At 38.2% G+C, this 144,179-nt stretch overlaps 1 protein-coding gene and 1 long non-coding RNA gene across 4 annotated transcripts; both read left to right on the plus strand.

Moving 5' to 3' along the window:
* Nucleotides 1–2,426: 2,426 nt before the first annotated feature.
* On the plus strand, nt 2,427–65,091 carry COG6 (component of oligomeric golgi complex 6). Of its 3 annotated transcripts, XR_005017191.1 has the most exons (20): nt 2,442–2,654; nt 5,101–5,244; nt 9,361–9,432; nt 10,777–10,835; nt 16,622–16,733; nt 17,099–17,181; nt 17,563–17,633; nt 20,574–20,667; nt 24,476–24,604; nt 24,683–24,774; nt 26,631–26,695; nt 27,810–27,901; nt 29,340–29,457; nt 44,558–44,689; nt 45,028–45,195; nt 47,929–48,036; nt 49,100–49,153; nt 52,064–52,143; nt 63,355–63,441; nt 64,478–64,609. XR_005017191.1 is itself a non-coding variant. In XM_036831501.1 (19 exons), exons 1-19 carry the CDS (start codon nt 2,502–2,504, stop codon nt 64,623–64,625), a joined length of 1,974 nt encoding a protein of 657 aa, XP_036687396.1. In that variant the 5' UTR covers nt 2,427–2,501; the 3' UTR covers nt 64,626–65,091. The 3 variants fall into 3 exon arrangements, 2 of the variants coding, with proteins under 2 accessions (XP_036687396.1, XP_036687397.1); XM_036831501.1 differs by lacking the exon at nt 63,355–63,441 and having other exon boundaries at nt 2,427–2,654; nt 64,478–65,091; XM_036831502.1 differs by lacking the exons at nt 63,355–63,441; nt 64,478–64,609 and adding an exon at nt 55,767–60,344.
* A 15,146-nt stretch (nt 65,092–80,237) lies between these two features.
* Nucleotides 80,238–115,724, plus strand: LOC118884356. Its single transcript, XR_005017266.1, has 3 exons — nt 80,238–80,525; nt 83,842–83,976; nt 115,588–115,724. It is a non-coding gene; the product is annotated as an uncharacterized LOC118884356 (long non-coding RNA).
* The last annotated feature ends 28,455 nt before the right edge of the window (nt 115,725–144,179 follow it).

Here is a 144,179-nt window from a genome sequence, read left to right on the forward strand (position 1 = left end):
GGGAGCCACTCTTCATCATGGTGCACGGGCCTCTCACTGTCACGGCCTCTCTTGTTGCGGAGCACAGGCTCCAGACGCACAGGCTCAGTAGCTGTGGCTCACGGGCCCAGTTGCTCCGCGGCATATGGGATCTTCCCAGACCAGGGCTTGAACCCGTGTCCCCTGCATTGGCAGGCAGATTCTCAACCACTGCGCCACCAGGGAAGCCCAAAGCTATTGTTTTTAATACAGGGAAGAATGTACAGGACTGAACATTCTATTTTATTCTATGATTCACCAGACATGGCTTTAATAAATGCCATATTATATTTTGATGAAGTCACAGTGGCCAAAATGATGTGACTTCCACTTATTTCAGAAGCCAAAGAGCAGGAAAGCTTTAATAACCAACCAAAGGGGAAGAGGGGGAAATTCAAGTGGCCCTCCTTTCAACTGCTACTTGGAAGGTAAGAATGTCCACGTTTTACACTTCAGCATGGTTCTTCTGTGGTTATATAAAAATGCTTTGTTAGGGACTTCCCTGGTGGCACAGTGGTTAAGAATCTGCCTGCCAATAAAGGGGACATGGGTTCAAGCCCTGGTCCGGGAAGATCCCACATGCCACGGAGCAACTAAGCCCATGTGCCACAACTACTGAGCCTGTGCTCTAGAGACTTCAAGCCACAACTACTGAGCCTGTGCTCTAGAGCCCGCGAGCCACAACTACTGAGCCCACGTGCCACAACTACTGAAGCCCGCGCACCTAGAGCCCACGCTCTGCAGCAAAGAGAAGCCACCGCAATGAGAAGCCCACGCACCGCAACGAAGAGTAGCCCCCACTCGCCACAACTAGAGAAAGCCCACGCAAAGAAACAAAGACCCAATGCAGCCAAAAACAAACAAATAAATAAATTTATTAAAAAAAAAAAGCTTTGTTATATAAAAATGCTTTACTCTTTTACATGCATGTATTTGCTCTCCCATTAAATTAAAATATTTAGGTCAGAGCCTGTCTCTAATACTTTCAGTGTCTACTATATTAAGAAGTTCAATATACATAAATATCTTTTACATTTTCAATAAAAGAAAACCTTTATCTTCAATAAAAATTGTTATATATAAATATTATATATACACATATATAAATATATACATATATAAAACCTAGGTCTGATGAGGCTTACCTGAATATTTATTTTAACTGTTGGAAAATACTGCTTTGAACTGTTGAAAAGTATTGATTTCAAGCCCTTAACTTAGAATTTATAGTTAGCCTTATAAAAGAATGATAGGTGAACATTAAAAAATATACAAATTGCTTTAAATATATTTAAATTTGGGCTTCCCTGGTGGCGCAGTGGTTGAGAGTCTGCCTGCCAATGCAGGGGACACGGGTTCGAGCCCTGGTCTGGGAAGATCCCACATGCCGCGGAGCAACTGGGCCCGTGAGCCACAATTACTGAGCCTGCGCGTCTGGAGCCTGTGCTCCGCAACAAGAGAGGCCGCGATGGTGAGAGGCCCGCGCACCGCGATGAAGAGTGGTCCCCACTTGCCGCAACTAGAGAAAGCCCTCACACAGAAACGAAAACTCAACACAGTCATAAATAAATAAATAAAAGAACGTGAATTTCTTTAAAAAAAAATATATATATATTTAAATTTTACAATAATTTCCCTGTCTTCATCCTACTATATCATGCTAATTTTCAAATTATTTTGTTTCCTTTTTTTTACAATTGCAAATTCAGAGAAGTACAAATAAACACAGAAAAGTAGGCCATAATTACCTTACCTTAATAACCGCTGTTGATATATTAAGTAACCCACGGGGAAGATGAGAAAGTTCAGTCCGTTTGGAAAGGTACAAAATGAAAATTGGAAGCCTCTCTTCCAAAGGAATGCCATCCAAAAAAAAAAAAAAAAAAGCCTAAATTTACACGTACCTCTATTTCACACATACACCACACACACACACACACACCACACAAGTAATCACACTATACACACTGTAACTCGCCTTGCTTTTTCACGTACTATATTTTGGAATTCTTTCCACAGCTGCATTTAAATCTCCTTCATTGCAGGAAACAGTTGCAAAGTATTCTAAAGTGAACTTAACTAGAGTTAGCTTTTACTGAACATAGTTGCCCAGGCCCAGGCCTCAGTGTATTTTACTTAAGTCTAGTTCAGACTTTCACACATTCAGGATCCCGAAGTGCCTTTAATCCCATAAACCGTAATCCCCAAACTCCACACCTGATTTGAATTTCAGTCCACTTTGCAAAATCTCGCGTTACTCTCCTCCTTTCACCCTGCGGGTCTTGCTCCGCCTCCGCCGACTTCTCTAACTCCCAGCAGCTGCTACCACTTCTAGCAACCTGGCGGCAGGGAGTGGGCGGAGCAGAGCCTTCCGAGGGCGCATGCGCGGCAGCTGCGCGCCTGCGCGCTACGGGGTTGCCGGCGCGTCCGTGCTCTGGGTTGAGGCGGCTGGGGCCGAGTTGGGGGGTGGGAGGCGCGGCGCTATGGCCGAGGGCAGCGGGGAAGTAGTCGCCGTGCCCGCGACCGGGGCTGTCAACGGCCTCAACAATGGGGCCGGCGGGACCTCGCCGCAGACTAACAACCCGCTATCGCGGAAGCTGCGTAAGATCCTGGACACACGGCTGGACAACGACAAGGTGAGCGGGGCTGGAGGGGTCGAGGGTGCTGCGTCGTCCGCGGGTCGGACCCGGGCTGGGGGCGGTGTCTGTCCGGCACCCTCGGGTTCGTCCCTTATCCCCGCCGCGGAGGGGACCCCAGGCCCACGAGACCCGCTGCGCTGCCGGCGTGGGGCAGGTGAGAAAGGGGAGGCCGAGGAGCCCTTGGAAGAGCGAAGAGGTTTCCTGGGTGTTGCCCCATATTTAACTTCTTCGAAGACTCTGGATCGGGAAGGCAAACGGTGAAGTCCCCTGCCCCCGCAGGTGTTCGCGGGTCTGAGCAGGGAGGGGAGAGGAGAGCCCCGGGCAGGAGAAGAAACACGCAAAAGAGCAAACTACAAAATAAGGCAGCGCGAATGGGGAGCTTAGGAGGAACGGGAGATCAGGGCTAAGCATCCTTGAGCCTTTCCATTGACAGGTGAAAACAATTAAAATAATTTGCAGCGCTAAAGGGCTACCACCTGCTCATGGCTACTAGTTTTTTTTGTTTGTTTTTTTTTAAGTCTTTATTGAATTTGTTACAAGCTACTAGTTTTTGTTGTGAGCTAAGCACTGTCCATGATGTATGGGCTCATGCTGTATTTCTTTACAAGATAAACTGTCCGCATTCTCTCCCAAGTACCTCCTGAAACTTAGATTGGACTTTCCATCTCCCGTGGTAGCAGATTATCTCTTCTGTATCACTGAGTCGCTGGGTATATTGGTCATGCCATGGTGGCATAAAGAAAAAAGAATGTGTATAAGTGAGAGTTTTATAGATAAGTTTCTATCTAAAATTTTTAGATAAGTTTCATAGATAAATTTTTATTTTTTATACATATTTTAGACTATGTTTAAGTGAGTTTTACAGATACATTTTTAATAGATAAAAATAGAATTTTTTATCTATATAGATATAGATATAGAATTTTTATCTATAAAAATTTTATTTATTTTTTTTTTTTAAATTTTTTTTTTTTAACTTTGGGTTTATTTATTTATTTATTTTTATGGCTGTGTTGGGTCTTTGTTTCTGTGTGAGGGCTTTCTCTAGTTGTGGCAAGCGGGGGCCACTCTTCATCGCGGTGCGCGGGCCTCTCACTATCGCGGCCTCTCTTGTTGCGGAGCACAGGCTCCAGACGCGCAGGCTCAGTAATTGTGGCTCACGGGCCCAGTTGCTCCGCGGCATGTGGGATCTTCCCAGACCAGGGCTCGAACCCGTATTCTCTGCATTGGCAGGCAGATTCTCAACCACTGCGCCACCAGGGAAGCCCAAAAATTTTATTTTTATAGATAAATTTATAGATAAATTTTTATTTATATTTATTTAATTATTATTTATATTTTTATTTAATTTTATTTATATTTTTTATTTATAAATTTTTATTTATAAATTTTTATTTATTTTTATTTTTTACTGTAACTGACAGTAAGCTGTCAATAAGAATTGGTGTGTAAAAATTAGCATTATACTAAAATGAGTAAGAAAGATTGGCTCTGGGACCATCACTTATTAGATATAACCACCAAATTGGTGCATTACGGTTTCAATAAGTCCCTTAACTTCTGTGAGCTGACGTTAAGTTTCTAAATTGGGAATACTGCCAGTAACCTCCTCAGGGTTGTTGCGCGGGTTCAATGAGAGAATCCAGGTGAAATGCTCAGCACAGGGCCGCAGCAATTATTTCTTGTTAAATGGTAACTCTTTTTTTTTTTTTAATTTATTTATTTATTTTTGGCTGCGTTGGGTCTTCATTGCTGCGCGCGGACTTTCTCTAGTTGCGGCGAGCGGGGGCTACTCTTCCTTGTGGTGCACGGGCTTCTCATTGCGGTGGCTTCTCTTGTTGTGGAGCATGGGATCTAGGGATGCGGGCTTCAGCAGTTGCAGCATGTGGGCTCAGTAGTTGCACCACTCGGGCCCTAGAGAGTACAGGCTTCAGTAGTTGGCAGCATGTGGGCTCAGCAGTTGTGGCTCGCAGGCTCTGGAGCGCAGGCTCAGTAGTTGTGGCGCACAGACTCAATTGCTCCGCGGCATGTGGGATCTTCCGGGACCAGGGCTCAAACCCATGTCCCCTGCATTGGCAGGCAGATTCTTAACCACTGCGCCACCAGGGAAGTCCCAAGAATTTCCACTTTTTTTCAATGGCTGTATCATAATGTCTTTAAACCAATCCTTTTTAGATGGACATTAGGGTTTTTTTCTAATCTTTGCAGTTCCAAACAATTCTGCGTTGAATAACGTATATATGTCACAATGCACAAGTAAGTATGTCCTTATTGTGTCTCAGAAATAAGTTTACTGTTGAGTAATGTGAAGGTCATCCAATATTTTTTGGATTGTGTAATGGAAACAAATTATTTGGAAATGATTTCATTAAAATTTTACTTGAGATTAGAAAAACATTTGAAAATCGGTCCCAATAATGTTCTTTTATTGTCAATTATGTAGGAGATGTTGGAAGCTCTCAAGGCACTCTCAACCTTTTTTGTTGAAAATAGTTTGCGCACTCGAAGAAATTTACGTGGAGATATTGAACGCAGAAGTTTAGCCATCAATGAAGAGTTTGTAAGCATTTTCAAGGGAGTGAAGGAAGTATGTAAACTGTTTTCATTTACCATTTATTGAGAGCTTACTATATGCCTGGCTCTGTGCTGAGCTTCTCTATGCATAGAGTTGATATGTTTGCTACTCGTGTACCGTGGTCAAATAGAAATTTAGCTACTTACTCCAGCAGCTTCTAGGTCTTTCTTTGGATTAGTGTGATTTCTAAATCTTTTTTTTTTTTTTAGAAATTTCATGTAATGTCTGAAACATTTATATTATATATTATATATATTATATTATATTAATGTTATATTAACATTTAACATATTAACATTTCTAAATCTTTAACCTCCACTAGTGCTGCTTTTTGGAAAGTTGTAACATTTGTTCCAGGATATTCTTTTAGGAATCTTAGCTTTTGAAACAAACAAACAAAAAATAACACTTCTCTGAGTGGTTTTCCAGTAGAAATAGTCCCTCATTTAATAAACCTCCCTTAGATAACCACTTCTCCACTGGAGATTAATTAGGATTGAGTTACTTTACTGCATCCTAAATTATGAAATTTTCAGATTAATTAAGATCAGTGACTTCAGTTAATAAATAATGTTTCATTACACTTGAGTGAGCAGTCTACTCACCATAGGGTGAAAATGAATTTTATTTATTATGTTTTATTTATGTATTATATAATACTTCATTAATTATGTTAATATTACTGAGTGATATTACATAGTTAATAGTTCTATGTGAGTTGTATGAGAGTTTGATACATGGTTCTAGTGAGACAGATTATTTTTAACAGTGTAGTAGGATTTCATTGGCTGAAGGCTAATAATCTGGAAGATTAAAAGGGAAGTTTGGTAGTGTTCATAAAAATAGGGAGAGATAGTAGTGAAGAGCACATCTGAATTGTACTCTCTAAACACCATTTCCCACTGGAAGGAAGTACCAAAGTGAGGAAGCTGTAGAAGACTACTGGGAAGTGTCAGAAGGACTCTGGAGCTGACTTAAGAGGTTTCCACTGGCCAAATATAGGATGATTTGAGCATCAGTACGAATGACTGCAGTGGACTGAAACACATGAAGCATATTTAAATCCGTGAGTTCATAATGATACTAAAAACCAGCAGAACCCTCACTGGTTATCTTAGGTGGCTATGAGGGAACCAACGTATCGTTTTGAAAACTACTAAATAAAAGGAAAGAGTCAAGCATTTATCCTGTCTTTGGTACCAACTATATACAATTGTTGAGGCAGGGCTTCCCTTTATTGTAATATTCCACTTAATAAATGAAGAAATGATAGAAGATTTTGTAACCACTGTTCAAAGGCTCTAGCTCAGGGTTTCTTCGTCTTGGCACTGTTGACATTTTGGGCCCGATAGTTGTTGAGGGTTGTCTTCTGCTTTGGAGGATGTTTGGCAGCATCCCTGGCCTCTACCCACTAGATACCAGGCGCACCACCTTTCCTCAAGTTGTTCCAACCAAAAATGTTTCCGAACATTGCCACATGCCCCCTTGGGGGACAGATTTGCCCAAGTTGAAAACCACTGATCATCAGTAACTGCTCATCTCACAAAAAGAAACAGTCATATATGTGACTCCTAACAAAGGTATACAACATCACCTCTGAAGAATTCTTGCAAGAAAATTGGACCAGAATATAATCAGGCTTCTAGATGTAATTGCAAGTTTATAGGAAACACTGGGGACAGAGGAGTATGTCAGCAGCGTGAGAAGCAGTCGGCAAGTCTGGTGTGCTGGGAACTGTGCAGGCAAGTGAACTGGTTTCTTCAACAGATAAATTGTAAGAGAAAGACTATTTATTTATTTACAGAAATAAAGGAAATATCAACCAATTGCTGTTTGTGAATCTCGTTTGGTTTCCGACTTGAACAAATTATTAAAAAAACTGAAACAACTGGGAAAGTTTGAACACTGAATAGAAATTTGATATTAAGGGATTATTGTTGAATGTTTAGATGGGTAAATGGCTTTTTTTTTTTTTTGAGTTCTCTTAGAAGTGCATACTGATATGTTTATGGATGAAATGATATGCTATCTGGAATTCAAAATAATACAGCTTGGGGAGGGAGAAAGTGGATGGGAAGAGAGTTAGAAAGTGGGTACAGAGATAGATTAAACAAGAGTGGTCATGAGTTGCTAACTGTTAAAGCCGTGTGATGTGTACATAGGCATTCACATTATCTCAACTTTTAGATAATTTTGAAATTTTTCCATAATAAAAGATTTCTTTAAAGGTTATCATACTGCAATTGTATTTAACAACCTGTAATTTTATTTAATCGGGAATAAAAGGCAGTTTGAGTTCAAATGAAGACTTTACATACAAGCAGTGTAAAGTTTCTTGAATTACAATTTAGCAAATCTCTGCATTTAAGTCATATATTAAGAGATGTAATTTCTGTTATTTTACAAATCAGATTCATTCAGTGTACTATAGTAACTAAAGTAAATATTAGGAGTAGTTATTCTTGACCTTGTTGGCTGATAATGTCATAGTGCTAGTCTTATACCGTGAGATTTAAGGAAATAGATTAATTTGCCTGTTAGTACCTGTTTGCTATTGCTGACATTAATTGCTATTTTGAAATCATTCTTTCATTGTTTAAAGCAGTTTAGCACTTAAATAATTTGATTTACATCCTATTAATGGTAAGATACAGAGAGTAACATTTGAAAATGTCTGGTGCTATGATTTTTATAATTCAAAGTACTTTATGTAGAGAAAGGAAAAAATTTAATTCTGGAACTAGGATGTATGCTCACATTCTTGTAAGTGACTTCCTAACTCTGGTTCATCCTTACATTTTGTTTGTAGTCCTGCTCGGTTGCTTTCTTATCTCTTGCCCTATGATTGGCCCATCCCTTCGTAAAACTGTCATGTTTCTATTTGAAGGTTTGGGCATTGTGTTGAAAGAGACCATAGTAAGACCCTGTCTACCACTGAAACTTTCTTTCCTTGCATATCTTTCTGTTGTGTGACACTGAATTGAATTGGGAAAAAGAAGATAATAGTGCAGTATGAAGTTAAATGTAATTCTGTGATATCATTTTTTCATATTAAGAGATTGGTTCAGTAAAGGTTGTAGGGAATGATTTAGTAAAGAGTTTGGAGCTGGGGAGGCCTGTTGGAAGACCGGTTTTTATCAGTCCATACAGGAGAAGGCAATTGAACTGAACTCAAGTAGTAGCTGTTTGGGTTGTAAAAAAAGAAATGGATAAGATGTACGTAATAAGGGCTATAAATGTTAGAACTTAGTGACCAGTTAAATTCTTGCATATGTGGAGGGGGCTGGAGGTGGGAGTATATAGGGAAAGAATGTTACTGGGAGACTTACCAGATTTTTGGCATGATCTAATATGTGATTACTTTCAACCATATAGGAGGAGGCACTATTGTTAGTTTATTGGGTTTTCAAATTTTCTTGTTTTATATTAATTAAAAGTTATAAATAATTCATTATAGAAAAGATAAATAATAAGGTCAGAAATAGAAGGAACTATCGATATTACTTATGATCCTATTACACAGAAATAACCTGTCAGTATTTTATTGTATAGCCCTTCATAGAGCCTTCCCTGTGTTCTTCTGCACACATATATATGTATTTTCCTAAAAAAAAAACAACCGGGAGGTATTATATGTATTGCTTTATAAGCCTTTTTTTAGCTTTATATAGACATCTTTCCATGCTAATTTACACACACACACACACACATAGATATTATCATTAATGTATGCACAGATTTCCATTGTATGGTTGGAAACATTTCACATTTTCCATTTGTTTTAGGCAACTCTGTGTTGATCATCTCTTACATATATTGTTGTACACTTATCTGATTAATTTCTTAGGATAAATTCTTAGTATGAGAATTTCTGAATAAACAGGTATTCATATTCTTAAAGCATTTGCCATTTTCCTATTGTCAGACCCTCTAAAAAGAATATACTAGGTTTTCTTTTTTTTACATCTTTTCTTATACTAGATATTGTTCTCTTTAATCGTTTTCAGTCTTAAATATGGGATCTTTTGTCATGCTTTGGCAAGAAAGGGACAAAAGTAAGGATTTGGCTAAGAGAAGAGAAATTTCTTTAACAATATATACTGGTTGATGTTATTTTTTCCTTTTCAGGAACTTGAAAGCATACATGAAGATGTTCAGGCAATGAGCAGCTGTTGTCAAGATATGACATGTCGCCTACAGGTACTGTATAGTGGCTGGATTTTAGCCTAGTTCCTGATAAGCTTTCAGAAATTGCTAGATAGGTCTACAAAATGTGTGGATATCTAATACATCATGCCTTGTAGGAAGTTTGAATATAAATATTATGCTTATTTTTTTTTTAACTATAAATGTCTTTGTGTCTCTTTGGTGATGGTTTACTAATATTGTGCAGTTAACTCCAGAAGCCTTTATATTTTGATCTTGCCAGTATAGAGATAACTGTAGAATTTTGGTAAACTTTTCAATCCCATAATATTCCACAAATGCAGCAGAAATAAATTCCTTAGTAGAAAGCCTTAGGAATAATTTCAAACTAATGCTATGCCCAGTAAAGACCCAGCTTAATTATGATTTATGTTCAGCCTAAAAAATATCTCAGGAAAATGTATTTAATTATGATTTATGTTCAGCCTAAAAAATATCTCAGGAAAATGTATATAAGTTTAGGTCTGTTTATTAAAGCAGTTCCAAACCTCTGGTTTGGCTGTAGAGTTAACATTGACCTACATACTTCTGACTCATTTAATGCCCTGTGTTTCTACCTGCCTCACAACCACTGACTTGTTTCTCTTCTCGTTAGTAACTGCCTTATTTTTGTAGTGTTCCCAGTTCGGGTCTTTGAGAGAGACTCTCATTGGTTACACTTGTTATTTGTTTCAATTCACTTTATAAATATTTTCCTAACCTTTGAAATACCTTTTCATCAAGTTTTCACTCCTGATCCTTTCAGCTCTGGTTTGGGAGAGAGAGGATTGTTTAGTACAACTTGGTCAGGAACAGCCCTCTGTCCTTTAGATGGGGCTATCTTTAATGTTCTCCAAAATCCTATATGAGGGTTTTCTTTTTTGTATATCCCAAGTCTCAAATTTTTATCTCCATCTTGGGTATTTCTGTTGAGTTCCACAGCAGCATATCAGTGACTTAACTTACAACTCCATTCAGAGGTTTCCTGGCACCTCAACTCAGCACGTCTGTAGCTGAAGTCCTGTTCTTCATCCTTAAGTGGCTCTGGCAGTGCTTCTGTTCCACTGAAAAGCATCAGGAACTATTAAATTCCTTAATAAACATCGTTGTGATACCTTTTTCTTTCTTGTAAGCCTTAGCATTATGTGTGTATAGAGAATTCTGAGTGAGTTCTTCTTATTAAAAGTAGTGTATGAGCCTTGAAATATCTATTTCAGTTACTTGGGCCTTTTTTAAACTTTTGAGTTCTGGAGTGTGATCTCATTTGCTATAGTCTGAACTCCAGTAAGTGACAGTATTAGTTTTCTGAAGTTGAAAAAAATTGAAATGTACTGATAATAGATATGTTTATAATTTTAGGCAGCAAAGGAACAGACTCAAGATTTAATAACAAAAACCACTAAGCTTCAAGCTGAAAGGTAAGTTTTTCTTTACATAATCAACTCTTCATTAATATGGAGATAACTCGGAAAGAAAATTATAGATAACTTCAAAGTTAAAACAATAATCAAAAACATGACTCAAAAATGATACAAAGTATGAGGTTCTAAGCTGTTACCCAAGAGTAAAATAAACATAAAACAGTAGTTTAGGAACATTGATAATTGGGATGATTGAGAGATTATCCCTCTTTGGAAGTGATGATGCATTGTTTGTTTGCCATAGAATTAAAAAATGACTGCTTTTTAAAATGTGGATTTTTCAAATTTTTAGTAATTTTATTATCTTTTTTCACAATTGTCTTTTATTTTTTACTTATGATTATGCATCCTGCTACAGTCAAGATACAGAACCGTTCCATCACCACACAGGTCTCTCCCATTGGTGCATGGACCACGATGAGAAAAGTTGCAGTCTCAGCTGATGTGAAGAGATGGTTGGCTCTACAGAGCACCCAACTCTCTAAGGAAAGGCAGGTGCTGGATTTCTGTACTCAGAACTAAGCATGCGCCTTGAGCATCAAATTAGAATGTTTTTAGTATCACACCTAATCTTTTGAAAGAAAAGTTTCCTAGGAAAAAAATTTGCAGTTAGAGACCCACACATGAATTTTTCTGTTAAGTTATTGTTGGCTAACTATAAAAACATATATGGATTCAATTGAAAATTGTGGCTAAAACTAAGAGAGTAACAGATCACCAATCCTGTATACAAAGTTTGTAGTCTGAGTTTCTGGTCTGAGTTAAATCTTTCTCTTGCCATCTTTACTGTAGTGTGTAGTACAGTCTCGTAACTAATGATTGGTTTGGTTGACTCTTTCCTACTAAACTGTGAGCTCCTTGAGAACGATGACAATTTCTTATTCTCTTTTTGTGTCTCCAATGTGTAACACATTGTAGATTCAATAAATAATTTTGAGTGAATGAATATGAAATATAGCTATTCCAATGTCAGGAAAGGAACATGAAATAAAAACTGAAAAGTAAGTATTTTATTGGAGCTCGTAACATGTATGGGACTGGTTAATGTCTTCAGGAGGCAATATTAGAATATTGTCCTTCTGTTCATATGTTGTCAAAACTATTTAAGCAAGGTTTTTTATGTTTATTATTTTAGTAAGCCTATGAAAAAAGTGTTTTGGCCTGGCATGTTTCTGGGAAGCAAACATTTATGACATTCTAGTATCCCAAGAGCTATGGATATGCCAAGTGAACATTTGTGTGAATGTATTTTAGGAAAATTACATAGCAGAAATCATAACAGATTCCTGGGTGCTGGCAAAGTTGTTTTTCCATTTTAAAAAATTACCTTTTCCTTTTTAACGAGAAACTTAGACAAGCATTTGGCTTTAGAAATAGAAATTCTATGGGCTTATTTGGATAACATGATATTCAGACAAATTTATAAATGATATGAATATTTTTTCCAACTGAGTTAGAAGGAGGTCACTTTGACAGCTGTTGCTCTAATCGGTAAAGTTTGGTGTAGAATTGTCTCCACAGAACTGCAGTTTAACATTTGCCCTTAATGTTTAATTGACAGTCAGAAGATGGGTTTCATTTATGATTAGGAAAGGCTATGTCCAGATGAACATACCTCCATATTTTTGAATACCACTGAAATCACTATTTATTATGTATTTTTTTGTCTCTTGGAAAGGCCTACCAGCCAAATTTCTCTTTGGACTCAGAAAAACATAGTCTCTGGCGAATGTTTATGTTTATTTTTGAGGTGTAGTATGTTAGTGGAAAGAATGTAGACCTTGAAAATCTGAATTCTAATACAAATCTTGGGTAAGAGCTCATTAGATTTTTAATCTTACACGGGTTATTTCTTAACCTCCCACCGTCTCTGTTATCGCATCTGAAAAAAGGAATAATAAACTATGTCACAGGGTATAGGGTGCTGAACACACTGTCTGACATACCTCAAGGAACTTTACCCTCCATATTTCTCCCCTTTTATTAGACAAAGTTGTGTAGCACATCTTGTTTCTACATTGGCTTTGGTGGCTGGAAGCTTAGGCTGTTCTGCGCTTAATTGCGATAGCTTTCCTCAGCTATGTTATTTAAGTTCTCATTCTTTCTCTTTCTTTTTCTTTTTTTTTTTTATTTTATTTATTTTTGGCTGCATTGGGCATTCGTTCCTGGGCGCAGGCTTTCTCTAGTTGGGGCAAGCGGGGGCTCCTCTTTGTTGCAGTGCGTGGGCTTCTCATTGCGGTGGCTTCTCTTGTGGAGCACAGGCTCTAAGCGCGCGGGCTTCAGTAGTTGCACTACGCGAGCTCAGTAGTTGCGGCACACGGGCCCTAGAGCTTGTGGGCTTCAGTAGTTGCAGCCTGTGGGCCCAGGGCATGTGGGCTTCAGTAATGTGGCTTGGGGGCTCTAGAGCGCAGGCTCAGTAGTTGTGGCGCATGGGCTTAGTTGCTCCGGGGCATGTGGGATCTTCCCGGACCAGGGCTCAAACCCGTGTCCCCTGCATTGGCAGGCAGATTCTTAACAACTGCGCCACCAGGGAAGTCCCTCTTTCTTTCTTACTATTTTATTTTTTAATGGTTTTGTAATTTTAATTATTTGTTATAAACTATTTTAATTTAGGTTTTGAAGTTGGTAACACATAAAACTATAAAAAGGATTTATTTTGCACAAATATACATGTAAAAATATAGAGCATATGTGATACATATTCTTTCACTGCCTGGTAAAAAGCTAGGAGAAGGCAGGGGAGCATCACATCTTTCTTCTCTCTTCTCCTTTGTTTTATATATGCAAAACTTAAAGAAGAAAATTACAGATGTAGTTGTAGTTTCACCACCCAGACATAGCCACCGTTAACAGTTTGGTGTATCTTCTCCCAGAGTTAGTATGTGTGCATAGTTATATTTTACTTCACTCACTTAAAATTTCATGTTCATTTTCCTATATCTTTTATTTTTAAAAAACATGTTTTTTAATGTGGCATTGTATTTTTTCTTGTGAATGAACAAGCATTCTTAAATTATCAGATATTGTTTCCATTATTAAGCATAATGGTTTGGTAAATGTTTTTAAATCATTTTGTGCATTTCAGGTTATTTTCTTAGGATAAATTCCTAGAATTGAATTGTAATTAAAGAATCAAATGGTAGAAATTTTAAAAAGTATCTTCATATATATTGCCTAAATTTCTCTCCGGAAAGGTTATGCCAATTTCCACCTTCATCAGCAATATACGAGAATGTCTATTTTATTAAACCCTGTAGACAGTAGATATTATCATTAAAAACAGCAATTTTATAGATGAAAAATGGTATCACACTATTTTAATTTACATTTCACCGAATATTGGTAGATCAACCTTTTTTTCATTTTGTTTTGCCATGTATATTTCTTTGCTTTTTTTTTTGTTTTGGTCTATATATTATGCCTCCCCCACCCCTTTTTTTTTTTTTGCTAGCTTTTTTCAGTTATTTTGAAATTATTTGGTGGAGATGAGTTTAGAAGTTAGAGTTAAAATATGACAGGGGTATATTTTCAGGAAAAAAAAAAGAATACCACAAGATTCATAAATTATGTTCTGGGATGGTTTAAAAGAATCATTATAAAAATGAAATAGTCTGTTTATTTTATATACTCAGGCGGTATGTGAATACATGTCCCGAAAATTCCTGTGTATGTGTAAAGTTTCTTTTTAAAAGTACATGGGGGTTGCTGTACATATTTTTCTGTGACTTGTTTTTTGTACCTATAAAGTGCCTTATAGATAATTTTGTGTAAATACATATAGCTCGACCTCAATTTTTATTTGCTGCGTATTATTCCACAGTATGCATTTGCCATATTCACTTATGTTTTATATAACTTACATCATATACAGTGATTACATGAATACACATCAAATACTCTTAGAAGTTTTAATTTACAATAACCATTTATATGTTTTATTTTAACATTAATTTCATATACTTTTAATTTAGATACTAAAAGCCCTCCAAAAGATACCGTATTTCATTTGTGTTGTGCAGTAGGGCAGGGTCTGCCTCATGTGCACCTTTTGTCACCTCAGACCCTAGCTCAGGGCCTTTACACCTTGGAGATACCTGTTCATGCTACTTGATTGTAAATGGGGCTACTTGATTGACTCAACTTTGTCAAGAATGGTTGTGAAATTTTACCTGGGAAGACTGTATATGGTAAAACTAAAGAGTAATGTGATTTAAATAATATCTTGAATTTACAGTTGATCCTTGAGCAATACGGGTTTGAACTGCACAGGTCCACTTATATGTGGATTTGTTTTCAGTTAATACATACTGCAGTCCTACACAGTCCACGGTGGGTTGAATCCTCTGGTGCAGAGGGCTGGCTGTAAAGTTGAATCTGGCTGGTGCAGATTTTCCATTGCACAGGGCAGGGGGTTGGGGGCTGGGATCGGCGTCCCTGACCCCCACGTTGTTCAAGGGTCAACTGTACTAGATTTAGTTAAAACAAAATGAACCAGTAAAGTGATGAATTTTCCGTTGTGCGTGATAAATTGACTATAAAGATCCAAAAGAAACTCTCAGAAGGTTTTCATTGAAATGGTTAATTTGTATAGTCTCAAGGAATTTTATGAAGTATTAAAATTGCTTTAAATCCTGTATGATAACGATTTGAGCTTTATCTAAAAATATAAAACAAAACCTGTTTAGATAACTTTTAGATATCAGTATCAGTATTAATAAGATGATTAAGGACATAGGCTATTTAAATCTGTATAAATTTAATTCGGTGATTTACAGTATTTGAGGAAAACAGAACATTACTGCCACCTGGAGGACTTTTCCTTTCTAACCTTCTGTGTCATTCAGCAGGAGCATTTGACTGTGAATTTAAAACCTCACAACTCAAGAGTACAAACAAAATAAAGATGGCATGCATTGTACTGTCTGTTCAGATAGGGTTAATGTTTATCTTTGTTCAGTTTCATTTGAATATTGTTAGATTGTAGAATATTACTGCCCTGTGAATACTACTAGTGAAACACTTATAATTTTATTTATATATCTTCAAATCTAAGATCTAGAAGGCAGGGATGTTGAATTCCTGCTCTTGTAGTTTGTATTCCTGACTTGCCCTTGGATGGGGTCCTGCTCAGTCCTTCAGGTCCCTGCAGACTAGAGTGTGCCTTTTGCTAATTGTCAGCTCGTCTAGATAGGTTGCGTTCGGATAATATAATTGAAAAGACTTTTTTTTTATTATGATAGTATGCAGAAAAAGTGAGGAAGGGAGAGTGGAAGAGTGATTTTTTTGAATTAATGAGGGATTGCTAAATGAATTCTTGACTACTATTTCTAACCTAAAATAAAAAAATAATAGACCTGATTTTTGGTTGTTGTGTACTTCATGTGCAAGCTTCAAAGGCTTAGGATTTTTTTAGTGACTGAGAAGAAATTAACTGGCATATTTCTCTTCTGTAAGATAACTTTGTTTTCAAGAGGCGAGCTATGCAAGTACACATAAGTGGCTAAGGATTGTAATACCGAGACCATTCATGAACTTATTTCTTCTTTTGCTTAATGATTAATCATTTTACTGTGGCTTCTACTGAGGTAGAACAATATTAGCCAATTTTATCACCTACATGCCTGATGGGCTTCTAATATTTGAGGCAGAAATAAGGCTTTTGAAGATACTGAGACTCTTCCACACCTTTGTTTTAAAAGTTATGTCAGATGTAACTTGTTTTAAAGCTATGCAAATGCATAGTGTGCTTGATTTTTTTTGTTGCCTTTTTTAAAATATTACAGTCAAACATTAGAAATAAGAGCACAAGTTGCAGATGCCTTCTTATCCAAGTTCCAGCTGTCTTCTGATGAAATGAGTCTTCTCCGAGGTACAAGAGAAGGACCTATCACTGAGGTATTTTGCTTTCTGTTAAAATCACTTAAAGCATAGCAGTTACAGATGTTATAGAGAAATCACTCTTTTTTAAGGCTTTATTTTACCACCTAAAATTTTTTTTGATTTAAAAATGTTTTTAAATTTAGCAATTAAGGTGCATATTTTAAATTACCTTATTTTTCAAAGCAATACATAAGCTTTTTTTTGGTTGTTTTTAGAAGTCAAAGAGTACAACATGGCTTACAAAGAAAACCTACATCACCTATCCCACTCCTTCCCATCTCTGAGTCCTTTGGCAACCATTTTCAATCTTGTTAATTGCTTCTTTTGTAAATTCTGTATTCTAGATCTATAGTTAAAAAGAATATGCTTTAATTTTAAAGGATTTTTTCAAGGCATTGGGAAGAGTAAAACAGATTCATAATGATGTCAAAGTTCTCTTGCGTACAAACCAACAAACAGCAGGGTGAGTACCCTTTTCAGTTCATGATTGTTACCTTTTATATTTCCAAAATTTAAAGATTTTCTAGGTTCTTCTTAAAGTATATGACATTATGACATTTTGTGAAATAGAAGTTTAATCTTTATGTATCTTTGGATAAGGAGGAAGTTATACCCTGATACGTTTAGAGTAAAACAGCAGTTGGGTATCTAAGTGATGGTGTTAAACTTGGCGACATTTAATTTTAAAAATTTACTGAAAAATTATTCCACAAGATGATAAAAAGTTAATAGGCTATAATCAAATCACTCTGTAATTAAGTAAAGTGATTAGGTTCTTAGATGTATTCAATAGCTATTGGCTAAAACTTTTTAATAAATTATAATAAACCTTTAATTTTTTTAGTTTAGAAATTATGGAACAGATGGCCTTGCTCCAAGAAACATCTTATGAAAGACTTTACCGGTGGGCTCAGAGTAAGTGATTTCTTTTATGCAGTCTAGATTCATGAATATTAGTGTTTGATTTTGTTATTTCACTTAGTCTTTACTTGATATCATTTTGATCTTAGTAATCAAAAACTATTTTTTTAAAAAAAACTTTATATTTGAACATATTGTCTTTGTATTTGTCTCATAAACATCTACTATCATTCAAGCACTGTCTATGATTAAGGATGGGAATAAAAAAATGAAGTCAGTATTTCTGCCACAGATTATCTTAAAGTTGATTAGATATCTCTTGTTGTTTACATGACATGTTATTTACATGTAATAGTTACTACAACTGTTATAAATGGTGAGTTTTTCTATTACTGCTGTAACAAACTTAACATAATCTTAATGGCTTAAAACAACACAAATTTATTATTTTATAGTTCTGTAGTCAGAAATCACCATGCTAAAATTAAAATGTGGGCAGGGCTGCATTCATTTCTGGAGGCTCTAAGGAGTAGTCTGTTTCCTTGCTCATTCAGTTTGTTGGCATAACTTAGTTCTTTGAGTCTGAGGACTGAGCTCTGAGTTGCCTTGCTGGCTGTCACTGAGGGTCTTTCCCAGCTTCTAGAGGCTGCCTGCATTCTTTGGCTTGTGGCCCCTTCCTCCATCTTCAAAGCCAGTAATGGGTAGATGGAGTCACTTTCTCACTTTGAATCTCCTGCCTCTTCTTCCATCTCATATCTGTAACTCTCCTGCTAGCCTTTTTTACTTTTAAGACCTGTATGATTACCTTGGACCCACTTGGGTAATCTGGGAAAATGTCCCTATTTTAAGGTCTGTCACCTTAATTCCATCTGCAAAGTCCCTTTTGCCACGTAAGATGGCATATTCACAGGTTTCAGGGATTAGGGATCTTTGGAGGACCATTATTTTGCCTATCACAAATGGTTTATTTGCTTTAGATTTGCTTTAAAATGTTTCAATAGTCTGTTCATAGAATTGCCTGTTAAAAACAAAGTAGATAGTTAAGACTTCAAGAATGGAACATGTGCCCACGATATTTTAATAGATGTTACCAGCTGACTGTTGGAAGGAGTTGGGATTAAATCCAGTTAACCAGTACACTTTTACTTGACTGTGAAAAACCTTATTATCTGTGTCAGATGATTTACTCTTTATCTCCAAAACTTTCTTTTTTTTTTTTAATATTTATTTATGTATGTATGTATGGCTGTGTTGGGTCTTCGTTGCTGCATGCGGGCTTTCTCTAGTTGCGGCGAGCAGGAGCTACTCTTCGTTGCGGTGCGCGGGCTTCTCATTGTGGTGGCTTCTCTTGTTGCGGAGCACAGGCTCTAGGTGCGTGGGCTTCAGTAGTTGTGGTGCGCGGGCTTCAGTAGTTGTGGCTCGTGGGCTCTAGAGCGCAGGCTCAGTAGTTGTGGCGCATGGGCTCAGTTGCTCTGCGGCATGTGGGCTTTTCCCGGACCAGGGATCAAACCTGTGTCCCCTGCATTGGCAGGCAGATTCTTATCCACTGCGCCACCAGGGAAGCCCCAAAACTTGTTTCTTTTTCTCCTTCTCTTGTTTGCACTGTTTACTCCTGTTTGGAGTATGGTCTGGCTTTCACTCTTTATATCCAAATCCTACCTCAGTCTTCAAAGTCAGGCTTAGGTTCTACATCTTCCTGGAACTCTCCACAACTACATTAAATCATAGTGGCTTTTCCCATCTCTGAATACTAACTGCTGAATATATTTATTTGGTATTCAGTAATTTACTACTCTAACATAACTTTTCATATATGTATGTCTTAGCTCTCCAGATAGATTTCTGTTTTCATAAAGGCAAGGACATTGCCTCATATTTCTTTGTGCTCCCGTGACGTCTAACATGAAGTTCCAAACTGACATTCTGACTCCTAAGGACTCTGGAGTCATTGTAAGATAGCTCCAGTCCCATACACGTGTATGTTTTTCTCAGTCAGTGTATGCTAGAAAAATATACTGCTAGTGTGAGGTCCTCATATTCCAAAAGGTTGGGAACTTCTGAACATACTCTGAGTTTTTTGAGCAGAGTAGACGTTTAATAAGTACTTTATAGATAGGATAGTGAAATAAAGGACATATTGGTGTAGAGATTTTTTAAACAGTTTAAAATCTAAACAATTTTGAAATTATAATCTTATATACTATATATTAGTTACCCATATAAACATTTTAGCAAACTGCTTGAAGATTGCTCCCAATGTAAGGAACTGGTAATACATGTTTAGTACTCCCTTCCCTCCTTGACATTGCCATGTGTATAGCAGTTATTTAGTGCATGTTTGTTCATTGACTGGTTTTTTCAGAACCCTAGTTTTTTATAATAATAAAATATGTGTGGGTTTCCCTGGTGGCACAGTGGTTAAGAATCCACCTGCTAATGCAGGGGACATGGGTTCGAGCCCTGGTCTGGGAAGATCCCATATGCTGTGGAGCAACTAAGCCCGAGCGCCACAACTACTGAGCCTGCGCTCTAGAGCCTGTGAGCCACAACTGCCGAGCCCGCGTGCTGCAACTGCTGAGGCCCACTCACCTGGAGCCCGTGCTCCACAACAAGAGAGGCCACCGCAATGAGAAGCCCGCGCACCACAACGAAGAGTAGCCCCCGCTTGCTGCAACTAGAGAAAGCCCATGCGCAGCAACAAAAACCCAACACAGCCAAAAAGAAAAAAAAAAAAGAAAAAAAAATATATATGTGGTATGCCAGATAGCAGATGTGGTCATTTGAAGTTATATAGGTATTTAAGCTTACATTTTTAGTTTGACAGCATGAACTAGTGTTTGATTGGCATGTTCTCTAGGCTTTTCCAAGCATTTTTTTAATGCAGTATTTAGAATGGCTGTACAACAGATGTAATAAAGACCTAATTTTAATTTAACAAGTGTTATAATGTTATAATGATTATATAACACAATAAGTGTTACAATGATTTTTCAGGTGAATGCAGAACATTGACACAAGAATCATGTGACATATCTCCAGTACTGACTCAGGCAATGGAAGCCCTGCAGGATAGACCTGTCTTATATAAGTGGGTGACGTTTTCCTAATTAAAAAAAAAAAACTTACTTTTTCTTCGATAATTTACATTGACTTTCAGTATTATCAAATTCATATACAGTAGTTTGAGCAATATAATAATTTACAGTGATGTTTTTATCTCATCTCGGTACCATTGGGGCATCAGCTTATTTGCATATTATTACGTGCTGTAGAATGCAACATGGAGATGAAAACCAAGGTGTCCCTGTATCTAGACTACCTCTTATTTGTGTAGAGGCTAAGGGCTTTTCCCCAATCTGTCATCTCGTTAACGACCTAGGAATTGTATGTAACTAAAACTCCTGTGTCACCCCTGCCCCGGAGAGAAGGTTGAATAGACTGACAAATAATAATTACGCAGAGATGAAAAAAGAAAATTTAAAATTAGAATTCCATTAGTAAGACTCAAGAAAGAAAGAGTTCAGGTATTTGATCCTGTAAGTTATGTCAGCCAAGTGCTATGTGGTAATGCTTTGGATAAGAACTTTATGCATTATTAACTTATAAATTTTTTATTATTCTGTATTTTAATTTTCTTTTACTTTTCATATAAAATAGAAGTAAATACCTTTTCACTTTTAATGCCTGGAATAGTATGGAAATAGGAAGACCAAGTGGGGAGTTAAAATTCAGGAAGCAGAAAGCCAGGGGACTCCTGCATGGGCATTAACCCTGCTCTGAGTCATGCCTTTCATATGCTTATATATTTTTAGAGGATTTCCTTCTTACTCTGTTTTCTGATTGGAGCATTACTTGTCCTGTAATAAGGTTCCAGAACACAAATGCTGGACAGCTACATAAAACAATAACAGCCCAGTGCTACTTACTGAGTACTCACTATGTGTTAAGCACAGTTCTAAGTGCGGCAGACTTAACATCAATAAAACGTTGCCTTCAAATTGCTTTGTTTTATTGAACAAATAAACAAATCCACTTTAATGAATATATTAATTGCTTTTCTAAAAGTCAAGTCTCAAGTGCTTTGTGGCTCAAGTAGTCTGTGGTGGGGAAGGGGGTGAATATTAGAGGAAACTCCCCCCAGGAAGTAGGTATGAAATGACTTCTTAAGGTTGATAAGCATTTTCCAGGACGAAAAGGGAGGAGAGAACATCCCAGGTTGAGGGAACAGCAGGTGCAAAGGTGTGGGTTGAGGAGGAACATGTACCTTTAGGAAACTGCAAAAGCTTGCCCTGGCTGTTGGGTTAGTAGCAGGAGCTGGATCATAATGGCCCTGCATGTTGTGCAGGTGCCTGTGATAAGCTGATGTTCACTCTTGACCACCAGCTCAGCACATCTTATCGACTTCGAAATTTCTTTCCCAGCTTTTTCATTGTAAGGTATTGGTGTTTGATTATGAGAGTCTTTTGGTACTTAAAACATTTGGTGTTTGTTTAATAATGTGTAACATTGTGCACAGATTCATAATTGTTCACAAGGTTAATCTTTTTAAAAAAAATGCCTTTGTCTGTTTTGGGCATCTGAAAAGGTCAGCTGACTTCTACCATATAAACATATTTTTTCTAAATTTTGATTCTTGATCAACACTTGGAAAGGAGCAATATTGCATAATGGTTTAAAAGGTGGGCTCTGAGTTAGATTTTTTGATGAACCCATGCACCTTTATAAGCTTCAGTTTCTCGAGCTGTAAAATGAGGATAAAAATAGTGCCTGTCTTGCCGGGTTGTTGGGAAGATTAAATTAGAATGTTCCCATAAGGTGTTTAGCATAATGCTTTGCTCATCACAAAATATTAGCTATTATTTCTATTTTGAAAGGAGATAAACTGGAAAGTTTTCAACTAAAGAGAAGTGTGTTTAAGGCCTGCACGACAGTAAGGCAAAATGCTTGAAAGACAAAGAATAGAACTAAAATAGGCAAAGACTTATCTCCCAAGGGCACACAGGGGATGGGGGCAGTAGTGCAGTATGGAAGGTTGTAAGAAGCATTTGCGGGTTGAATGGGGAAGAGGGAGGATTTTAGTGACAGTTAAGTACCATAAGATGAATAAAAAAGAGAAAAAAAGAGAAAATGGGCCTTTCATCTTAAGTATCACCTATTTCCAAAAGTGGTGGTTTCTTTAAATTTAGGGAAAACTTAATAGTATATCATGTTAACCACCAGATGGCACTATATGAACTGATTTAAGTGATGTGTAAAAGCTTCACTGTTCATTATTGTGTCTCGCATGTGTAAGTATCACGTACAAGAAAATGTCAGTTATTGAAGTCTTTGGGGAAAGTTGCCATACTCAGTTTTTCGTAGGTATTATATAACCGGAATGCTAATGCATTATTGACTTTTAATAAATCAAGTACAGAAGTTTCTTCAGAAAGAAATTTATTACAAGTAGAAATGAACAAATTGATGTTGTCTTCTTTCCATTGGTAAACCTTCAGCATATAAATTATTAAAGAACATAGTAATATGTGCAATGCTGATTTTTCTTCATTTTTTTATTTGTTGCATTTCTTAGAGAGGTTTTTACACTATTTTATCTTTTAATTCTTTTTTGGACAAATTTTTTCATCTTTTAATTTGCTTTTTGACCAGAATTTTTCTTTTTCTACTATGGCTAGATATTAAAAAAAATGGAGATTTAAATTTTTATTTTAACTAGAGGCATTTTAGAATATTTACATAATTTTAACAGTCACCTTTGTAAAGCTGCATTTTCAGTTTTTGACCTTTGTTGGAAGAGAATCCGTTTTGGTCAAAGAAATTTTCTTCTGTCTCTCGGAAAAGATGTTTCATGTCTTCAAGTATCATTGAAGGTTCCTTTTAGTTCATGCTGTTCTTCAAATTATACCTATTGCAGGAAAATAAGCATTAATATTGTTTATTTATATTTTGTAGTAAACAGATTCTAGTGTGTGTCAGGCTTCTTAAATTGCCCCTCCCCCCATTTAAAATGCCAGTGGATTCACTGGTTTCTAATATAACTTGTGGTCACAGTGAATAGTCCTAGAAACAGAAGTTACATTGTTTCTGTTTATTACACAGCCATTTGGGTCCAGAGGGTGAAGATTAGTTTTACATATTTAAGAAGTTAAAAGTTTGTGAATTTTGTGCTGTCATAAGGAGTCGTCTGATCACAAGTCATTTCATGGAATTGATGATCATTTAAAGCAGGGGCCCCCAACCCCCCGGGCTGCAGACCGGTACGGGTCCTCGGCCTGCTAGGAGCCACGGGGCCGCACAGCCGGGGGTGAGCGGTGAGCTAGCGAGGCTTCCTCTGCCGCTCCCCGTCGCCCGCGTTACAGCCTGAGCCATCCACCCCCCCCCCCCGGCCCTTCTGTGGAAGAATTGTCTTCCACGAAACGAGTCCCTGGTGCCGAAAAGGTTGGGGACCACTGATTTAAAGGAATGCATTCTTTACCCTGAACTTTATAATTTGACAGCATGAGGCAAAAAAATAGAAATAAGCATTTTGGTTCTAATTTATTTTAAAAAATAGAAAGTGAATGCAAGGCAATTGTGTACCTTAGCAACACTTAGCTTGATACTGCGTTTTCATCTTGACGTATATCTGGTATGTCACTTCAGGGTATTTCAAAACCATTTCTGCCTCTGTTACTGATTCCAAATCCCAGCATTCTTTCTTAGGCATAAAAAGATGCACCTTTAGGTTGAATTATCATTATGATAAAGTTATTTCATAAATATTTTTTGTTGTTTAAAACAGTATTGCTTGAGAGAATTGTGTAAAAAAGCTTTAGATATCTTAGAAAGTGCATGAATAGTTTGATGTAACCATTAGGAAGAAAAGCAACTGTTTGTTAATAACTTGTTTCTTCTAGGTATACCTTAGATGAGTTTGGAACAGCCAGAAGAAGTACAGTTGTTCGTGGATTTATCGATGCTCTTACAAGAGGGGGCCCAGGAGGTACACCTAGACCCATTGAAATGCACTCCCATGACCCTTTGAGGTATAGTAGTCAGACAGTATTGGAGTATTCGAAGTTTTTCTGAAGGAAATCTTTACTAACATTTAGTTTTTTCATTAGATATGTAGGCGATATGTTGGCTTGGCTCCATCAGGCCACTGCTTCTGAAAAGGAACACCTTGAAGCTCTCTTAAAGCATGTAACTACACAAGGTGGGTCCTCTGATGGTTACCGCTCATGCCCAGATCTAGTAAATCACGCAGGACTTCTCTGTTTCTGTTCTTATTGCTGTTTTCTTCTCGGAGGTAAACTCTTCACACTGGGTGATTTAGTAAGCATCCTAATTAAACTTCCTGTCTCTCGTTTCCCCCTTTTTCTGCTAGTAGACTTTCTTTTCCATCACTTTCATTTTGTCACACAGCTGATCACATTTTTATACTGGACCCTTGGGACCTTTCCTTGTAAGCCTAGACCCCTCTGCTTCACTTTTAAGGCATCTCTGGAGTGCCTGGCCTACATTATCTCAGCCTCCATCCTTTAAAGGCAAAAGGTGATGTTCTCTTCATTTTATTTATGAGTACACAGGCTCAGTCAGTGACTGGCTTAAGGTCGTTAAGCTACGACTTCTTTCATTTCTACTATCCAGCCCCTTTTTTCATTCTCATGTGACTATTTTAAAGTTTTTTGAATAATTACCTGTATACTGGGACTTCCCTGGTGGTCCAGTGGTCAAGAATCCACCTTCCAGTGCAGGGAACGCAGGTTTGATCCCTGGTCGGGGAACTAAGATCCCGCATGCTGCGGGGCAACTAAGCCCGTGCGCCACAACTAGAGAGCCTGCGTGCCGCAAACTACAGAGCCCATGTGCCCTGGAGCCTGCGTACCACAACTAGAGAGAAGTCCACACGCTGCAATGAAGAGCCTGCGCGTCGCAGCGAAAGATCCTGCGTGCCTCAGAGAAGACCCAGCGTGCCGCAACTAAGACCTGATGCAGCCAAATAAATAAATAAATAAATAAAAAATAATTAGCTATGTACTAAATATACCTAAAATTTTGGTCTTGATTTCAAAGAAGAAAAATGATTATTTTTGAGTTGCAAACGTCTGTTTACAGAATTTCAAATCTTCTTAGTTGTGACTACCTTAAGACGCCTGTTGTAGAAGGGGTTAGTAGGTAATTAAGTTGCTCTGGCTTTGATAGGAAATGAAGAGAGATGTTGTGGCTGGTATCACTTACCTATTTTGAATAGCTCAGCCCCACGTCATCCTGGTTCAGCACGTCATCTGCAGGAGAGGCCAGTGCACGAATGGGTGCAGGACTTAACCTCCTCGTTTTTAACTCTTTGATGTTGAGACTAGATTCAGCATATATGATAGGTTGGCACAAAGTCTGCACTTTTTAAAGTTGTTTTCTGTTATGCTAATTACCCAGTTTAAAAGAATGTATTTGTTAAAAGATGTAGGAAAATTTACATGAGAGGTAACATTAAGAAGTGGGAAGAAAATAATTGGAGTTAGAAATAAGTTATTCTGTGGGAATGGCATGAATTCTTCTAAACCTGAGGGTCTCCATCTGTAAAAAATGAAGGTGGTTACAAGCAGTACATGTCAAGTACCCAGTACAGACCTCGATAAATAGTGAATAATCAGTAAATGTCGGTTTTTCCATTAGATTGCAAGGCGTGTTTTCCATCTTTATACCCATAGTTTGTGTGCTTAGAACTGCTGCCTAGAGTAAGGAGTTTGTGGAACGAATGCTAATACATCTGCACATCACCTCCTTCAGTTAATAAATTTCACAGTCTGTTTTTCATACATTTACTCTTTTTCACGAAGAAATAATGTTCATTAATCAACAGTCAAATCAATTGATAAGGCTTTAGACTCATATTAATATAATTAGTAATGTCCTAAAGATATTAAACTTAATAAAATATCGTTAATTGTTATTTTAAATGTTTATTAATGCCATTAATCATATGTATTAGTGTTTGTTAATTTTCTAAACTTATGTGAAGCAAAGTGTAATATGGAAAAAAAATTTTAGTTATGTTATAATTAATTGTAGGTGTTGAAGAAAATATTCAAGAAGTTGTTGGACATATTACTGAGGGTGTGTGCAGGCCTCTAAAGGTAAAATAGTTTGTTTTTATATATGTTATATGGTAGCTGGTTAAATTAGTGACTTATTCTGATTTTAAAGAAACCAGCTTGAATTCAGGCTGTAATTTTGTCAAATTAACACATGTAGGGTAATAAAACACATTTTAAAATAATCATTGCCAATTTTCTATGCAAGAGGTTTTTGTATACTCATATACATGTATTTATAAAATATCATTTTAGCAGATCACATTCGTTAGTATTATGATGTACTCCAAAATCTAAATGTTTTCAAAAGCATTTGTTTATTGAACATCTCTTGTGTATGTCCTGTTCTACCAAATGCTGCAGAGATGTAAGAGAACCAGAAAGCACAATGTCTGTGTTTAGAATCCAGTTAGGAAACAAGAAGACACATATGTTATCAGCAGCTTAATAAGCATAGATGTAATATAATATGTAAGTAAGCACATTCAGTGTGATTTAGATTGTATTTGTTAATTAGGGAATATAAAGTAAGGGAAAGATTAGTGAGGGATGGATTTTAATTAGAAAAGATTCCTAGTAGTTAAACTTGAGCATATCAAGTTAATCTTGAACTAGATCTGAGATATTGCCCTGGCAGTATTATAATTGGCCAAATAGTTTGGTGCTAATTCAAGATTTATCTGCTTTCCTATTCTCTAACAGAAAGAAACTTGGTATAGTTGTTTAAAGAGAAGATTTTTTTTTTCATTTTTTTCCTTAATATTCATTCATAGAGCAGTACCTTTTCACTGATAATCTGTTTTTAGGAATGTAACAGCTGCTTTGCAATTTAGTGCTAAGCTAAATTCCATTATATGTTGGTGAAAAACCTCAAGATGACCTCATTGTATTGATTATTTCTGATAGCAATAGCCTTGAACCAAATTCTGTAGGTAATGGATCATTTTTTTGTAGAGCATATCTGTGCTAAAGTTTCTGTGTTGTTTTACCATCCTCTATGATTTAATATTCAGAAATTCTTTATTTAGAAGGAATTTTGTGATTTCTGCAATAATAAAATTTAATCTTTTTAATGCTATTCATACCACATGTGATTAATGAAGAAAAGTTACACTTTTAAGAAATGTTTAGTTTTTTCTTACGTGTTTTTTAATAGGTTCGAATTGAACAAGTAATAGTTGCTGAACCTGGGGCAGTTTTATTATATAAAATTTCTAACCTCCTCAAATTTTATCACCATACAATCAGGTAAGTGGAAAGGTTAAATGTGCGTGTTAAATCCCATGTGACACCTCTTTCAGTTAGAACACAGTGTAATATTTTTTGTGTGTATATTCTATGCATGACTTAAGTGTAAATAGTAGAACCTCCACACCATATGAATCATTATATGCACATTATACATACTGTACTTTTGAGGTCCATCATTTCCTTTTCCCTTTCTTCAAGCATAAGTACACACACACACACATACACACATTTGCACACACAAACGTAGCAGTGTAAGTCTATAATATAAGTATTTTTTGAGTCCTCCTGTATTAGTAAAAGAGATCCATGGCACCTAAAGCAACTATATATTATACTCAGAATAGGGCATAGTTAGTAAAATGTCCTATTCTGGATGTTTACATAAATTCTTCTTTAACATTTAGTTTTCCATTAGTGATAAAACAGAACGATAGCTTTATCTCCGCTAAGTAATAGCTGTCTTATCTTCTCTAAATAAAAGTGACTTTATAGATAAGACAAGTGATTCTTATCAGATAAAATATGATCTTCAACTCCGAAATTTGCATTCATTTTCACCTTGCAAATATCTTTTGGTGGTATACATACACTTGAGCCTTATTGTATATGTCACTATAAGATCGTTATATGTGTAGTTGTGTTAAAAGTGTTCTTCCAAGCTATGTTTTTGATAGTTTTCATATTAGCCTATTAAAAAATGATTTAAAATTACTTTTTATCAAGCATGCCAGTATCAGGAACAGAAGAGTCACTTTCAATACATGAATAGGAGAATATAATAGGGAGTTGTTTTATATACATGCTTGTCTTACATTCTGCCAAAAATGAGAAACCCCATTGGATAAGTCTAAGAAATATCCTTGTAATATAAAATTGAGAATTATGGAATGTAGAATAATTATTTCAAAATGTTACCATATTTTTCATAATTAGTCTTAATATATTGCTATTTAGGTAGCTGTATAAAAATTGAGAAGCTTTATAATTTACAGGTGTGTTATTGATACGGTATAACAGTTTTAATTTAAAAAACTCAGTATTTAAAAATTATTTTCTCAATAGAGCTATTGATGGAATGGCTTCCTTAAAATTAAAATCAGATCTTCTTGGAAAATCAAGACATGCATTTACTATAATAGAGGAAAAATAGAGACATGGGTTTGCATATTATAAGTGTTTGTTCTAACCCACTGCTTTTCTAAGAGATTGTGAAATATTTAAAACACTGTAGTTTGTTTTCATTTGTTCATCACCTAACTTAAAAGGAAAAAACACCTCATTTTTATATGAAACTAGAGTAATTGTTTTTAATTCACAGGTTATATTCTATATAAAAACTTTTATTTAAATCTAGATCTTCTTAAAGAATTCTACTCAGTTAAAGAGCTGGGTTGTTTTGACCTGTTTTGTAACCTGAAATATTCTTTGCTTTTAGTGGCATTGTTGGAAATAGTGCAACTACATTGTTGACTACCATTGAAGAAATGCATTTGCTGAGCAAAAAAATATTCTTCAGTAGCTTGAGTCTTCATGCCAGCAAATTAATGGACAAGGTATGTTTGAAAAATGCAATTCTTAAACTATGTGAATGTGAGTTTTTCACATTTAAAAATGTTGTTTTACTGTTTTCGTATTGGTGACAGTTTTTTCCCATTCCATTCAGCGTTCTTTTGAGTTCTTCCTGTGAACAACAAAATTCATTTTGAGGCGGCTTACAGGATGTAGGCTTATAATCTGTTCCTGGAACAGTGTAATTTTGAGTCATAATTGGTGGTAGACTCTCAAGCCCTAGTTTCACTACCATTTTTCAATAACCAAAAATTTGTTATTAAAGCAGACTTACTATATTTGATAGGTCAGGGCTAAAATGACATACAGATTGGAAAGCTTGAACTTTTACTAAATGTTTTTTCTAAACAGCTTATTTAAGTTTTACACTCATGGTCCAGCTTTGTCCTTATGAAATTTATGTTCCGTTGAGTTATATACTGTAATTAATTATGGAAACAAGATAACAAAAAACTCCCACAAAAACAAACAAGGGAACAAAAAACTCCCACAAAAACAAACAACAAAAACCTGAAAGAGTTCTGTGAGAGCTAATATTTTAAATTGAGCATTGTGTTGTGCAGCAGTAAATTGGAAAGACCTTAAGGAATGGGTTTATAATGATCAAATCCTTCTTTGTTTTTATTTCATTATTAAAGACTTAAGTTTTTCAAGGATGCATCACAGTCACCATTCTGGCTTTTTTTTTTTTTTTTTTTTTTAATCGTACTGGTCTATCTAACAGCCTGGTTATATTAGACACAGGTTTGTAGAATAGTGTGGAACAGTCAGTAGCAATCCAATCCAAAGTACCTGGTCTATTTTTATATTCCTAAGCTCAGAGGAACCTAATAAGAGTCTGCTTTCTGACCCCCGTGCAAGACTCATATTTTTTTGGAAAAGCAGCATGAATTTGTGGAGCTGGAGTATTTTCCTTATATGTTTTCTTGTATCACAGGAAGTTTACTAACAGTCAATCAGTTCTCATTATAGATATGTTTACATGAGTTCTTATTTAGACAAAATTTTTCTAAAATCATTCATACATGATATAGGCTTTGAATGTGAACAAACATGTGCTTGCTAATGAGTACAAAGCAAACAATCAAGGTCTGTTGGTCTCAGGTTACTTTTCCTTTCATGGAAAATAGTCTAATAAATTGGCGATTACTATAGAATACATGTTTTATGAAAGACGTGCCCAAGGTGCTATGCTAGCACAATAAGAAGAGTATGTATAATAATATACATATACAGAGAGGGAGCTTTCCAGAGAGGGAGTTAACAAGAATTGAACTTGAAGGACATGGGGGATTAGATAGGTAAAAAAGGAGTGGGTAGAGGTCATCCTAAGTAGAGGAAACAAATAGAATATGCAAGCTAAGAGTTATCAGTACACAAATTTTCATTTATTAAAAATCAGTTGGAGGGCTTCCCTGGTGGCGCAGTGGTTGAGAGTCTGCCTGCCAATGCAGGGGACACGGGTTCGAGCCCTGGTCTGGGAAGATCCCACATGCCGCGGAGCAACTGGGCCCGTGAGCCACAATTACTGAGCCTGCGTGTCTGGAGCCTGTGCTCCACAACGGGAGAGGCCGCGATAGTGAGAGGCCCGCGCACTGCGATGAAGAGTGGCCCCCACTTGCCACAACTAGAGAAAGCCCTCGCACAGAAACGAAGACCCACCCAACACAGCCATAAATAAATAAATAAATACTTTAAAAAAAAAAAAAAAAAAAAAAATCAGTTGGAAACTGGTGTGGCATGTAGATAGGAGAGAGCCAGGTTGCAGACAGGATAGTTAAGGGATTGTTGAAGTAGTTTTTATGAAAATACATACTCTAAGGAAGAGCCATAAGGGGACAGATTCTTGAGGGCCAAAGATAAACCTTCAAAAGTTGGTGACTGCTTGAATGTGGTTAAATGAGAGGGAAGAGTTCTAAAATAATTCCTAAGTTACCAATCTGGGAATATTGATACTAATCACAAGTATCTGGAATAGAGAGAAAGTGTAAAACTGGGGGGATAAAGATGATGATATTGTCTAAGTTAGACAAGATACATGTGGGATATCCTTCTGCAATCAGTCTGATCTAATAGGGAGCTGTACATTTGGATTTATGGAGTTTTGCATGTAAAAGACAGTTGAATCCATGTGTTTGTCTGAGGTCACTAGGAATCATGTTTAATAAGAGTAGAGCTTCCAGGACACACAGTCTTGAGAAACAGCGACATTTAAGAGAAGAAAATAAGCCCTACCATGGTAGAATGCTGAGGAAGGGTGATTGGAGAGGCAGGAGAGAAATGAGAAGAGGGTTTTATCAGTAAAGCCAAGAGAATAGACTTTCAAGAAAGAGGGCATAGTTGATGACAGATACTGTGTGAAGAGTTCTAGTAAAACGAGGGTGGCAGGTTTGTTATCTTTGTCAATGTATGGATGATCCATGGCTTACTGAGGGCAGTTCTCAGTAAGAGACAAGAGCCAAACTGCAGTATGGGAAACACACATGAGCACGTTACCCAAAGCTTTACCAATTGGAAAACATCTGGGCTAAAAACTGGAAGTAAAATGTATTAGGCATTCTTATTATGAAATTTGAAAGAGAATAATAAAGCAAAATGGTAAAAGGAAAGATGGAAGTACATTTCTATGATAAATTAGGAAACAGGAAAACAAAATTGATTATTTGTTGAAAAGGTCAACAAAATTGACAACCTTCTAGCAATTCTTTAACCAAGGAAAAAATAAAATTTAAAATTATAATATCAGAATTAGAGGTAATAACCAGAGATGAGGATTAAACTTACTAGAGAATACCATCTTAAAGTATATAAATTTTATTCTAAAATATGTAAAAAGGATGATTTTAAGAAAATAAAATTGACAAAAAATGATTCAAAATGAGGTAGGAAACTTGAACACACCTAGGGAGGAAAGAAAAATTATTAATGAACATGCTGCTAGACTTAATTCAGGTTATATAGATAGCTTTATTTACACCTACAAAGAACAGAATTCTCCAGAACACAGAAAAATATGGAAAGCTTCCCAGTTCCTTTTAGGTGGTGTAATGCTGACATAAAAACCCTTTAAAGACAGTACAAAAGTGAAAACCTCAAATCAGTCACCTTTTAAGTTTTTAAAAAGGTAAATAATTGTAAAAATAAATCCAGCATTATATTAAAACCAAGTATTGGTTATTCCCAGGAATATAAGAATACGTCAGTGTTAAGAAATATATTAAATGTTTCAGTGTGAAATTATATTCTCATGATATTTAATTAAATTGTTGAGGGGAAAATATTAGTAAATAAAAAAGTAAAAATACTTCCTTAACCATATAAAGATTAATAAAACTAACAGCCAACCTCATGATTAACATAGAAGCACTAGTAGTATATTCTATTTAAGTCAAGAAAGAACAAGAAAAGAATATTTGCCAATAACACGTTTAAATAATAGAAAGTCCAGATAAAGAAATGACAGATATAAATATTTTAAAGGAGGAAATATTAGATTATTTGTGGATGCTCTGACTGTACTTCAAAAACCAAGAGAATTAATTGAAAAGTTGTAGAACTAGTAAATGGATTTAGAAAGGTAATTGGTGACAAGATCAATATACAAAGATCAGTAATTTTCAGGGAAGGTGGCAAAGTAGGAAGCACCAGGAATCTGTCACCCCACCTAGATGACAGTTGCACTAGCAGTATTTGTCTAATGTAACTATTTTGGAACTCTGGAGTCTATTGAAGAATTGCAATTTCTAGGGGAAGGCTCAATAGTAATAAATTGCAGTCAATTTTGGTCAACTTCAACTCTTAGCATAGTTGCAGCTACCCATCTTCCACCCCCAGTGCTGTGGCAGGCAGCTGTACACTTGTTCCTTGAGCACCTTGCACACAGCTTGTAGAGCCAGGGTGAACCAAAAGGAGGACGCTGTCCTCTACGCTTCTGGGATCTGTGCTCTCATCCCAGAGTTGTGAAGAGGAAGGTGGCCATTGGTTTTGCACCTCCCCGTTGTGTCAGACACCTCCTCCTCTGGCTAAAGTGACTTCCTGGGGATTTCAAAGGCTAGTGCATTTTTCCACCCCCTTAATTTTTTTCTTTTTCCCATTTTGGGAGTCAGACATTAAAGTCTAGGACATTCAAAAGCAACTGTATGTATGAGGAAAATTAGAAAGTGACCACATGTTCAGGGAAAGGAGCAGGCTCAGAAAGACCTGAGAAGAACTTCAGTTTATACCTCAACCTGATCCTTGGCTCAGAGAGAGCCTACAACAATTTTTTTTTAAAACCCCAAAGTAGTAACAGAAAATGGCATCCCTGGAGGAGGGGGAGAATCTGATTTCCAGGGTTAAATTATTACATTCAAATGTTGTTTTCAACAAAAAAAAATCACAAGGCACACAAAGGAACAGGAAAATATGGCCCATTCAAAGGAAAAAAAAATCAACAGGAACCATTCCTGAAAAAGACCTGATGGCATATCTACTAGATAGAGACGTTAAAACAGTCACGTTAAAGATGAGTCAAGAGAACAGCGTATGAACAAAATGGAAATATCTATTAGAGTTAGAAAAATCTCAAGGGAAACCAAAAAGAAATTCTGGAGTTGAAAAGTATAATAACTAGCAAACCAAATGAGGAAGCCTTTAAAAAAGACTCTACAGCATGATCAACTGGGATCTATCCCTGGAATGCAAGGATAGTTCAGCCTATGAAAGTCAGTATAATTACCACAGTAACAGAGCAAAGGGGGGAAAAAAATCACACGATCATCTCAATTGATGCAGAAAAAGCATTTGACAAAATTCAACACTGTTTTATCATAAAAATACTCAACAAACTAGGAATAGAGGGAAACTACTGCAACATAATAAATGCCATACATGAAAAACCCACAGCTAACATTATACTCAATAGAGTAAGACTTAAAGCTTTTCGTTTAAGATGAGGAACAAGTGAAGGATGCTCACTTTTGCCACTTCTGTTCAATATAGTGCAAGCATTACCTCATTTTATCGTGCTTCTCTTTATTGCACTTTGCAGATAATTGCATTTTTTTAACAAAGTGAAGTTTTGTGCCAACTCTGTTTAACAAGTCTGTTGGTGCCATTTTCCAACAGCATTTGCTCATTTCATGTCTTTGTGTCACATTTTGGTTGATTCTCACAGTATTTCCAACTTCTCATTATTATTTGTTACGGTGTTCTGTGTGATCAGTGATCTTTAATGTTATTATTGTAATTGTTTTTTTGCTTTGTAGTTTTAAATTAAGTTATATACATTGTTTTTTAGACATAATGCCATTGCACTCTTAAAAGACCAAAGTATAGTTTAAACATTTTATGTGCACTGGGAAACCAAAAAATTTGGTCTCCAACATCAGCAAAGCCCTCCATGATGTCCAGCAATCCTGCATGTCCTCAGGCAGCCCCACATATTTAACATCCTTTCACTTATTTTCTCAAATCTACCGTACTGTCTCCTACCAGAAGTGCCAAATTTTGCAAAGTTGGATAATAGCCATTTTAAAATATCTTTGCCAATATGAGCAAAAAGTACTATCTTTTTTTTTTTTTAATTTAGATTTCAGTTTTTCTAGTGAGAATGAACATTTTAAAATATGTTTATTGGGGCTTCCATGGTGGCGCAGTGGTTGAGAGTCTGCCTGCTAATGCAGGGGACACGGGTTCGAGCCCTGGTCTGGGAAGATCCCATATGCCGTGGAGCGGCTAGGCCCGTGAGCCACAATTACTGAGCCTGCGCGTCTGGAGCCTGTGCTCCGCAACAAGAGAGGCCACGATGGTGAGAGGCCCGCGCACCGCGATGAAGAGTGGCCCCCGCTTGCTGCAACTAGAGAAAGCCCTAGCACAGAAACGAAGACCCAACATAGCAATCAATCAATCAATAAATAAATCTTAAAAAAAAAAAAAAAAATGTTTATTGGCTGTTTGTGAATTGTTTTCTCATGTCCTTTGCCATTTTCCTACTAGGCTGTATCTTGTTATTTTCTGATATTTTTTATACATTAAGAGTATTATCTGTCATATGTATTATAAATCTTTTCTCCATGTCATCATGTACCATTTAATTTTGCTTGTAGTAGTTTCTGATGCGTCACTTTTAATGTTTACATAGTAAAATCTAACATTTTTTTTTCCTTATTGTTTCTTCTTTGGGAACATGCCATACAACATACTTCAAAAACTTTCCCACAACAAGAAAATACATGTAGAATTTATTATATGCTAAAGTTAACATCTATCAGTAGGAAAGTGTTCGATTATTTAATAAATTCATTTAAATGTATGTTCTTAGGTCTTCCTGTAGTTTCACTTTTATATCAAATTTTTAATCTACCTGAAGTTTATTTTTGTCCATGCTGGGAAGGAAGAATCATATTAATTTTTCCCAAATGGTTATCCATTTATTTTATTTTATTTTCACTCAGAAAACCCCACTAAGTTCTTAAATACTTTATTTCTCTTATGAAGTTAAAATGAAAGTTGCAGGAAAATAAAATGGCTAATAAAAGGCAAGTTTTAAGCATGGTATCTTCCAGTTAAAACCCAGAATAGGATAGGATAAAAACAGGGAAAGAAAGAATTGTAATTTGAATATATTAAGTACCAATTAATAACTGCAGCCTATGTGAGTTTATAGCAGTGATGGGTTTTCGCTATTATTGTTATTTATTGTTGTCATTATCATCAATAATTGTACCCTGAAATGTTTTTCTTAGATATGAATTGGGTCATATTTAGGGATATTTTAACATTAAATTGAGATTGGAATATGATACTGTTTACAGCTTATGTGTTGCTTATGTATACAACCATTTAAGGTTTCTTTCAGGAATTATCTTTTCCTTCACCAAATTTTAATGTTCCATATTTTATGTTAATTAATCTTCATCTTATTCTGCCTCTTGTAAACCATTCATCTCTTCTAAGAAGAGTCTAGGCTTATGAGGAAAACAACACTTACTGCAGAATGGTCTTCATTAGCAAAGCACCCAAGTGGAAATTTTTGTTAATAGAATTTTAAGTGGATAGTAAAATTGTTACGAACAGCTTTTAAAATAAATATAGCCAGAGATGAACTCTTTTCATGATTCCTTCTCTGCTTTTAAAAAGACATATTTGGGAACTAATTCTTTAGTATGAAAAAAGAAAATGCAAGGACATTATTTTATTGAAAGATGTACCTTTTCCCTAACAAAGCATTTGAAGCACTTGAATATTCAAGTGTGTGTACTCCCTTCCTTATCAGGCTCTCCTGAAACATTCACAACTGTGAATCTAGCAAAGTCTAAAGGGAATATGTCTCTGTACTACAAAAGATACAGTGTCATATCCCTTTTAGCTAGAGAGACATTTTCTAAAATTCTTTTCACTATAGTAATAGTACAATTCTAATTTAAAAGGTATGGTATGTCATAAAAGAAACCCATATCAAATTAATAGTAGGCAGGATTGATTTGACCAGCTCTGTGGAAAAAAACCCTAAGTGGTCCTTTAAATTTTGATTTAAATTCTAGGATATCATTACTGTTTAGAATCTCTTTTTACTGTTCAAATTATAGTACTTGGACCAGCAGCTTGGATATCACCTAGGAGTTTATTAGTTTATCGGAGATTAAAAATCTCAGGCCCCACCCCAGACCTACTGAGTCAGAATGTGCATTTTAACCAGATTCCCTGGTCATTCATATGCATGTTAAAGTTTGAAAAGTGCTTTTTTTAGATGAGTATTTTGAGTTTTACATTATTCCTTGCAGATTATTCTGCTAGGAAAAACAAACAAGAACAGTGTTTTCAGCTAAAATGCTTTTTAAATTTTAAATTATGTGAAATAAAAAGTTGTAGTTATTTGAAGTTATATCAAACAAATGTTAGTTTGCACTCTTAAATTTATCTTGAATAATATTATTGACTTAAAAAATTTAATTCCATAAGTAAGCTAAGGGGAAACTTTTGGAGGTAATGGATATGGTTTATGGAATGTGGTGATGGTTTCATTGTTATGTTACCAAGTAGGGGCTCATGTGCCCGCAGTTCCAGAAAGCCAAACTCTGACAGTGGGTGTTTGCAGCAAAGTAAGGGTTTATTTGCAGGGTACCAAGCAAGGAGAATGGGCAGCTCATGCTCAAAAGATTGGAATTCCTTGATGGCTTTCAGGCAAGGGTTTTTAAAGACAGTGTTAGGGGAGAGGGTCCTAGGATGCGTGATCAGTTTGTAGACCTTCTGGTTGGTTGGTGGTAAGGTAACAGGGTGATGTTTTGGGAATCTTAACCTTCTGGTTTCAACCAGTCTGGGGTCTAGTGCTTGTGGTCAGCAGGTAGTCACCATCCTCCACCTGGATGGGGGTCTTAGTTTCTCCAGGACAACTCAAAGTATGCATCAGATTGTTATTTATATCCCTTCAGGAGGAACTAGAAGTCTTGTGACTCTGTTGTCCTGATCATTAACTGCTTGGGTCGGCTCTTTGGAACTCACAGAAGGCCTAGGAGGCTAAAGCCTTTTGTTCTACAGACAAGAAATGGGGGACACAGAAGGGCTTTTGTACCTGGGAAGGCCTCACAAGGTCCTGCTTGGTTTCAGTCTCCCCTTTTCTTTGATGCTTCTCAGTCCTGAGGGGAACAGGGGTGGGACAAGAAAGAGAGTAAAACTTTGGATAAAGAGGTTGTTCATAAACTCTGTAAGGAAACTTGGTTTTAGGGGGACTTGGTTTCAGGTATATACTTATCTCTAAATTCATCAAGTTGTATACATTAAATATTTACAGCTTTTTGTATGTCAATCATATCTCAATAAAGTGGTTTTGAAAAAAAACACTTTAGTTCCATTTACTGTTAATTACTGGAACATATATGTATTTAGAGTGAAAGGAGTCTATATATAAAATGAAGCAGTTAATTTAAAAATATGAGGGTTTTTGGGCTTCCCTGGTGGCGCAGTGGTTGGGAATCCACCTGCCAGTGCAAGGGACATGGGTTCGAGCCCTGGTCTGGGAAGATCCCACGTGCCGCGGAGCAACTAAGCCCATGTGCCACAACTACTGAAGCCCACATGCCTAGAGCCCATGCTCTGCAACAAGAGAAGCCACTACAATGAGAAGCCTGCGTACCGCAACGAAGAGTAGCCCCCGCTTGCCGCAACTAGAGAAAGCCAGGGTGCAGCAGCGAAGACTCAGCGCAGCCAAAAATAAAAAAAAAATTAATTAATTAATTAAAAAAATTAAAGTATGTATTAAAAAAATACGAGGGTGTTTGGTGTTGATTTTATTTTTTGAAAGCGCATGGGCAAGTGGTCTTCTAAGAAGCTACAGTACAGAAAATTGGAGGACCTTAAATGGAAGATATTTCAAAGAATAAAACTAAAGTTGGCAGTGGAATGAGGCTGTAAAAACAGCTTTTGGAACTTTTATGGTGCAACCTTTTCATTTTCCTCTAATAGAGCACATACCTACAAAGGGATGAAAAACGTCGTAGTAAACAGTCACAAGAAGAATGAGAACTTTGTTCAGTGTTATAGCTCTATGCATTAAAAAAAAAAGAGGTTCTAATATATAGAATGTGAAGTTTTCAGTAGACCAAATGCTTTTTTTTTTTTTTTTTAATTTTTTTTTTTTTATTTTTTATTTTTTTAATGCTATTCTTGTCTGCTTACATTCTTTTTATGTATGTATGTATGTATGTATGTATGTATGGCTGTGTTGGGTCTTCGTTTCTGTGTGAGGGCTTTCTCTAGTTGTGGCAAGCGGGGGCCACTCTTCATCGTGGTGCGCGGGCCTCTCACTATGGCGGCTTCTCTTGTTGCGGAGCACAGGCTCCAGACGCGCAGGCTCAGTAATTGTGGCTCACGGGCCCAGTTGCTCCGCGGCATGTGGGATCTTCCCAGACCAGGGCTCGAACCCGCGTCCCCTGCATTGGCAGGCAGATTCTCAACCACTGCGCCACCAGGGAAGCCCAGACCAAATGCTTTTAAATGTGAAATTTTTCTTTATACTTCAACTTTAATAGTTGGGAAATGTACGTAAAAGTTATGAATGTATCTTGCATAAAGTTCTTTTGTGCCTTATAATTACTAATATTATTAATCACTTGAATTTTGGATATTTTTATAAAACCTTGTTGATTATCAATATTTACATAATATAAACAGAAAAAGATTAAATGAACTTTCAGGGTAAATGGAGATAAAACTTACAGTATACAATCTTAAACTTACAGTATAATATCTTAAGTTCATTGAATTTTTGTATTTGTATATATGTTCATTAATCATCACCCAGATTGACATATAAAACATTTCCAGCACCTCAGAAAGCTTCTTCATGCTCCTTCCCAGTCAAAACCCCCCAAAGTCAATCACCATCTGACTTCTGTTTCCTGTTTTTGTGTGCTATTGAAATTCACATAAGTAAATTCATACAGGTGAACTCTTTTGGGTCTGACTTCTTGCATTTAGTATTATATCTGTAAGATTCATCCATGTTGTGTTTAGCAGTAGTTCATTTTTTTTTAACCATGGTGTAATAATTCTAGTATATAAATTTACTACAGTTTATTTATTTATTTATTTATTTATTTATTTTTAAAAATTATTAGCACCTTTAATTATTATTAATTAATTAATTAATTTTTTTGGCTGTGTTGGGTCTTCGTTTCTGTGCGAGGGCTTTCTCTAGTTGTGGCAAGCGGGGGCCACTCTTCATCGCGGTGCGCGGGCCTCTCACTATCGCGGCCTCTCTTGTTGCGGAGCACAGGCTCCAGACACGCAGGCTCAGTAGTTGTGGCTCACGGGCCTAGTTGCTCCGCGGCATGTGGGATCTTCCCAGACCAGGGCTCGAACCCGTGTCCCCTGCATTAGCAGGCAGATTCTCAACCACTGCGCCACCAGGGAAGCCCTACTACAGTTTATTGATAGATGTTTGTATTGTTTCTACTTCTTAGATATTGTAAATAAAGCGCCTATGAATATTCTTTTACATGTCTTTTGGTGGACATAAGTTTTCATTTCTCTTGTGTGTATACACAGTAATGGAATATCTGGGTTGATAGCTTTCATAGCTTCTGCCAAGCATTTTTGCAAAGTGGTTGTACCAGTTTACTCCACCAGAAATGTGTGGGAATTTGAGTTGCTCCACATCCTCTCCAGTACTTGATATTGTTGGTCTTTAATTTTAGCCATTGTGGAAGTTGTGTGGTGGTATTTCATTTGTGATTTGTACTTTTCTGAAGGCTAATGATGTTGAACGGTTTTTGTGTGTTTATTGACTTCGGAATACATTCTTGTGTTAATCATCATCCATCAGTTTAACAACGTTCTAGAATCTTTTGTAAATTGGATGAATGGGTAGAAAATAGTTTTATAAAGATGACTTCATATTTTGGAGTTTTTCTGAGTTCAGATTTATTTGAATGTAATAGAAAAAAGGAACCAAAACTGAAGGAGGTATCAAACTTGACATAACTATTTCTTCACCACAAGAGATACTTTTCCCTTCTGTTTTGTCAGTTTTGGCTTCGTGTATTTTTTGACTCTGTTGTTAGATGCATGTATGTTTATAGTTGTTATATTTTCTTTATAATAAGCATTATAAAATGCCCTCCTTTCTAGCAGCAGTGTTTGTCTTAAAGTCTTTTTTGTCTGAAGTTAGTATAGCTACTCTAGCACTCTTTTGGTTATTGTTTGCAAGATACATCTTTTTCTGTCCTTTTACTTTCAGTCTGTTTTTGTCTTTAAAGTGTGTTTCTTGAATACAGCATATAGTTGGGTCATGTATTTCTTTTTTCTTTTATCCATCTGCCAGCCTCTGCTTTTTTGGTTAGCATGTTTACATTTAATTTAATTGCTGATAAAGTAGCATTTATGTCTGCCATTTTGCACCATGTTTTTGTATGTTCTAAGTGTTTTTATTTCTCTGTCCCTCCATTACTGCCTTCTTTTGTGTTAAGTAAATATTTTCTAGTACACTGCTTTAATTCCCTTATTGTTTACGTAAATATATATGTATGTGTATGTGTGTAGTTAGTTATTTTTTTAGTGGTGCCCTGGGAATAATAATTACCATCTTAATTTTTGAATAATCTAGCTGGTTTGGATCAATACCAACTTATTTTCAATAGTGTACTAAAGCTTTGCTCCTGTATAGCCCCATTTTCCCCTTCCTTTATGATACTGTTGTTACAAATTACATCTTTCTGCATTGTGTGCTTATCAACGTAGATTTAAAATGATTGCTTCATTCAGTTGTCTTTTAAATCCAGGAAAAAGGGGTTACAAGCAGAAAGTACATTAAACTGCCTTTTATATTTACTGATGTCAGAAACTTGACTGCTGTTCTTTATTCTTACAAATTTGAGTTACTGTCTAGTGTCCCTTCATTTTAGCTTGAAGGATTCCCTTTAATATTTCTTTTTTTTTTTTTTTAATTTTTTTATTTTTGGCTGCGTTGGGTCTTCGTTGCTGTGTGCGGGCTTTCTGTAGTTGTGGCGAGCGGGGGCTACTCTTGTGGTGCGCGGGCTTCTCATTGCGGTGGCTTCTCTTGTTGCAGAGCACAGGCTCTAGGCGTGTGGGCTTCAGTAGTTGTGGCACACGGGCTCAGCAGTTGTGGCTCGCGGGCTCCAGAGCGCAGGCTCAGTAGTTGTGGTGCACGGGCTTAGTTGCTCTGTGGCATGTGGGATCTTCCCGGACCAGGGCTCGAACCCTTGTCCCCTGCATTGGCAGGTGGGTTCTTAACCACTGTGCCACCAAGGAAGCCCCCTTTTAATATTTCTTGTAGCGCAGTTTTGCCGGTAAAGAATTTTTGGTTTTGTTTATTGGGAATGTCTTAATTTCTTCTTCATTCTTGCAGAGTAGTTTTGGGAATGTCTTAATTTCTTCTTCAGTCTTACAGAGTAGTTTTGTTGAATATAGAATTCTTGGTTGACAGTATATTTCTTTCAGCCCTTGAATATATCATCCAGTGTCTTCTGATCTCCATGTTTTCTGATGAGAAATCAACTGTTAGGCTTATTGAGAATCCTTTGTTCAGAATGAGTTACTTCTCTCTTGTTGATTTCAAGATTCTCTCTTTGTCTTTTGACAGTTTGATTATGTGTCCCAGTGTGGATTTATTTAAGTTTATTCTGCTTGGAGTTCATGAACTTCTTGGATGTTTAGATTAATTTTTTAAATCAAATTTGCTAAGTCTTCTCCCACTATTTCTTTAAATATTCTTCTTGCATGCCCCCTTTTTTCCTCCCTCTGAGATCCCCATTGTACTGATGATGATGATGGTGTTGCATAGGTGTCTGAGGCTCTGTTAATTTTCTTTCATTCTTTTTTCCTTCTGTTCCTCACAGCAGTTAATCTTAATTGACCTATCTTCAAGTTCACTGATTATTTATTCTGTCTGTTCAGATCTCCTGTTGATTCCCTGTAGTGAATTTTTCATTTCAGTTATTGTGCTTTTTCAACTCCAACATTTTTATTTGGTTATTTTTTTTAACCGTTTCTATCTCTCTATTGATATTCTCTATTTTGTAAGATTTTTTCTCATACTTTCCTTTAATTCATTAACAGTTTCCTTTAGTTTGTGAACATATTTAAAAGAGCTGATTTAAAGTCTTTGGCTAGTATTTCCAACATCTGGGCTTCCTCAGGGAGTTGCTATTGATTGTTTTTTCTGTAAATGATCATACTTTTTTGTTTGTTGGCATGTCTCATAATTTGTGTTTTTGTTGCTTTTATGAAGGAGGGAGGATTTTCAGAGGTCCATACTTTGCCATTCCTGCTGATGTCACTTATGTATTAACTTTTATACATGAAACATTCTTAATATAAATACTGATATTATAAAATTCTTATGCCTTTCTATCTACCTGACATGAGAGTGTGGTGTTACATGGATTTCTGAGTACCAGATTTTGTTTCATTTACAAAATCTGACTATATTAGTATTATAAGTACTTCAAAAAATGTTTTGAAAAAATTCACAGGCACCTCTTCTTGGATATCATGATGGTGTCAAGTAGAGATGATGAGCGTAGCCAGTTAATAAGTATGAGAGGGGCTTCCCTGGTGGCGCAGTGGTTGAGAGTCTGCCTGCTAATGCAGGGGACACGGGTTCGAGCCCTGGTCTGGGAGGATCCCACATGCCGCGGAGCAACTAGACCCGTGAGCCACAACTACTGAGCCTGCGCGTCTAGAGCCTGTGCTCCTCAACAAGAGAGGCCACGATGGTGAGGGGCCCGCGCACCGCAATGAAGAGTGGCCCCCGCTTGCCGCAACTGGAGAAAGCCCTAGCACAGAAACGAAGACCCAACATAGCAATCAATCAATCAATCAATCAATTAAAAAAAAATCTTTAAAAAAAAAATAAGTATGAGATACTCTACTCAGTAGTTGAGATGCAGCAATCCCATTTAATCTTTACAGAATCCCTCTGAGCCTATGAGAATTTAAATAACTTTTCCAAGGTCACACAACTAGTAAGTGCTAGTTACAAAATGTAAAATTAATCTCTTTAACTCCAGAATTCAAGATTTTAGTGGCAGTGTTGTACTGTTTCTGTGAAGTGTGTGGCTCATGGACCAGGGTCCTGAAAACCACCTGGGGTGCTTGTTGAAAGATAGATTTCTAGACCCTGAACCTATACATATTGAGCCACAGTATCTGAGATTGGGGCATGCAGGTGAGTGATGATTCTCAATAATATTGTAGTAGGTGAAGTGCTGGTCTCTGGATTACTTCTTTCTTAAGACTTGAGCTAAAAAACAAAACAGCAGGCCATTTCAAATCCATATGAAAATATAATTCTACAATTCAAAGACTGCTAAGTTTCCTCGTAATTTTTTGAATTAAAGTACAAATTCTGTACTTTTAATTGTGATATATTCTGAGATAATCTAACAAAAAACTTTTGCATCACTTTCTGTGCTGATTTTGATTAGTGTGGTAAAAAATAAGCTATTAATAGATTATAGATTTTGTAATGTGTCAGCAAAGCTTTACATCTTTCATATGAATTATTTTACTGTGAACTGGCATTTATTTAGACACTAAAATTTAGTAGAAAAATATAAGCAGTAGATAAGTCATCCTTCATTTTAGGTTGAACTCCCACCACCTGATCTTGGACCAAGTTCTGCATTAAATCAGACACTCATGTTGTTGCGTGAAGTTTTGGCATCTCATGATTCTTCAGTTGTACCATTAGATGCCCGTCAAGCCGATTTTGTGCAGGTGTGTTGTAAATTCACTTTTAATGATTCTTATTGCTCCTCTATTGTACATTCTTTTGAAATTCTGGCACTTTATAACCCATGTATCTTGACAATCCTTCCCATTGCTTTTTCCTTCAAATATTAAACCAGTTCCCTCTAATTTAAAAAGTAAATATTCAGTGATGCTTGTTTTAAAAACTATTACAGTTATGGTACCATTTAATCTTTTTCTTATGCGCTTTTGTAAGTTGGCCTGCTCCCCATTAGTTTGACATTCATTCTGAAGCGCCGTTAACACAGACCTGTATCACTGGTTGGGAAATAAAGAATACATTTGATTTTATTTGTCATTTATAGGTTTTATCATGTGTCTTGGATCCTCTTCTCCAGATGTGCACTGTATCAGCCAGCAATTTAGGCACGGCTGACATGGCTACCTTCATGGTCAATTCACTATATATGATGAAGACAACATTAGCTCTGTTTGAATTCACTGACAGACGTCTGGAAATGCTACAGTTCCAGGTTAATTTTGCCATAAAATGACTGCTCACTGTGATGAAATCTTTTTTCTGTACATGATCTCAGTTACCGGCTTTAAGATAATTTCAGTGACCTGATTTATATGAATCCCTTGTTATAGTCTGATGGAACCCCCCGCCCCCATGCATATTCAGTATTTTAGTTTCGTTTTGGAGAAGCCAGAATATGTAACAGGTAAGATATTTTATTCAAGCCATAGTATGTGGTGGTAGAATGGAGCTTTTCTGACTAATTTGAGCTGTTATTCTGTATGCAGATTTCAGTTTCTATACTGTGAATAACGTGCTACATTTTTCAAGCTGTGTAGCTAGTGCAGAAGGTGTTGCAGAGGAAAGATATATTTTTATCTATGTGTAAATCAGTGTTAGGCACAACATTACAGTTTGTTATAGCAGTCACTCTGGTCCTATAAGCCAAGTGGTATCACTCAAGAGTCACAACAAGGCCATTTATAAAATTTACCAGATACTTGGCTTTTGATTTTGAAATAGTGATTTTTGGTATATAAAATGTTTAAAAAAAACAACAACTCTGAGTCTTCTTTGTCATCACAAGTATATAAACAATTTGGCAGTGGCTACAGTAAAAATTTGTCGTTTTGGGTTTTTCTAAGGAATGAGTTTGAGACCTCTAAATTTGTGATATTTTCTACTTTCGAATTCTTTTAAAAGAAATATAATGAAGTATGATTAATTTTTCTTTTTTGCATAATTGTTTAAGTATAATTAGTAAAATCTTTTTTAAAAATATTCATTGGTTTTTAATGTATTTATCACTGATTCAACCGGAAACTCTGCCATTTGTCTAAATCTCTACTCAAGATGTGCACATATATCTGTTGTCCAGCAATCTGTTTTATCACCAATTATCTTTGTTTCTCAAATAATCCAAAATCGTTTTTTGCATTCCAAGAGGACAAGCCCCACCATGTAAGTGCTTACTAAGCCTGCATCATTCTTGCTGATGGGCTGGTGGCCGGCGCTGGTCACGTGGACCAGCCAGAGTCAGTGTGGAGAGGACTGGGCAAGGGTGTGGATGCTGGAGGGCACGGGCCCCACAGTGATAGTTTTCCTTGTCGAGTAAAAGAGTCTTGATTTTCAGATCTTTTCTATCACTAGTCTATTAATTTTCTTCCATTCTTTCTTCTTCCAGTGTTTCAAGTAAGAAATCTAGGCTAGTCTGATTCTCTTTTGTTTGTGATAACCTATTTTATTCATGTGGAAGCTTACAAGGATTTTCCTTTGAGTTCAGATATTTCCTCAGGATATTTTTTGGTATGTCTCTTTTTCTATTATTTCCATCTTGGATTTTGCAAAGGCTTTTCAGTCTGAAGATTCCACCCTTTTTTTTTTTTTTGCTCAGTAAAGTTTTCTGTTATCTGTAATTATCACTTCTCTAATTTTTTTTTTTTTTATATTCCGAAGCTCCTGTCCTTAGTTGGCTTTATCTCCTAAATTTGTCTTCTAATTTATGTTTAAATCTCTTCACTTTAATATATTTCTTTGATATTTACTCTGTGTTACTATTCTTCCACTTTTCTTTCAGATACTAATTTGGTTCTTAGCAATAACTCTTTCATTAAATATTTACATTTGCAATCTTGTTTTTCTTGGATTTCCAGTAAGACTAGTAAGTAAGGGTTCTAAGGTTCTAATTGTACTTTCTTGGGCATTCACTTAAAAAAAAAACTAAGGTACCCTGCGTCTTTCAATAGTGTTGCCTCAGGAAAAGGTACTTGTTCTCATTATTCAGGTGGGTTTTCTCATAGAACCTACTCACCTCTTTTAAATCAGTTGTAAGTTTTTTACGGGGAGGGACTCAGCTGCTGGAGTGACTTTGACAATGGCAAACATTCAGATGGTAACAGATAGCATCTCTTAATAGCATACTATGCCACTGGTAAACAAGCTGGTAAAACTGAGGGGACTCTCCGGTGAGGGATAAGAGGAAGATCTCTAGACTTACAGGCCTGTACTGGTTAAAGGAAGGAGCAGCCGACTTCTTCCCACCTGGGAATACTTCATCCCATCAGGTAGTCTACTTCTGTGGCTTCTGCCCCCATTAGCATTAGGTAGCTTCCCCAAGAATAGCACAAAACAGGTGACCACGTACAACTCACACCTGCTAGCTGGGTCTTTTTAGGCAGCTCCTGTACTTGACATCTTTGACCAGCCTTCTGCTGGTTCCTCAACAATCCACTAGTTGTCGCAAATCTGCTTTCCTCTGGAGAACTTACTGCCTCAGCCCCCATGGGATTTCCTTCAGACTTCTCCAGATGATGTATTTGATTGGTTGAGTTAGTCCAGCAAGTTGGGAGCATGAGGCAGTGTGGATGTGAGGGACATCAGGTCCTCATCTTCCCAGAATTCTTTCTAAGTATTTTATTTTACATTGTTGTTTATGAGTAGTTTTTGTTTGTGTTTTGCTTAATACCAGCTTTTAAAAGAGCTAAGAAGCAACCCAAATTTTTCGACTAGTGGCTAGTCCTGGAATCCTCAAGTAAGACTTTCCCTCCCTTTTGTAAGAGGACTTCCTCTTTGGGGAAGGAAAAGTCTTTGTATAGGAGCAGCCCCTATCCCTCATATTCTGGCCTCATAGCCGCTGCAAGGAACACGTCCATGATGAAGAGCTAAGACTCCAGGCTAGTCTACTTCTACTCTCAGTCAGTCTTATTCTTCTTTTAAAATATTTTCTTTTAATTGTGTTTTATTTTAGATTGAAGCACATTTGGACACACTTATAAATGAGCAAGCTTCTTATGTTTTAACTAGAGCAGGCGTGAGTTATATCTATAACACCATACAGCAACATAAACCCGAACAGGTAAGCACATGGATCTTCCTAACTAGAGAGATACACCAATTTAGAGTACGGCTTCTAGAGCTAGACACTTAGTAGCAATTTTTCACTGGGAAAGTGACTTCTCTCTCTGGTTCCTCATCTGTAGATTGAGGGTAATAATATCTGTAACATAGGATTGTTCTAAGATTGAGATAATACCTGTGTAGTTCTTGGAGGACTGTCTGAGATATAGTAGGGTGTCCCAAAATACTGTCTTTTTTACTATAGATAGTTTGGGTTACAAGTAATGAAAATATACAAAAATTAGTATTGAAAAATATATAAAGAATATTCATATTGGTAAATTTTTCAGTCCTTTATCACCATTGATCTATTAAATGCATAGATTACTATATAAATAGCAGTCATTCCCCCTTTTAATTTAGCAAATCATGGTCTATTACATTGGAAAGGTAAATACTTCTGGGGCTAACATCTGATCTTGTTAAGTTATAGAACTCCAGTAGAATTAGAAAATGGAGTGGTGGGAACCCTGGAAAACCATGTAAGCCTCTTTCTTTAAAAAGCAAAAAACTTTTAAATAATATTAACATGAAGAATATTTTATAGCCCAGGGACTCTTAAGTGAAGCTCTCAAAAAATCACAAGGTTTGAATTTTTTCTTTTGATAAGGTAATAAGCAAATTTCCACCAGTAGGAGCAACTTCTGCTGCCTTTTTATATTATCTAAAATTATCAAGGAAACTCTTAAAGCCCCCGTGTCTTACTGCCATTCCTCAGCGCTTTATTGCCCTTTTTTTCTTGCTTACGATTAAATCTGAAGTATCCTTTTATTTCCATTGTTAATAAACTTATGTGCTTCTCACTCCAACAGATATTATCGCGTGCCTTCACGCTAGTTACACAAAAATGAACGAATCATAGTCCCGCTTTTAATTGCAGTTGGAGATAGGGCACTTGAGTTCTTTGGAAATAAGCTAAATTTTCAAATTTGGGCAATCTACTAATGGACTGTATTTGACAAGTGAATTGTAACATATAGCACCTGTTTTCATCTTGGTTTTGCCCCCTTTTTTTTTTTAAGGGCCCTTTAGCTAATTTTCCCAACCTAGATTCTGTGGCACTGAAGGCTGCAATGGTAAGTACATAATAAAGCATTTCAACATAAGTTTCCTTATGGAACATTATTTTTATTTTTTCCCGTGTGATAATTTTTGTCTTGGGTGATAATTTTATCTCTTCATATGCTGTATTCACGTTGGGTCCAGTCATAATGATTGCGCATGTATTCCTTTAACTAAGGAGATCTGATCAAGACATACATTTGTAGTAATATTGCACCATACCCTAATAGTGTCATTATTCCTGTTTAGATTTTCTTCAGTTTCGGAGTTTTACTCCTAACCTAATGGAGAAAGGAATGAGAGACATGAAGAAGTTAGCTGTATATCATTATAGACTTCCATCTGTCAGTGATCCTGGGCTTATAGTTCTTGACTTCTTCCTGAGTTGATAACTGAAATTGGATTCCAGTCTTAAAATATTACTCTTGAGTGTGACGCTCACTGAACCTCCACTTTATTACCTTCTTTTCAAGTGATGAGCTTGCTTTCACATCCCTTTCTGCATGAGCACCACTTTCTGTAGCATGTTTCCACATCTTAAGTACATACTTTGCATATATATGTGTGTACACACACACACACACACACACACACACACACACACACACACACACACACACACACACACACACACACACACACACAGCCATCAGTTGGATGACACTCATTTAGCCCTCATAGGAATGATCTCCTTTGGAAGCTTTTCATGATACTAATTCTAGTGGTAGTAATAATAAACAGTAAGTAATGACAATGACCATTAACATATATTGAGCATGACACACATTTTTAATGTACTAACTCTTTAACCCTCCTAACAACCCCATTCAACCCAGTACTTATGCTCTTACCTACTATATGTACTGCCTATCCTGTGTGTTTCAGTACTCACTACCACAGTGGTTTGACTTTGATAAATAGTTCTCTTGGGTGACTTTTTTGATGCCAGGGCTTTCCTATCTATCGTCTGACAGAGCTAAATTTAACTGAAAATAAAGAGGTAGACCCACAAGATACCCAACAAATGCAAAGAATACAGAGCTGACAGAGTTAATATTAGACAAGGTAGATTTTAAAAACACTAAATATCATAAATAAAGAACATTATGTCATGATAAAAGACAGTATATAAAAAGTAAGTCATAACTTGTGTATATCCAACATAAGAGTAAAAACTGTAGAAATGCAAAGAAGATTTGATTCTGAAAAGTTCAAAAATAAATGAAAATGAATAAATTTTACATTCATTAAAAAAGATAAGTTTCTTTGAAAGTTAAGTGTACACTCACCATACCGCCCAGTAATTCCACTTTAAGGTATTTACTGCCCTCCCCTGCCCCAGCAAAATGACAATATAGGTCTACGCGGAGATCAGTAACCTTAGTACTCAGTAAATGTGTGTGTCTCGCCTATTTCTCCTCCTCCAAAGACGCATATCCAGTTCATAATATAAACTCACAAAATATATTTAAGCCCTATTACAGGTTCGTATATGCCTGATCTTAACTTTTAAAAACAATTGAGTTGAATATCTTAGGTCTCTCTAAAGAAACAAACTCTTGATTGAGTTTTATGTGTGATCCATTGTTTTATCTATAACCTTCTGGTGCCCCAACTTGGATGCTTCAAAGGTGCCTCAGTTCACCATATCCCAAACTGAGCTCTTCTAACTCTTCCCCACCATCCCCAACCCCAGGTCCTTTTCCAAGTGTTCTTAACTCAGAAAGTATAAGAGCATCTGTCCACTAAATTATTTCAGCAGTTATTAACCAAGTATCTGCTATTATTTAGGCATCATGCTGAGAACTGGGATGAAAATAGGCATGGTCTAGTAAGAGATGCGGTTATCACACAACTAAATAAATGTATAAAGAGTACAGTTGTGAATGGTGATAATGCTGTGAATTATACAGATCCAAAACCTGGGAGTTGACCCCTTCATCCTGTCTGTCACTAACCAAATCTTGATGATTTTGCTCTCTAATTCTCTCAAGTATCTTCTCTTCACCCCTATTGCCCTTGGCGTTTAAGATGCCGCAAGAGCTACCTATGTGGTGTCCTTGCATCTGCTTTTACAACCTCCCCTTCCGTTCTTCTTGCTGTAGCCAGATTTAGCTTCTTAAAATTTAAATCAGATTATTTCCCTTCTTCGATGGTTTCCTAATGCTTTTACAGTAAGAATTAAAATCTTCTAGAAACCATTCAAGTCCTGCATGAACTGACCTCTGGTAGCCATCCTCTTTCTCACCTAAGCTTTCATCCACACTATCCCCACTACACACTTAACCTAACGTCTATTCATCATTAAGATTTCACCTAAAACGACCTTTCCTCAGAAATGCTTTTGCCAAACATACAGATTAGGTCTGTGTCCTCCTGATTGATGCTTTTATAGTACCTTGGTTTTTCCTTTATTTACATTATTATTTGTTTACTACCTCTCTCACTGGACCATAAGCTCTGTGAAGCTAGGGACTGCCCTCTTTTGCTCACCGTTATATTTACATTATGTTATATGGCACCTTACCAATAACAGGTACTCCATAAATATTAATTGAATGAATAGAGGAGTGAATAATTAAGAAATACATTGGATTTAAGAAAGTAAGGTAGACTTGAAATCTGAATACTTTACTTCTTGCTAATATTATTACCCAAGAAGTTTGGTGAGGGAGATCAGGATAAATGGCTTGGATCGGAATTTTGAAAGTAGGTATTGCTGATACTGACTGCATTAAAGAGTTGACACTTTCAGTGAGTTTTTAGTTAAAATGTGTAAGGAATAACTCATTTTGATCATGAAGAACTCGTTATTTGGAATATGGGATTTTTACTAAGATTTAATCCTTAAAAGAGATGCTTATTTGGGATGTCTGTTGGCAGATATATGCACTTTGTGTTTTGGATTTCTCTGTTTTGTTTAGGTTCAGTTTGATCGCTATCTGTCAGCCCCAGACAACCTGTTAATGCCACAGCTGAACTTTCTTCTAAGTGCCACAGTGAAGTAAGTATTTTTTGGTCCCAATTAGCTGGTAAAGAGTCACATATTTTTAAATGCCAAGCACATTTCTAAGAAAAAAAATTATTTTCAAGAATAGGAGATTTGTCATTAAAGATTTATAGTTCTCAACCTTTTTTTTCTGCCTTAGCACCCCTAAGAGATCTGACCTTACCCTGTTCATACATTTTCCTTACATGTTTGTAGCTTCAAAATCTCCATGTAGTGAATGATTTTTAAAAATAATATGAATTATATAATTGAAGCCACACAGTGATAATACCAAATTCCCTTGTATTAACACACATGTCAAAATGGCACTGAATGTGTCATGAAAGAATCAGTAATATATTCATTGTGCAACATAGATGACCTACTGTTTAGACTATTTTGGACCCAAGCAGTTTCTGTAGATATATTATGAAATTGTTCAGTATCACATATTTATCAGGAATGTGTTCAGGACAAAAAACTATACATTAAAATATTAGAATATTACAATTAGAAGAAAGTGAGAGATTATACTGAGTTAACTTTTCTGATTTTAAGAAAAATATTGACAAACTAAAATTGCCTACAAGTAGGAAATGAGACATCTATACATTTTTTTCTTTCCATTCAACTAGTGTATTAAGTGCTCTCTGTGTACCAGGCACTACAGAGTAAGATTTAAAAGGCATTTTCACTATCTTAATGGAGATTATAGTCTGACATGTCAGTTACACACATGAACAAATACTTATATTAAAAAGTATGGTAAAGAAAGAACTGTCGAACTTGAAGAAAGTGCTTCAAATATCTGAAAGGAGGCAGTGGTACAGGGGTGGTCCACTTATTTTCTATTGTTCTGGGGAGCAATACATAGAGCAAGGAGGCAGCTTTTGGCTCAACATGAGGAAGAATTTGGTGTCAATTAGAATTGGCTGGAAACGGGTTCTCTCAGACATAGAGCTAGGGAATTTCCATATTAGGTGTGGTCAGAGTAAATGGTTTTAATCTTTTTTGACTTTTATATATATATATATTTTTTAATAATTAATTTATTTATTTATTTTTGGCTGTGTTGGGTCTTCGTTTCTGTGCGAGGGCTTTCTCCAGTTGCGGCGAGCGGGGGCCACTCTTCATCGCAGTGCGCGGGCCTCTCACTATCGCGGCCTCTCCCGCCGCGGAGCACAGGCTCCAGACGCGCAGGCTCAGTAATTGTGGCTCACGGGCCCGGCCGCTCCGCGGCATGTGGGATCTTCCCAGACCAGGGCTCGAACCCGTGTTCCCTGCATCGGCAGGCAGACTCTCAACCACTGCGCCACCAGGGAAGCCCTTGACTTTTATCTTTTATTATCCTAGAAGGTCTCATACTGTACACATAACCAGAATTCTAAAGACCTGAGAGATTATAAGACGAATTCCATTATGCCATAATTCAAATTGCATGTGTTTCTTAGTTACTTTTTTTAACCAAATACCTGCAGTTCTTTTATATTTAACCACACGTTTCAGTACTTAGTATTTGAATGTTGAATTCTTTGGCGCATCACTAAGTATAAAACATACCATTATTCTTTTCCTAATAGTCAGCTCTCCATATCTGCAGGTTCCACATCCGCATATTCCACCAACTGCGGATTGAAAATAGTTGGCCCCCCCCCAAAAAAGAAAAACAATTCTGGAAAGTTCCAAAAAGCAGAGCTTGAATTTGCTGCACACTGGCAGCTCTTTACATAGCATTTACATTGTATCAGGTATTAGAAGTAACCTAGAGATGATTTAAAGTTTATGGGAGGGTATGTGGAGATTAGATGCAAATACTGTGCCATTTTATATAAGGGATTTGAGCATCCTGGATTTTGATATCTGAGGGGGTCCTGGAACCAGTCCCCCTCGGATACTGGGGTCTGACTCTATAATGATTGAGGGGAAGTTTTAATGTGTTTCAAAGGGTGGCATGTAATCCAGATGCCATAAGGAGAAAGACAGATTTGGCTACATAACACTTTGAAGTTTTTACAGAAAAAGACTATATAAACTAAAATATAAACAATAATGTGGAAAAAATTGCAAATTATATAACAGACCTATTATGCTTAACTGTATTATCCTTAATATAGAATAGATCCCACAAATCACTACAAAATAATGCACCATATATTTGGACAGTTCATAGAAGAAATGCAAATGGCAAGCAAATATATGAGAAGATAATTATCAAAACATGCAAATTAAAACAGCAGTGAGAATTTCTGCCTATTAAATTACTGAAAATAAAAAGTTTGTTGTTATATGGCAATTGAAATGGTCTGGGAAAATAGGCATTTTTACACTGTTGGCGATAGTATAAATTAGTATAATCCTTTTAGAGGTCAATTTGGCAACATTTATCAAAATTTAAAAGTATTTGTCCTTATACTCAAGGATACCTCTTAATAGATCTTTTTTCTTTTCTTAGTAAGAGTTTAAAATAAAGTTACTGAATTAGCAGTGGGATTAAGCACTTTATATGGATCTATCTGAATTCTTTATCTCTGAGGACTTCTCAGATTTTCTGAAGCTTAAATGATATTTCAAATCAAATGTTTGTGTTCTGTCACTGAAGAAATATTTTAGCTTTCCACTTTTATTGTCCCATTGTTTAACAGTAATAATTTAATGTGGTAATAATTTTTGTGCGATCTCATTCTATATTAAGGATAATATAATTAAGGATAATTGGTCTGTTACATAATTTGCAAATATTTTTTCACATTATTGTTTATATTTTAATTTAGTTTATATTGTTTTTTTCTGTAAAAACTTCATAGTGTTATGTAGCCAACTCTGTTTTATTAGCAGAGTCAAATGAACATCGTTTTTGGTACATTACTTAAAAATCTAAACTTTTAAATTAGTATTTTGATTGTATAGTATGGACCTAACATCCTGTTATAAATTCATACTAATTATAATGACATTAAAAAATTGAGATACACATATGATTTATGTAAATAATAGTGCAACTAAGAATTGGTCAGTACCAATTTACCCCTTTTTTCATTCAGAAAATTTCTAAAGTGTTGTTTGCAAAGTATTCTAAAATTAAATGTAACGTATGAATGTATTTTCAGATTTTTTTAAGAAGAAAAATTATGGTATCAGTTTGGCTACTTATTTTAAAAATCAGGTTGCTATGAAAATGTAAGTCATTTAACACATTTAAGATTCAACATTAAAGCCGATTTTCTAACTGCTTTTTCCCCTTTTTTTGATTGATGGCAGGTCCTACTCAAAAATACTTTCTGTTCGTATTTCTCCTACTGTATAGGCATGGTATTATATTTGATCTTATTTATAAAGCATTTGAAATAATAGGAGATAACTTTCATTTAGTTAAATTTTGAACCTTTTCAAAATGGTAATTCATTTTTAAGCAAAAATATTTTCATGTCTTTATGTTCTCAATTTCTTTCTATTCATATTGTATTTAAAATGTCAATTGTTCCTTTGAAATAGAGCTTTGAAATGTACAACTTTCTTTTTTTTATTCCTGTCTCATTTTGTTTTGTTAATATCCTATTCTCCTGAACTTTGCTTGTCTCTGTGGTTGCAGTACCTTTGGGACACCTGTCATTCTTGTCTCCCTTTTTCTTGTCTTGTAGTTTGACTGCCTTTCAAAGGAGATTTTGACTGAGCACTTCATCCTTGGAATAAACTATTGAATACATTTAGGTAGCCAGAAAGTGAGGTTGTATAGATAATGGAGAAAAGAATAGAAAATTAAAATATCCTTAAAGAATTCTTCCTTCCTTGTGATGAATTAGAAGGGCGTTTTTCTTTTTTCAACTCCAGACTCCAACATTTACCTTTTAATAGTATAAAAATAGAGGTTGGACTACAGAAACCACAATTATGCATATTTATAAAACATTCTCAGTGTCTTTTCTTACTGAGTCAGAATTGTTTATATGAGTAATTTAAGAAATAAAGAGAGTATAGATACTTCCTAAAGTGAGCATGTAGAAAAGTGGGTATGATTTGAGGATTCTTCTATTCAGGAATCTTCCTCTATTATATATGCTAGAAACAAAGCAGGTATCTTTAAAAAGAATTAATTTGGTTTTTTAAAAGAGGTAAATGAAATAATTTTCTTCTCTTTAACTGCCTCCTTTTAAGCCACCTGTCTTTAACTATCAGGAATACCTGTGTAAACAAAAATAATGCAGGTTTGGGAGTGGGGGTGGGGTGAGCCTACCAGAGGAATAACGACTAATGGAAACAGGCTTTAGAGACCTTGGAAAGTCTAAGCCTCAAAAGTAAGGCTAGTCTGTTCTACAGTAAAGGCTACTTTTGACTCACACTAATAAAGCTTAAAAACAAACCTCTAGAAGATCATGTGGATCTTTACTAAATTAACTGCCTTCCAGAACAAAACTTAGCACTCGTAAGTATGACAGAATGCAGACAATCAACAGTGTAGCATTTATAATGCTGAGCATGCAATAAAAGAAACACTTAGGTTTTAAGCAGTAGGAAAATATGAACCAAAACTAGAAGCAAAATCTGTCAACAGAAACAGACTTACTGACAGAGTTTACAGAATTAGCAGATAACGTTTTTAAAACAGCCATTTAAGTGTGTTCAAGGACTTCAAGGAAAATTATATTGAGAGGAAAAGTTAGGAATTTTACAAAATCGGAATTCTAGGCCTGAAAAGTGCAGTATCTAAAATGAAAAACTCACTGGATAGGCTTAACTGCCAGTTGGACATTCTAGAGGGAAAGATAAGTCAGCTTGAAAAAAGGACAATAGAAATTGTCCAAACGGAAGCACAGATAGGAAAAAATTAAAAGCTGGAAAAAAGATGAAGAGAGTCTAGGTGAATTGTGAGATAATAATAAGCATTCTAATACAGGTGTAAGTGAAGTGTCATAGTGAGATTGAGGCATAAAAAATTTGAAGGCATAAAATAATTTTTTTCAAATGTGATAGAAAACATGAACCCACAGACTGAAGAAGCTAAATAAATCACAACAAGGAAAGCTGTACCAAGGTACACCATAAATTAAATTACTGAAAACCAGTGATAAAGAGAAAAAAACTTAAAAAGCAGCCAGAGGGAAAAAAGATGTATTATATGTGGGGAACAATGATAAGTATACTACTGACTTCTTGTTAGAAACAGTTCAAACCAGAAAACAATAGAATAGCATCTTTAAAAAGGTGGATGATAAAACACTTTCAACTTTGTGTATTCATCAGAAGTATTTTTCAAACTGAAAGTGAAATAAACACATTTTGAGATAAGATAAACAAAAGTAGAGAGGATTTATCATCAGTATACTGCAAGAAATGATAAAGGAAGTTCTTCAGGCTGAAGGAAAATGTTACCAGAAGAAAACTCCTATTTACACAGAGGAATGACAAGTGCAGGAAATGCTAAATATAAAAGATAGTAGACCGTTTGAAATAAAAATAATAACTGAATTCTGGAGTTCTTAACACAGAGAAAGTTTATGACTACAAAAGCACAAAAGATGGAGTGGGAGGGAAGTAGTAGTATATACTGTTGTGATGTAAGTTTACTCATGAAGTGTATAATATTGTTTGAAGGTAGATCGTAAACCTTACAGCAAGCACTAAAGTAAGTATTATCTAACATGCCAACAGATAAGATAGAATGTTAAAAAAACTGTTATATCAAAAGAAGGCTGAAAAGGAGAAAAAAAGAACAGATGGGACAAATATAAAACAAGTAACATGGTGATAGACTTAAATTCATCCTTATAAGTAACTATATTAAATGTAAAAGAACTACACACTCCAGTTAAAAAGCAGAGGTATTAGATTGGGTGAAAAAGCATGGCCCAACTGTCTGCTGTCTATAAGAAGTCCACTTCAAATATAAGGACACAGTTTAAAAATATGGTATAAGATATACCATGCAAATAAAAATTATAATAAAGTTGAAGTAGCTATATTCTGATATTAATATCAGAAAAATTAGACTGATGGACAGATAATACCAAAGATAAAGAGGGATATTTCACAATAATAGGATCAATTCATGAAGAAGATATAATAGTAAATATGGGCAACTCGTAGCAGAGCTTCATAAAACATGAAGTTTAAGTTTATAGAATTGAGGAAGAATAGATAAATTGACATTTATTTTGATATTTCAACCCTCCTTTCTCAATAATTGATAGGAAAATTAGAAAACTAGCTCAGTGTAAAAGAACTGAACAATGTCACTAATCAGCTCAACCCAATAGAAAGAGAATACCACACACAACTCTGGAAAATAACATTCTTTTAAAGTGCATGTAGAACATTCACCAAGCTAATGTAAAAATGAACAAAAAGAAAATAAGAAAGCCCCTAGTGAGTATTCCCATCTATGAACATGGTATGCCTGTTTATCCAGATCTTCTTTCAGAATTTTCAATAAAGATTTACAGTTTCTTCATATAATTTTCCATGTATGTTATTGGGTTTATTCTTAGGAAACAATTCTGTGGCTTTTATAAGATCTTTTATTTTCCATTACATGTTCTGATTAGATATTGCTGATGTACAGGGAAAGTACTAAATTTTATGTTAATTTTGAATCTGGCCAGTTAACTAAACTCTTAGTTCTATTAGTTTATCAATTGTTTGCCTTGATTTTTTGTTTTTGGTACAGACATCTTAAGTTAATGAGTTTCATTAATGTTTTTCAGTTTTATGACTAAACTCATTATATTGGCTAGGTGCTCCAAAGTAAACAGTAGATGTAATGGTGAGTGTGCGTATTTTATTTTGAACTTTAATGTTTCTGATGTTTCATCATCAAGTGTGATGTTTGCTGTAGATTTCCAGTGTTCCAACATGGACACATGGTATTCATCTCTAACTGGGTATGTAGTGTAGTAATCTGTAAATTCAGCATAACTCCAGTCAGAATTGCCGTGGAACCATTTTATTAAACATTTATCTAGAAAGAAATATATGAGAGGAGACTCTGGTCACTTTTGACCATCTCCACAGTTGCCACTCTGGTCAAAGGTAGTATCATCTGTGCCTGGATTATCATGTTAGCCTTGGATCTATTCTGTTTTCGCCCTTGCTCTCTCTATCATTGCCACACCAACCTCTACAATCTAATCTTAGCATCTCAACTAGAGTGATCCTTGAAAGGGTCGCCTTCACTTAACCCTCCATTTTACAGAAGAGGACATTTTTAGAAAGGTTAAATAATTGAAACAAGGTGAAACAATTAGCAAGAAGCAGAGCCAAGATTCAAATCCAGTATTCCAGAGCCTATTCTCTTTAACACTAGCTTGTACAGTATTTTTATTAACTCCTTCTATGTTGAGATTACATTGTTTTATTATTTTTAGAGGAAGCTCAGAAATGTTAGGCATGTGTGATAGATAAGGCTTATGTGAGATATGTGCCTTGGTCTCGTCTAAAATATGCTTTAATTTTACTGTGAATGACAGAAAGCTGACCCACTATGGCATCTTTGGTGTTTATATTGTGATAAAGAGAAATCAAAAATATGCATTTTTAAACCAGTCTATTATATTTTTTTCTTAGTTTTTCAGGTTTAAACTGTTAACACCTTCTTTTCTCCTATGGCTTGTTTGATTGCACTCTTTAACTGTGGCGCTGTAATAAAGCTCAATTTTAGTGATCACAGAACCTGAATGTTGAAATAAGTTATTTTTAGAAGTGCTGGGTTTATGGTAATGATGAAAGTTGTATTACGTTGTTATGGCAACCAAAATCCTAAAGTACTGATTAATGACAAGCTCACTGATTCTGGAAGTAAGCAGTTCATTTCTTATCACAGCTCAGTACTTTAAATAATTATTTAAAATATACATAATTTCAATGAACATATTTTAAAATGTGAATGGTATCTCCATTTAGTTATACAATTATCTTTGTTAGTGTTTTTGAAATTTATAATACCGTATTTTTATGGCATTATGACATTTATAACTGGACAAGTTAAATTTCTTAAGGTATGGAATACCCATGCATAAGTAACTAAAATATGTTGCCTTTATGTGAAATTATGTAACAAACTCATCTTCTCCTCATTTATTTCTTCTTCTTTTTTCTCATAGCACATTAGCTATATCTTTGATATATACTGGTATAGCAAACTATATGGGAAAAAAAAAACTGTACTTTGCAAAAGTAAGAAAGACTTTCCAAAACATGAAAATAAAGCATATAGGGTCTGGGAGAACAGCACGTCTTTTTTTTTTTTTTTAATTAATTAATTAATTAATTAATTTATGGCTTTGTTGGGTCTTCGTTGCTGCGCATGGGCTTTCTCTAGTTGCGGCGAGAGGGGGCTGCTCTTTGTTGCTGTGTGCGGGCTTCTCATTGCGGTGGCTTCTCTTGTTGCGGAGCACGGGCTCTAGGTGCGTGGGCTTCACTGGTTGTGGCATGTGGGCTCAGTAGTTGTGGCTCGCGGGCTCTAGAGCGCAGGCTCAGTAGTTGTGGCGCACGGGGTTAGTTGCTCTGCGGCATGTGGGATCTTCCTGGACCAGGGCTCGAACCCATGTCCCCTGCATTGGCAGGCGGATTCTTAACCACTGCGCCACCAGGGAAGCCCCAGCATGTCTTTTCAGTGTCATACTGAAACATTGTTAACAGGCCCATCAGAAATTACTTAATTATTCAGGGGAATACACCCTTGTTTGCTTTTCTGTTTACTATTGATTAAAGGTTCCATGTTTTTCAAATCCTGTGTTTTTTCTTGCTCCATGGGACGTTAACTCATTTTATATGTAACTTAATTTATTCTAACCTTCCTTTTCAAATGCCTGTAAATGACCAGTTCCTCAAAATGTTTTAACCAGCTTTACCATCTTAGTAATTTCCTCATTGAGTTATTAAATTTTTGACATTCTTTATTTGTATGAGTCATGTTTTTAAATTTTTTGAAATTACTATGAGAATTTTATGGTAGTAAAGAGACCAAGAAAGTTAATGGTCTAACTTTATAGATGAATCTTGGGTTACATTCAGATTTTGCTTTTCTGTTTTAACTGACCTTTTGCATATCTGTTGGTCATGTGAAAAGCAGAACTTACCTTTAGAATTTTGACATAGAGAAACAGTTCTAAATGTACTCCGTCCATCAGCTATGTGATTGGCTGTGATTGATCAAAATACAGAAAGTAAAATCTGAGGTGGGTGGGCTTCCCTGGTGGCGCAGTGGTTGAGAGTCTGCCTGCCAATGCAGGGGACACGGGTTCGAGCCCTGGTCTGGGAGGATCCCACATGCTGCGGAGCAGCTGGGCCCGTGAGCCACAATTTACTGAGCCTGCGCGTCTGTAGCCTGTGCTCTGCAACAAGAGAGGCCACGACAGTGAGAGGCCTGTTCACCGTGATGAGGAGTGGCCCCCACTTGCCACAGCTAGAGAAGGCCCTCGCACAGAAACGAAGACCCAACATAGCCATAAATAAATAAATAAAATTTTAAAAAAACAAAACAAAAAACTATTTAAAAAAAAAAAAAAATCTGAGGTGGGTGCCCATGCTGGAAAATAGCATACATGACTGAAAAAAAGAAAAAAGGTACTGCTTTTCTTTACCTATAGATGAAGTGATCAGTAGATAAGGACATTCTACGTTTTCAGAAGCACATAACTAGACTGAGGTGATTTGCTGGTCATTTTGTATTTATAGAATTCCTGAATTTTTCTATTTTGAATATTGATTTTATTTGTCACTATAATGATTTATCATTATTTGAACTCTGTATTTCATACATGATATTAGTGAATAATTTGGGCCACGACACCAGGCAGGCAGGCAGGCAGATATACAGATACATGCGTATACTTTTTGACATAAAGGGTGTACTTACATAGTAATTAGCATTATAAATAAGAAGGAGAAGATAGTAAAATGGCAAGAAAATTGCTTTAGCACTTTAGAAACACCACCCATTTTTATACAAGTAACTGATATGTTTACTACACTTCATTATTTAGGGAACCCAATTCTCCAAAGTAATGTGTGTGTCTGTATGTATATGTGTATGTATGGGTGTAAATAAACACGCAGAGATTTTTTTAACCACCGTTCATTAAAATGCTCTTAACTCTCAATGAAATGATATAATTTTAAGGCTGGAAGTGTCTTGTAAAGATTATCGAGGTCAGTATTTTGTTTTACAATAGTGAAATTCAGTCCTGGAACGGTTAAATTACTTGTTCAAGGCAGCAGTAAGTAGCAGAACTTCAACGAGAGTCAAGATCCTCTGACAGTAATGTCATTCACTATACCATTTTATCTCTACCATATATAATTCATTAGAAAAACATTAATGAACATGAGTGTATGGACATGTACCTGGCTTTGGTAGTGATAAATGAACTCTTAACATTTGTCCAGAAATACGGAATCACTGTCAGGCACAGTTCTTGCTCTTTACAGTTTGGATTTGACTGAGATTCACTTGGAGAATCTATTTCCATTGCATTTCTATCCTCTGGATTTTTTCTTTTTTTTTCTTATTAAGTTATGAGCACTTCTTTTTTTTTTTTTTCTTATTAGTCATCAATTTAATACACATAAGTGAATACGTCAATCCCAATCGCCCAATTCAGCACACCACCACCACACCCCCCGCTGCTTTCCCCCGTTTGTGTCCATACGTTTGTTCTCTACATCTGTGTCTCAATTTCTGCCCTGCAAACCGGTTCATCTGTACCATTTTTCTAGGTTCCACATATATGTGTTAATATACGATATTTGTTTTTCTCTTTCTGACTTACTTCACTCTGACAGTCTCTAGATCCATCCACATCTCAACAAATGACCCAATTTCCTTCCTTTTTATGGCTGAGTAATATTCCATTGTATATATCACATCTTCTTTATCCATTCCTCTGTCGATGGGCATTTAGATTGCTTCCATGACCTGGCTATTGTAAATAGGGCTGCAATGAACATTGGGGTGCACGTGTCTTTTTGAATTATGGTTTTCTCTGGGTATATGCCCAGTAGTGGGATTGCTGGATGATATGGTAATTCTATTTTTAGTTCTTTAAGGAACCTCCATACTGTTCTCCATAGTGGCTGTATCAATTTACATTCCCACCAACAGTGCAAGAGGGTTCCCTTTTCTCCACACCCTCTCCAGCATTTGTTGTTTGTAGATTTTCTGATGATGCCCATTCTAACTGGTGTGAGGTGATACCTCATTGTACTTTTGATTTGCATTTCTCTAATAATTAGTGATGTTGAGCAGCATCTCTGAAACCAGAAGAAGCCATGGAACCTCCTTGAAGAAAGGCCTTGGGTAGGGGAGAGACACGATAAAAGGTTTGCTTTAGAAAGATTAATCTAAGAGCAGTGCTCATGATACTTTAAGTGGGGAAGAGACTGGATGGGGAAAGACCAGGTAGGAGTTTTTCTTAGATACTCCAGGCAAGAAAAGTTTATTAGGGCCTGAACTGAGGTGATGAGACATAGTTATGCCATTGACAGAAGTAGGAAACAGAAGTAGGTTTGGGAGTGAAGCTTTAAAGACACATTTTTAATTTAGTTATACAAGTCAGAAAAAGGTGTTTTCATCAGTAGGTATATAGAAATAGAAGTAGCTGGGGATGACGAAGTAAATGTCATGAAAACATAAAGGGTTAATGCAGATTTAATGAGCCCAGTGTTATTTTTTTCTAAAAACATTGGCTTCAGTTTATTTAAAACTATTTCTATTCTTTTATGTACTTATGTAGAAATGCGTATTTGAAAATGCCGTGATTTGTTGTAGGCAAGTGTCACGTTTTTGCAAGAGATGAGAAATCTAGGAGATATGGTTATTAGTGTAGGAGCTATAGGTGAAAGGATAGTACATTGTAAGTTATTCTGAGATTTGAAGTGTTGATAAATTTGAGCAGCTACAGGTGAAAGGACAGTATATTGTAAGTTATTCTGAGATTTGAAGTATTGATAAATTTGAATAATTATAAGCCTCTTTCTTTAAGGTTAATGTGTTATCAGTCATGTTTGCAAAATCAGTACATTGATGGTGGTCACGGTTTCCATTTCTTGTTTAGTAATCCATGGTATATCAGGCACTGTTCTAGCCCTAAAGATAAGGCAGTGAACAAAACACAGCTCCTGCCCTCCTGAAACCTGCATACTAATGGAGAAGATTTAATAAAGAAATAATAAATATAAAAAACCCTTTTATCCCCAAACCAAAATAACTAACTTATGTAGTTGTACAATGGTTTTTAATAATATATATGTGATAATTATGAAAACGAAATTCGTTGGTTCATGTATGGAGCTTTCTCACAGTGCTTAGTGTTTCATTCTCAGATTATGTGTTCACATTTTGTTTGTTTATCAATAGAGAGCAGATCATAAAACAGTCTACAGAATTAGTCTGCAGAGCCTATGGTGAAGTGTATGCAGCTGTGATGAATCCAGTCAATGAATACAAAGATCCAGAGAGCATTCTACACCGATCACCGCAGCAAGTGCAGACACTTCTCTCCTGATTATCTTCTTTGAATGTGTTAGCAAAATATTGCACTCCTAAAACACTGAAGGTTTTCTTGGTTTTTAGTCTGTTAGTCTTTACTTTGAAATTTGATGGTTACAGTTTTCTTTGTATCATAAGAATGCAGCTCCCAATAACTGCTTTGCTTTGGTCACAGTAAGGTGAAAGTAAGTAACACATGTTGACCTGAGTTGGCATTGCTCTGTATCTGCATTCCACATCTCTCCAGCTCTGCGGTTCCCCTCAATTCTGGAATATAAATATGTGGGAAAAGAGTAGTATGAGAGGTATGAGGGATTTTTTTTTTTTACAAGATTAGTTCTAAATTAACTGTACATTAAAAAATTATCTAAACTTAGGAATTAGTTTAAAGATATGACCTAATAAATATCTCTTTACCTAAAGATTCATTTGCTTTCTTGCTAGATACTGTGAGTAGGTATACTTAGACTGAGGAGCAGAAATGTACATTCAGCAAAAATAGGAAAAAGAGAGAAGTAATTTAAAGGTGACTTCTACTCTGTCTGCCCTAGACTGAATTCAAGGTGAAGTCTGGCACTTCATATGGGGTGTGGGCATCCTGTGCTGCTTGTAAATCTCGTGTTTAAAGAAGAATATTTGTGGTACAACGTGGACTCTAACTTCAATCAACCATCTACACACTTTGGTGTTCAAACCAAAGAAATAAGGTGTCCTCTCACCCTGCACGAAAAATGCCAGAGTAGTGATGGCTAATTGACAGTATGTCTAGCCCTATGGTGGCCCCTTGTTTGGGCTCTGACTTTAGAACCATACCAAGAGTAAGATTCAAAATCACTGTTTTTTTTTTTTTAAGGGGTTGGGCTATAGCTGCAGAGTCTGTGCTAGAGACACGATGGTTCTCTCTTTTTCAGTATTTAAGTGGAGTCATGTAGACACAGTGGTAAGAAGGGAATATGTCCTTAGACTATCACAGAAGCCATGGTTTGTATGAAGATCCAATTATTTTTGAATTGTATAGACTATTAGTAAGAAGGAATCCTTTTTTTTTTTTTTTTTTTTTTTTAAACAACAGCTCCTTTTTTTTTTTTTTAATTTTTATTTATGTATTTATTTATGGCTGTGTTGGGTCTTCGTTTCTGTGCGAGGGCTTTCTCCAGTTGCGGCAAGCGGGGGCCACTCTTCATCGCGATGCGCGGGCCTCACTATCGCGGCCTCTCTTGTTGCGGAGCACAGGCTCCAGACGCGCAGGCTCAGTAATTGTGGCTCACGGGCCTAGTTGCTCCGCGGCATGTGGGATCTTCCCAGACCAGGGCTCAAACCCGTGTCCCCTGCATTGGCAGGCAGATTCTCAACCACTGCGCCACCAGGGAAGCCCCAAAATCACTGTTTTTGTTTTTGTTTTTTTTTAAAAAAAACAAAACAAATCTAAATGTGTTTGATGTGACTTGACTTTGACTTTGTTGGTAAGATTTTGAGGACAGATTTTTATTAGCAAAATATCTTAATTTCTGGTAAATCCATAAAAAGAGCTAAGTCTCTAAATTATAAATGAGAAAATGAGGCATAAGGAAAAAATTGACTAGGTTAAAATATTTTGAAAAGTAGTAAGATAAAATTACTATTTATATAGCAAATACAGAATATATAACAAATTAGTATTTACAGAACATGGCGTGTTCATCTATCTGAAGTATGATTTTTTTGGAGCAAGAGTGATTGATTATATATCATCTCTTTTGGTATTTAATCTGTATTTTTAGTCTTTTTCCTTCAGTGAGTATATGTGATATATAAAAGATAGAAAATAAAGTATGATATAAATCAAGAGCTTAAATTTTATATAATTTATATCTACTGTGAGGAAAGATTGCTTATTTACCATTAGTGAATTCCTTTGATTTCTAGGAAAAAAGTATATTTAGTTTTTTACCTAATTTTTTCAAATAAAATATTAAACTGTTTTTAGAGCAGCAATCATTGCAGTATTTTTATACATCTCATCAGTGTGTTTTTAGAAAATATGCTAATAGGAAAGAAAGTCCAATATAGGGCCAAATTGAGATAACCAATGGAAGATTGATGAGCAGAATGTGGTATCAGTGTGATCTTGAAAACTTAGTTAAAATAAACGATTTTAAGTGTTAATTCATTAGCTTAACACTATTTGCTATTTACTTCATAGTTTGCATTTTGAACTGTTTTGAGATGGCGTAAGTATAACCTTAGGTAATGCGTGTCAGCCTTTCCTTCAGAGAGAAAAGGTATTTGCCTGACCAAAACCTCTCTGGTCTGGTTTCCATTTCTTTCTTTGTGCTTGTACTTGAACAGGTGAATGTTATCTGAGAAAAATCACACAAATAGACTGATTGACTTTTTAAATTCATGATCACAGTCTTCAAATGGCACTCAGTATTGCTTTGTAGTTCTACTCTGTCTCTGGTAAACTCACCTCCCCACTTTTCAAGATGACTTTTCCACCCTCACTTAGTTAATGACCTTCATAATTCATTGAGAAAACAGAGCTGTTAGGCTAATCTCCTGCATTTTTCTACCCTCATATATTGCACTCATCTTCGTCTTTCCTCCTTTTGTGTTGGAGACAGTGTCCCTCCTCCTGTGGCAGCCTGTTCCCTTCCTCTGGACTCTGGATTCCATTCTCTCACCTTCTCAGAGACGTTTCTGAGTTATCCCTCTCTTTTGCTTCAGCAACTTGTGACTTCTCTGTAGGATTATTCTTGACAGCATACAAAATGCTGTAGTGTTGATAGTACTTTTTAAAACTTTCCACCTCCCAGATCCTCACACCTCCATTTCTCTGCTGCTTTTTTTTATGGTCGTCTATGCATGCTGGCTTATATTTCTGCTGCCATTATGTCTTAAATTAGCCCCATATGGCTTCAGCATCACCACTACAACACCACTAACCCTGATGAGATCTCCATAGTATTGTATGTTGTCAAATCCAATGGATTCTTCTCATTCCTTATTTTATTAAACTTTCAGTAGCATTCCACACACTTACGTCTGAAATACTGTACTTCCTAGGCTTTCACAGCACAACTTTCTGCTAGTTTTCCTTCCACTTCATTAGCCAAACCCCTCTCAACCTCCTTCCTTGGTTCTTTTGCCTCTTTGTGACCTTTAAAAGTTCGCATACTCTAGGGCTTGATCCTCAAATTTTTTTCCTTGCCTTAGGAGTTTTTTATTATCTCACCATAGCCTGGCCTCTTCTGACTGCTATTAGCTCACGTCCTTAGGTCTATCCATATAGTGGAATACTCTACAGCAGTGAAAAATGAAGTAATTTCCAAATACATAATGTTGAACAAAAAAAAAAATCACAGAATAATATAGTATGAGTCCATTTATAGAATTTTAAAATAAAAGATAAAACAAATTTATACATTATTCATGGATACACATGTGGTAAAGCTATAAGGAAATATAGGAAATGATTAACGTGGAATTCAAGATTATCTCACAGGATCTTTAGAAGTTACTAATGTTCTATTCTTACATTGGAGTGTTGGTATATGTATATTCATTTTGTTATTTTCTAAAATTTACATATATGTGACGTGAACTCTTGTCTATATATTCCACAATTTTAAAAAGAGTTAAAAAAAATTGTTTAACACAGGGCCTGGGGTAAAGTTAGAACTCAATATGTGTTAGCTAATATTTTTCACTGTGCTTGTTATTAAACACATTTATTAAGTACCAACTGGGGCAGGCTCTGTGATAAGCAACAAGGTTTTAAAAGACCACTAAGATGTGCTTCTGTCATTGAATTCCCTGTCTTGCACAGATAGCACATGTATTATAAGTAGACGCAATGCAGTTTGATAGGGTGTTTTGCATGTAGGTAAGAGGAAAAAATGAACTAACATCATTTTTTATGAAAGCCACATGTATGTACTTGAGGTTGAAGAGGCTGAGAGCATAGAAAAGAAAATTTTAAAACACAACCATACATTTTAAATTCTTTGGTGATCATAATGACTGGGTTATACTAATTAGCTATTTGATTAAGATGCAAAATTGTCTTATAGGTTGGGGACATCAGCAAAAACGTTGGATTAAGGAATTCCAAAATCCTGCCTCTCCCTAAAAGAAACAATAAAACTGGCCTTGAAAAACTGTCAAGATCAACTTTTTCAGAATTCTAGAAACCAACTAAAAGCTAATAGCAGTTAGATTATGCTTATTAAAAAACTAAGCAAAACAAGCTGAGTCTTGGTATGCTTTGTGGTATTTTAACTTAGGCTAGTCCTATACTTTGCTCCCAAACTCAGCAATAGCCTTGAAAATAACATCCCACATATTCTGGTACTGGAGAAAGCAGAATGGACCAAGTTTGCAAAGATTGTCCTTATTTGACATGTCTCATGCCTCCCTGGGAGACCCATTGGAAAAGCTTATTTTTCTCTTGCCTAACTTGGAACTTGCCCAGTGCTAAAGCCACTACCCAGGGGGAGGGGCCAGTTGAGGGGAGGGGCCAGTCGAGGGGAGGACACTTCTCTGTTGCCTGAAGTTAGGACAAATGGTAGACTAAGGTAAAAGCTTGGGAAGAAAAGTTAGAAATGAAATAATAAGGGTTTTGAAACACTCTGACATATTCTTGGCAATCTAGAAATCTAGTGCACATGTCTAGCACTGTGCATGCTCAAAAAAGACCAGAAAGACCCTAAGCACTTACCTCTGGGTAACCTTGAGGCTTTGTGGAAGCAGAAAGTGAAGGCTGAAGCAAAGTTAGAAGCTTCCTGGCTGAATGTTGAAGGAATGCCCCAACACTTACACAGAACATCTCAGCAAAGACTGGGAGATTTTGTTTGGTTCCAGACATTGAAATCTCTGTCCAGTCATTAGCTGACAACTAAGCTAATGGACCACTTTAACTGGTCACGCACAACAAAGAATATAGATTTTACAAAATTAGTTCAAGAAGGTCACTGAAGCACGCAATAACAACCACGAAAAGCACCAAGAGCAGACTCTGAGGGATGGGGTGAGAAAATCTGATTTCCCAACAGAATGGGCACATCATAATATTAAAAATGCTCATGCTTCAAGAAAAAAAAAAAAAGGCAAGGTGCTCAAAGTATGGCCAATACACAGAAGGAAAAAAAACCAGTCAATAGAAGCTGTCCCTGAGGAAGCCCAGATGTTGGACTTACTAGACAAAAGACTTTAAAACATCTCTTTTAAATATGTTCAAGGGCTGAAAATAAGTATGAGAACAATATCTTACCAAATAGAGAATATCAATAAAGGTAGAAATTTCAAAAAGGATGTTTTTATAGTTATAAATTTATAATCATAAAAATAATTTAGTCATAATTTTATAAAAATTATAGGAAAGAAACTTCTGGAGTTGAAAAGTATATTAACTGAAATGAAAAATTCACTGTAGGAGTTCATCAGATTTGTTCAGGCAGAAAAAAGTATCAGCAAACTTGAAGATAGGTCAGTTGAGATTATCCAGTCTGAGGAACAGAAAGAAAAGAATGAATGAGAATGAACAGAACCTCAGAGACCTTTGGGATATTATCAACAATATTCACACAATGGGAGTCTCAGAAAGAAAAAAGAGGGAGAAAAGGGCCAAAAGAATATTTGAAGAAATATTGGCAGGAAACTTTACAAATTTGATGAAAACCTTAATATACACACTCAAGAAATTCACCAAGCTCTATGTAGGATAAATTCAAAGAAATACACACACCAAGACACATCACAATCAAACTATCAAAAGCCAAAGACCAAGAAGGAATCTTGAAAGCAAGAGAAAGAACTCATCATTTGCAGGTGATCCCCAATAACACCTGATTTCTCATCAGAAACCACAGAGGCCAGAAAGCACTGGATGACATATTCAAAATGGTGGAAGAACAACTGTTAAGTTAGAATTCTGTATCCAGCAAAACTGTGAAAATATAGGAGAAAGTAAGACATTCTAAGATAAAAAAACAATCATACTTACCATACATGAATGTTCAAGGGTTCTTGAGGCTGAGATGAAAGGGTACTAGACAGTAACTCAAATTAGCAAAGAAATAAAGAACAGCAAGGAAATAGAAGACATGGGCAACCCTATAAACCAACTAGATTTAATAGACATCTACAGAACACTCCATCCAGCAACAGAGTATACAGCCCTCTCATGGGCACATGCTGTATTATCGAAGACCACTTGTTAGGCCACAATACAAGTCTCAGTAAATTTAAAAATATTAAAGTGTGTTCTCCAACCACAATGACATGAAATTAGAAATCAATAACAAAAGGAAATTTTGAAAATGAATATGTGGAAATTAAATAGCGTACTTTTAAATAACCAATGGGTCAAAGAATAAATAAGGAAATTAGAGAAAACTTCGAGATAAAAGTTTGGTATTAAACAGCATATCAATTCTTATGGGATACAGCAAAAACAGTGCTCAGAGGGAAATTTATAGCCTACATTAAAGAAAAATAAGTTAAAAACCTACCTTTATACCTTAAAAAACTAGGAAAAGAAAAGCAAACAACTGAAAGCAAGAAGAAGGAAGTAGTAAAGATTATAGCAGACACAGAAAAAAATATGGAATAGAGAAGTAACAGTGTTATTTCAGCAAATGGATGTGCTAACCATTCTGTAATGCATGTACAGATGTGTTTGAGTACACATGTAAAAAAGATGTTTCAAAAATTGTTTCTTAGCATGTTGAAAAGAGTTATTTCTGAGAATGTATGGGCTGACCATTGTGTAATGCATGCAGATAGATGTTTAAAGACATGTAAGAAGAAGTTTCTAGGAGTGCGCCCTGCTTACTGTGTTAAGAATAATGTTATTTCAGTTACTGGATGTGCTGACCACTCAGTATTGTATGTAGAGAGGTGTTTATATATTTAAAAATATAAAATAGGAAATACAGAACAGAAAAGTTGGTTCTTTGAAAAAATTTTTTTAAAAAATGACTACCCTTTAGCTGGACCAAGGAAAAAAAAGACACAAAATTACTAAAATCAGATGTGAAAAGAAGGGACATTACTACCTCACAGAAATAAAAATGATAACAATACTACAAATAAATACATGTCAACAGATAATATAGATGAAATGGACAAATATTTTAAAAAACACAAACTAAACTGACTCAGGAAGAAATAGAAAATCTGAATAGAGCTATAGTAAAGAGACTGAGTCAATAATAAAAACACTTCTAATTTAAAAAAAAGCCCAGGACTAGATGTCTTCACTGGTGAATTCTACCAAATGTTTGAAGGATTAGCACTAATCCTTATCAAATTCTTCCAAAAAATAGAAGAGCAGGGAGCACATCCTGACATATTCTATGAGCCCAGTATTTGTTACTGGTATGACGAAGCCAGAAGAGGCACCACAAGAAAACTACAGACCAATATCCTCTGTGAATATTGACACAAAATCCTTAACAAAATACTCGCAAACAGAATCTAGCAACATATTAAAGGGTTATATACTATGATTAAGTGGACTTATTCCAGATGCAAGGTCAGTTTAACACAAAAGTCAGTCAATGTACTATACCATATTAATAGAATGAATGAAGAATAAAATGCATGATCACCTCAATAGATGGAGGAAAATGCAACACCCTTTCATGCTAAAATAAAAAAACACTCAACAAACCAGGAATAGAAGAGAATTTCTCCAACTGAAAGGACATTTATGAAAAACACACTGCTAACATTGTACTTAGTGATGAAAAACTGAAGACTCCCCCCTGCCAAGATTATGAACAAGATAAGGACGTACACTCTTGCCACTTCTATTCCACATTATACCAGAAATTCTAGCAGAGCAATTAGGTAAGAAAAAATTAAAGGCACACAGGTTGAGAAGGAAGAAGAAACACTGTTTATTTGCTGATGATTATGGTCTGTATATATTTATATATATATATATATATATATATGGTCTTTATATATTTATATATATATAATACTAAAGAATAAAAACCCCAAAACTATAAGAACTAATAATGTAGCAACATTGCAGTATACAAGATCAGGATGCAAAAGTCTGTTGTATTTCTAAACATTAGCAATGAACAATCTGAAAATTAAAATAAGAAAACAATTCCGTTTATGGTAGCACCACAAAGAATAAAATACTTAGTAGATTTAACCAAGAAAGTGAAATACTTTTCCACTGAAAACTACAATACCCTGTTGAAAGCAATTAAAGATGCCCTAAATAAATGGAAAGACATTTCATGTTCATGGATTGGAAGACTGAAGATTGTTAAGATGGCAATGTTCCCCAAATTGATCTATAGATTCAATGCAACCTCTATCAAAATTCCATCTGCCTTTTTGTGTTCCAGAAATAGGCTGATTCTAAAATTCCTGTGGCCATATGGGGGACCTTGAATAGCCAAAACAATCTTGAATCTTCCCAGTTTCAAAACTTGTTACAATGCCACAGTAAACAAAACAGTGTGATAGTGGCATAAGGATAGACATATAGTTCAATGGAACAATTTAGAGTTCAGAAATAAACCCATGCATCCATCATCAATTGATTTTTTACAAGGCTGCCAAGACCATTCAATGGGGAGAGAATAGTCTTTTTAACAAATGGCACTGGAACAACTGGAAAACCACGTGGAAAAGATTGAAACTGGACCTATATCTCATACCATATCCAAAAATCAACTCAAAATCGAAGGTCTAAATGTAAAAGCTAAAAACTAAAACTCTGAGAAGGAAACATAGGTGTAAGTCTTTGTGGCCTTGTATTAAGCAACAAGTTTTCATCTTTTATACAATAATGGATTTTTAAATAAAAATATAAGTAAAATGCAGAGTCACATAATAATGTTGAATACTTGCAGTAGGTCAGTTTATTTTTCCTGTTAGTTAAATATGCTGTTAACAATTATAAATAGATAGGCGTACATATGGTTACTTTTGGGCTATAGTTGTATTTAAGTACAACTATCTGGAAAATACATATTTATTCCTCCTCAGAATATGCTTTTGGAAATGGATAATATAATTATGTATTTTTATGGATCCAAATATAAAACTACCATAAATTGGCTATGAATATAATAATCATATTAATCATATTAATCATATTAATACCAGCATGCTAGCCTATCAAATTCAACTAACATTAATGCCAGTGAATATTAAAAAATAAAAACTTTCCTAGCACTGATAACGTAATAAGTAAAAATAAACTGTACTAAATTTATAAAAATGAGATGAATTGGGGAAAAATTTTGATAGGGCCAGGGAAAGTCCAAGCCAATCTAGAGTTTTCAAAGTTCATAGCTTTGCCACCAGGAAATTAATTTACTTGAGTATGCTTTTTATTTCCATTAATGTCAAGATCTGAAATTCCCCTGGAACAAGCATTAGTTTTTTGCCCACTAACTGCAAAATGACAAGGAACAAGAGTGATTTTCCTTATGCAAGCCATCATCAAAAGTTGGGTCTCCTGTGTAGAGCCCAGCCTTTCTACGGGTGTCATATGTATGAGTGTAGTTTCCGGATTCAGACAAGAGCTGGCTACTGTTGCTAGCCAGGCCTCTGATGGAATATAAAATGGTAATAGGGATTGAACTGAGGTAGAAAAATGCACTTGCCTTAGAAGCCACGTCTTAAAAAGGAAACCAAAGATTTGATTAATATTCCACAGACTTGCAATATGTATTTAATAGCAGATCAGGAATCTTTCTTGCTTAACAACTGTATTAGTTCCTTCTCATAAACAAAGATGTAAGCAAAGCAAGCATTCGAAAGCCAAAAGGCTGTCGTTAAAAACAAAAGTAAACAACAAAAAAAAATTAAGGTACCCTGCTTTTATTCTGAATCTTACAAAGAAGAAAATCACTTATCCGCTGAGTAGTAACAGGTTAAGGTAATGAATCATACAATATTAAACCATGATGGAATTTGCAGAAACCAAAAATGTGCAAATTCACTCTTATGATTTACCGAAAGACTCTCTTTTTGCAAGTGGTAAATCATTAGCGGTGGTGTTGCTCTTGGTAACCGCAGGTCCTAAGGGATGGTGCAGAATCAGTATTGCTTCCTACTTTATGTCATCATGGTGGGGTGAGGCTAGTGCCATCTCTGTCATATATCTAATTTCCACATACGTGGATACATTTCTGGATCTTTGTTGCGTTCTTCTCATGGGTGTATTTATTCCTGCACCAATAACTGATATTTGAATTGTCAGAGCTTTATAATAAATCTTGATATCAGGTAGGGTGTTCCATTTTATTTTCTTCACCTAGAGTGCTTTGGGCATTCTTGGCTTTTTGCTATTTCACTTAGGTCTTAGAATCAACTTGATATTTCTCAAACAGCAGTTGGGAATATGGTTGTGATTACTTTGAATCTATATATAAATTTGGATAGAATTAATATCTTTATGATCTTAAATAATTCAAGTTATGAACCTGTTGAATTTTCCCTATTTAGTTAGGGTAGGGTTAGTGTCCCTTAGAAAAATTTTTATAATTTTCTCCATATAGATCTAAGAAAATTTTGTTATATTTTTTCCTAAGAAACTTACAGTTCTTGTTTATAGTGTAAGTGGTATCTATTTTTAAGTTACATTTTTAAATTATTGGTTGCTGTATATAGAAATGGAATTGATTTTTGTGTTTTGATTACATTAGATCCAAGCATTAACTAACTTTTTATTTCTGATGATTTTACTTTGGGTTTTCTGTATAGACATTTATATTATTTGAGACTAGATGACACTTTTGTTTCTTTCTTTGCAATCTATAAGCCCTTTATTTCTTTTTCTTGCCTTAATATGCTGACTACGACCTCTAGCACAATGTAACTAATAGCAATGATAATAGACACTTAATTCTGATTTTAAAGGTAACGCTTGCAGTATCTCACCACTAAGAATTAGGTTTTTAGTTGATTAATCAGAGAGGAAGTTCTTTATATTCTTACATGCTCTTAGTTATTAATTATGAATAAGTTGAATTTTATTAAATGACTTTCAGAATCTATTGAGATGTGCATGTGGCTTTTTTCTTTTACTTGTTAATCTGGTAAATGACATTTATATTTTTTCTGATGATAAAGAACTCTTGCATTCCTGGGATAATCCTAAATTGATCATATTATTTTCTCTTTTTGTATAAACCACTGGATTTAGTTTTGTTTATTTTTGTAGACTAGTGACCTTGCCAAATTTACCAATTAATTCTAAATTTTATCTGTAGATTCTTTTGTAAACTTTATCCATACATTCCATCACATAGTCTGTGATTAATGGGAGTTTTGATTCTTCTTTTAATTTTTTTGATTCTTCTTTTAATTTTTCTAGCTCTATGGTACTGTATAATGTTTAACCAGTACGATGTTACAGTGTTGAATAGAAGTGGTGAGGGTAGTCACCCTTGTCACCCTTGACTACCCTTTAGAGGGTAGTCACCCTTCTAAAATGTGGGGAAGGAGGGAAAGCTTTCACTAGTAGATATTTTGTAGATAAGCTTTATCAAATTAATAAAGTTCAATTCTGTTCTAATTACTTTAAATTATGAATGAGTATTGAATATTATCAAAAAAATTTTTTCTCTATCTATTTAGATAACCATATGTTACCCCTCCCAAATATTTGCTTAATGTGGAGAATTTCAAATGTCAAAATAACCTTGCCTTCCTGGAATAAATCCAATGGGCATAATGTACAATCTCTTTTTATATATCTCTTGATTTCTTTTATTAATATTCTATTTAGAATTTTTGCATCATGTTCATGAGAGAGATTGCTCTGTAATTTTCCTTTTTTTTCAATGTCCTTGTCAGGTTTTGGTAACAAAGTTATACTAACCTCATAAAACTAAGTGGGATGTGTTTTCCCTTTTTCTCTTGTCTGGAATAGTTTATGTAAAATTGTTATTACTTCTTCCTTAAATGTTTAGAAGAATTCCAGGTGAAACTAGCTTACCTGGTGATGTCTTTGTGGGAAGGGTTTAAATTACAGAATTAGTTTTAAAAATAGATATAGGACTATGCATATGGTCTATTTCTTCTTGTGTTAGTTTTGATGAATTCTGTTTTTCAAGGTATATGTCCATTTCATCTAAATTTATTGTCATCCTCTTATCTTTTTTAATGTCTGTGGACCTGGTAATAGTAATTTGTGTTTTCTTTATTTCCTTTTTTGTTTCTTTTTTAGTCTTGCTAAGAGTTATGGACTTTGCTAGTCTTGTCAGAGAATCTGTTTTTGATGTGATTGATTATGTTTGTTTTCTATTTTGTTGATTTTTTTCCTTATCTGTATTATTTCCTTCCTACTACATTATTGGTATTTTATTTGCTCTTCTTTTTCTACCTTCTTTTTTTTCGGCCGTGCTGCTCAGTTTGCAGGATCTTAGTTCCCTGACTGGGATCCAACCCATGCCCCCTACAGTGGAAGCATGGAGTCCTAACCACTGGACCACCAGGGAATTCCCTTTTTCTACCTTCTTGAAGTGGAAGTTATATCATCAGTTTTCAAATTTTCTTCTTTTGTAATATATTCACTTAAATATGTTCATCTATATTTCCTTCTAACACAGACTTAGCTATATCCATAACTTTTATGTCATATTTTTATTATCTTTCACTTCAAAGTATTCTCTCATTTCCATTGTGATTTCTTTTTTGACTCATGAATTATTTAGAAATGTATTTCCAAATATATGAAGATTTCCTAGTTATCTTTTTATTATTGATTTTGAGCTTCATTCTACTGTAGCCAGGAAATATATATTGTATATCAGTCCTTTTATATTTGTTCATACTTGCTTTAGGGTCCAGCATATGACCTATTTAAGTGAACAATATCTCCCTTACACTTGAAAATGATGTGTTCTGTAGTTATTGGGTGCAGCGTTCCACATGTGTTAAGAGGATAAACATTGTTAATCTTGTGCAGATCATCTATAGTCATGACTTTTGATCTGCATGTTGTATCAGCTACTGAGAGATATTTAAAAAAAGATTTTTTAACTGTGATTGTGGATTGGCTTATATTTCTTTTTAGTTTTGTCAGTTTATGCTTTATATGCTTTGAAGCTATTTCTCAATATTTAAATTTTATTCATTATAATTTTTTCTTTGAACCATTAGTTACTTAGAAGTACGTTATTTGCATTTTTGCTATTAAAGTTTTTAGCAAGGGAATGAGGCAATAAAATTTATTTCTTAAAAAGAATTATTGATGATGATGTCGATTTCCTTCTGCCCTGCCCCTTTGGCATCCACTGGCTGTGTCCTACTCCACAGTTATAAACGTGAACTGTAGACTTACCAATTAAGCTGATGTATGAACTAGTGGCAGCACCAGTCACTATGATCCCATGATAAATTCAGCTAAATCCTCACATTCGTATTGTTCACTTCGATCCTTCTCTCTCAAACCCTGGGTTGGGTGACGTGGATTCTGTTGGCTCTTACTGGTTTTTGAATACTAGCCTATGACTTTAATCTCTAAGAGATCTTGATATCTTATATACTAGAGACAATCTGGTTTAATTGACCAAAATGACCTCATCTCAAAGTGAGTTATGGTACATAAAAACGTTAACAAGTATAAGCAAGTATATCACACTGGTTTCCAGCTCCCAGTTTTTTGAGATAATAAAATGTGAATCCTTTTTATCACTGAACATTGCAATATTCATTGTAGATGGTTTCTTGAACAAAATAAGGAGGCAGTTTTCTTGTTTGGTGGACATTCTGCTATTTATAAAATCCTCCATAACCTGAAGCATACACATAATGTAAAATTCAGTTTGGTTTATATCCAATAGCTTCTGAGAGTTTTCCATGGAATTTTGGTGGTCGGCAAAGGACTTATTGGAATAGAAATATCACAGCTTCTGTGCTGTGTGCAGATGCTTACTGAGTGTGATGAAGGAATCATTCTCTATCTAACTGAGCACATATTCTGAGCAATTAGGCCAAGTGCCAAAACCATTAAGGCTCAAATGCCAAGTGCCTGTAGGGAGGGTTCTGTTACTGGATTTAGCAACCAACCCCTGGCTCACTTACCAGAGGGGGGCACTCCAGGCCTCCTGATCGCCGTGCCAGCCTGGCTGAGACTCAGCAGCTGTCACCCGGCTGCTGCTGGCTTCTACACGCTCTCCCCGTCGCTGCCTCTGTCCCCCCTCTTCTTGCCCATCTGCCCTCCATGTGGCTGCCACTTGAGTGGTGGGCGCACAGTTGGAGGCACCTTACAAGTTGAGTCATGACACCAGCTGACACATTGCATTCACCTTTCCTGTGCCTCCATGCCCCCCCCAAGCCCCTTCTCCAGCTTGGCAGCTTGAAAGGAAAGGATTGCCAATTCCTGTTTCATAACATTTCAAGGGCTCCATTCTGAGGCTCTGGAGTATCCTGGCACTCAAGGAAACTGAGCGTGGGGGTGGGAGAGGGAGAGCCGCACAGGAAATTATGGACATCCAGGCAAGCCCTGGCCTGCACCCAACAGAACCTGGGGAGACAGGGAACGAGAGTAGCATTTGTAACTCCACAATTGTATCAAGATGAGCTGAAGTCTGGTTCTGTCACTTCCCCATCCTGCCCTGTCCCACAACCATCACCACCCCCCCCCCCAAAAAAAAAAACCAGAGTGGTGCAATTTCTTAACAATTTGACTTTTATCCAGAACTGAGGCTCTTTGTTTGTTGGAGCTAAGCATTTGGTCCAGGACTGTCTGATTCTTTCTTCAGCACCCGCCACCCCAGGCCCCCTAGAAGAAGCAGATGGGGATCTTGGCGAGGTTCGGAAGTCCAGGACTTGGACAGGTGGAGAGTTTCATTTGCCAGGCTGACTGACTTGTAATTAAAAAGCTTCTCCTCCTCCTCTTTTGCACTTCTGAACTTATCTGAGGAATCAAGAGAGTGTTTAATCATGCATAGAGACAAATCTGTCCGTATAAGTGCAGATCTGCATTTGAAGTCAAGGGCTTACCAGCAGAGGTGAGTCACCACGCAGGCTGGTGAGGGTGATGGGGCACCCCCAGTGTTCTCTGCACGGTTAGGGCTGGGGTGTGCAACCCCCCTTCCCCCTGTGTGCATCTCCAGTCCCTCACCTAAGCTGCGCCTACACCAAACACCCCTGGACTGCAGGATTCTGAAGTGGGTTTTGGGCCTTGTTAGTGACACTGACACCAGATTGTTAACGTTTATCTGCTTTCTAATACTCAAAATAAGTCATCAGTCTCGACATTTTAATGTGTGAGTGTTCTGAGAAAAAACTTAAACTTGCTCCTTTGGACTAAGTTGTGCTCATTGTCAGATTGAATGCATGTTAGAAACTTAAGAACAAAGTGAGGCATGACCACTTGCGGCTCTTGGGGTAATAAGAACTTGGAGTTATTTTCACAAATATCTGTTTTTTTCTTTAAAATGTTCTAAAAGTGCCGAGGAGCTGGGGTCTTCTCCCTAGAGGAGCTCTTCAATGGGGCATTGGTGATTTGGGGGGTGGATTTGGAGGGGGCAACAGCAGGAAGCACTGTGGTCAGTGCCCACCTGGGACGGAAGAAGAGTGTTATTTCTCTGTGTGTTCATGGGGGGATCGTTTACTGATCTCACCAGAGTCGTGTGCACACTTCCAGGGCAGGAGGGGAAGATGTCACTTGTAGGGGCTTCCTTACAGGTTGGCAAGGACCGTGCTGCTACCAGGGGGTGTTTCCCCCTGTAGTCGTTCTCTGATTCTTAGATTTCCCTCTCACACAGGCATACGGCTCCCGTTCCTGCTCTGAATTCTGCCAGGAAAGCAGGACAAGTGCCAGTTGTCCAGCTTGCTTGGGTAGCCACACCAGGAGGAACTCTGGAGACGGTGGAGGAACAGGGATCTCTCCTCTACAAGACTAGAGCTTTATCTTCCAAAGTGGAGACCCCTGCCCCAGCAGGAGGTGAGACCCGGTTCCCGTTAGTTGGTCCCGCTCTGAGTCATCACTGCCCGAAGCAGCTGCCAGCTGTGGGCTTCACCAGTCCTTCCGAGGACCCCACGGTCACCAGGGTCCCCTCCGACCTCGTGGCACTGTGAGACACTCTCAGATCGCTCCCGCTCACGTTCATTTATGCAGTTTTGTTTTTCTTGCAGTTTAACACACGCATCTCCGTCTCTCTCTCTCACACCCAGGCACAGTGAGATTCAGGAACCCATTTTAATGAGGCAATTATATTTTAACTCTATTATGTGCAATTATCCCCTCACTTCAGTTGCCTCAGCTGGAGAGCCTGGTGTTGAGGTCCCGCTGGCACTCGCTTGCTGGCCCCTGGGGGCAGCTGGGTGGCTGGGCCTCTGAGTGCTGGAACGCGGACACTGCCGCTGCCCCCGCCCCGCCACTCTCCACAGGTGGCTCAGTGCTACCACAGGGCAGGGACAACTGCAGTTTCTGGCCCACCCAGTGGAGCTCTTGATTGCTGTGTGGGTGGCCTAGATCTTTCCCATCTGCTCTGCTGTGCTGGCTGGGTTGTTTATCCAGGCCCCAGAGCCCCAGGTAGCCTTCAAGCTTGGAGGGGCCAGAAAAACAGACTTGGGTAATCGGAGCCATGCACCTTGGTCTGGGGGGGTTTTTTCTATAGTCCTCTAGGCTTTAGGTACCTAGGAGTGAGGGTGGAAGACGGGGGCTGCTGTATGCCCATCCGACCTTTGCAGGGAAGTCCCAGTGGTAACTTTAGAAAAGAAGGTTTTAATTATAGCTGCTTCATGCAGAGTAATATATCTAATTTATATGGTAGCACAATGCGTAACAAAGCAGTCACCCACGGACTTAACCACCCAGCTTAATAACTAGAATACTTCCAATACCTTTGCATCTACCTGTGGCCATTTAGTCTACCCTTGCCTATGCTTAGACGGAGCCGTTTGCTTGAATTTTGTCCCTACCTTTCACTTGGCTTTTTTCAAACTTTTATCACATATATATGTATCTGCATTTGTTATTTGTTAGTTTTGCTTGCTTTGAGTTTAATTGAAACGGTGTCCTTCTATAGGTGGCCTTCTGTAACTTACTCTTCTCCACATAGTGTAATGTTAAAGATTCATCTTTGCAGCTGTGTTGATCTGCAGTTCATTTATATTCACTGCTGTATAATATCCCAAGTTATTTGTCCATCCCATCCTCCCATCAAAGGAACTTTTGGCTTTTCTTGATATTTTTTGTTTTGTTTTTTTGGTTTTCATTATGAACAATGCTTCCATACATTCCCGTGTACATATACCAGTGCACATGCACGAGAATTCCTCTATCTTGGAGTGGAATTTCTGGGTTGTAGAGCATGAAAATGGTCAAGATTATAGAAGAGTGCCAAATTGTTTTCTAAAGTGGTTCAACCGACTCGTAGCCCTTCCAGCCAGGCAGTATCTTTTGTGCTTTTTCAGATTCCTAAGTGGTCTATGTCCAATGTGACACAACGGTTAAGAGCATTATTTGGATATGAATTCCAGATGTTGGCTCTGGGACCTTGCAAAAATTAGTTGTTCTCTCTAAGCCTCAGTTTTTTCATCTGTAAAGTGTGGGGAAATACTTGAGTACAGTACCTAATATCTAGTGTTCACCTTGGCAAACTCCTTGCCTTATGAAAATGCAGCATCCCCCAGCAACCCAGCGCCAAGTGGAGCAAACCAGAATCCCCTGTGCTGTTGTTCAGGATATTAGCTACTTAGTACCATTCACAATTTAAATCTGTCCTGCAAAGAAAATGAGAGAATGTGTCAGTAAGATATCAGAAGGTATAAACATTTTCTGGTTTGTATCAGAGGTGGTAATTTGGTGATTTACCTAATTAACACCCACCACTACTGCTGGTATCTCGTACATACCAGTTGGGTTTTCTCTCTGGGCTGTCAGTGGAACACCTGTGCCCTCAGAGCCCCATAGACAGCACGAGCTACACCAAGACTCCCTCTCATTGGAGCTGCCCTCAGAGACAGCCAATGATGATGCTACAAGCAGTAACGTTAGGACCGGGCTTTTACAAAGCACATTTCTGGAAGGCCTATCATTGTCTCCCCACTGAGGTCCTCATAGTTAAATGTTATTTCTATTCCCATGTCTTACAGATAAAGGAACTGAGCCTTAGAGGCAATTAAGTGACTTGTGTCATGTAAATTGCAGAAGCTTGACTGAGGCCCAAGTCTTCTGTCACTGGATCCAGTGCTTTCCCCACCTCCTCACTATGTCTTACTGTGTCATGCTCCCTAGTACGTGTTCACTCATTTTTCCTTTCTGTGTTATTAATATAATCCACTCGATTATAGAGAAACAAAAAGAAATCCATTTGTGTCTGCGGAGGTGGCTGTAGCCAATAGCCAGGATACCGAACAAAGTTCACTGTCAAATTTGCTTTAAGAACAGTTCAAGAATTAAATTGTGAAATTCTCATTCATAATGAAAAAGGCTTCAGATCACGGGCTTTAATTTCTCCAAGTTTTTTTTTTTTTAATTTTTATTTTATTTAATTAATTAATTTATTTATTTATGGCTGTGTTGGGTCTTCGTTTCTGTGCGAGGGCTTTCTGTAGTTGCGGCAAGCGGGGGCCACTCTTCACCGCGGTGCGCGGGCCTCTCACTATCGCGGCCTCTCTTGTTGCGGAGCACAGGCTCCAGACGCGCAGGCTCAGTAGTTGTGGCTCACGGGCCTAGCTGCTCCACAGCATGTGGGATCCTCCCAGACCAGGGTTCAGAACCCGTGTCCCCTGCATTGGCAGGCGGATTCTCAACCACTGCGCCACCAGGGAAGCCCTCTCCAAGTTTTAATGACTGAAAAGTTTGGTAACAGCTGAAGCGAGTAGTTCCTGCATCTTTATTGCTGGGAGGCTTTTTCACGAGGAGCTTTTTCACCAGGCATTTTCACCACCGCCTCATCGTCTTCTCCTGTCGTTTCTACAAGACCTCACTTGGTAATCTTAATCGTCTTTTTAATGTTCACTTTCACTAAAAAAAAAACCTCTCTGGGCTCAGGCATCAGCTGCTCCTCGGTGACTGGGCCTCATGTGTGTCTGTCTGCCGCTCAGATGGTGAGGGCCTCGCTGTGGCTGTGCCCCGCTCCAGCGCCTGCACAGGCCAGAAAGAGGACGCAGTGCCACCGCTTGCGTCAGTCCACTCAAGACTGAGGGGTGAGAGCCACCCCGATCCCCGGTGACGCAGGGCCCATCCTGCCCTCCGGAGTCTCACTCAGCAGGTCACAGAGCCTACGGTCTTTCTGGCTTATTTCCCACAGATGCTGAAAGGCACTCGCCCCGCTCAGGTCACACTGCAAAATTTCCAGGCACTTCTTTGTGCACCGTCTTGATGTCGAGCAAGATCAGCCAGGTGTGATTGTCCCGGAGGCATCCAGACGGAGGCAGACTGTGCGGTAAGCCTCAGCCTTCCCCCAGGTCTCCCCAGGAAGACCCTGCCCTGCTGTCAATCCTGTCACACGGTCATCACAGAGAGCGGCGACTGGACCCTGGAGCAGGGAGTTCAGGAGGTGCATTGGCCCAGGTTTTGTCTCTGCAGGAGAGTCCTGATTTAAGCCCTGATTTGAGTAAATGTAACTTCACTGGCCCTTTCTTTTCTTACAGACATGTTTCCTGCCCTCAAGGGGCTTATCGTCTTTATTTCCTCAGCTCTTCATTGTTTGAGGGCAAGAGCTGGGTCTTACTCTGTGTTCTTTGCAAGGACACCAGCCCCTGGGTATTAGTTGAACTGACTTGGTCTTTGAATCTCAGAGAAGTTCTCAATAAACACCTGAAATAGACTTTCCTAAAGTTAATCCCTGGCACTGTGGTGTCACATAATTTACCATCTACTTCCTGGCTCTGAGACCCTTCTCAGACTCCCCTTCCTGGCCTGAGAACTCAGTTCTTGACCTCTTATGGATGGTTCCAGTAAACAAGTACCTGACATCACTTATAGTCTCTTTAGAAAACAGAAAAACATCCCTCTTCCAATTACCCTGGGCTCTCTTGCCCCTGCTGAGGAACTGAAGGGTTTTCCAAAGCATCCAAATACTCTAGCCAGAGGTCCGAGTCTCAGACCAGCGACCAGCTAGTAAAGACCTATGCTCCTGTCAATTTCCCAGGGACCAAATTCCTTCTATACACTTGCCATTTTGAATCATCAGTTTGGGGCCAGGCACTTTGTATATTTCATGTCTCACTGTCACCTAAACCCCACAAGGCAGACATCGGTATTGCTGTTGTTCAGTGAGAATCAGGAGGGTCTGAGAGGTTGAGGCTCGTTCCCCAGTGGCAGAGCAGGGATCAAAGCCAATTCTGTCCCCTCTCTGCTCTTCTTACCTCTCCACTCTTCTTCCATCCTAGCTACAGGAAGGGAGAAATAGCAAATCTGTCTCCAAGGCAACCAGAGGAAGGAGGGTGGCATTCTGAGAGTGCAGCTCGTTTGGGATATTTATGTACACTTGTTTCTTGGGAAGAGGCTTGGGCTGGGGTTGAAGCAGCAATGAGCACTTTCCAAATGGACTTCCCTGGCTGTTTGAGGGGAGAGAGCTTCGTGTGGTCTGGATTCCCCTAACAGTGAGAGCCTTGAGCAGTGGAGATTGCTTGTGAGGCTTCTGACAAAGAAAAAAAGATTTTATGCCATTTATATATTTTTCCTCTAACAACCAAAGAGGCCGGGACACAATGATTTTCAATAATTAGAAGCTGATTATCTGTTTCTACGTCTGCTTTGATTAGAACAGGAGGAAAAGAAAACAAAGTACAGACTCTGAACTGAAGATTGTCTGATTTTAGATTGGCAGTGCCCAGTCAGTAAAGAGCCGGGCCACTATCTTTGGTCCGTTATCTGGAGTATAGTAGTCATTGGAATATAGAAATTCTGCCCCAGCCTAATTTCAATCAGGATACTTTTAATGCTGGTAGTTTTGTAGAACTAGGTTAATTCTTTCCTATGACTTGAGCGCCATCCACCTAATAATCAGCTGCTTATTATTTAAAAGTAAATGCATTCCTTAGAATAAGAAATGCTGTGATAGCTTGTGTAAGACCTATCATGCTGTACTCTATCAGTCCAGGTGGAAATGGAAGTTATGAATCTACTGACATTGTTGTTTGCTCCATGATATCTAACTATTGGCTGAAATGTACCTAAAAATGAATCACGAAAGGGAACACGAAGGCGGTAAGGAGTTTGGGTAGATTAGTGTAAAATGGTTAGGTGAACACCCACGTGTGTGTGGTGTGTGCTGAGTGGACAAACCCCAAAGTGGTCCCTCGGTTCCCAGAGCGGGATTGTCTAATTGCAGGAAAGGACCCAGCCAACTGCTTCCCTAACTGTATTAATAGGGCAAACCAGAGTGTGCTATTTATAGAATGCTCACCAATAAGCCCCAAGTTCATATGTGCCAAAGGAAACCTTAGTCTCAACTTTCAGAGTCTTCCATATTCTCTATTTTTTCCCAAACTTCATATAATTTTAAAACTTTATAAATGTAGTGTACATTTTGAAGGCTCCTTTCTTCTAATACAAAGTTATTTTTTTTAAGTTGTTACCAATCATTTCTGGTGCTTAGAACAGAATATAACGTACACATTAAATACGGGGTTTTTTTTAAACATTAAAAAAAATTATTTTATTTATTTTTGACTGCGTTGCATCTTCATTGATGCACATGGGCTTTCTCTAGTTTCGGCCAGCAGGGGCTACTCTTCATTGCGGTGCGCGGGCTTCTCATTGCGGTGGTTTCTCTTGTTGTGGAGCACGGGCTCTAGGCACGCAGGCTTCAGTAGTTGTGGCACGCGGGCTCCAGAGCGCAGGCTCAGTCGTTGTGGCACACGGGCTTAGTTGCTCCGCGGCATGTGGAATCTTCCTGGACCAGGGCTCGAACCCATGTCCCCTGCATTGGCAGGCGGATTCTCAACCACTGTGCCACCAGGGAAGCCCTTAAATACGCTTTTGAAAAACTCTGAGAACTATGTTTAGTGTTTGGTACAACTTACATCATTCTCAAAAGCTCTTCTCTTTGATCTGTGGATTTGGATGTTAAGAAATTTCTTTCCTGTAGATTTTTATACTGGTTCTTTTGTCAATCTTCGTGTTTATAATTATTTTTATCAGCAGTTTGGGGCAAACTTTTTAATATTTTACACCTAGAGAGTTTACAAAGATGTAAAGTTTGTGTTTTCACATTATTGAGAAATCACCACGGTTATATTCAGGAAATTCCGAAGAAGTGAGATTGCAAATTCATTAGTAATGATTATGTAAAATAGGGGTTATGAAAATGCAAAGCCACAACAATGACCCTGAAGTATCAATGAAATATCAACACTTAGACAGGGGAATAGGCATTTCCATTGCTTTCCCAGCCCCCAAGGAAGGTCTGCTTTTACTGAGAAGCCATCAGGTGTAGTGGTGGGTACACAGTCTCTGGAGCCCAGGCCTTCGAGGCCCATCCTCTCTCTGTCATCTGTTACCTAAGGCAGGTTACCCTGGCAAAGTAACATTGCCTTCTTGTGCCTCATTTTCCTCATGGGTAAGATGGGGATAATGGTTTTGCTACTCAAGCTAAAACACATAAAAAGTGTAGAGTAGTGCAGTGCACATAATAAGCATAATAAGCTAACAGGATGTTAGCTGTTCTTATTTTCATTACAGTTATATTGCTGAAATTTGGATTGGAGAAAAAGAAAAAAAAACACACAACTCAGTGATCTCTACCCATTTAATCCTTAGTATAACAGACAAAGGTCTAGACAAAGAGTGAAGACATCTGGGTTCTGGTCCTGGCTTTGACTCACTCTAGCTTTGTGACCCTACTGCACATCCAGGGGCTTGGTTTCCTCAGCACTAAAATGAGAGGATGGTAGTGGAGATCCATTCCCTTCACCTCTAACATCTAAGATAGTGCTCAAGTGGGTCAAAAACCCCTAAGAATTTAGTTATGTTCTTCATGTAGTATTACATCTTAATACATCAAAACAAAGCATCCAGATGCCAGCTAAAGTGAGAGCTGGAAATATTCTAAAACAGTGTTTTCAGAGATACTCTGAAAGACATTTTTTAGGCAAAATTCTGATCAACAAAGAGTTGGGAAAATATGACTGTTTTTAAAAAGCCAAAGAAAACAACTGCAAGAGAAGAGTAATATCAGCTCTTTTATTCTAGTGTCTGGCTTTGTTTCTAGGAACCATTAGATGAAACAAACAAGCAGAGGAAGGAGGAGGAGGAGGAGGAGGAGGAGGAGGGAGTGAGGGAACAAGAGAAATAAAGTACAACTTGTGTGTCACATGTGGTGGTTATTTTAAGAAAATGTATTCTGACCAATTTTATTCAAAGAATAAATCAACAAATACCAAGTAGCAATCTGCCCCAAGATTTTTTTCCCCCGATATAGACCTAATCAAAATAATCAGGTTGTGTCAAAAAAGTTTCCAGTAAAATGGTTGTCTCTATCTTTTCCAGTGTTATTGTTAAATATTAGCCACTGTGGAGTTGCACAGCCCCCTTGCCTGGTAGTCTTAGCTGAGTAAACATTAACACTGTTCATTTTCCCCTTGGAAAAATGAAGGCGAACAATGGGAAAAGATGTAACAAATGTTTTGCAACCTTACTATAAATATTTTATGAATGAATCAGAGAAATTAAAGATGAAAAGCCCACTAACTCTTGCCGGTACCCTGAAGTCTACTGCTGTATACTTTTAAGTGGTTTGTCTGGTCTAGTTTTTAGTGACTCAGGTTGTAGGGAATTTACCACTTCCCTCAAAGTTGCTTTCCAAGTGGAGACTATCTGGCCTGCTAGGAAAGTTTGACAAATTCCCCTTGCTTTGTTTGATTTTCTCATTAATCTCATTTGATTTAGCCTATTTAATTGCTTATCTTTAGTGTCTTTAGATTCTTCATTGTTTTGTATGAAACAGTGTGTTTTTCGTTTCTTTCTTTTCATTTAGCCTTTCTCTCTTCACTTTTTGCCTGGAAGGGAGCAAAGATTTTTTTTTTTTTGCTTGTGGATAGGTGAGCAGTAACCATCATTCAACAAATTCACAACAGCAACAACAATGTGAAGTGATCACTTACCATGTCAGGTGTCGAGTTAAATACTTTGTATACATTATCTCATTTATTAAGTACCTACTATTCGCCAGGTACCAGGAATGCAAAGTTAAATATGACCCTACATTTTTGACCAAAGCTTATAATGTACTGGAGGGGACAAGCATTCAAACAGGTAATGTCCGCATAGCGTACCCAGTGCATGGGGCTGTCTTCAGAGTATTGTTGGAACATGGAGGATGTCCGGTCCAGCAGTGAAGAGAAGGGGACAAAGGCAGAGGTCAGGTGGGGTGAGAGGATGATATCCCAGATGAGACGGACTCTGCACCGAATCCTTAAAGAGTTAGAAAGGGCGTGTGAAGTTGGAGAGAAATTACATAGAGTTTAATGTTTTCAAGTTGAAAATCACGAGGATTGTTGGGAGGTAAGCTAGGCCAGGGTCCGATTGTAGAAAACTCTGTATTACCTGGTGGTGAAATCCTTGGACTTTGTTCTGGATTTTAAGCAGGGAAGTGACGTGACTGCCGAAAACATCCAGGAGTGGGGGCAGGAGATTGTGACTGTGGATTCTGTCCTGATGCGGTGCAATGGGTGTTGAGATTCCAGGGTCAGGTTAGCTGTTCTTGGCTGGAATATACTTAAGGCCACCTGTCGCCTTTGACTCTAAGTAATCAAGTACCTTCTGAATCTCTGAATGGATGCTCCAGATACCTTGATACTGAAACGTTGGTAATGGAGAACACATATTTGCTGCAGCCAGTGGGGTTATGTCAAATGATGGTGATTTGTTGACAATTGTCTAACAAGTTCTGAGGAAGACTAACTTTCTCTTGATTGCACATGTGAGGTGTGATGGGAGAGAGATGCGAACTACCGCTTCCTAAGCATCCACTCTGTGCAAAGCCCAGTGCTATGGGCATTAACATTTATTGTATCAGCAAGGCGGCAGCAGAAGTTCAACCTTCTGAAAGTTAAGCAGTCCTAATCAACACATAATGGGAAACAACCACTTGCAGAAGTGATCCTATCTGAGATCACTTAGATAGGATCTAAGAGACCACTTGTTTCTATTTTCCTCCCAGCCTAAAAGTAATAGATGATAAAAGAAGCCTAATACTTGAGGTCAGTATCCAATTTGGTTAAGGTGATTATTGTATAGCCTCAGGATAGAAATGGCACTAAAGGAAGCTTCAGTCTGATAAATTATACTGTAACAGGCTTGTCTGAAGTAGTAGTGAGATAATGTCTGTCTGAAGTTTAGAAAAAGCAGGATAAGGCAAAAGGTCTCTATCAGGATTCATTCAGAACATCCAAGGAAAGGAGTGACTGTATGTAGCTGATGTGTGCATTGCCATCATTGGGTTTCTAAGAGTCTAGAAACACAGGATGTTCCGGAGCTTGGGTTAAATTGTCCTCCCAATTATTGAACACTTTTTCTGGAACCTGAGCTCATCAGATAATCTCCTTTGTATGAGCAGAGATGGAATGGGACAGTGGTAAACTGTGGGCTCTGCCTTCAGACCCCCTGGGCTGGTATCTTGGCTCTGACCCTCAGAAGCTATGTGTATTAGTTATCCATTGATGCGTAACAAATTACCCCGACCTAGCAGTTCCAAACAAATAAACAGCTCACAGTTTCTATAGGTCAGAGATTTAGAAGTGGCTAAGCTGGGCAGTTCTGGATCAAGGTCTGTCATGTGGTTGCTGTCATCTGAAGGCTTGACTGAGGCAGAAGGACCTGCTTCCAGGGTGGCTCACTTACACAGTGCTGGTTGTTGGTCTTCCCACGTGGGGAGAGTTCTGAAGATGTGATGACTGGCTTTCCCCAGGGTGAGCAATCCAAGAGAGAGCTGGGAAGAAGGGGCAATGTCTTTTATCCTAACCTAGGAAGCATATTCCATCACTTACACCACATTCTACTCATTCGAATTGAGTCTCTAAGTCTGATTCAACCAAGCGAGGGGGAGAATTATACTCCACTTTTTGAAAAGAGGACTTTCCAAGAATTGTGCACACAGTTTTACACCATCACACTGTGTAACCTTGGGCAATTTATCTAAAATCTCTGTGCTCCAGTTTCTTCATCAGTAAAATAGAAATGATATTAGTATCTGCCTTATAGAGTTGTATGAATAAAATGAATTAGTGGAAAGACCTTGAAACAGTGCAGGATGTATGATAAGTGCTCAGTAAGTATTAGCAACTGTTACACTGATTACTAACTCTATTCCAGACCCTCTAGCCTGTGATGGAGCTAATATGGAAGCAAGAGAAATGTATGCTGGCACCAGTCATGGGTTCCCCTTAAATCGATCCTTCTTACTAGCAACAGTTATCTCCACACCCTCCTGTTGGGCTTTGATGAACCTCAACACTGTTCTTGCCTATGCTGGGGATTCAGGACAGGCAGTATGTTTTCTTCTTTGTTATGAAGACTCCTTATTATTTTCTCACCAGAGGAAGTGGTCTGGAAAGGTGTCAGCCAGACTGTGTGACTTCTCAGGTTCAATGGCATGGCGATGAGGAAAAACCAAATGGCACCCAGGGGTCCTGCTGAAGCCAAAGGTCTAACTCTCAGCTGAGCCATCAGGAGCCACCCAAGAACCCTTAAATAGATCCTGTCAGATTCTTAGGGTGGCTTCCCTGAGGAAGGGCCTCTCCAGAGCTCTGTCCTGAAGTCACCTCAGAAAGCTGTGTCTCTGACATCATAGGAAAGGGATCCAGGGCCAGAAATCACTTCAAAATTACCCACCTCGCTTCCTGAGAACTGAGGTATCAGGAAAAAACATTGCGGGAATGTTCAATAATCTGGCTTCCAAATAGTCCTTAGAGATATTATCCTAGATTAAATCAAATTAATAAATATTTATTAGGTATCTAGTATGAGTAAGTCACAGTGTTTCCTAAATTGGAAGAAACTTTCTGATGGCCAAAGAATGATTAGCATTTTAACCCGTGTAGGATCTTAGAAAGATTAATTTGCTGTCTGCCACAGTCAAATTCACAGTGAAATTCCAAGACCACGTGTCAGGAAGTTAAATAAGGAGAGAGTTTTGAATTTTTTACTTACAAACACTGTACAAAGTAGAAACCCAGATCACTACCTACTCCTCACGGAAACAGCCCTCACACCAGCAAGCTTGCCTTCAAAAAGAGAGAAGAAGAAATTTGATAGGGTGTACAGATATCCCAAGTCTGATAACTAACCAAATTAAAGTTAAAAGTTCAGAACTTTTAATATATAAAGCAACATAATGACTTGTTTCCCTGGAAGGTGACACCCCCAGGAAGCAGAAAAGTCACCCTCAGGCATGCATGCCCTGGGGCTGACCCTTCCCTGAAAGAAATGTCCCTTCTATTCAAAGGCGGTATCGGGGTGAAGTAATTTATAGATTTTAATACAACAAATGAAAATTGCTATTTCTGGTCGGGTATTCATATTAATGTAGTTTCTCAAGGTATTACGCTTTCAGCTAATTTAATAGAAGACTCAGCTTCAGGATGAATATTTGCAAAATTTACATACACTCAAATATTACTTAGGGAGTTCTGAAGCTGTTTGGACATAGAATATTATGATCAAGTGCTAGCACAGAATTTTCAGGCAAAATTTACCTTTTTGAAAATGGATTATACACTACATAATTTCCCCTGGTGTTTATTCCCATGAAAGGATGCCACACAAGGAAGCAGGCAGAGACACAAAGAGAAGAGTCTTTTCCCTGCACAAAAGTCTACACAAGAAAAGGCGGGTGTCTCCTCAGCACCACGCACAGATGCGTGGCTGTGAACCGTGACCCCTCTTTTCTTCTTGGAAAACGTTCTCCAATTAGACGAGCACGCGAGGTGAACTGCTGCTAACTAAGTAAAAAGTTCGTTACTTTCTGCAACAGTGAATGCCATTGAGTTATACCAGCGATGCCGAATTCTTTTTCCTCCGAAGGCCCCACTTGGCCTCTAAATCTCTTTCACAACACCCCACCCCCTCTTAAAAATGTTTCCTATTCACTGGGAGGCTCTCATCCAAGGAAAATAGATGGTGGTGAAGGACCTGGGGGCTGGGGACGCCGAGGGGAGCTGCTTTAGAGAAGAAGTGGCCGTGAGGACCGCTCCCCACAGAATCCATGGATGCTTATTAGGGTCGGAGGGCGCTTTTGGCAAACATCAAATTAGGACCAAGCATTCACCCCAATTCACTGGAACGTGCAAATTTGGTTAACAGGTTAGAGAAGAGAGGTTTTAAAAAATTAAATTCTTTTCCCTGAAAATGTGAAATGACTTTGTGCCATAGAAGAGAAGTGGTAGCTAATGAGAAGGACTTTCTTTGTAGCATGAGAAGCAAAGAGGCTGGAAGAGAACTATTTCATATTTTAGATGCAGTCTGCAATAGCTGAATAACCTTCTTCTTTTGACTCACAGCTTCACACAATGCAGGCTTTCATCACATGAAGAGCCACAGCAGAGAGTTTTGGGCCATTTTCTCTTTTTATTCCTTTTCTGAGCCCTCCCCCTTCCCCATCTCCATTCCCCCGTTCCCTCTGTCTGGGTTTGAATAGCGGAAGTGTGCCCACAATATGTATGTACTAGACACATTGTTACCTCCCTTTTACTAAAAGCACCTGGCGGGGTCACCAGCCTCCAGAGCCCTGCCATGGAGTCTGGCTTAACTCTTTGAGTGACAGATGTCCAAATATATATGTTACAATGATTTTAACAAATATTAGAAACAGACTAACAAACCCGTTAAAACCTAAAAAGAAAATCGATCCTGTCATGGTTTGTTCAGTTTTATAATTTCCCTTCCACTCTGCCTGGCTCTGGTGTCCCTTTCCCTTGGGTCCTTAACATGAAGATGTGAATTTGTTCTTCCCCAGCTGAATCGGTGGGATGGTTAATTGCTTTTAAATCTTATCCTGACAATATCTACAGACTTTGTGGCCACAAAACGAGCAACCACACTATGTGGTAAAGGGAAAAAAACAGTACCCATTATATAGCAAAGCATAAGAATAATCACATGCTTTGTATTTCTAAAAACCTATTCTTCTCAAGAGGCTGGAGGACAGTCAGAGAGTAACTTTTCAGATTTCTGCTTCCAGCCAAGACGGAGTAACAGGGACTGGATGTACCCTCGTGTCGGAAACAACTCCAAATCCAAAAAAACTATAGGAAGTAATATTTTCGAGACACTGGACAATGGGCAGCTTAGGGTAATTTAAATCAGATGGAGATTTACTTTAGTTAGAAGTTGTAGTTTGGGTCATAAATGAAAGAGTTTCATTTCTTGCTTGGCATGGGTGTAGAATGCTGCGCATGGTGATTGTAGTGACCAGTGGGCACCTCCACTCTTGTCCAAATCAGAGAGGAGTCTTCCCCAAGTACTACACACCAATATTCTGCAAGAAGTATACATGGAAGGGGTTCTCTGAGGACAGACCTCGATCTGCTTCATTTTCATAGGGCCTTAGCTTAATGAAGATGAGGGCAGACCTATCCTTGGACATGACCATGAGCTGATCGGGTTTGGAGCCCCAGTGAAAGACAGGAGCTGCTGCCTTCTCACCGTCACAGCAGGGCTGGCGATGGGCCCCTCAGGGGCAGCTCCTGGACCAGGCTGCTTAGGGAGCAAGAGTCCGTCTGTGGCTTGTGGCTTCCTCTCTTTCTTAGGATGACTAGGTTAAAGGCTAAGGTTTCCAAATCTGGCTTTAAAAGTAAGTGCAGTCAGGGAGATCAGCTCGGTGCTTTGTGTCCACCTAGAGGGGTGGGATAGGGAGGATGGGAGGGAGAAGCAAGAGGGAGGGGATATGGGGATATATGTATACGTATAGCTGATTCACTTTGTTATACAGCAGAAACTAACACACCATTGTAAAGCAATTATACTCCAATAAAGATGTTAAAAATAAATAAAATATGAGTTAAAGAAAAAGATTAAAAAAATAAGATGAATTCAAGAATTATTACATTATCTATAGCACAAGGAACTATATTCAATATCCTGTGATAAACCATAATGGAAAATAATATAAAAAGAGAATGTCTCTACGTGTATAACTGAGTCACTTTGCTGTCCAGCAGAGATTGGCACAGCATTGTAAATTAACTATACTTCAATTAAAAAAAAGAATTATTAAAAAAAAAAAATAAGTGCAGTTTGTACGGGAGCTTCTGGGGTGCTGGCGATGACCTGTTTCTTGTTCTGGATGATGGTTACCAGTGTGTTCACTTTGAAATAGTTCATCAAGCTGTACACTGGTCATGGTGACTTTTTCTCTATGTATAAGTTCATTAAGAAGTTATAGAGGGAGTTCCCTGGTGCTCTAGTGGTTAGAATTCGGTGCTTTCACTGTCACGACCCGAGTTCAATCCCTGGTTGGGGAACTGAGATCCTGAAAACTGAGCGGCATGGCCAAATAAATAAATAAAATTTGTTTAAAAAAAAAAAAGTTATAGAAATAAGCACAGTCGTTCACGTTAATTATGTACTTCTTTTTTTTTTTAATTTTTATTTATTTATTTATGGCTGTGTTGGGTCTTCGTTTCTGTGCGAGGGCTTTCTCTAGTTGCGGCAAGCGGGGGCCACTCTTCATCGCGGTGCGCGGGCCTCTCACTGTCGCGGCCTCTCTTGTTGCGGAGCACAGGCTCCAGACGCGCAGGCTCAGCAATTGTGGCTCACAGGCCCAGTTGCTCCGCGGCATGTGGGATCTTCCCAGACCAGGGCTCAAACCCGTGTCCCCCGCATTGGCAGGCAGACTCTCAACCACTGCGCCACCAGGGAAGCCCTATGTACTTCTTTTAACTGACCCTGCTTTGATCCAGTTATTACTTTATTATAGAAGAATGTGTAGTAAAGCTTCAGTACTGATTCTACCTCATTTTTTTTTTAAACTTTGTTCTCATAGAATTTTTTTTTTTTTTTTAATTTATATTTGGCTGCGTTGGGTCTTCGTTTCTGTGCGAGGGCTTTCTCCAGTTGCGGCGAGCGGGGGCCACTCTTCATCGCGGTGAGCGGTCCTCTCACTGTTGCAGCCTCTCCAGTTGCGGAGCACGGCCTCCAGACGCGCAGGCTCAGTAGTTGTGGCTCACGGGCTTAGTTGCTCCGCGGCATGTGGGATCTTCCCAGACCAGGGCTCGAACCCGTGTCCCCTGCATTGGCAGGCAGACTCTCAACCACTGCGCCACCAGGGAAGCCCCCTACCTCATATTTTTAATGGTGATCCTAAAGGCCTTACGTATTTTCAGATAACGACAACAACAAAAGAATTCAGTCTCTTCATTCCTGCAGGTGGAGACAAAGCTATATTATTCTATCCTGTGCTCTTTGTTAGGAAACTTTTACTTCTCAAACAGAAATAAATATTCTCACTAACAAGAGCATGGTGGCCATGGATCTAGTGGGGTGGGATTATTTAGAAATTTACTGATGGTCGGCAACATAAAAGCCTGGCTTTTTCAATTACTGCATGACTAATATTTATTTAATATTCGTTTGGGTTTTTTTCTTTAGTTTTCTTTTTTTCATTCCTAATGTTATAAGTGAACACAATATCTTATTTTAAAATTGTTTTACTTTCTTCTGTGTTTCATGTTAAATTCTTAAAGTCAGGAACTGTGTCTTTTCTGTTTCAAAATGATGCTACGGTTGGCAGTGTTACTCATGTGCTTGTGAGATTGAAAAGGACAATACTTCCCAGAGGGCTTCTTAGACTACAGACCAATCCAAACTAACCAGATATTCCATATTATGCAGTACAGTCTCCAGTTTGGATTCTGATTCCACAACAGCAAATTACCTAGAATCTATCTCAGTTTAATCCCAGGACATCTGGACATGGTGTATCCGTTGACCTGGATCCCCCTCAAGTTAGGAATAGCCATACACAATAGTAATACAATTTTCATATACAAGTGCAACTTCTGAGTTTAGAGAGAGGAATTTTTCATGCTTACATTGTTGAAGATCTTTGGAAATAAAAGTAACCCCAAGCCAGGTGAGATTATTTTTCATACTGGCCTAGAAAAAGCAGAAGCTGGGCTGGAGGTGTTCCCAAACAGCATGGAGCCTGGGGATTGAAAGTGTGGTCGACAGAGAAGCAAGGTGGTTGCCATGTGGCTTGACTTAGGGCTGGCGCAATCCGGTCCATTCCAGGCAGGACATCTAGCGTCAAGGAAGGGTAATGAGAAGGCTGTGCCTGGAAAAGTTACCATTACCTTCGTGGTGAGCTGGGAGCTTATATTCATGGAACTCTTAGGAGATACCTGTAAGCACCAGTCTGCCTAGGTCAGAGTACAGGCCATCTGACCTCACCAGCAAAGAAGGGCTCAGATGCAGGACCTTTCAGGCAAGCATCCCTCAAGGGCAATGGTGCTGCTGATAATAGCTGTGAGAAGTGAGTGGTCAGATCCAGGAGAAGTAGAAGCTTGGATCAGTTGGGAGACTCCAGCAGAGAGTTGGAGGAGACCACAGCCACCTGGAAGGAGCAGGTAGCCCCTGGGCACCAGATCTAAGCATCCAGTATTGGCTGAACATGCATTCTGCTCTAGGGGCTGTAGGCATTGGATCCAGAAGTCAAGAAGACTGCCTTCAAGGAGTTCACAGTCTAGAACACAGCAGGCTCTCCACAAAGTTGGAATCAGTTGAAACTGTAAATAACCAGAGTTTTAAGTTTACTGTGAGAAAGTGAATGATTCATATAGCAGTTGTCCATATGCCTATAAGATTTCCAACTCCTTTTTTCTTAGATTCAAAGTTAAGGAAACCTATGTGGATAAAGACGATGTCTTAACCAAGGCCCAGGGCCAGGAGAGAACAGTGAGTCCCTCCAAATAAATTCCGCACGAGGGTAGAAAGAGAGTCATTTCTGAGCTGGCTCCTATGCTGAGCTGGCTGTTGAAGGAGGGGTGGTGCTTTGGAGTCGAGCTTGATGACCTGCCGTGGATTGGGCAGGAATTGGAGCAGAGGCCCCATTTCAGGCCCACAGCTTTGGTCAGGACCAACTAAAACACGTTTCAGCCTCATGGCCAATGCATGGCCAACAGAAGACCTCTTTGGACTGTCCAGTGGCGGCGTGGTTATCTTGCAATGGCCCTGAAGGTGACCTTGAGGGATGCATCTGAGTCCCTGCTGTAGTCGTGAGGCTGGAAAGCTAGGAACTGCTAGTAGTAACACCTGGGAATTCTGGGCTGTGTCAGGGTATATGGTAGGGAGATGAGGGGACAGGAGGTAGGATGGCTGGAAGTAATGAGACTGGACTTCCTGCTATAGGACCACGTGAGAAATGCAGTATTTTATTATGGGTCTCCACTGGTAAATGCTATCTTTCCAGATTTAAAGTGGACTTATCTCTATGATCATTTTCTAGTTACTATTCAGGAGTTTTCTTCATATATGCCATCCATATTTTAAATTGGTGTGTCTACCTAAACTTCTCCATCTGAATCAAAAAGGATCAGAGAACTTACCCTAATTCAAGTATATCTACCAACCCTTTTATTTTCAAATTATTTGATGTTTTAAATATTTAGGGTACTTAGAAGAGATTTCAGCTGGAAGATTATATCCCATGCAACATTTTGATTTTCTAGCTATTAACTCGACTATAATTTTAACTAATTCCTCCAGCTTAGGGATTGAAGCAGAAAGACCAAGGCAACGCGGGAAGAGAGTAGGGGGCTAGCGTACTTGGAGGATGAAGGATTTTCCGCTTTGCTCAGCTTTGGGGGATGAAGGAAATGGTATATCAAAGCCAGGACCGGCCTCAGTGCCCTGGGATATAAATACGACGTGTAGTACGGAGAGTGGGATGATCCCCGTGAGGCGCGGCCACGGGAGAGCCCAGCAGTGCCGCCTCTGTGTATACATCCCTGGCTCAGGAAATCCTGCGCTCCTGACAGCAGGAAAGGGAGGAGCGCGCTGAAACCCGAGGGCTTACCGGAGACCCCCTCACCCTGGGAGGAGCGTTAGCAGGCGGAGCAGAGGAAGCTCTGTGAACTCAAGGGAGGAGAGAGGAGGAAACCTGTTACCCAAAACAACTAGGCTCTCAGGCTGCGCTAAAGGGAGAAGTTTTCCCCTCCAGGACTACAGGAAGCTGGTCCAGACCTCCGCAGCGGCATGAATAGGCAGAGGAAGAAGTGTGAAGGCAGATAAAGAGGGTGGCTGGAACGCAGGCTCTGCCTGTTCCCGTTCATCTGACACGGAGTGAAGAATAGTGCAAGCCCGGAAAAGGGCCTGTGGCTCTGACGACGGTGGGGGGGGAGGGGAGGCGGGAGGCGCGGTGGTTCGGGCTGGAAGGTTTAGGAATCACATCTCCGGAAAACGACCACCCCCATGCCGTCAGTGATACTGAAACAGGCTTTGCAGAGAGAAAACCGTACTCATGCTTGCGCTTGCGAGACTCAACTTTCCGGCAATAGAATTTCAGACAAACATGAAACTGAGCATCATGTGTTAAAGCGCCCCCAGGAAGAGCCATTCTGTGATGTCCGTTCTCTTTAGCCCCGCTGAGTTGAGGTCTCCAGATTCTGGAGGTGACATCGGATTTTACCCACAGCAGCACTCTTAAGTCATTGGTAGATTCAAGCAAACTTTTACGTGTTGAATGACCAGTCGATTCCCACTCACCCCTCTGAGAGTCTAGCATAGATGTGAATAGAAAGAAGACAGATCACATAGCCTCCCACTCACAATTCAGCAACTGTACCTTCTTAAGACACTATTTCATCTGAAATACTAGAAGCGGCTGAGACACAATGTTATTAATCACATTATGAGCCCCTGGAGATTGCTTACTGGAAAGTATTTTGAGAAATTTACAGATGGGAAATGGAAGGCACCACAAGTCTGCTGGTTCTCTGCCCATTTTTTTTTTCAAAGGTAGGAAATGTCTCTTTTCACTGTGAGATTGGCTCACCACTCTATGAACTGCAGTGAGTAGACTGGGTCAAGGGTCAGGGGAGTGGAGTGAACAAAAGGGCGTGGTGGTCCCTGCACAAAGGACCAGCTCCTGGCAAGGGGGTCAAGTTTGGTTTCAGCAAAGGGCTTTTGCATTGCCTGCCAAGAAGATGGGGCTAATTAGGTAGGAAAGCGGAGGAGGAAACTAATGTTAGTGGAACATTCAACTGGATGCTTTAGCATTTAACGCGATTCTGTATCAGATGGAGTGTGTGTGTCTATAGTTAATTCTCACAACAACCCTATGGAATGAGAACTAGCAATCTCATTTTACAGATGAGGAGACAAACTCAGATTAAGTAAACTTGCCTGGTGGCACAGAGTTATGAAAGGCATAGTAGGATTTAGAACAAACATCTGACACAGACTTCTATGCTTTTGCACTTTTAAAATAATTCACTCTTTTATTTAGCGTTAGCCACACATGTATATAATTTTATTTTTATTTAAATAGTGGAGTTGGCAGACAACAATGCTTCCTTCTGGAATTTCAGGCACTCAGGACAGAGGTGTGGAGAAAAGATATTATGGAGTGGGATTTTCTCAAAGTGCCATGCTTACAGCTTCCCCTGTGTGACAGCTGTCACCACTACACAATAACTGCTGTAAGCAGAGCGCCCAGTTGCCCTCTCCATCTTCACAGGTCCACCCTCACATGGCACTCAGTACATGGTCCTGGATGAGTCTTTCCATCAGCCATCACTGTGAGTGCTCAGGAATGTGGAGCATTCCATGCAGGAAATTGCACCATCAGCAACATTGTCTTTGAATGTTGACACTTGCTCAAGGTCAGGCCACCCCAGGGACCATCATCATCATCTTGTGACCTGTGCAGGACCTTATGCTTCTGGAACCGTTCCAGGTGTGGGAGGTGATGAGGTCTTGGAAAACTCTGCTCGGTGCCCTGGCTTGTAGAAACGTGGCCAGATGGTTTTGTCATCAGCCTTTGTCTACACTGTACTCTATTTGATGGGAATGAACCAAATGGAAACTCAGATTTACTGAGACAGACAATAATATGCACATACAGCACGTAGGATACAGCATACAGGATTGCTGTGAGCATTAAACAAATAAACATACGAAAAGCACTGAACATAGTGTCTGACAAACTGTTAGCACTAATTAAACATTAGTTATTATTATTATTGATATTCTTGTCTAAAATGTATGTTGTTCTCTAAATGACTTTAATTTTCATAGATTATTAAAAGATAGAATGAACTGAAGAAAATTAAGCCCTAGAGATCCATTTATTGAACAACCTTTTTTCCCTGTCACTCTTTCCTTTTCTCTTAAACATCACAATTCCTTTTGTGTTGTCACAAAAGTTACTTACTTCAGTTGGCAGAGATAGTATTATGCAGGGGATGATTAAAATATCCTCACTTGTAGTTGTTGGTTTTAAATTTTATTATTTATTAGTAGGTAATAACGTGTATACTGCAAAAAATTCCAAAGGTACGCAAGGATATACAGTGAAAATGTAGTCTCCCCCTCACCCAGAACCTTAGTCATCAAAGTCTCTCCCCCAGAAGAATTCTCTTACTTTTTATGGTATATCTTTTTAGCTGATTCTCTTAGGTTTTCCAGAGAAAACAGTTGTTTCCCAAAAAACAATCACATCACCTGCAAAAATAATTCTGCCTCATTAAATTTTATACCTCTGTTTTTTCCTATGGTCTAATTGCAGTGACTGGTAGCTATGGAACAAAATAAACGATATTGCAGACAAAGGACATGTTTTCTTGTTGCAGAGCTTAAAGATAATGCTTTAGCAAGAGGCTGGTGTACATATATACATACGTACATAAATACATTCATACACACATCCTCCCTCTCCCTTTTTCTCTATCTCTGCATCTAGATATATACTATATCTATATCTAAATAGACATTAGATATAGATATGTGTATGTGTGTGTAATTCATGTTAAGAAGTAGCTATTTTTAGTATTTATTATTTAACATTTTTTATCTAAAATGGATATTATATTAAAGGTCTTTAAGCATCTATGGAGATGATAATATGAGATTTCTCTTTTAACCAATTAATATGATGATCTATATTAATATAGTAATAGATTTCCTAATATTTAATGATCTGGGCATTACTGGAGGATTCTGTTTGCTGATCTTTCATTTAGGGTTTTGCATCAGTATTCATAAGTGAGCACAGTCTGTAGGTTTCCCTTTTTTGTATGTCATCTTTGTGGAATTTTTGTAATTTAGCTTTGCAGGAAATTTTTACAGACTTCTATTTATGAAAATATGGTGTGGGACTTCCCTGGCAGTCCAGTGGTCAAGACTCCACGCTTCCACTGTAGGGGACACGGGTTCGATCCCTGGTCCAGGAACTAAGATCCTGTGTGCTGTGTAGAGTGGCCAAAAAACTTAAAAAAGAAAAATGGTGTGTTACATATCTGAAAATAACTTCTCACTACAGAGCACATAAAAATGTTGACTAAAATAATGGAAACATATTTTTTAAATTAATTAGGGTTTTAAAAATCTCTTCTGGTGTCAGTTTTGGAAAGTTTTATTTTAATAAACAACCATGCATTACATTTTGGTTCCCAAATTTATTTGCAGAGAGTTGAAGTACTTTCCTATGATCCCATTGAAGTCTTTGTATCTGTGATCATTTTCTATTATTTCTACTTAATACTTATTTTCTTTATTAAATTAGGTAATTGTTTATTCACTTTATTATTTTTAAAATATGTAGCCCTTGAATTTATTAACTGTATTGTTTTTTGTTTTGAATTGATTAATTTCAATTTTCATACTTATCAAATCTTTCCTATTGCTCTACTTTTGTCATTTACTTTCTAGCTTCTTGAGATAAATTTTCTTCCAAAATTTTACTGTGGTGAACTTTAAACATAGAACACAGTTGAAATAATTTTACAGGGAATGCATAGATTTACTCACCTCATAGAGTCTACCAAGAACATTTTTCTATGCTCATTTTATGACATATCTGTCTATCCATCCAGCAATCCATCTTACTTACTTTGTTGACTCATTTCAAAGTAAATTACAGAAATCAGTTCACTTCCCCTGTTTCACATACATATCATAAAATGGTTAAACATTTGCTACAATTTTTCCTTTTGGTGTAAGAGTTACATACAATGAAAAGCACAAATCTTAAATATACATTTGCTGGGTTTTGACAGATATGTACATATGTATAACTAAGACCCTATCAAGATATAGAATATGAACATAACCCCCAAATTTTCCTCCTGCCCCTCCAACTCAATCACTGCCTCACATCCCTTCCAGAGACTATCATTATTTTGATCTTTTCTCAAGGTAGATTAGTTTTGCCTGTTTTGGAAACTCATATAATGTACTCACACAGTATGTACTCTGTTGCGTTTCTTTTACTCAACCTGTTTTTGAGATTTATCCATGTTGGTGCCCGTATCAGTAGTTGTTTCTTGTTATTGCTTAGTAGTATTCCCTGGTATCCTATTATTAACAGACACTGAGCTTTTCCCTGAGTGCGGCTATTATGGATAAAGCTACAGTGAACAATGTTGTCTGTGAATATATTTTTCATTTTTCTTAGGTCAAAACTTAGGAGTTGGGGTTTTACAAGACACTGCCAGAACTTTTTCCAAAGTGGTTTTACCATATTCCCATCAACAATATATGAGAATTCCAGTTCTACATCCTTACCAACATTTGCTGTGGTATTTTTAATTTTTAATTTCTAATTTTGATCGTTCTGGTGAAGAGTAATGTTATCTCATTGTTTTAATTTGCACCCCCTGGTGACTAATGATGTTAAGGACTTTTTCATGTGCTTAATGATTAGTTATGTATCTTTTTTGGTAAAGTGTATGCTCAAGTCTTTTGTGCATTTTTACTTTCTGTTAGCGATTTTTTGTAGTTTATATTATTGAGACCTTGCATGCCTTTTGTTAAATTTATTCCTAAGTATTTTATGGGGTTTTGTTTTTGGTGTTAAGATAAATGGAATTTTATTTCATCTTATTTTCTGGTAAAATAATTTTTAACCTTGTTATTTTTTAGTAATAGTTTTATAGATTTTAAAGCATTTTCTGTACAAACAGTGCTACCTGAAAATGCAGTCAGGTTTTCTTCTTCCTTTCTGATACTATGCCTCTGCTTGTTTATTTGTTGTATTGTAAAGTTTCGGACCTGTAATGCAAAGCTGAATCAGAGTGGTGATAGTGGGCATCCTTGCCTTGTTCTCAATATTATGGGGAGAAATAGTTTTGAAATTTCCCATTAGGTGTGATGTTAACCGTTGGCTTTTGGCATATGTCCTTTGTCAAAATGAGGGATTCAGGAAGTTATCTTCTAAGGTCTTAGTTTGCTGAGAGGTATTTTGTTTGTTTTTGTTTTGTTTGTTTAATCCTGAATGGGTGTTGAATTTTGTTCAGTGCTTTTCTTTGCATTTTATAAATGATCATATATTGATTGATTTTTAAATCTTAAACCAATTTTACAATCCTGAGATAAACTCTACTTAGTTTTGAGGTATCATTCTTGTATATGTTACTGAGCTCTATTTGCTAATATTTTATTTAAAATGTTTGGATCTGTGTTTGAGGAATGTTAAGTGATTATTTTTAATCTTCTCCTTTTTTATTATTTGTATTTAAGGTCACAGATCTTTTTTACCAAGCATTACTTTACCTGTTAGTAAGAAGTTCCCTATATGGTGTTTTTATATCCTTATGTTCTGAAATATTCTGTAATTCACATTTTAAATTTCTCTTTTTTAGATTGGCAGGTGGTAGAGGTTTTTTCCTCTTTTTTAGTTTTTATATTAATTTCTAGATTTATTTCATGTCATCAGAGAATGTTATTTGTATTATTTCTACATGCTAGAATTAATGGATTTTCTCATTGTGGCCTAATACATGACATTGTAGTGAGTGTTGCATGGACACTTGAGACCAAAGTTTGCCTGGGACCGAAAGAGTACCTGGGATGTAAGACTTAACAGTGCAAAAGCTGGGACTGCCCTGAATAAACTGGGGCAGGTTGGTCACCTTATTTAAGAATAAAATTCTTAGGTCATTTTCATTCATTGAAGACTTTGTAGGCCTTGCTGACCTTTAGCTGTGAACGTAACAAGAAAATAGTTTGAGAACGGTGTGAGTCTTTCTCCTCCACTGTAGGTGATTTGATATTTTTTCTTTAAAATCAGTAACTTTACTGTCTCAAAATCAGTTCTGCTATGTCAGTTTTTCCTGGGGCATTCTATATCACCTTAATTGTAGAATCAAATCTTTACTTAATTCCTGCATTAAAAAAATTTAACATTCAATAAATATTCTCCACTTCCGTTAGGTTTTCCCTTCTTTAAGGACATCAGTTATACCTTTTTGACCCTCCTCAATTTTATATATATATGGATATAAACTTGCTTTTCTCAATTCTCCTCTCTATAATCCTTGCTGTATTTCTTATTTGTTTGCTTCAATTTAGGCTTTGTTTATGGGAGTATTTTAGTTTTTAATTTCCCTTTTTCCTGATTTCCCTTTTTTCTGAGTTATATCAGCTCAGGTGTCACCTCCTTCTATTGTCCAACCATGACTTCTCTGAGCTCTTACATTTCTGCTTTATGCCTTTGATTTAGAGATGTGGTTGCTTCTTCATGAGTTAAAATTGTTTCAGTGATATCTTTGGTTTACATTTTCATTTGTTAAATGCAACTTTTTTTTTCTGGTGTAAGTGCCTTCTGTATATTTTAAATTCCTGTTTAATCCATCTGCCCCCCTTTGTGGTATCTTTGAAGGAGATGAATTCTTTCTGGGCCAGCTATTTGTAATCGTTTTATGTGAAAGATGCGTGAGTTCCGTGTTTCAGGCTAGCGGAAAGTCTTCCTAATACTCAGGGTTGTGTGTGTATGTGAGCGAATAAAGGTTGAAACCTTGTGTCTGTCTAACTACTCAGAAACTCAGTACTCTGCCTCCTTGTCTCATAGACTGTTTCCTGGAAGGTGGCTTGTCTCTGCGATTCCTCATTTAATCTTACCTTCCATGCTTCCTGAAGCTACCAAGAGTATCTATGCTTCTTGTTTCAAACAAGAGATGGCTGGTTTTGTACCTCTAAGGGACAAACGTCCTGGAATTGTAGTCTGTTGATTCTCTGAGAACTGCAGCTGTGAACCTTCCAACTTGGTACTTGATCTTTACTGCTTTCGTCAGCTTATCTTACGTACTGTATTTCAGGATTACTACACCTCCTTGTTTGCCATCAATGGAGTGTGCATTTCTATTTCTCCTCCTTGTTGTTTTCCTCTGCACTTTTTCTATAATTCCAGTGTTATTCTAAATGGCCTATTTTGAAAGGGCCCAGAGCATTAACATTAATAATTTAAAAAATCCTTTCTTCCTCTCTCAGATATCTCTGCAACAAAAAAATGGAGAAATTTTTGTTGATGTGAAGTGGTTAAACTGATGGGTGAGCAGAGGCAGCTGGGATCATCAAAATTTTAGGTAAAACATCCTGAAGAGTCAATTTTCATGGAGGAGTGGTAAGAAAAAAGAGACAAGAGAGGGTAATTACCCCAGAGCTGATAGTCAGTGGGTACACATAGGTACAGATGAACCACATATTTACAGATGACATTGAATCGGATTGGGCAAGTATCTGCTCTGATTTTTAGTTTCTGTACCGTACTATTTTGTTACATATTTTGAACATTACCCATCTACTCAACACAAAGTAGAGATTTGTTCATTGTTTGAATACTTCAGTCTGTGTGGATAGCCAATTTGGAGGCGTTCTTGAATTTTTTTGCACTGACTACGTTAACCAGGTAATTGCCATATATCCAAAGTATTACCTGATGCTGACACCAGCTCTTCTATTTATTCCTCTTGTTTCTTCTTGACTTTACAGAAAAATTAACTCTGTGGTGGCTTCACTTCTTATCCAAATATTTTATTTATGAATAGGACACTCTGATTCAGATTTTCTGTGTTAATGCCAAAGCACTGTTTATATACTAACAGTAAATTGGACTGTTTATGCAGTATAGCCAGACTGGCTTGTCATGGTTTCAGGGGATCCCTTTTCTCAGGACATGAAAGCTCTAGTGTTAGAGATTAATAAACTCTTTCAGAACCCATCAACAGTAGCCAAAAACCCTTTCCATCCAGCCACATGTACTAGTTTGGGTCCTTTCCTCCATCAAGGATTAAAGAAACAAACACAAAAACAAAAACAGCCTATTGAATCACACCCCTGAACTGTGTTAAGCCCATTTCTGTTGGGGCGAGAATGAGAGTTCTGATTGCATTCAGATTGATTCTGTCTTCCTCCAGTGTTCTTACGAAATGTTTCCACCCTGCAAGACTGGCTTAATTCACATCTTATCTGGTAAGATTCTGCAGGGCAGTTACTAATGCTTACATTTAATGAGCATTTACCATGCGCCAGGAGCTGTGCTTTCCGTGCCTTACCTCATTTGATCCTCAGAACAACTCTATTAAGATGGAAACATTACCAAGCCAATTTATGGAAATTAAATCTCCGATTTAAGGAAATGGATGATGAGGGAGGATAAGCACATTGTAAGCTAGTTAGCATAAGTACCAATAGTCTAACCTGGCCCATATGACCCCACTAAGCAATGCCCACCCTGTGTGCACACTTCCTCTACTTTGGGCTTCTGTTATTTATACCCTGCCTTCTGAACCCAATGGTTTTCAATCCTGGCTGCACATTAGAATTACCTGTTGAACTTTTTAAACAGTATTAATTTCCAAAGATACTCATTTAATCTGTTTGAATGCGGCTCCAACTGGTATTTTTTAAAAGTTCCCAGGGTTGAGAAACACAGCCTTGACACCTAACATGCTGATTTATGTATATTAGGTCCCCAATAAGTACATCTTTAAATGAATTAGAGACTAAATTGTTATCTGATTTATTTAGTAGGGTTTGTAGTACAGCTGTGTACACCAAAAAAAAAAAAAAAAAAATCAGAGTCTTAAATGAGCAGTTCTTGTCAAGTAAAAAGACATTATTTGATTTTCTATTCCCGTTCTCTCATGAGTGGATAGTGGACTTTTCCTGAGACTTCGAGATTGTAGAATGACATTATCATTCTGACAGATAATAGGATATATGCTGATGTATTCTTGTGTCTTAAAATGTTCTCAGATTTAATTTCAAATATTGTGAATACAGATAGGTATGATTTTTTGGTTTCACGATAATTTTTAAGATGGTAAAAGAGGTTCTGAGACCAAAAAGTTTGAGAACTGCTACCTTAAGTGATGCTTTAGTGGTTTTGGTTAGTAAATACATGTTTAGAAATTGTGAAACTTACATCTGCACTCACAGTAGGGCCTAAAATCATTAAAGTTCTTGCTACTCAAAGTGTAATCCATGTAGCAGGAGCAATAACATTTCCAGGAGCTTGTTAGAAATGCAGAATCTTGGGGTCACCCAGACTTTCTGAATCAAAACCTTCATTTTGACAAGATCCCCATATAATTTTTGTGACCATTATAATCCAAGAAGCGCTGACTTAGAGAATTAGCCTTATTGATTATACTTGTTAGTAATAGTCCCACATCATTTTTATCATCTGTAATAGAACACATATTTGTTTTTCCCTTTCACTTCTAGCATTATGCCTTTATTGAATTTACTCTTATGTAGAAGTTCATGACTAGTATCAGCATCTGAATTTATAGATGGAGAAACTGAGAAACAAAAAGTTGGAGAGGTTTGACTGTGTCCCAGAGTTAAATCAAATGCCGCAGTGACAAGAAAATGCAGATCAGCTGACTCATGCACCGATGCACTTCCCATTAAAGGACAGGAAGAGAACAGCCCCAAACTCACAACATGGAAACTCACTATTACATAGGACCTTGGGATTTTATAAATGTAAAGGGCTTAAGAACATCTCCAGGGCTTCCCTGGTGGCACAGTGGTTAAGAATCCGCCTGCCACTGCAGGGGACGCAGGTTCGAGCCCTGGTCCAGGAAGATCCCACATGCTGCGGAGCAACTAAGCCCATGCACCACAACTACTGAGTCTGCGCTCTAGAGCCCATGTGCCACAACTACTGAAGCCCATGCGCCTAGAGCCCGTGCTCTGCAACAAGAGAAGCCACTGCAATGAGAAGCCCACGCACCACAACGAAGAGTAGCCCCCACTCACCGCAACTAGAGAAAGCTCATGTGTAGCAACGAAAACCCAATGCAGCCAAAAATAAATAAATAAAATAAATAAATTAAAAAAAAAAGAATAAGACACAATTCTTTAAAAAAAAAAGAACCTCTCCAAACATGAAATAGAGCCATTCAATGATAAGCAGATATAAAGCCTTCCTCCTCACTACTCCCATGGTGCTCTATGTTTTGTGTCTACAGAAGTATTGATCATTTTATGTTGAAATGATTGGTTTATATGTCTGTTTCCCAAGCTGGACTCCATGATTTCTAGGATCAAGGACTGTGTTTTATTTTTCTTTCACTCTCACGGTTTAACCCAGTACTGGGCACATAGAAAGTGCTCAATAAGCACTATCTTAGTTGGCTCAAGCAACCATAACAAAATACCATAGACTTGGTGGCTTAAACAACAGAAATTTATTTTCTCATGGTTTCTGGAAGTCCAAGGTCAAGGTACCGGCATGGTCACCTGCTGGTGAGGATTCCCTTCCTGGCTTGTACATGGCCTCCTTTTCACTGTGTCCTTACATGGCAGACCTTAAGCTCTCATCCTAGACTGATCTCAAGGCTCAGGGGCCTGCAAATTGGTGAAGATCTTCCATGCCAGTCTGCAAAGACTGGAAAAGGTAGCTGGTTTTTCAAATGCCCAATTTCAACAAAAAATCACAGGCATGCAAAGAAACAAGGAAATTTGACTCATTCAAAAAGACAAAATAGATATCCAGAAATAGTCCCTGAAAAAGCATATGCTTCAGACCTACTTTAAAACAACTATCTTAAGTATGCTCAAAGAACTAAGGGAAATCAGGAAAACAATATTTGAATGAAATGAGAGCATCTACAAGAAGATAGAAATTATTTAAACAAACAAATTCTGGAGCTGAAAGATACAATTACGGAATTGGAAAATGTACTAGAGAGATTCAAAGACAAACTCAAACAGGCAGAAAAATGAGTCAGCAAATATGAAGATAGGTCATTTGAAATTACTGAGTCTGAGGAGCAAAAAGAAAAAAGAATGAAGAAATCGAACAGACCCTAAGGGACTTATGGGATACCATAAAAAAGCAATATATGCATTATGAGAACTCCAGAAGAAGAAGAAGGAGAGAAGAGAACAGAGAGATTATTTGAAGAATTAATGGATGATAACTTCCAAAATTAGAGGAAAGACATGGTTATACTAATTCAAGAAGCTCATTGAAATCTAAGTAGGATAAATCCAAAGAGATCCACATGCAGACACATTATAACTGTCAAAAACCAAAGACATAGAGTCTTAGAAGTAGCAAGAGAAAAGTGACATCATGCACAAGGGAGCCTCAGTAAGATTTCTAGCAGATTTCTCAGCAGAAACCCTGAAGGCCAGAGGCAGTGAGATAATATAGTTAAAGTGGTGAAAGAAAAAAACCTGTCAACCAAGAATTCTATATATGGCAAACTGTCTTTAAAAAATGAGGGAAAATTAAGAGATTCCCAGACAAACAAAAACTAAGGGAGTTCATTACCACTAGACCTGCCCAACGGGAGATGCTAAAGGGAGTCCTTTAAGCTGAAATAAAAGACCACTAGACAGAAACTTGAAGCCATACAAAAATATAAAGTTTTCCAGTAAAAGTAAATACATGAATAAATATTAAAAATACAGTATTATTGTAATTTTGGCTTATAACTCCACTTTTAATTTTTTTACAGAATTTAAAAGACAAATGCATAATAAATAATTATAAATCTATGTTAATGAGTATATAATATTATTATAAAGATATAATTGTGACATCAATAACATAAAGTGAGAGTAGAGCTATAAATGAATAGTTTTTGTATGTGATTGAAGTTAAGTTGGTATCAATTTAAAATTGATTATTATAAATTTAGGATGTTATATGTAATCCTGATGGTAACCACAAAGAAAATATCTGTAGAATACACACAAAAGGAAATGAGAAGGAAATTAAAGTGTGTCACTACAAAAAATTAACTAAACACAGAGAAATGCAGAAATGGAGGAAATGTGGGGAAAATGCTACAATACATGCAGAAAACAAATAACAAAATGGTGGGATGAATTGGGAGATTGGGATTGACATATATACACTAATATGTGTAAATTAGATAACTAATAAGAACCTGCTGTATTAAAAATAAAATAAATTAAAAAAAAGAAAATACAACAACAACAAAAACCAAAATGGCAAAAGTAAGTCCTTCATTATCAATAATCACCTTAAATGTAAAGAAATTAAATTTCCCAATCAAAATACATAGATTGGAATAAAAAAAATGAGATTCAACTCTATGCTGTCTACACTTTAGATGTAAGGACATGCATAAGTTTAAAGTGAAAGCACGGAGAAAGATATTCCATGCAGATAGTAATGAAAAGAGAGCAGGGTGGCTATACAAATATTAGATAAAACACACTAAATAAAAAACTTATGATACAAAGAAGGACATTATATAATGACAAACAGGTCAGTTCACCAGAAGATATTAATAGTTATAAACATTTATATACCAAACATCGGAGTTTCAAAGTATATGAAGCAAAATTGATAGAATTGAAGAGAGAAACAGACAACTCTACAATAATAGTAGGAATCTTCAATATCACACTTGCAATAATGCATACAACAGCCAGACAGAAGATCTATAGAGGAAATACAGGACTTGAACAACACTATAGACCAACTGGACCTAATAAAAATGTACAGAATACTCTATCCAGTGACAACAGAATAGACATTTTTCTCAATTGCACATAGATCATTAACCAGGATAGATAATATTTTAGGCCGAAAAACAAGTCTTAATAAATTTTACAAGATTGAAATCATACAAAGTGTCTTTTCTGATCACAGTAGAATGAAACTAGAAATTAACAGCGGAAGGAAAACTAGAAAATTGACAAACATGTGGAAATAAAACAAAATACTCTTAAGCAACCAATGGATTAAGGAAGAAATTACAAAGAAAATATCTTGAGACAAATGAAAATGAGAAAAACAGTACCAACTTAATGGATTCAGCAAAAGCAGTTCTAAGAGGGAAATCTATAGTTATAAATACATGAAAAGAAGAAAAGCCTCAAATCAATAACCTAACTCTATACCTTAAGGAACTAGAAAAAACCAAACTAATTCCAAAGCTAGTAGAAGGAAGGAAGTCATAAAGATTAAACCAGAGATAAATAAAATAAGGAATAGAAAAACAGAAAAGACAGTCTTTTCAACGTATGGTGTTAGGAAAACTGTATACCCCCATACAGAAGAAAGAAATTAGACCCTTACCTTATATAAAAATGAACTCAAAGTAGATTAAAACCTAAACATAAGATCTAAAACTATAAAACTCTTAGAAGAAAACATGGAGGAAAATCTTCGTGTCTTTTGATTTGGCAGTGAGTTCTTGGATATCACACTAAAGAAACAGAATAAAAGAAAAAATAATTAAGTGGACTTCAAAATTAAAACTTTTGTACACCAACAGAATGAAAGGTAACCCACAGAATGGGAGAAAATATTTGCAAATCAAATATCTGATAAAGGATTTTTACAGAGAATATATAAAGAATTCTCACAACTCAACAATAAAAACAAAAAACAACCCAATTAAAAAATGGGCACAGGACTTAAATAGACATCACACCAAAGAAGATATATGCAAATGACCAATAAGCACATGAAAAGATGGTCAACATCACTAATCATTAGGCAAATGAAAATCAAAACCACAATGAGATACCACTTAATACCCATTAGGTTGGCTATTATTGAGAAAACAGAAAATAACAAGTGTTGACAAGCTTTTGGAGTAGTTGGGACCCTTGTGCATTGCTGGTGGGGCTGTTAAGAGTGGATCTGTCATGGAAAACAGTATGGTGATTCCTCAAAAAATTAAACATAGAATTACCATATGGTCCAGTAATTCCATTTCTGCAAAAGAAATGAAATCAGGGACTCGAACAGATATTTGTACACTTATGTTCATAGCAGCACTATTCACAATAACCAAAAAGTGGAAACAACACAAGTGTCTTTCAGTGGATGAATGGATGAACAAAATGTGGTATATGCATACAATGGAATATTATTCAGCCTTAAAAAGGAAGGAAATTCAGACACATGCTACAACATGGATGAATCTTGAAGACATTTTGCTACGTGAAATAAGCCAGACACAAAAGGACAAATTTGTATATGATTCCACTTTTGTGTGGTACCTAGAGTAGTCAAACTCTTAGGGACAGAAAGTAGAATGGTGGTTACTCTGGTCTGAGGGAAGGGTGAACGGTGAGTTAGTGATTAATGGGTAGAAAGTTTCAGTTGGAGAAGATGAAGAAGTTTTGGAGATGGATGGTAATTGATGGTTGCACAATAATGTGAATGTACTTATTGCAACAGAACCGTACACTTAAAAATGGCTAAAATGGTACAATTTGTTATGTATATTTTACCACAAAAATTAATAATGCCAGAAAAGAGTCAAATCTTAAAAAGAAAGAGCTTTATTAGATCAGATGACCCATCAAATTTCCTTTTTTTCCTGGATAACTTGCTCCCGGGGGCCTCCTTTCTTTTCTCTAATGTGGATGCCTTGATGATATCCAGGGACTCAGTGGTCATCCAGGGATTTCCCTGCCCAGCTCTGTTGTTGGGGCCACTGCTTCCTTAATCTATTTCTTGATTTATTCCCTTGTTTAGGTGGATAATATTCTCTATGAAAGGATGCATGGGTATTTAATCTTCTGGATCCTTGCATGTTCCAGAATGTCTTTATTTTTGCCCTTAGCTAAATTGTGGTTCGTTTTTCCTCAGAACTTCTCCATTTACTTCTAGCCTCCACGGCAGTTCTTTCTTAGTTGTTCCATCACCCCTTTGTCCTTATGCCTCAACCTCTGTCCATCGTCTCTATCTTGTAGGTTTTAGTGAATCTGATTTCTGACTTGAAGACTGTGTCCCGCTAAATGTTTTTGTAAAATGGACAAGACGATTGGTGAATACCGTTCACTGATGTTTTCTTCCCATGTTTACCTACTGGGTTCAATCCTTTGCTCCCTGCCGTGCCCAGGAAATCGTTGGAACTCCAGAGCTATAACCCAACTGTATAAAAAGCGGCTTTGTAAATTGTCCATAGTCTTAACTTTCCCTGACTTTTTGTTTCATTTCAGAATAGCTTTGGAGTTGGATTTGCTATTTCTGGTCTTTAAAATTTTTTTAAAAAGTAGATCCCCAGAAGAACAAAACAGCAACTAAATAAAAACCTCTGTTTGTTTGAAAACTTAACTTGTTAGCTATTATGCTACCTTCATAATTTTCATCTTAGACTGTTATTATTAACCAAAAACCAGTGTTTGCAGAGATTAGATCCTTTCGCCTGAGACAGCATGACACTGAGGGTTAAGAAAACATATTTCAGATTTCATTTTCCATTTTTTTTGTTTTGTTTACTTTGTTCCTTTGTATGTGTTCCCATCTAAGTGTTTTCAGTTTTTAAATAAATATTTAAGACCCAGATCTATCTTTGAATGCATGTATAATCAACATCACCTTCAGTTAAATCTTCTACATTTTGCAACAAATGGCAGAAATTGACCTTGATATTTTCCAGAAGGACAAATTTATAAATATGAAAAGAGAAAAGAAAATCCTACACCAAGATAGCAAATGACTCAATATAGTTTCTGTAGTGAAATGAAGACAATTCACAAGGCCGGCATATTTATGAAAAGTACAATAAATTATGTAATACCGCAAATAAGCACAGATAATATGAGCCTGTGCCTTTTTCTTGATGCTGGCAATTTTTATGTATCTAAGCCTATATGTGTTTTACCTTCAGTGGGTTTTGTCCATAAAAGCTAAATGTTCTGGAAAGACCCGCCACTCCCCACGCTGAAACTGTCATTTGAAATCCTCCTTTTGCTTTGTTACAGATGCTTTGTGTGGAAAGGAATAAAACCAGCCTTTGTTTTTTTGATGTAAAGAGAGTTAGAGAAAACATTGACGAAGAACATCTATACACAACTTTAAAAAAAATGGCCACTATTTGACCTTCCTGACTCAGTAAATCTTTTTAACTGAGCAGCGAGTCATTGGACTAGTGGGTTAGTTGGAGTTTCACCATACTTTAATTTTTCCCCAACCTATCCTTTGACAAGCGCAGAAAGGCTACATGGTGAAGCAAAGGAGGAAGTAGGAAGTGGAAGAAAGTCCTGGGTAGCATGTACATAGAGACATGGGTGTGGGCTCTAGGCAGCCCAGATTTTCCCCAGCAGGATGTAGTGCTACGTGCGGGGCGCTTCCTCAGGGACAGGCCTACTCCTCAGGCTCAGCCCCTTCTCCCTGTGTTCCTTGTCGCCACCAGGGAAGATTCAGTTGTCTACACCCATCACCACTCACTTTATCCCAGGAAGTTCACACCCACCTCCTCCTCCTGCCTCCGCAAGCCTTCGTGGAGAGTGGGCCCAGTACATGAGCTGCCCTGATATTCGCTATTCCCTGAGACAGGTCCTTTTGAAACGAGCTTAGTGCATAAGGGGAAGACGCAGATGAAGAACCCCAAGCCCAGCGTCGGCTGGGGTGTCCCCAGGTGATCAGCGTGATCTGGGGGCTGTATGTCCACCGTCACATTCAGTCCTTCTGAAGAGCTGCCCGTCCGAGGCAGGGAACCTCGCGTCTCAGCGAGGTTAGGGAGTTTTCTCTAGGTCACTTCAATGCCCACATTCTTTATATGAAACCACGTCCCCCAGCCCAAGTGACAGAGTCTAACAAAGTTCCAAGGCTCCCCTTCGGAAGCCCCTGAGCTCTCTGTTGCCTCTGCTTCTTACACAGCGCCCCTGCCACCCAGAGGTCACCACTGAGGAAGGACGTCTGTGCCTTGTGTTCCTTGAGAAGATAAGTTGCAGATGACAGCGTCTGGAGAGGACCCACAGGTCCTGCTGGTCTTGGTCTGTGCCAGGAGAGAGCCGTTTCTGCCACCACACTTCAGGTATCTGTCACCCCCCCAGTGCTCCACCCCCAGTGGCTGATGCATCTGGGGCTTGTAAGGTAGTTGGATGAGAGTCCTCAAAATTGGAATTGGACACGCCCTTCCCATTAAAGTGGAAATGCTGATTTTGTGAAATGAAGTTTGGCCGGCAAAGAGCGTTTTAAGGCTGGCTATGAGACGCAGTAGGCATGCGTTCATATTCTCCCAGTAATCTCAGGTTGTTGAATGTAACCTGGTGAGTGTGCGTTGCTCTTTCAAAGCGCTTTCACATGTATTCACTTATCCTATTTTACAAGGGAGGAAATCGAGACTCAAAGAAGTGGCTTGTCCAAAAAAAAAAAAAGAAAAAAAGAAAGGGGCGGGGCAGCTGAAGTAAAATACAGATATTTTGAAATCTATGCTAGAAAACTTTTCCCTTTGACTTTGTGGCCTTTTCTTTAATATCAGGTCCTACTGGACATCACTCCCTTCTCACAGCTATTTCTTTTCATCTCTTGTATTTTCTTTTTCTCTTTTGGGCAGAGTTACCTCATTTATTATTGATATTGATTAAGGAAGACAGCAGAAACTTGAGAACTGATTACTTATACAGTTGACCTTTGAAGAATGCAGGGGTTGGGACGCCAGCACCCGTGCAGCCGAAAATCCACGTATAACTTAGAGTTCACCCTCTGTATCCTCAGATTCAACCAACTACTGTATTATTTACCACAGAAAAAAATCCGCATGTGAGAGGACCCGTGCGGTTCAAACCTGTGTTGTTCAAGGGTCAACTGTACTACCTTCTTTGGGTTCTGGGCTGACAGAAAAGAAAACATAATCTTTAGGGAACACTACTTTAGTATGGAAATATTAAAGTAGGGACTCATTTTTTTTTTTTTAAAGCTTATTTATTTATTTTTGGCTGTGTTGGGTCTTCGTTTCTGTGCGAGGGCTTTCTCTAGTTGCGGCGAGCGGGGGCCACTCTTCATCGCGATGCACGGGCCTCTCACTGTTGTGGCCTCTCTTGTTGCGGAGCACAGGCTCCAGACGCGCAGGCTCAGTAGTTGTGGCTCACGGGCCTAGTTGCTCCGCGGCATGTGGGATCTTCCCAGACCAGGGCTCGAACCCGTGTTCCCTGCATTGGCAGGCAGATTCTCAACCACTGCGCCACCAGGGAAGCCCAGGGACTCATTTTTATAATGCCCACACCTACATATTTTACAGTTATTGTTGATAAGAATATGAATATCAATAACTGAGAAGTTTCAAGAGGAATATATATATGTGTGTGTGTGTGTGTATATATATATATATATAGTCTGCATGCATATATATCCATGCATGTATAAACAAACATAAATTTGTACACAAGAAAAATACAGGGACTTCCCTGGTGACACAGTGGTTAAGAATCCACCTGCCAATGCAGGGGACACGGGTTCGAGCCCTGGTCCGGGAAGATCCCACGTGTGTTGGAGCAACTAAGCCCGTGCACCACAACTACTGAGCCTGCGCTCTAGAGCCTGCGAGCCACAACTACTGAAGCCCGCATGCCTAGAGGCCGTGCTCCGCAACAAGATAAGCCACTGCAATGAGAAGCCTGTGCACCACAATGAAAGGTAGCCCCCGCTCACCACTGCAACTAGAGAAAGCCCGAGCGCAGCAACAAAGACCCAACACAGCCAAACATAAATAAATAAATAAATAAATTTTAAAAAACCAATACTGTGTGCTCAATACCATTGTTGTTATTTAAAAATCAAAAGAAAAATACAAATGGCTCCAGTAGAATAATAGAACTCTCAATTAATATTTTTGTTTGTTTGTTTTAGACAAATGTTTGCTTCTTATTGCCCTTCTACGGCCGATTTCTTTTCTACTTTAGAGTGCCATTACTATGGTTTCCTGCTCAGCATAATAAATTCTATCTGTATGAAACTATCCTGATTGCTACCTGCAAGCCTCTGTGATTTCAATTGTGAGGGGAACGTGGTGTCATTCAGATAATGTTCAAAAATGCAAATATTCCCAGTAGGAATGTCCACAGAAGTCTTTCCCCCACATTACATCGGAGAAAAAAACAGAAGCAGAAGTGTGATGGTAGTAAATGTGTACAAAAGAACTAAAACACTGCGGGGGTGATTGTTAAAAGTTAAAGTGAGGAAGACAGCATTCTTGTTGAAAGGTTTTACAAATCAGTGGTATAAACTCAACCGCCTCAAACTCTGATTTTCATGTGAAATGAAACCAACAAAGGACTTTGTCAGATTTCAGATTCTACTTGGAACGGTTTTAGAATCAGCTCCCAGATGTTTACGATTAGAGTGTCTACCTCTTGACACTCTTTGAGCCAAGCTATTTTTAAGCATCTGCACAGACTTTTGCTTCCTCGAGCTTCAGGACTCCTGATTTCTGTGTATCAACGTCAAGCTTCCAGCTGTTTAAGTCATAGACAGGGGGCAGAGTGTGTCCTATTGATGGGGAAGATGGAGGCTCTAGAAACTCGTGTAGTTAAGAGAGACAAAGAGTGAAGGAGAGAGGCGCAGGCAGACTGGACTCTGGACGTCTGTGTCTGGAAGTCCAGCCCCGAGCAGCCGACTCCTCTGGAGTTGAAACCACCCGTTTTAAGGACTGTGAAGCCAATTCCTAATGAGTCAGCTTGTCCTCTTTTTGTTGTTCGTCTGTCAGGAACATAGAGCACGGTTTCTCAACATTGGCAGTACTGACATTTGGGGCCACATCATTCTTAGTCATGGGGGCTGCCCTGTGCATTAAACAAAATTTAGCAGCGTCCCTGGCTAGCACCCACTAGATGTCAGTAGTGCCCCCTTAGCTGTGACAATCAAAAATGTCTCCAGACATTACCAAACGCCCACTGGAGTAAGGGTGCAGAGCAGTATCGCTCCTGGCAGAGAACCGCTGAAATACAATATTGTTTGGGGCACTTACTCATTAAGACCAATTTTTCTAAATTATTGGCTCTCAAACATTATTTTCCTCTTGCCTTAAAAAGGAAAGTGTTAAAGTTTTACAGTTATGTGGCCCCTAATATGTATTACACTTTTAAAAATTAACTAATTAATTAATTAATTAATTTTTGTCCGCGTTGGGTCTTCGTTGCAGTGCGTGGGCTCTTCTCTAGGTGCGGGAGTGGGGGCTACTCTTCGTTGCGGTGCGCGGGCTTCTCATTGCGGTGGCTTCTCTTGTTGCGGAGCACGGGCTCTAGGCGCGCGGGCTTCAGTAGTTGTGGCACGCGGGCTCAGTAGTTGTGGTGCACGGGCTCAGTTGCTCTGCGGTGTGTGGGATCTTCCCGGACCAGGGCTTGAACCTGTGTCCCCTGCATTGGCAGGCAGATTCTTAACCACTGTGCCACCAGGGAAGCCCCCTACACTTTTTTTAATGATGAATTTTTTATATAACAGTAGTGACCACTTTATAAAGGCAACTTTTTTTTTAAAGGACCTGTTTGCAGGTCTCTTGTTCCCTCTATTTTTCTCTTGTCCTTCTTCTCCATACCCCAATTCTTCCAGAACCTTCATAGAAAGTGAAAGGAATGGAGGTTGTGGTTCCCTCCGTAAGGTTGAAGATACGATGATGCATTTTGGGGAGATTGCTAGATCTAAGAGGAAACAGAGAAAGCAAGATGAGGAATGATGATGCTAGATTAAATTCTAACTCAGAAAAATAAGGAGCTTGGTGATATATAATATTAGACATTTTGGAAGAAGGTGACTATGTCCTCTTTATATTTGTCCTGGAGAAGAATACACTGAAGGACTCAGATATGTACCCTAGACTTTGGACCCCTGAAGCAGACCTCTACAATCTTAGAGGTTGATGTAGTTATAGAAAGGGAACACCCATAAGAAATATGGCTCTGGCGGAAGGAAGAGTCTCAGGTATCACAAGATGACTCCCAGTGAGGATAAGAGATGAACCATCCAAAGAACCAATGTGAAATTCCTAGAGAACCAGAACCCAAGAACCCTCATTTAAAATTCCTCTTTATCCCACACCTTGCCCTCTACCTTTTGCGTTGTTTATATAATATATTGAAAACACTGAATTTAAGCTCTTAATGTTATGCAGATTGTGCCTACATTGTTGAGATAAAGGTAGACATTGTTGAGTCTGTTTTTGGAAATCTTCCAAATCCATCCTAATTCGTTTCAGTTTTATGTTGTGGTTTGGGTCCCAGAGTTAATCGTAATAACGGGTGTCCTTTGGCTCTTGTCCGCAGTGTGTGTATTTCCCTTGGGCCATGAATAAAAGAAATGTCTGGATTTGGGTATTCTTGGTGTCCTTTGCACGATCTTTTTAAATTTTGCCTTTTATTTTTATTTTTAACACTGTTATCTTTGTTTTGTTCATCAGTTTGAATTTTTGTTGCTCAAATAGCAACAGAGACTTTTACCAGAGGCTTTATGTGTCTTCTTGCTTCCTAAAGCCTTTAGGCAGGCCAGTCACCCTGTGAAGCCATTAGAAATACTAGATTTTGAAACATGCTTGAAAAGTGACAAGATTTAGTCTTCTACTTGGACAAAATCTCTATAGGCTTATGACAGTTTTACAGACCCAACATGTTATTCTAAGTGAGTCTGTTCATTTCATCTCATCAACATTCTCACTCAAATCAGCCAGAAATTCTGAATTTATGGCATGTATTTTATAGAATCATATTCACAACTTGTTGCTGGATCAAATTTGACCCTAGATGACAAATTTCAAAGCTGTAATTCCCTTATGCACTTTGGTTTTAGCAGAGAAATTTGTCCAAGTGCTTGGACCATATTGGTCCCCAATAAAACAAAATGTGTAGGTATTGTCTGGAGATAAAAAAAATAACCAGAATAGATTCTTATACTACCTCTATTTTTAATACTGTTCTTTTTTAAAGAGAAACTTTACAAGATGCCGTATATAACATGGTTGTATGAAAAGATATCCTGAAGTTTAAGGGAGATTTCTCCCTCAAATTGTAACAATTTAAGTGCTTTTCTTAAGGATTTTTATTTGTTTATTTTATTTTATTATTTTTTAAATTTTTTGGCCATGCCCCGTGGCATGTGGGATCTTAGTTCCCCAACCAGGGATCGAACCCACGCCCCCTGCATTGGAAGCACGGAATTTTAACCACTGGACCACCCGGGAAGTCCTCAGGATTTTTTTTTTTTTTAATTTATTTATTTATGGCTGTGTTGGGTCTTCGTTTCTGTGCGAGGGCTTTCTCTAGTTGCGGCGAGCGGGGGCCATTCTTCATCGCGGTGCGCGGGCCTCTCACTATCGCGGCCTCTCTTGTTGCGGAGCACAGGCTCCAGACGCGCAGGCTCAGTAGTTGTGGCTCACGGGCCCAGTTGCTCCGCGGCATGTGGGATCCTCCCAGACCAGGGCCCGAACCCGTGTCCCCTGCACCGGCAGGCAGATTCTCAACCACTGCACCACCAGGGAAGCCCAGTCCTCAGGATTTTTATTTTAAAAGATAAAGGTTTTGATTTGAAGTATTTTCTCCTTTTCTAACCTTCAAAATCCTGAGGTCAGTATGTCACTGCTCTCCAAGTGAGCTGGAGATGATACAGACTGAAAACAGAACCCCATGTGCTTGAAGATGCTCTGATTCAAGTACTTACAAAGTTCAGAACTCTTTTTAAGAAATTGAAGGGCTCTCGTGCCAGCAGCCAGAAGGTGAATGTGAGAAGAATGGAATAGGTTTTAATTTTTTTAACCAAATACATTTCCCATCAGGACAGGCTACATAATTTTTCTAGGCCAGTGTCAAATGAACACGCAGGGCCTCTTATTCAAAACATTAAGAATTTCAGGACAGTGACAGCAGACCATGAAACCAAGTGAGGGCCTCTTCTAAGCATGACATTGTTTGAGAGACACTTTTCCTTCTACTTATCTAGTCCCTCCCTCTAGTTCAGCTGGGTACTTTGTCACTCAGGGAATGCCTTTACTTGTTCAGAATGGGCCAGGGAGATTAATTCCATGGTTCATCTTGTATTTACAAGAAAACACGTGAATTTTGGATAATAGCATAAACCTGCAAAATACTTTTTTTTTTTTTAATATACAAGAAATACTTTTTTTTTTTTTTTAAGATTGATTGATTGATTGATTGATTGCTATGCTGGGTCTTCGTTTCTGTGCTAGGGTTTTCTCCAGTTGCGGCAAGCGGGGGCCACTCTTCATCGCGGTGCGCGGGCCTCTCACTATCGCGGCCTCTCTTGTTGCGGAGCACAGGCTCCAGACGCGCAGGCTCAGTAGTTGTGGCTCACGGGCCCAGTTGCTCCGCGGCATGTGGGATCTTCCCAGACCAGGGCTCGAACCCGTGTCCCCTGCATTAGCAGGCAGACTCTCAACCACTGCGCCACCAGGGAAGCCCTGCAAAATACTTTTAACCCAAACTGTATTTTATTAAATTTAGCCATCCTCCATTGTGAGAAACACTACTGTTTTATGTACATTAAGAAAGAAAAGATGCTTCTGTTCAATGTGATGCATCGTCCACTGTAAAATGAACTGTAAATTCAGAGACATTAAAATGTTAAAGGCCTTAGGGATGATGAAACTGAGGATCTCAGCAGAGAGGGTTTGCAACGCCATGGGTGATCTGCCGTTATCTCCCCACCACCCAGCTGTATAAGGCTCTTCTGTTAATAGAAGTGAGGCACAGGGCCTTAAGGAGATGTGCTCGGGTCATGTGCTTTGCTGGGGGTAGAGCTGTAGGCTCGGCCACTGGGACTGAGCTGGTGCTTTCTCCTCATAGCCCAACTGCCTTGTCTCTTCAGTGGGGTCTTTCCCTGGGTCAGAGAAGGTCAGTGGCAAAGAAAGAAGAAAATGACAGAAAACTAGATGAGAAAAGGAGAAATAGGCATGCAAATATTAATGTTTTCTCTGTCTCTCTCTTCACACACACACACACACACACACACACACACACACATATATATGTATTTTACTATATATACGTATTTTTTTAAATGAATTTGGGAAGCAATATTTTTGATGTGAAATTTAATCAATTTATGCCTCACTTTTAATTAGTTTCAAGCTGTTGATGATTACATATATATACATATATATATCATTTCAAGCTGTTGATATATGTATGTATACGCATATGCATTTTATATTTGGGGGAGTGAGTGGTGTAATTATTTGTGCAATAAACACCATAAAAGTTTAATGTAGACTATACATAAAGTTACCCATTAAGATGAAAGACAATTCAGTAAATAAGCCACAGGGTCAATGAAGATTAGGGAAAGTGTTGTCATCTCTGCATTTAAAATGTCTTGAATGTGAGCAATCTAAAATTGAAAAAGAACTTTTTTGGAGATATTTACCAGAAATTCTTTCTTCTTCACTAGCATCCACCTTACCCACACACATGCGTGCACACACACTCGCCCACAATATGCCCACACACCATCTCCTGAAGCCTCCATTGCAACCTTATGGTCTCATAACTGAGGTTCATTGTGTAACTGAAAAAGCAAAAAAGAGGAAGATTTCCACTTCTGTTGCTCTCCCTAAGAGATGGGCTCTTCCTTCAGAGACTAAAATCTCCAGGACAGGCTTTGTCTCTCACCCCCACTCCATCCTGCTTTGGGAGTGGAGGATGGGGGCTGGGCTGGGATGTGGCAATGTGGGAATTTGCTTCAATACACTGGGTCCCCTGGTGGAGAGCCCTGCGGGGACAGGGCTCAGATGCCTCTGGAATTCCAGGGGGACAATGGCAAATGGGCACTGTGGGTTGTGTCTGTGTGCCAATGACTAAAGCTCAGACATCTAATACAAGGTACTGGAGCCAAACAAAAGCCAATATTGAAGTTGATCCTTTGGAAAAGGAGGAGTGAAAGGAAAGGGATTTGGAGAAAAGCTGTTGGCACCGTAGCTTTTAAGACTCAAGCAGCCAAAGACAAATTCAAGTTATGTTCTTCCGAAGATATTCTTCTTCAGCCTGAAAGCCACAACTGGTAGAAATTTGCAAAAGCCTCGGACAGAGGTGGACTTACCCACATTCAGGTGGGAAAAAATAAATGAAGAATGTGTTAGAAAATAAACTTTAGTTCCTAACTTCCTCCCCCATCTGCTATTCCCTTTGCTTTCCTTTGGCTACTTAGTGGGAGGGGGAAAAAAAAGATATCCATTCTATTATTCCTTAATTTTCATCTTGCAGCTCATTATCTCAATCAGCACATCACAGATGAGTGCACTGATTTCTGAGAAAAATTCCAGCAGGTTCTTGTAGCTGTGGCTAATCGCCACAGTTAAGATTTTCTGTCATGACCTGAAAGGGATGGTAAGCGTTTGATTGGCAGGAAGGTTAAATAAAGAAATAGCAGGCAGAAGTGATCATGTTCTTTCTTGGCTCTTGGGGATCTGGGGTGGGAGGAAGGAGGTCAGGGATCATGAAACAGTAACCACCCAAGACCAGTTAAAGAATAATTTTATCTGGACCCAAATGTGGTCCCAGCATTACAGTGTGCATTGAAGGAGAGGTGCGGGTGCCCAGGGCTTTGGAATAAAGCATCTTCTGATGTGAAAGGTGGAAGAATCTGGTCTACAAAGGGAAGGCTAGTCACTGGGACTCGATGGAGAACTTGGGCGAAGACAGCAGACTCCCTTGGGTGAGAGAAGCCAGAAGCAAGGACTGGGAGTTTGAATCACTGCTTACCTCTAGTTTGGTGCTCTAGACTCAATCTCTCTCTGCTTTCAGCCTCCCCATGTGTGAAATGAAGGAAATAGAAATGAATTTACCTCCTAGGGTGTCTTCATGGCATAATGTATAAAAAAGGTTTGCAAGGGACAAATGGAACAATCTGAGGGCATTCTGGGCCACAGTTAACATCAGTTAGCTGGAGAATTAAAGTACATGAGGCTTGAAATGAAAGAATGCAAAACCCAAACCTATAGTGTCCCCCCCAAAAGAAAGAATGAAAAAAATACATAAGAAAGAAAACTGAAAACTGTGAAAGAAAAGCCCGTGGGGCATGATGTCCCTCAGGGGTGTGATACATCAATGTGATCAGTGTCAAGTGTGCACTGAGAACCTCCAGAGAGGGCAGTAGGTTTATAAACTGTAACATTTATAAGATCAGGACACATCTGTGACTGTGGGTGGCAGGGGAAATTGAAGAGATGCAAAAGAGAAATTAACATTGGTCTATAAACAGAAGGAGCATGACATAATCGGAAAGAAGGAAGAGAAGCAAAAAGGGTAAAGGGAGTGGAATATATGAAATACAGTTTTAAAAAATCAGTTAAAAAAACCCCCACACCCTCCCCTGCACCAAAACAAAAAACAAAAAAACCCTAGTTAATTTAGAGTAAAAAAACGAAAACTAAACTAAAAGAAACAAAAAAAGCCTCCTCTCTTCTCTCCACAGCCAAATGGATTGTTGGAATTACACAGGCAGTTAAGCCAAAATGGTTATCTGGTTGCTTCCTGCAAACACAATCTTAATGAGCAGCTTTACACTTGGTCCTAGAATACATAGGATCAGATTCTGGGGAGGACCAAGTAAAACACAATGAGTCATGAATCAGAACCATCCAACTCGTATGCAGTAGAAAGCAGAACAAAGCAGATGTTTCCTCCCTGCTGCCGAAGCCCTTGGCATCGAGGCTGGATGCTTGTATTTGGGGAGAGTGGGCAGGATGGGTGAGGGGCACAGGCCTCCCTTGTTCTTTCCTTCTCTCTGGTAGAGTCACCTGTGGACTATGGGGAATGGGGTTAGAGGGAGGGTTCTTTGTATTCTAAACAAAGCAAAGGGACCTGTGCTGCCTTCTTCTGCCTGTGATAGAACCTGAATTCCAAAATGCTGAGATAGGGCACAGGGGAGCAAAGGATAATAAAGTACTGATTTGGAAACCAACCCAGATCAAACCTTATTTTCAAGGCAATATGAATGAAAAATAAGCTTTCAGAATCAAGGCTGACGATTGACGCCCTCTTTCTTTTCATTTCAGCATATGATTAGCTAGCCAAGGCAAAGGCAAATGAAATCTAAGTCACCAGTGTCCTGGTCAAGTATCAGGAAATGCCTTCCCTACCACAGCCGTCTTCCATGGAATTTCAAAACTGTGGTGTTTCTCCATCATACCTGAATAATTTGTGGCTTCCAGGAAGGCATCAGGCTTGTTAGAACTACACATGCTTTGGATAGTGAATATTTTTCTTTGAAAGTCAAGAGGAATGACACAGCAGACGTAAAATAGGTTCCCTGCCCACCACTTCCTGCCTCTATGTCTTCTCTACACTGATAATACCACCTTCCTCAATAGGCACAGCAGGTGGACACATCCCGGGAAGATGGGCAAATCCTCCCACCTCTTGGTGTTCTCAACACAATTTCCTTCTTCCAGCGCTTTTCCAAAAAGAAGAAAAATTTCCTAACCAAAAGAAGAAAGGCTTTAGATTAGGAGAATTAGAAATGGAGAATGTCCTGGGCTTCCCTGGTGGCGCAGTGGTTGAGAATCTGCCTGCCAATGCAGGGGACATGGGTTCGAGCCCTGGTCTGGGAAGATCCCACATGCCGCGGAGCAACTGGGCCCGTGAGCCACAACTACTGAGCCTGCGCATCTGGAGCCTGTGCTCGGCAACAAGAGAGGCCGCGATAGTGAGAGGCCCGCGCACCGCGATGAAGAGTGGCCCCCGCTTGCCGCAACTAGAGAAAGCCCTCGCACAGAAATGAAGACCCAACACAGCCAAAAATACATAAATAAATAAATAAATTTACAAAAAAAAAAAAAAGTCATTATTATCACCACAGTTGGAAATAACAGGTTTGAGAGGATTGTATGAAAAGACATATTTAAAAAAAAAAAAAAAAAAAAAGAAATGGAGAATGTCCTGACTCGATTGCAATCTTATCTCAGATGAAACTGAAAGGAAGGAGCCCTGTCCAAGCCACTGGCTGTGCTCACTGTTTATTTCCCTTAAATCAAGATCGCAGGCACTGCGCCCTGGAAAAGTAGGTTTTGGACATGTCTTAGTACCTGTCATCAAGGACTCATGTCTCCCATGACATATGGACATTTTAAGATCTGCAAATAAATATACTAGGCAATAAAAGGTCTGTCTGTGAGCTCAGAGTGGCAAATGGAAAATTCTGGGGGATTTTCAAAGTTCTCACATCAAAGGAGATAGGGACACACATCATTCGATTTTAGGTTGAGCCAACACCATTTCCTGGGAAAATGGCGCTAACCTCTTAACTGGCTTCTCCTTTTATGCCCTAACCACCCCCGTCCACCCTTCTCTTTTTCTATGAAATACGTGTGAATACAGCTTTCCCTGGAAGTGAGCCCTAAGACTCAAATTTATGCTGCTTATTTGAAATGATTTAAAACAAATATTTTTGTGAAGCTTGGATCCTCGAATTGGGAAGGACTGTTTATAAACAGACACGGACACAGTTGATGACACAGTTGGCTTGAAAAACGTAAGCCTGCCTTCAGTCTGGCCCTTGAAATAGTATTTGTAAATGATGAATTTGTGTATAAAGGAACAATTTCCTGTAAATCAATGTACCTTACTTTAGATTTCAGTTTAATACAGAAAACCCTCTGTCCTTGGAAATCAAACGGCACACAAATTGTTCATGGTCTTCATAGGAAAAAGCCATATGTTATTTGGAGTGATTTATCTAGACATTCAATCCCTTCTCATTGGAAACCTGTATTTTTCAATAATGTTCCAATTAACCTGACCCAGCAGAATAAATCTGGGATACCTGCGTTGACAATAGATGAACACAGGCTGATTCTTTGGGCATTTTCATTGTAGGATGCACCCTAATAAAGAACAACAGATGCTTTTAATGATACCATTGCCATGAAATGGCTCTTGGTTTTTCCAGTTTCAGACCTTCTCAGAGCTATTTCAGTTATTAAAGAGAAGAAAAACAAACAAGGGCCACTCATTATGACTGAGGACAAGCATGGTGGAGTCAGTGCACAGGAAGGAGAACCCTTTGTCAGTTTCAGCCATACTATTCACGGCAGGTTGTTGAAGCTAGACTCATGTTTGAGGTGTGTCGTTAGAATAGCAGATTTTTTTGGTCTCTTTGCAGCGGTATTTATAAAAGTGTCATATGATTCTGCTCGTCTTTTAAAAGAGAATATGGGCAAAAACATTCTCTTTTCTGATGGGTACTTTTCCTGCAGAAATCAAATTCCTCACTCCCTAAAATTTAGGCCTGAGGGAGGTACCTTGTTGTTTCTTGCATCTTGGGAATCTTTGCACCAATTGGGAGAAACTTGAATGTACCCAAGGGAGCATTTTTGACTTCAGAGCAGGAAATTACATCCTGGGAGGAGCAGTCTTTTGCATAGTTCCCAGAGGCCTGGAGAGCTGGAGGGACCCTGGAATAAGCATAGGGAGGGCCCAAACTACCCAGGATAGTGGTGCTTTCCATTTGTTAGGAGAAAACAGAGCAAGGTTGGCTAGAAATTCAGGGAGCTACTGTTCAACTCTGTGTTTCCATCTTCCAGAAGCATTGGCTCACAGGTCATTTCCTGGGAATTTTTGTTACAAAGAAACACCTTTCTCCTGTAATGTAAACAGGATGATGACCTAGACCAAGGTTTTGATGCTGTTTTTTTTTAATATCATATTCTAGCCAAAAGGTCTTGTTCCATGACTATTTATGTGACATTTGACAAGTAATTTTATTTGGTCCTCATTTTTGCCTCCAACAAAGTGATGACAATATTTTCTGCCCCAAATAGCCTGAAATGGGTCTTATAAAAATAAGTATGAACATTTATATAATTTACTTCTCCTTGTGTTAAAGTAAATAAAGACAAGATGTTTTATAGGATTACTATTTTTATTTTCAGTAACATGAATCCCAAGACAAGCATGATTACAGTATCATGGTTTTATAGTGCTCTATGGTTTATAAAGCATTTTTTAATATATGCTAACTCATTTGATATTTACAAAAAATACTAGAAGACAAACCAGATAGCTGTTATTTTTTCTATTTCCTAAATTAAGAAATAAATAAGCAGAAAGGTTAAAGGATTTATATTAGGTCACACAGTCTGGAAAAGAAGATTTAAAACCCCTGGTTTATGATAATTTTTAATGTCTTTCATTCCTCTTTGGTGCCAGGGTTTTATCACATCACTAAATCTGTCTTTACTTTCTGAGCCAAGTTGCTTAAAATCTTAATATTCTTATTTTTCAAGTATTGCAATTTTAGCGTAGAAATAAAACTGTGACCAGTCTGTTGGGTTGTGAGTCTTTGTGTGAAAGATTTGACAGCACGGTAAAACTCAACCTAGATGCCTCGTAAATAAACTGACTTAATAGAGAGTTAGGGGATTTCTATTTCCAAGTTTATGATGGAAAGAAGTATTAGTATCTAACTAATTTTTTTTTCTGTGCAGACCTTATTGAGTTTTTTTCCCCAACTTACCCTCTAATAATTCTTCAGAGTCTTTTCATACAATAATTGCCCACTCTCCTGGCCTCAACTTTTGGTCTTCGTGTAGACGCCCCCCAACCAAACAACCAATTAGAGTCCTTCCCTGGGAGTCACAGGCAAAGGGAGATGCAGTCTTCTCCAGTGGATGGGCCTGTGATGGGTAGATTTCTGGGATCATGGTTCTCGTCACATGGATTCCAGAGCAGAAGAACACAGAGACTGAGAGAGAGAGAGAGACAGGGGGAGGGAGGTGGGGGGTTGGGACAGGGCACGGGGGCGTGGAGGGAGAGAGAGAGAGAGAGAGATCTGAAGTAAGGCTTTGGGAGAAGAGATGAGATTCAGAGAGAGTCCTGACAGATTTCCAAACCCTAGTTCCAATCCCTTCCTGGGGACTTGTGGCATTCCCTGCCCTTGGGTTTTGGGAGATAACCCTGAAGCCTTATTAATATATGAACCTGGATTTAATGTGCTTAAGATCACCTTTCAATCCTGCTGAAACAGTTGTTCAAAGTAATTGCCTTCCCAGGCGGAACATTTTACCTTCAGCTCTTTAATCCACACCATGTATCATGAACACAGTGAAGCATTGATGTAATTATGTGAAGGACAGAGTGGAAATGAAAAGGAGGAAACGCAGGCTGGTGGTTAGATTGGCAAACTAAATGTCAGAAGTTTTGTTTCTGTTTTTGACATGACTCTGGGGACACACTCAGTCTTAGGCTCTCTGCTGTCACCCCGCCAGAGCCCAAGAGACCAGGTCTGTTTCCTACTTAGATGAGCATAGCTTCTGATACTCTGGGACCCTTGTGATGGTAAGAAGATGCTTCTAAACGTGAAGAAGTCACAAGCCCAGGCAGAGTGAAAGGTCAGTTTCACAGTTGGCCCATACTTTCTCGTCTACAAAGCAGAGGACAGCGTAAGTCATACTTGATGGGGCCAGTTTCAATTATGGCAATCAAAGGCAACCTACTTTTTATCTTGTGACATAGTTACCAGCTCAACACGGAGGAAATCTGGTATGGTGAGACTGACAGTTTTTTCTGTGTATTTGAATAGAGACAAGTGCTCTTTTTAAAAAAATCCTGCCCTTCTGCTTCCATAGAACAATCACTTGTCTTTCAAAACCATGATGTGGCAGCACTCTTTAGTCCAGAATCCTTTATGTTTTCTATTAGGATTTTCTGATTGGCTCAAAAAATCATTGCACGTTCCTTCTTACATATGACATGATTGTCTGTGTAGAAAATCCCCCCCAAAATAAAATATGTATAAATTAAACAAAACATGTACAAGATCTGTATACTGAAAGTTATAAAATGCTGATAAAAGGAATCAGAAAACACCTAAATAAATGGAAAGATATACTGTGTTCACTGATGGGAAAGTTTAATATAGTAAAGATATCAATTCTTCCTAAATCGATCTATAGGTTTAATGTAATTCCTATCAAAATACCAGCAAAGTTTTTTGTAGACATAAACAACCTTTTTCTAAATTTACGGTGCAAATCCTAGAATAGCTAAAATCATCTTGACAAAGAAAGATGAAGAGAGAGGAATCACTCTACCTACTATTAAGGCTCACTGTGGAGCTCTAGGAATCAAGACAATGTGGTATTACCAGACAGATAGACATATATTCAGCACATCATGGAACAGAGTAGAGAACCAGATATAGACCCACACAGATGTGCTCCTTTGATTTTTTTGAGGAAAGTGGAAAAGCAGTTAAATGTAGGATAGCCTTATCAACAAATGTTGCTGGAGTGATTGAACATCTATAGGTTAAAAAAATTGAACCTCACACATTATACAAAAATTGATGCCTAATGGATCACTAACTGAAAAATAAAGTGTAAAATTTTTAAAGTTTTAGAAAAAAACTTAGGAGAAAAATCTTCAGAATCTAAAACTAGGCAAAGAGTTCTTAGACTTGTTGCCAAAAGAATAAACTGATAAAATGGACTTCATCAAAATTGAAAAGTTTTACTCTGCAAGAGACCCTGTTAAGATGAAAATACAAGGTACTGACTAAGAAAGAATATTTGCAAACCACATATTGACAAAGGACTAATATCTAAACTATATAAAGTACTCTTAAAAGTCAATGGTGAAAAAACAAATAATTCAGTTAGAAAATATGCAAAAGACGAGAACAGACACTTCACCAGAGGAGATTTACAGGCAAGTACATGTATGTAAAGATGCTCATCATCAATCACTATTAGGGAAATGAAATTAGAACCCAAATGAGATATCACTACATACCTATCAGAATGGCTGAAATTAAAAAAAAAGCAAAACAGTGACAGCACCAAATGATGGAGATGAAGCTGAATCATTTATACATTACTGATGGGAATTTAAAATGGAACATATAGTACCATTTAAAATGAAAAATAGTTTGGCAGTTTCTTATAAAATGAAATACTTAATTACCATTTGACCCAACAATTGCAGTCTTTGTCATTTATCCCAGAGAAATGCAATTTATTTTCATACTAAAACCCACACATGTTTATAGCAGCTTTATTTGTAATAGCCCCAAAGTGGAAACAACCCAAGTGTTCTTCAGTAGGTGAATGGATAAACAAATGGTACATCAACATCATGGACCACTACTCAGCGATAAAAAGGAACAGACCACATTGGTTCACACAACAACTTGGATAAATCTCAATGGAATTACACTGAGGGAGAAAAAGCCAGTATCCCAAAAGGTTACATACTGTATTACTTTTATGTTGCTCCTGCAACAAACTACCACAAACTTAGTGGCTTAAACACAAATTTTTAATCTTACAGCTCTGGAAGTTAGGACTCCGAAATCAATCTCTAAAGCTTTAAAAAGTCAAGGTGTTGACAGGGTTCGTGCCTTCTGGAAACTCTAAGGGAAAATCCATTTCCTTGACTTCTTCAGCTTCTAGAGGATATCTACATCCCTTGGCTTGTGGCCCTTTCCTTGTATCCCCCCAACCTCTGTCTCCATCACATCTCCTACTACTATATCTCTGATCTCTTGCCTCCCTCTAATCAGAACTTTTTGGACTCATTCAGATAATCCAGGAAAGCCTCCCTCTCTGAAGATCCTTAACATGGCCACATCTGCAAAGTATCTTTCACTATGTAGGCTAATGTATTCACAGGTTCAAGGAATTAGGATGTGAGCATCTTTGCGAGACCATTTTTCAGCTTATTACATATACTGCTTGATTTGATTTCTATAACATTATTTAAATGAAAAAAAATCATAGAACTGAAGAACAGATTAGTGGTTGCCAGGATGAGGGGGAGAGGGTAGGTGTGGCTCTAAAAGGGCAACACAAGGGGTGTGTCTTGACTGCTTTGTACCTTGACTGTGGTGGCACAGGCACCATCTACACATAGGTAAAATTGCATGGAACTAAATACACACACACAAACACAAATGAGTATAAATAAAACTGGGCAAATTTGAACAAGATAGGTGGATTGTATCAAAGCTAATATCCTGCTTCTGATATTGTCCTGTGGTTTTGCAAGATGTTATTATTGAAGGAAACTAGGTAAAAGAAACTAGGTTATTATTGAAGGAAACTAGAAAACTAGGTAAAGGGTATGTGGAATCTCTTTGTGTTTCTTACAACTGCAAGTCAATCTTATAATTATCTCAAAATAGAAAGTTTAAAAAATCAAAGCAACAAACCCCAGAAAGTCATAGTGATTATTCTAGAAAGGTAATAATACCTTAGGTTGGATCCCAAGCCCAGCTGGTAGTCAGAATTATTTGCGGGCCGGGCAGGGGGGTGTTGTAAGAATACAGATTCCGTGACCCCATCTTGGACCTACTTGATTAGAATTTTGTGGGATAACAGCCAAGAACCTCCAGTTTTAAAAACTTCACAAGTGATTTATCATCAACTAGGTTTAGAAACCACTGTATCATAGCCAGGACATGGAAGCAACCTAACTGTCCATCGACATATGAATGGATAAAGAAGATGTGACACATATACACAACGGAATTTCACTCAGCCATAAAAAGGAAAGGAAATTGAGTTATTTGTAGTGAGGTGGATGGACCTAGAGTCTGTCATACAGAGTGAAGTAAGTCAGAAAGAGAAAAACAAATACCGTATGCTAACATATATATATATGGAATCTAAAAAAAACAAATGGTTCTGATGAACCTAGGGGCAGGACAGGAATAAAGACGCAGACATAGAGAATGCACCTGAGGACATGGGGAGGGGGAAGGGTAAGCTGGAGTGAAGTGAGAGAGTGGCACTGACATATATACACTACCAAATGTAAAATAGATAGCTAGTGGGAAGCAGCCGCATAGCACAGGGAGATCAGCTCGGTGCTTTGTGACCACCTGGAGGGGTGGGATAGGGAGGGTGGGCGGGAGACACAAGAGGGAGGGGATATGGGGATGTATGTCTATGTATAGCTGATTCACTTTGGTATAAAGCAGAAACTAACACACTATTGTAAAGCAATTATACTCCAATAAAGATGTTAAAAAAATAAATGATCCCTCATAAAAAAAAAAGAATATTTTAAGAGTGATTTTAGATTTTTTTCTTGGTTTTCACATGACTCTTATTTTTGAAAAAAAATTATGTACAACTGTAAAAATATTTTGAAAAGAAAATGTCTATGATCTCATAACCATAAAATTTATTCTCATTTTTCATATAACTTATTAGCCCTTGACTCCATGTATGTGTTTTTTATGTAATTGGCTAATATATGCATACCATTTTGTTTTCTGCTCTTTTATGTAATAAACATTTCCCCTGTGTCTAAAAAAAAAAGAAACCACTGTATCATATGATGTACTGCTTTTCTTCAAATGGTTTTGCATGTAGTACTTTCTGTTTACCTAAAATTTCAAGAAGCACATAGGTCCATCTTTCCAAGATGATAGTAGAGGAATAGACAGTCCCTTCACATATACTCTTCAGGTGGAGTTCTGAGTAAGATTAGGGAAAAATTGAGTAAGAATGGGAGAAACTTGGATATTGAGTTTAACAGTAATCAGGTAGATGATTCACATCGGAATTAACCTACTAGAAAGATAGTGGTTTTGAGGTTCTCCCCAACAGGGGAGAAGACTATTGTTTGGAGGAGACCCCTAGCAAGAGAGGTGACAGGTGTGACATAAAAAGGAGACACATTGATTGGAGATACCCTGAGTGCTGCTTTGGATGTGAATTTTTTTTTAAATTTATTTATTTTTATTTATTTATGGCTGTGTTGGGTCTTCGTTTCTGTGCGAGGGCTTTCTCTAGTTGTGGCAAGTGGGGGCCACCCTTCATCGCGGTGCGCGGGCCTCTCACTATTGCGGCCTCTCTTGTTGCGGAGCACAGGCTCCAGACGCTCAGGCTCAGTAGTTGTGGCTCACGGGCCCAGTTGCTCCGCGGTATGTGGGATCTTCCCAGACCAGGGCTCGAACCCGTGTCCCCTGCATTGGCAGGCAGACTCTCAACCACTGCACCACCAGGGAAGCCCTGGATGTGAAATTTATTTTAAAATTTTATTTTGTGTTACTGTGCATGATGGTTTGAAGGTTCTAATTGTAGCTTTGGGAGTCAGGATATGAAGAGAGCCTTCATTTTAAGTTGCCAAATTGGTGGGAAAATCAAAATGGCCAGGTACAGAGACTGGAGAAGAGAATAGATTAAATGGTAATTCAAAGGGCAAAGGTAACTTAAAAGTTTGTGAGTGGAAAAAAAATTTTTTGAGTGCACTTGGGTGGGAGCCAATAGAAATGTCTCTTAAAAGATAATGTGTGTCTTTTGTGCTTGTTTGACATAAATAGGTGTTGTATGAATAAAGGTGAGAACCCTACAGTCTATGAGTTGACACTAGCCCAATTCAATCAATTGAGAAATTGTTAATTTGGAAGCTTTCCCTAAAAACCAGGGCCTGTGTCCCATCCACAAAGTTAATAAAAAACGTGATGGGGGTAAATTAAGACATGCAGGCAATTAAAATTAGATGTCATGGAAGGAAACAGTATACCCGGTTCCTACACAGCAAGCTTGGGGATTGACTGATAACCAGCCCTAAGCCAACTGTTACTTTCCTGGTTACTGCTCACGTCCCCATTCCTCTCAGCACTGGAGAGGTCTAAGGTCCAAGATCAAGACAGCCAGTATTTGGAACTTCATCAGAAAAGCCTGTGTGATGAGATTACCTACCCTGTAACCCACCTTGGGCAGCATTTGCCCCGTGTTTCCAAGGGTGGAGGGAATAGGTCTTAAGATAGTGACCCTGTTCCTGCCCAAATCCCTCCATATGCAAAGGCAGCCACTGTACATACTCTCCTCTGCCCATCAGATGCTCATCATTTAGTGAAGGGACTCCCTGCTTTGATACCATATTCCTAGAGCTGTAGCTCTGCAAGTAGAGCTATAATCACTGGCCATATACAGGGAGAAACGAATACTTCTGCCAGCAATATTTGCTAAGAGATTAAGTGATATTAGATGATACTTGTTGCAGGGACTTAATGGGTTCTGGGACCTTAATCTACTGTAATGTGCCAGCCTCAGGGTATGTAATATTTGTTAATGTTCTTTTTTAAAATTTTTTAAAAATTTATTTGTTTATTTTTGGCTGTGTTGGGTTTTCTCCAGTTGCATCGAACGGGAGCTTCTCTTGCTGTGGAGCATGGGCTCTAGGCGCGTGGGCTTCAGTAGTTGTAGTGAGTGGGCTCAGTAGTTGTGGCGCTTGGGCTTAGTTGCTCCGCGGCATGTGGGATCTTCCCGGACCAGGGCTCGAACCCGTGTCCCCTGCATTGGATTCTTAACCACTGTGCCACCAGGGAAGTCCCTAGTGTTCTTTTTAGTAATAAAATATTCATTTAATATGCTGTAGCCAGAGTTCTTGGGAAGGGAGCTGTCGCTAGTTTACTGGGCTTTTGAGGAAACTTGCAACGGTGTTTGGGTGGGAGCCGGCGGACGCGCATGCCTCTGGAAAGATAGTAAAGTCTATTGTGCGTCACAAATGGAACAGGAGATGCATGAATGGAGGTGATAATCTGCAGCCCATGAGCAGACCCTCTCACAGTTGATATACAACTGGGGCCGTGTCTCCATTCTGCTTCCTGGCCCTCAAAGGTTGGGGAAGAAGCAGTATTCTCCCAGCAGATGCTCAGCTTGGAAACTGGACATTTGAGAATGATTATCTCTGGGGTCAAATATGATGCTCCCGATTCTAGTTCTTGATATTGAATCCAAACTTCAGGAACAGAGATGGGACTTATTTGGCCAGGATCATCTCATTCTGCCCCGTGCTATTCCAAGCCCTTCCCTGTACATTTTTAACATGATGATTTATATCAAATCACTTGTCTGGCCCTGAAACACTGCAAGAATCCAACATCTTGAACCTTAAAGCCTAATCCTTAATGCCTTCTAGTTTTTTAGTATTTTTTCACATAACTCTCTGGATCAGACCCTCCTGATCTTTGGGGCGTGTACTTTATTGTGCTCTGCTCATTGGCACACGCATGTCAGAACATGCTAGAGTGGAATGGTGACCCATTAGTCAGCGAGCTGAAAGGAGTAAATAATTTAGGTATTGTTGGATATGTCTACAATTTCCTACAGGTGAGCAACTCATACAACATTGTACTTAAAATTCCAATACCATTCTCCTCTGGAGCTTAATAAACATTTTGGGAACTAAGCCAACATTACTCTCCCATATCTGCCCTTTCAAATCAAAGGGATAAAGGCTGAGATTGTTCCTCTACGGTTTTATCATTAGCTTTTCTTTTCCTGGGTCAAGGACTTTCCTTTGGCCTAAGAAACCCAATACCATCACCCCAGTCTCACTTTGCTGACCAACATCTGTACCTAGTCCCTTGGGTGTGAGATAACTTTAATCAAATCAGTACAGACTTGGCTGCGATCTGAAACACTTGTGAATACAAGGATTGTCTCCCATCCACCTGGCCTTTTTACTATAGGATTACTGTGTTGAAATAAGGCTGGAGATCCTGTGACAAAGATCAGATTTACTGTAAACACTGTAATTTATTCCTCCCCAGAGACTTTTAAGAGACCAGGTATTCTGTTGCTCTGGTGTTTTAATTCCATGTCAGCAACAGAGGTAGAGAATTAAATTGATTCTCAATGACATCTCAAGTCCCTAGCTAGTTCTCACCTCCAACCCCATACTTCTGGTAAATGGCTGGGTTATATATCACCACTGTAGCCAGGAGCCACTCTTTTCATGTCATTTCCTGAGTGTAGGTACTTGCATTCTGAAGGGCTTTTGAAATTTCTTTCAGATCTTCTTTGTAAATCCCTTATGGAACAGCCCTGTGAGGCGTGTAAGGCACATTTCTTTTGAATGTATAGAATATCATCTTTCGGATGTGAAATGTCTAAAAATGTATAATAGTACATGCTTGGGGATATGTGCTTTTGAAAATTGATCATGGCATTCTCTCTGGGATTTGTCACTCTGGCTTCTTATCTGAGGTCCAAGTTGATGGCACCCATGTAAGATATACAGTACCAGACCAGAGGGTGGACCCCAGACAACAACAAGGCCCAACACACCTGGCCTGCTTTGCTCAGACTGCCTACTACTGCTCCTTGCCCAGATCTTCTGGGTATTGGGCTGCCCCCAATGCCCTCACACACATGCCACATTCCAACTTCTCTTCTTCTCTTTTATTATTTCATCTTCACCTTTGCCCTTTTACCAACATGAATTTCAACATCTTAACCTCTGAATGCCAGATCCTTTCTACCATCAACACCCAATTCAAGTTCTTCTTTGTCATTCATCCAACACACATTTATTGGGTACCTAGTCCATACCAATCAACATGCTAGGTTTGGGGCACCCATTGGTGAACAAACAAGCCTGCTCTCTGCCCGGGGGAGGTCACAGCGTATACAGGGAGGCAGACAAGTAACTGGAAAGCCAACAAATAAGCAATAAAAAATGAGCAATGAGATGGAATAACAGGGAGCACGCACTTAGAGAAGGTCAGGAATAACAGGGAGCACACAGTTAGAGAAGGTGGTGACCTTTAAGCTAAGACCTGAAAAATCAGGAGAAGTCAGGTGTCCTTTGAGAGTGAGAGTGGAGGGCACCTGGCAGAGCATATGGTGTGATCGGATGCATGCTTTAAAAAGCTGCGCATGGACAGCAGATGGGAGGGGGACAGGAGTTAAAGTGGGGAGACCAGTAGGTGGCTGTAGAAGTAGTCCAGAGGAAAAACGATGGATGAGATGGTGGCAGTGAAAATGCAGGGAAGGGACCACACTGGATTGGATATAGGGTGAGACGGATGGAGAGGAGCCAGGAATGGATCATTCCCAACTAATTTAAGCCCCTACTCACTCTTGCAGACTAGTGCCAGGCACCCAGTAAAGATCAAAACATGTTCCTTTCCTACTTTCTTTGAAGACTTAGCAATTCCATACATGCCTTGTTTGGCAGTAACGCAGGTAACATCCTGCGACATCTCTTCCACTGTTTTTTAATCAAAGATACTAGAACATACCATCAGATAAACACTAAAAAGTGTACAATTTACCATCCTAGGACACGGCTCACATAACTCTTTGAGGAAATAATCTCTTTCTGTGATAGCAAGGCCATGATTACAAAAAAGAACATCAATGATAACGTCTCTCTACAGTTTTAATTTTATCTGATATTCAATTCTTGATTAATTATGTCCTTAGGTTCCAGGGTAGTGTGAATTTCGGGTTCTTTTGCAGAGGTCCAAGGCATATTTCAGGCATGACCCTTACTCATGATCGTAGACCAGGAAGTAAATGGCAGAATTGCACTGGTGGCGAATCCTGAGGTCAAGCTGTATCTACGATGGATGGCCACTTTGCAAGGGGTCAATCAAATATTGTCACGTCGGGCTCCTTTGCACAGTAGAAGCAGAGGAGCTTGTGCTTGCCTGTTGGAGATTGGGGATGCGGGGAGAGAGAGGCACGCTGCTAAAGGAAGCTGAGTACAGATTGGTCCCCATCGCCTGTGGGCCAGTGTGCTTCGCCGTGGTTTCCAGTCGCGGTCTGAGAGCCAAAAAATGTCAGGTGGACTTGTGGGTGGCTTAGCTAGAGAATGTTCTGAGTGAGGTCCCTCAAAGACGAGTCTTGAGCCTGGAAATTTTTGAGCAGGAAGGTTTGGAAGACCCATGTGTAACCCGCTGGCGGGGTAGGGGTGAGACACTCAGCTGAGGAAATATGAGAAAGCCCCAGCCGTCAGACATCAATATTTAGAGGGAGGGGGGAAATCTTTTGTTAAGGAAAAAGACAGTCTTCATATAAATGCTTCTGTTGTGTAAACATGTCCAGAGTGTTGTGAAATCAACTTAGTAGTAAGCATTCTGCTGTACCTAAAATAGCCAAACAACAAACACAGGTTATTCAGTTTTTCCACTTGGGAAAAAGAAACACTGCCTCAGTTCAACCCCCAGTTTCAGCCTGTGACCATGAGCTCTTTCCGTAGTAGAGGAGGGCTCTGACAGCGGCTTTGCTGCTGGCCACTCCAGCAATTTAGAAAGAGCCCCAGGCTGGCGCCTGCTGTGGGGAGAAACTGTGTCTAAACATCTGCAGCGGAATCAATGGACTGAGAATGTGGGTGAAGCCAATTAGCTGAGGCTCGGCCGGGCGGGTGAGCCACAGGCGGGGACGCCGGCTCAGCCTCCGCCCTTGTCTAGCCCTGGCAAGTGCCTAACCAATTATAGCGACTGCATTTTGGTGCCCTCTTCAATTCGCCCACGGGACAGACATATGCTCCTTTATTTGTTCAAGTACTAAAATGAAAATAAATACTGCCAGTCAAAAAGTACCAACTGAGAACGGGGAATGGAAAATGAGCAAGGAATGGTGGCCTCGTGATGATAGCATGGAAAGGCAAAGCTTTTGGAATCAGGTACTCTCATTTTGCAGTGGTATGGGTTTATTGTGCTTGCCCTTTCACGGAAATACACTGTTTTATTTTCAGTTCTGTGCTCAGCCTACAGGTCCCACCTTAGTCCCCAGAGATACACGTACTTGGCTATCATTTTCCTCCACATACTGGAAAGAAAACAAAGCGATCAGGAGACCTTCCTGAGTTAAGAGTTTTATGATGATACCAGTTACAATAGTAAAATGATTTTTTTACCCATTTATTTGTATGAGTCCCTTTTCTTACTATGTTGATGCATTTTCAAAAATGAAGACTGCCAAGACTGCCAAATTCAATACTATAATTCAGCTCTTTACTCTAAAACATTATTTATATGTTTGTCCTGGCAAACTAATCAGATGTTGATCACCTATATTCTTTAAGTTTCAAAAGGAGATACTTTGGCTTCTCCCATGGCCTTTGTAAAAGTGATACCGTGATGCTTGCTCAGACTGGATTTCTGTTGGAGTGACTGTTGCTTTTCTGGGCAGATGAGTTTCCTGAGTTGGCATTCCTTTTAAGTTTCTTACAGGAGCCATCTAATCAAGGTGATATTTGGGTTGAAGTTGTCTAAGACTGAAACCGTATCACAGATCATTAACCTGGTCAGGTGTGGCTGCTTTGAGAACTGTATGCTGTTATAAAATAAGAAAACAATGCTTCTGATTCCTATGTTGGGGATCACCCACATTTCACTCGTCATAAGGACCAGATGAGGGTCAGAAGTCCCCTAAGAGAATGTTACTCTCCACCATGCTCTCTTATAGCCTCAATGTACACACCTGCATGATAGCATTAATCCCTTTGAAGGTAATTGTACATATTTGTTTCTCTCTTTCACTTAGTTATGAAGATTGAGGCAGTATGGTAGAAGGACAGGGTTGGGTTCAAATCCGTTTGGGCCACATTTTCATCTTGAGACACAGGTCGAGCTGTGTAACCTCCCTGAGTCTCTGTTTTATCATTTGGTAAAAAGATGAGAATGGTAATACCATATCACAGGGTTGAATAAGGGATACATATGTACTGACCTGCTATATATACCAGGTGCCTAAGAAATAAGAATGTCTACATCTAATTTTCAGGCTGTAATTTATCTTGCAATAATAGGCGCTTAGCCCTGTACCTGCCCTTAGTAGAGGATGCAATAAATGTATGTTAAATAAATAAATTGATGAAAAAATGCTGAGGGAGTCAGCAAGATCTTTGAGAAGGGAGTTTGTCTGGAAGACACTCCATTCTTTTTCCCCCCGTCAGTATCCCTCACCCAAATTCCTAACGCTTCGTACACATGTCCAGGGTTTGTTTACTCTTAGCATGGACGTGGGGTGGAAGGGAAGGGCAGGGGCTCTGGACTTTCACTGCCTACTTTTGAGTGGGTCAGTTAGTCAGTTGAGTTGGTTAAAGACCACTGTTCTGTTTGTAAGCCTAAATCCACTAAAATGGGAACAAGTAGGTATTTCTCAAAATTCTTGCTGCCAGGTGTGAAGAAAAGCTCACAGTGTTATGAAGTGTGTCCCCAGATAGCCCACTGGTGGTGACCCCTTGGCCCTGTGCTGGGGCAAGCTTCGAGGGGACTAGGGAAAGATGGAGCTCCACTCCCCGCCCACCATTTTTTAGTGCCAAGTACTTTCCATAAGCACTTTCTAAGCTAAAAGACAGACTTACACATCCATCGCTACTATTTCATTGGTTCCCCCTTCAAAATCATCTATCTCTTTCTCTGTGTCTTTGCCTGTTGCTCCAGGAGCAGAAAGTGATGAAAGGCAAGACTCCTCCAAGAAGATGAAAGGTCCACTTGTTATGAAACATTGCCTTTTCCATGGTTTAATACTCTTCAGAACGCAGGTAGAGCCCAGAGTAGTTTCCCTGGTGTTTGCCAAACCCCAAGCCGCAGACGGTAGAAGAGGCAGAACATGAGCAATGCAGGGATGTGGGCTGAGGGATTCTGTGTTTAGACAGATGCTGTCCAGCCGCGTGTTGAGCCAGAGAAAGCAGGAGTCCAGACCTGGAGCACCGGCCCCAGGGGAGCGAGTGGAGGCGTTTGCACCGACCATGTGAGGTTATGGGGAGAGCCAAGTGTGAAGACAGGATTCTCAGTCATCATCACCCACCAAGTGTCACCAGGAAAGAGAGGGGTTTTAGTCATAAACTGAATAAATGGCTTATTTTTCTTGCAGAAGAGTATTTATGAGAATGAAGTCATTTGAAAAGGGGTATCAACATAAGAAGCACTAGTGACAGATTTGGGTGGGTGGGAGTGGTGAGGGGATGGTAATCCTACTTCCTTGTTATCTCCTGACCACTATGTATCCTTAGTCTAGACCTGGTTTATTCACTGGGTTTTAGTTCATGTGTCCACACGGATCAATTGGTAATGGCTACCTGGAATGTAGGGAAAGATCTGATGATTGATTACTGATGTCTGCCCCAGGACAGGAAAGAGGAATATTTGGATTAATGCCATTTACTGGTCATCCCTGGTCTAGAACTCAGCTTGCTTTAGGCTTTACTTTCCTTATCTTGAAAACCATGCCAACCAGAGTTGTGTGAATTATTTTAAGCCTAAGGTGTAACTAATGAGAGTATTGTTTGAGGGTTATTGTGGTTATATTAAGTTCACTTGCTCATAACACCATGTTTAGCATTCAAGTAAATGAAAGTATTTAACCTTTTACATTATTCATCATAATCCACTCATTGTGCATTGGTATCTGGGATTATAGTAGTCCTGGTATTATGTTATCATTTACATAATGCAGTGGTACCTGATATAGCCTTACAGCTTATAGGCTTGATGTTGGTTGGTGTTTTATAGTGAAATGTTAAAGACTGAAACACTGCACAATTTATTATAGAAAAGGAAGGGGCACTTGAAACTGTCTTGGAGATCTATGTCTGTCTGTCCATCTCTATCTATCCATCTTCAAAATGTGGGAAATAAGAGTATTAGAGGTAAATAATAATATAAGCCTATATTTTAAACAACTGCTTTATAACAGATAAGCTTTTTGATTGCAAGACCTTCAAAAAATAGTCCTAGTCTCAAAGGTCTGGAAGAGACTTTGAGAATCCCCCTAACTTTCTAACCACCTCTTATATTCAGGCAGGACTTCATGTAAAGAGCTTCCGGAACTATTTTGCACAATTTTCTCTTTAGAGTTCCTAAAGCAGATTTGACAGTCTCCTTGAATCCCCCCTATTGCATGATGGATCCAAGTTTTGTGGGACCTGGAGCTCAGACAAATTTCGGGGTTCCTTGTAGAGAAAAGGGATACAAGAATCTCTTTTACAAATTTTACATAAACATGAGACATGTAAACACATTACCAAGTCCTCTGCCAGGGTTTTGGAAGGGGCTCATAGCCTTAACTTTATCAGCTCTGAAATGTTAACTTTATCAGCTTGGTATTCTTAGCAGTCAGTAATTTGGGCTAATTTCCTAATCCTGCAGGAATTGAGGAAATAGCTCCTTACACACTTACCTAAGGTAAGAAAGTATGTAATGGATTCTGATTTCATGTATCACATTCTTCTAGGAAGCAGAGTCCAAGAAGTGAAAATGTGGGAGTGGGTACATTTAAAAAAATTGTTTATAAGACTATAGGCAATTATGTATAGAATAGCCATTTATACACTGGCACACATACAAAGAAGTGTGAAGAGTTTTTCTCAGTCTTTTCTGTGGTAAAATAATCTGGCCTCCAAAAATAACTAAATTTTTAATTTTTTCCCCCTTTCCACTCCCTGGCCTTCTCTCCTCTCCTCTCCTCTTCCTTTCTCCTTTCTCCTTCCTTCTCCTTTTCCATCTGCTTCTTTAATTTTCTTTTTCATTCTTTTCTTTCTTCTTCTCTACCTCCTGACCCTGCTATCCTTCCTGCATCTCCTTTTTTGTATCTTTTTCTCTTCCTTCTCCTTCTAAGCTGCATATTAAAAATTCCAAAATATCACAACCAAAATGTTGACAACAGCAAAAAGTTAGGCTCATTGTTCCTAAATATCCCTTTCTTATTTACTTAATTTTTTTAGGGATATTGAACAAACTCAAATTAATTGTGATCCCACAAAAGGACCTGAAGGCCTAAG

The sequence above is a fragment of the Balaenoptera musculus genome, chromosome 18 (assembly GCF_009873245.2).
Source record: "Balaenoptera musculus isolate JJ_BM4_2016_0621 chromosome 18, mBalMus1.pri.v3, whole genome shotgun sequence".
Lineage (NCBI taxonomy): Eukaryota > Metazoa > Chordata > Mammalia > Artiodactyla > Balaenopteridae > Balaenoptera > Balaenoptera musculus.

What these genes read in the sequence shown, in the direction of transcription:
- COG6 (XM_036831501.1), top strand. Translation starts at nt 2,502, where the DNA reads ATGGCCGAGGGCAGCGGGGAAGTAGTCGCCGTGCCCGCGACCGGGGCT. An exon ending in ATATGACATGTCGCCTACAG is followed by an intron (nt 9,433 to 10,776) that starts GTACTGTATAGT and finishes TTATAATTTTAG; the next exon opens with GCAGCAAAGGAACAGACTCA. An exon ending in AGCAACATAAACCCGAACAG is followed by an intron (nt 48,037 to 49,099) that starts GTAAGCACATGG and finishes TTTTTTTTTAAG; the next exon opens with GGCCCTTTAGCTAATTTTCC.